Consider the following 144,179-nt stretch of genomic DNA (forward strand, 5'->3'; position numbering starts at 1 on the left):
CAAACAAACAAATAAATAAGTTGTATTAAACAAAGTTAAGGTTGAATTAAAACACGATGACTTCTCAATTGCAGTTATGCTTTCTTATAGACAAAAATGTTCTTTTCCTCTTATAGCTTGCCTATTATACATTCAGGCAAAAAAACTGAAAGAATGTTGGCTTCTTAATTTAATTTCAGGCACAAGCAAGACCCATCTGGTTCACAACGTGCTTCTTCTTCAGGTCAATTAAGGAAACATACAGCACCAGAGGGAGGTTCCTCCCTGTTCAGACCAGTTTGCCTGAACTGTAGCGACCCACTGGTGACATCATGATGATGTCACCAAACCGGATCGGTCGGTGCCAGTCTGTGGGTGCTGCCATTTTTTTTTAAAAAAAAACATTTTTAATTTTTTTTTATTTTGTCTTTTTTGGACATGTCCAGAAGCTGGGTTTCTGGCACTGCACATACATCACCATTTTGTTTCTGGCTTTGTTTCTAAAAAATGGGGGGGGGGGTATTCTGTGCATGCGCGCACACACAAAGTGTGCAGACATCCATGAGGTGCAGTTATGCGGCGCGGGAGGAAGCGAACTGGTAGCAAGATAAGTTGGAACCCATCCAGCAAAGGGCTACCAAAATTTTTACTGCTGCACTGTGGGCATGGCTTATGCATTTTCTTTCAACATCCTTCAGTGCAAATTGAGTATTCTGGGGTAGAGCTCCATTTTCACAATCCCACTGCGTTCCCCCCTATTTGGGTAGTAGCTCACCCCTGAACCCATCCCGGTGCTGCATGTCTTACAGGGAGCAGAAATCCCAGCGGCCGATGAGGTCCCACAGAGTTGGTCTCCTTAGGGTCCTGTCGACCAAACAATGTTGGCTGGCAGGACCTAGGGGAAGAGCCTTCTTTGTGGTGGCCCCGGCCCTCTGGAATCAGCTGCCCCCAGAGATTTGCACTGCCCCCACCCTCCTTGCCTTCCACAAGAGTTTAAAAACACATCTTTGCCGCCAGGCCTGGGGACATTAGACCTTCCCCTGTCCAGCAAATGTTGTTAGTGTGATTACTGAATGAATGAAAATGAATGTTTTTAAAGTTAGAATTTTAAGAACTTTTTAGTATATTAATTGGATAACTGTACTGTTGTGTTTCGCTATATGTTGTGAGCCGCCCCGAGTCCACGGAGAGGGGCGCCATACAAGTCCAAGAAAGAAAGAAAGTAAGTAAGAAAGAAAGAAAGAAAGAAAGAAAGAAAGAAAGAAAGAAAGAAAGAAAGAAAGAAAGAAAGAACCTCTTGGATGAACAGCATTTTCCATAGCTGGAAGCAAACTACAGCCAGTCCTTGACATACAGTCATTTGTTCAGTGACCTTTCAAAGTTGACAATGGAAAAAGTGGCAATCGATCCTCACACTTACAGATTCGTCATAGCATCCCTGTGGTCACAATCTTATTTTAAGGACCCCCTAATTCTGTTATGGCGAACCTATATGGCCCATCATATTGGAGGGCATGAGAGACTTTGCCCTGTGTCAGCTGTAGCATGCATTCACGTGCTGGCCAGCTGATTTTCAGCCTTTGGAAAGGCCGCCCTCCGGATGCTTCAGGGAAGCTTCCCTGAAGCCCCGGAGGCAAAAAAAAAAAAAAATCACCCAAAGGACAAACTGGAAGTTCAGGAAAATGCGCTTCCAGTTTGCCGTTGTGCTGGTTTTCGCACTCTGGAGGATTCAGGGAAGCTTCCTGAAGCCATAGAAAAACAGCACAATGGGCAAACCAGAAGTTTGGAAAATGCACTTCCGGTTGGCTGTTGTGCTGTTTTTTGTACTCCAGAGGGTTGTTGTTGTTATTGTTGTTGTTGTTGTTATTATTATTATTATTATTATTATTATTATTATTATTATTATTATTATCATTAATTAGATTTGTATGCCGCCCCTCTCCAAGGACTCGGAGCAGCTCACAACAACAATAAAATACAATAGAATACAAATCCAATATAAACTATATTTAAAAACCCATATTGTTAAAAACTAGCAATTCTAAAACAGTCACACCAATCTCAAGTGTTTAAGTCAGAAAAGATGGGGGGAAATTAATCCCCCCCATGCTTGGCGACATAGATGGGTCTACAACATCTTGCGGAAGGCAAGGAGGGTGGGGGGCAATTCAAATCTCAGGGGGAGATGCCTTTCCTGTTGCCAATGCAGAGTTATATTCATCAGATATATTCTCAGCATGCCCAGAGAGAGAAATATCTGCCTCTATTTAGGATCGAACTCCCAGCCTCCTGATTGTGAGGCGAGAGCTCCAGCTCTAGTCCACCACATCAGTCATAGCATCTCTATGGACATATAATTAAAATTTGGCTATTTGGAAACCAGCATGTATTTACTACACTTGTAGTGACCCAGGTTTATATGATCACTATTTGTCACCTTCCCACCTTGGCTCCCAACAAGCTAAATCAATGGGTTAAGCTAGATTTGCTTAATGACCCCAAGATTCACTTAACAAACACAGTGATTCTCTTAACAACCATAGCAGATTGTTTTTATCTTTACAAAGGGTCGTACAATCAGGCACAGCAAACAGAAATTCTAGCTCCAATTGTGGCCTTAAAGTGGACGACTTGTATTAAATGCTCAAGATTCCATGTTTTGTTTTGTTTTGTTTTGTTTTTATTTGTTTGTTTGTTTTGTCCAATACACAATAATACACAATGAGGGTTATAGAGGATATAATCAAGTAGAATTTATTAAAGGGGGAATAGAGGAGAAAATAAAGGAGTGAAATATAACTATGAGAGAATAGCAGAAAAATATATAAGCATAGATAAATGAGATGTAGGAGAGACAATAGGACAGGGGACGATAGGCACTCTGGGTGCATTTATGTACGCCCCTTACTGACCTCTTAGGAACTTGGTGAGGTCAACCGTGGATAGTCTAAGGGTAAAGTGTTGGGGGTTAGGGGATGATACTACAGAGTCCAGTAGTGAATTCCACGCTTCGACAACTCGATTACTAAAGTCGTATTTTTTACAGTCAAGTTTGAAGCGGTTAATATTAAGTTTAAATCTGTTGTGGGCTCTTGTGTTGTTGTGGTTGAAGCTGAAGTAGTCTTTCACAGGCAGGACATTGCAGCATATGATCTTGTGGGCAATACTTGGATCGTGTTTGAGACGTCTTAGTTCTAAGCTTTCTAGACCCAGTAGTGTAAATCTTGTTTCGTAGGATGTTCTATTACAGGTACCCTGTTTCCCCGAAAATAAGACGTACCCCAAAAGTAAGGCATGTCAGAGGTTTTGCAGAATTTGCTAATATAAGGCACCCCCTGAAAATAAGGCATAGTCAGGTTTACATACGGTACGGTGGAAAAACATACGGTACCATTCAAAGCTATTCATAGCGGTATCGTAATAATGTGGCGTCCCCTGCTGGCCCTTCCATCGCTTTGTACCATCCAGTACAGCAGACACAGTCTGCTGCTGTCTCACCGCCATTACAGTCTCCACTACAGTGCGTAGACTGTAGTTCCTCTGGTGGCCGGAAGCTGCAATAGCGGGAGTATACTGTTGTACCATATAAGTGCCGTCGTTTGTGTGTGTGGGTACCATACTGACAGGTACCATACCGTAATCAATGTACCGTATGGTACACTTTCTTTGGGGATGTCAGCTTTTCTGCCTGTGAATTTGTCTTATTTGAGAAATATAAGGAACCCCCCGAAAATAAGACGTAGCACAACTTTTGGAGCAAAAATTAATATAAGACAGTGTCTTATTTTCAGGGAAACATGGTATATGTTACCAAATTAACTTTTGGGGTGGAGTAGGGAATAAACTAAGGGGAATTCTCCCCCCATCCCATCACCACAGCAGGACTTTTTCTCCCATTATACACTGCTGCTTTCTTCGTCGCACTTTCCTACGGAGAGAGGAAGAACGAAGTGTCATTTTTAATCCCCAAAGTAAACAGGTTTGGTTGCCATGGGAGACAGCAGCAATGAATACCGCCTGTACTGAGAACCCAATTACCTTCCCTGTGGGTTTAACTCAAGGAGAAGAATTCATAAAACGCGCTATTAAAACAAGATTATTTTTCAGACTGCCCTGGACATTCAGCAAGGAGTAGCTGTTGGTCCCTTATTGCAAAGGCACGTAATTATAGGGTAATTGGGCTACGTTTAATATTTTGGGGTCAAGAGAGAAGGAAGCGCGTCCTGCTTCTTGGTAGGACTGCAATTTAGAACAGAATAGAATTCTGTATTGGCCAAGTGTGATTGCACACACAAGGAATTTGTCTTTGGTGCAGATGCTCTCAGCGTACATAAAAGAAAACAAACATTTGTCAAGAATCATGAGGTACAACGCTTGCATTGGCTGCCGATCCGCTTCCGATCACAATTCAAAGTGTTGGTCATGACCTTTAAAGCCCTACGTGGCATTGGACCAGATTACCTCTGGAACCGCCTGCTACCGCACGAATCCCAGCGACCGATAAGGTCCCACAGAGTTTGTCTTCTCTGGTTCCCGTCGACTAAACAATGTCATTTGGCGGGCCCCAGGGGAAGAGCCTTCTCTATGGTGGCCCCGGCCCTCTGGAACCAACTCCTCCTGGAGATTAGAATTGCCCCCACCCTCCCTGTCTTTCGTAAACTACTCAAGATTCATTTATACCGCCAGGCATGGGGGAGTTGAGATATTCCTTCCCCCTAGGCCATTACAAGTTACGCATGGTATGTTTGTGTATATGTTTGGTTTTATAATAAGGGTTTTTAGTTGTTTTATTATTGGATTGTCACATGTTGTTTTTATCATTGTTGTTAGCCGCCCCGAGTCTACGGAGAGGGGCGGCATACAAATCCAATAAATTATTATTATTAAATTATTATTAAATTAATGATTGTCATAGGGGTCAAATAAGCAATGAAGAAACAATCAATATTAATAAAAATCTTAAAGATATAAGCAACAAGTTACAGTCATACAGTCATAAGTGGGAGGAAATGGGTGATAGAAATGATGAGAAAAAAACTAGTAGAAATAGTAGTGCAGACTTACAGTGTTGAGGGAATTATTTGTTTAGCAGAGTGATGGCGTTCGGGGAAAAAACTGTTCTCATGTCTAGTTATCTTGGTGTGCAGTGCTCTGTAGCGATGTTTTGAGGGTAGGAGTTGAAAGAGTTTATGTCTAGGATGCAAGGGGTCAGTAAATATTTTCACAGTCCTCTTTTTAAACTCATGCAGTATACAGGTCCCCAATGGAAGGCAAGTTGGCCGTAACTGTTGCTTCTGCAGTTCTGATTATCTGCTGAAATCTGTGTCTGTCTTGTTGGGTTGCAGAACCAAATTGTTTCATTTATTTTTATTTATTTTATTTATTTATTTTATTTTTATTTTTTCTGGCACCTCTTTTAATCTGCTTTTAATAGCCATATTAAAAATTCTAAATTAGCAAGCAAAATTAGACTCTCAGATATTGTACTACAGAAATGGACTTAGTAGAATACAGAATAAAAGTTGGAAGGGACCTTGGAAGGCTTCTAGTCTGCTCAAAAGGGAAATCTTATATCCATGATGGCGAACCTATGGCACATGCGCCACAGGTGGCATTCAGAACCATTGCATTGGCCAGCCAGTGCCTGGCCAGATGATTTTTGGCTTTTGTGTGGACACTCTGGGAGGGACAGGAGAGGTCGTTTACCCCATCCCCATGTTCAGGGGTGGGCAGCAGGCAGGATGGGGTGGAACGCAGTTCCACTGGCAAAAATGAAGATGTGTGCGTAGCTCCATCTGATCGGCAGCAGTCGCTTCCTGGATTACTGGTCTCGTCTCGGCTCTCCTTTTTTTCCCTGCTGCTGCTACTGCTGCATCTGCGCTCCTTGCTTTTTTCCTCTTTCCTCATTCCTGGCCTCAGACGAGCTTCTCTGTCTCCTGCTCGGCTCCCCTCCAGCCTCACGTGGCCACCTCCCACCTGAGGTGCAAGCAGAAGGAGTGGGTGGAAGTGGTGCTGGCAGCATTTATACTTCTGGCAGCACCCGTTCGCCTAGCTACCCAGCCTGAGACAGAGGGGATGACCCAGGAAGGAGAGTGCGGGAAACGCAAAGCAAATTGTCACCCCAGCGAGCGATAGTGATTGTATGTTGTATGTCGAGGACTTAACAGTTCACTTGAACAATGATGATTGTTCAAGCCATTCCTACCTGATCACATGGCCGGCAAGCCACTCCTACCCAGTCACATGACCATTAAGCCACACCCACAAAATAAGCCACACCCACAGTGTGGCAGTAAAAGTTTTGGCTGCCCATTACTGGCCGTGCTCTAAGAAAACCTCTGGAATCTGGGTAGAGCAAAAAACAGGCCTACCGGGCCCTCCAGAAGTTGGGAAATGGGGGAGGGAGGGTCATTATGTTAATTAAAGCAGGGCTGGTTGCAAACTGGAAGAACGTTAAGGAAAAGAAATTGCTTGGTATCTAGTAGACTGTGTTGGATGCTCCATCAGAAAGAAAAAGATAAGAAATTTAAGAAGCATATCAATACATGGAGTGATATATAGAGTAAATGTACTGAGTGAAGTTGAAATCAAAGATGTTTTGCCAGGATAGAAATCAATAGGGAGATCCAATGAATAATGTTGATGTAAATTAGTTTTAGCCTTGTTTCCTTCTAATTTTTTTAATCCCAAATCTTTAATTTCTCTGGTTTCATACCACTTTGTCCTTTTGCACTCTAAATAAATCTGCTTACCCCAAAAATGGAATAGCATGATAATAGATAGGTAAGCAAGCAGGTATTTCTGGAATTATAAAGGAGTTGCACTGCAAGTTTTAATACATTAGTTACGGGAAGGGGGAGTCCAAAATAGTGCCCAAGATGTTCTGGACCATGTAGGTCTGCATTGGGCAGAACCAGGAAATGCAGAATAAAAGTTGGTTCCTTCCTTCCTTCCTTCCTTCCTTCCTTCCTTTTTCCCTCATTCCCTCCTTCCCTTCCCTTCCCTTTCTTTCTTTCTTTCTTTCTTTCTTTCTTTCTATTTTTTAAAGCTTTTCCTAAATGCAGGTCAAGGGATCACTGTCAAGTAAACTTGGGGAGCTGCAATAAACATTTATGTGAGGCCTTGTGGTCAGTTTTATCAATGAACTCCAAGAGAACGTTAAATCAGATATAGCCAATTCCTATATTCTAATTCAATTATTTCTGTTAATGAAAGTCATGATGAATTAATCTGATGAGCGCCAGGAGACACAGCTGAAGCTTTATTTAATTAAATGAGTACAAGGGGGAAAGTGACAGAAGTAAAGGCTTCATCGGCAAATGCAACAGATATAATATTTCTTAATTCTATATGGTGTTTGGGATATCAAAGGTTTGGTGACCATACCACAATAGAAAATGAATAGCCTTGTTCATATGTATATTTGTCTGATCTATGCCTAGATTGAGATATGAATAAAAGTCAGCTCCAGATTTTAATAATAAAAGTCAGCTCCAGATTTTAGAAGCCAATAGCTGGATTTATTATTGACATCAGTTCATAATGCATTTATTTAAACATAGCAAAATGTTTGAACATAGCAAAATAGCTAGCATTGTGACTTGAAAGCCATGATTTAAACTTCATGCAATGTGTTTGATACAACAAGCCTGACCATTATGGCTTCCTCAAGATACTATAGTTATCACAAACCATAGGTTAGTTTAATACTAGGTGTCAACCTAGCTGTTGATTTGGAAAACATTGGTCAATTATCTTGTTTTGCTTATGTGTGTCATTGTTTTATTACCCAGTGCTGATATTATGGTGGTTGGGTTTCTATGTTCTATGTTCTGTGTTGTTTGGTTCTGGTTTAGTGGATTGTATGAATCCAATTATTCATTATCCAATTATTCTGGCCTGTAAACAATGGTGTTCGGAGAGGGGCGGCATACAAATCTAAGTAATAAATAATAAATAAATGGTGGGTTTTTTTAGTACCAGGATAAAATATCAATATGGTAGCTGTGATCAGGTGACACACCTCTAACCTTTATGTGTCTCACAGTTGGTGCATTGATGACACTGTCACATTACCTTTTACACCTTCTTTTAACCATGCCCATGAACCCTTCTACTTAGCATAATGTCTGAACCCAGTTGTTCAAGATTTCTGAAATTAAACTATCACAGGCAAACCAAAGGTGCTTTTTCCAAAAGAAAACAGGACTTTCTTGGTTTTTAAAAAAATATTTGAATCCATTCCCCATCAGTCAGTTCGAACTGAAGAAGTTTCTTGGGTGAGAATTGAAACATTTTCAGAGAAAGTAACAACAACAACAACAACAACAACAACAACAACAACAATGTCCAGTTACCTTTTGAAAAAAGCACCTTTGAGACAACCATAGACCTGAATGAATGAGAATCTCCATACACATCACAGGCAATACTTCTTAAGAGCAATTCAGATAGTTTGAATTTCAGGAGATCCAAGAAGGGAGCTGAGATGACCAATAGAGGATTGGAAGTATACATTAATAGAATAGAATAGGATAGGATAGGATAGGATAGGATAGAAACATAGAAACATAGAAACATAGAAACATAGAAACATAGAAACACAGAAACACAGAAACACAGAAACACAGAAACACAGAAACACAGAAACACAGAAGTCTGATGGCAGAAAAAGACCTCATGGTCCATCTAGTCTGCCCTTATACTATTTTCTGTATTTTATCTTAGGATGGATATATGTTTATCCCAGGCATGTTTAAATTCCGTTACTGTGGATTTATCTACCACGTCTGCTGGAAGTTTGTTCCAAGGATCTACTACTCTTTCAGTAAAATAATATTTTCTCATTTTGCTTTTGATCTTTCCCCCAACTAACTTCAGATTGTGTCCCCTTGTTCTTGTGCTCACTTTCCTATTAAAAACACTTCCCTCCTGGACCTTATTTAACCCTTTGACATATTTAAATGTTTTGATCATGTCCCCCCTTTTCCTTCTGTCCTCCAGACTATACAGATGGAGTTCATTAAGTCTTTCCTGATACGTTTTATGCTTAAGGCCTTCCACCATTCTTGTAGCCCGTCTTTGGACCCGTTCAGTTTTGTCAATATCTTTTTGTAGGTGAGGTCTCCAGAACTGAATAGAATAGAATAGAATAGAATAGAATAGAATAGACAGTTGGGAGGGATCTTGGAGGTCTCTAGCCCATCACCCTATGCCGATTTCAGACAAATATTTATCTAATCTCTTCTTTAAAACCTCCAGTGTTGGAGCATTTACTAATTTTGGAGGCAAGCTGTTCCACTGATTAATTGTTCTAATTGTCAGGAAATTTCTCCTTAGTTCTAGGTTGCTTCTCTCCCTGATTAGTTTCCATCCATTGCTTCTTGTCTTGCCTTCTGTTGCTCTTCGATTGACTCCCTCTTCTTTGAGGCAACCCCTGAGATACTGGAACACTGCTATCATGTCACCCCTAGTCCTTCTTTTCATTAAACTAGACATACCCAATTCCAGCAACTGTTTTTTATATGTTTTAGTCTCCAGTCGTCTAAACATTTTTCCTCTTCTTTTCTACTATCTTTCCAGAGTCTCAACACTTTTTTTTTTTTGCTAAGAAGCGATAAGGAAGAAGGGCAAAAAAATAGGCTTTCTGCAAGAAATTCTGTGGTTGAGGGAAACTAGAATTGAAATGCGAAGGCTATGAACCTTTCATTTCCTATTCAATCATTTCTATCTTCGATCTCAAAAGTCTTCCCCATTTTACTGATATGCCAATATGCCTCACCCCTGAGAAATGGAGGGTGTACATATAATAGTAAATGATATTGCTCAAGCATTCTCCATTGTACAAATACAAAGCGAGAGAGATCTGTAGGACGATCTTTTTACTGACCATATTTTGCAAGGAAAAATTTAGTGCCAGTTTGAAAAAAAACATGTTAGTGAATTTGAGATGTTTTAAGCTATATACTTACGCACAAGCCAAACTTGTCCCCTGTTGATCTGTTCAAAAAAAATAAGTGAATCTCTTGAATCTCTCTTTAATTTCTTTGGGTTTCAGAAACAAATCTCTTTTCAAAGCTGGCTCTTGTAAAGTGGGAATGGATAAGAATGGAACCAAACACAAACATGGACTTAGTAGGTATATACTGTTCTGTCGGGCTCTCTGGTAGACTTCTCCCGAAAATTCATAGGTACAAATTTCAGACACACACACGTTTGAAAATTCAAAACAATGTTCTTTATAATGAAAAGTCACTTAAACTAAGTACTCTTTTGGTATAGCAAAGAGCACTCGTCTCCAACCAAACTGGTAATTTGTACAAGTCCCTTATCAGTTCTGTGATACTTAGCTTGCAGCTGTGAGGCAATTCACAGTCCTTCTTCTTTCACAAAGTGAAACACTCTTTGCTCTGGTTTAGTTTCAAAGCAGGGAAAAATCAGCACACAAAAGTTCAAAGTCAGTAAAGCAGTCACGAAACACAACGATCAGATAATCCTCCACAATGGCCAAACCCACAGGCTGCTATTTATAACAGCCTCACTAATTACCACAGCCCCATCCAACCACAGGTGGCCTCATTTTTTTTTGGATAATAATCTCTCAGTTGTTATTGCCTATGCATCGCTCTCCGCATGCGTGGCTGTATCATTAACTCTTGTTCTGAATCCAAGGAGGAGCTAGATAATTGATTTCCTTCTGAGCTGTCTGCCACACTCGCCTCCTCCCTGTCACTCATGTCTTCTTGGTCAGAGGAGCCTTCATCAGCAGATTCCACCGGGGGCAAAACAGGCCTGCAGCATGTGGATGTCTCCCCCACATCCACAGTCCTTGGGGCAGGAGCTGGGCCAGAGCTAACCACAACATATACCATGTTGTTTATTGCTATACACAAGCTTAGTGCAATGTATACCGTATTCTTCAGACTATAAGATGCACTGGTGTATAAGATGCACAAAGATTTAAAAGAGGTAAGTAAGTAAGGCCAACTCTGTGGGACCTGACTGGGCTCTGGGATTCATGTGGCAGAAGATGGTCTCGGAGGTAATCTGGCCCAATGCCATGTAGGGCTTTATAGGTCATAACCAACACTTTGAATTGTGTCCGGAAACAAATAGGCAACCAATGCATTCTGCGGGGTGATGGTGAAATATGGGTATACCTTGGAAGGCCCATAACCGCTCGCTCGGCTGCATTTTGGACGATTTGAACATTCTTCAAAGGTAGCCCCATGTAGAGAGCATTGCAGTAGTCAAACCTCGAGGTGATAAGGCATGAGTGACCGTGAGCAAAGACTTATGTTATGCTTCTGCAGATGTGCAGAAGCTGAGTTTTCAGCACACACACCCACTTGGAAAGGAAGCAAACGGGCAGCGAGATAAGTTAGGACCCACCCCTGGGCCACTTGGCAAGTAATTCTAAAGAATTTAAAACTTTTCTTTCCTCTACAACTGCCTACCTGCCCAGGTTATACCCCTGACAATCAGATTACTAAAAAGAAAAAAAATGATCTTGACAGTAATACATAACATTTTTCTGTTTCAGGGCAGTGTGGTTATTTTATTTATTTATTTATTTTAAAAAAATTATATGACTGCCCAATTCGGGGCAGCTCACAACAATAGTTAAACCAGTATCTATAAAACAAACAAAAATAATAAACAAAAACTCTGTACCTTAATGAGGCTTGGTGGTGCAGTGGTTAGAGTGCAGTACTGCAAGCTGCTTCTGCTGACTGCTGACTGTAATTCACCAGTTCAAAACTCACCAGGCTCAAGGTTGACTCAGCCTTCCATCCTTCCAGGGTGGGTAAAATGAGGACCCAGGTTGTTGGGGGCAATAGGCTGATTCTGTAAACTGCTTAGAGAGGGCTGCAAAGCACTGTGAAGTTATATAAAGGTCTAAGTGCTATTGCTATTAATCATCCCCTGCAATAAGCTCCAGTTATTCTCATTTCATTCTTTTCAATGCATTTTTCCATTCAGGCTGGCCAGAATGCTTCTTCCTAAAAGAAAGGAAAGATGAGCAATAAGGAAGGAATTTAATACAAGCAAGCAATTTAATATGCATAGCCTGCTTCACCTCGCTTTCTGGCTTTATGGAATGCATATTTTAGAGTAACACTAGAACTATACAAAATTCCAAATTCTGAAAAATTAAAAAAACGAAAGGTATGGCAATGATTGGTAGGGGTTTTTTTTTTAAGTCTATGATTTCTGTACTGTTTACCCAGCCTGTGACAGAGTCGGGCAAATGTGTCAAAGTTTTAGGGCACAGTGTAAATTGATAATAGAACCACATAACACAGGACTAATTAATGCTCCTTAATTAGCTTTCCCCCATGTTGCCATTTTCCAAATATGTTGCCCACGTGGTTCATAATTAATTGGAGTCTGAGTTAAACCTATTCAAGGACTGTCCACAAGAAAACTGAATTATATACTGCAATGCTGAGACTCCACAGGATAGGTTGTCAACACAAAAACAGCCTTAAAATGAACTTAAGTGCTAGAGATATTCAGTAATTGTAGAAAGTTTAAAAATGACCTTGACAGAGACATGAAAGCTCCAGAATCAAAGCAACAAGAAGTGGTGTTTCTGAAGTCCACAAAACAGACCAATAATATTCTGAAGATGCTCAGGCAAAAACTTCCCTAATTCACAGGAGTATAGGAAGGAGAGGACAATCAGACTTAAAAAGATTCTTTATAGCCAATCACAATTTTTAAAAATAGCCTTTGTGTAGAGCAATTATCTGGTCTACCTAGTGTTGCTGACAATAACTAACTTAACTAAATAAGTGTCAGCATTCCAGTAAACACCCCCAACGCAATTAAACTCAGAGGCTAGAAGTTTATTTATTTTATTTATTTATTTATTTATTTTGTCCAATACACAATGAGGGTTTTAGTGAGTATATATCTATATACACATAGTAAAATACATGATGAAGGTTATAGAGGAGATACTCACAGTAAAATTTATCTAAGAAATAATAGAAAAGAAGATATAGTAATAGAACATATCAATGAAAGAATAGAAGAAGGGATATAGGAATAGAAGAAAGGTATAGGAGATATAAGAGAGCAATAGGACAGGGGACGTAAGGCACTCTAGTGCACTTGTACTCGCCCCTCAAAGTTCCTCAAAGTTCCAGTTTATTAGGGATGTCATGTTGGGGAAACCTGAATCTGAAAGCTTCCAGGGTTTCCCCACCCAGTTGAAAGTTCACAACCCTGCCCCACATCCACAAGATGTTCACGCTCACCTGGATACAAATCTTCATGCTCAACTGGATACAATCTCCACAAAGGTGGAAGCACATTCGTTCTTGAGTAGAGAATTTTGTTATGACTAAGTTCCTACCACTACAACAAAAAGAGGCAGTTTTCCAAGCTAAAATGTGTGGCCTCTCTAGGAATCTCCTGGGAGGAAATAGGGCCGGAAAAGGCAGGGAGAATCCTCTATGGGGCCTCTCTAGGATTTCCTGGGAGGAAACAAGGCCTCCACCCTCCCTGTGGTTTCCCCAATTGCACACATCATTTGCTTTTACATTGATTCCTGTGGGAAAAAATTGCTTCTTCTTACAAACTTTTTTACTTAAGAACCTGGTCATGGAACAAATTAAGTTCGTAAGTAGATGTACCACTGTAATGGCTTCCAAAACTGATAATAAGTAGATAAGTTGATTCCTTGTAAGGAGTTGGAAAGCCAATCCATCCTTATGAAGGTCTCCATCAACTGGAATTTTTGCTGACTTAAATTCAGGGCGTCTTCCTTTCATTTTGAAGACACATTCACTGGGTTTTTGTTTATGTCCAAATCTTGACAGTTTCACCAATTTGCCCCTTGTTTATAAAACAACTTCAGCCCTTATATATGAAGGTAAACATTCCTCTATTATGTCAGAAAGTCTGGCAATTAAATTTAATCTCATAGTTTTAAATTTGGATTTCAGTGTTACTGTTTCATATCACTTTGTTGAAATCTTCTTAAGCTGGTCAAAGACTGCAATAAATACTCATTCACTTACTTACTTTTACAATTACTGGAATTTTTACTACATGAAGTCTTCCTGCTGTTTTTAATACCCAACATTTCTTCCCTAGAACATTCTTTCATGTCTGCAATTTCTCCTCCAAGGATCGTATTTCTTTTTTTATCAACCTAGCAAATACTGTGTTCTGTTCCTTAAAGTACTTGTTTGATTCTTATGAAAAATTGGGAAGAGTTTTAACTAGCCAAGACTGTGCTTATTTGGCTGTCAGATTCATTCTTTTTGAGGCCTTATATATTGCAAAGGTTACTGGCATTTTTTAAAAAATAATGAAAAATAGACACGATAAATGACATGACATTTCAATAATCAGGTTTCAGAATTTCACCTTTATGGCATTATGTTTCAGTGAGACATTTTAAGAATTTGCTTTTAAATATTTCTTGGGTTACTCAATTTCAATTGGAGTTGAAGTATGACCTTATAATCTTCAGGCCGCAAGATGAAACATGTTGCCTGAAGAACTAGTGTATAGACATACAGCCATGTATATATGTTATATAGTAATGTTTAAGTTTACGAGAACTTTTTTCACAATGCCCCATGATCTCTTAGAACAGGGGTCTCAAACTCGTGGCCCGTGGGACAACTGTGGCCTGCAGGACAATAGTTTGCAGCCCCCACCTCAACATCAAAGTGTAATGTTAGTGCGGCCCAAATATAAAGCCACCCGTGACCGCCAGCACCCTGACGTGCCTCGTTGTGGCCAGCACTTCTGCAGCAGGTGAGACCTATGGCTCGGGCTCTCCTCCCTGCCTGCCCGCCCACTTCTTTGGCTTTTCTGGTTGAAGGTGGTGGGTCCGACCGGTGAACGGAAAGGTGGGGTGTGGGGTTTAGATCAGGGAGGGTGGGGTGTCTCTCAACCTTGGCCGCTTTAAGACTTATAGACTTCAACTCCCAGAATTCTCCATTCAGCTATGCTATGGCTATTCCTCAGCTATGCTGGCTGAGGAATTCTGGGAGTTGAAGTCCACAAGTCTTAAAGTGGCAAAGATTGGAGACCTCTGGTTTGTGGAAAACCTGATGAGGCCCAGCCTCACACAGACTCTATCTCCAGTGGCCCCCGGATAAATTGAGTTTGAGACCCCTGTCTTAGAAGATTCCAAGAGATAAGAGTCACGCCAACAGGAGTGTCAAAATGGATTTCTTTGAAGGTTAGATCAGCACTGTAGTTCTCCGCGGGCTGGTGGGAGTGGGATAAGGCGGGATATGGGATGGACAACTCCTGCAGCACCCTGCCAGCCAAAACGGGACAACTACACCATGCGCAGCCCCCACTGCCCTGTTTTTGGCCTGAACGGCATCCTGGTGCACTGCTCCAGTAGTGGCCTGTCAATGATACAATTTTGGTGTGACGGCTCCAGTGCTGTCTTTGCCAGACTGTGCATGCCGCCATCTTTTTTTCTAATTTTGGGGCAATTTTCAGCTCTCTGCACATGCACAGAAGGAAAATCATCCCTCTGTGCATGCACAGAAGCCAAATCACATGAGCAAACACATGTGCGAGAGTGTAGGAAGCACCCATGCATGAAATGTCATGATGTGCACCAGTAGGAGCAGGTAAGAAAAACCTGCCCCTTCCCCAAATGGCCCTTTTTTGGCCAGCAGAGTGCTGCTAGAACTGGAAAGGCCAAAAATGGGCCATACAGTGAGAGGCCTCCTTGCAGCCTGTTTTAGGCTGGCTGAGTGCTGCATGCCATGGAGGTGGGAAAAAGCCACAGGGGGCCACACACACACACTCCATGGCCTGTTTGGTCAGCAGAGGCACCGCCAGCCAGTTGTTTGATATTTCCATGCCTGCCTCCAGGCCAGATTTACGCATTATACAGGCCAGCCCATGGGCCTTGAGTTCAACACCTCTGCCTTAGAACGTCTTGAGTACCTTCTTGGCTGGAGTTGTTCTTTAATTATTTAATAAATACAGGTAGTCCATGCCTTATGACCACAATTGAGCCCAAGGTTTCTGCTGTTAGGTGAGACATTAAAGAGAGTTTTATCCCATTTTGTGGTTCTTCTTGCCAGTTGTTAAGTGAATCACCGTAGTTGATTAGTAACCTGGTTGTTAATTGAACGTGGCTTCCCCATTGGTTCTGCTAATCAGAAAGTTGCAAAAGGTGATCACATGGACCCAGGGACACAGCAAAGGTCATAAATAAGAACTATTGTCCAGCATCTGAATTTTGATCACATGATCATGGGGATGCTGCAAAGTTTGTAACTATAGAAAAATGGTCATAAGTCATATTTTCCAGTGCTGTTGCAACTTTGGTCATTCAAACTGTTATAAGTCAAGGACTACATGCAATTACTTTTAACAGGGGAAGTCCAACTTCTCTCTCAAGATCTGGAAAATAAAGGAAGATCATGCCGGTATTTTTAAAAAATGTATTCTCATATTTGACAGGTGCCAAACTCAGACTTTGTGAACTTGTGGGACGCTATAGGCAAAAATTGGGTGTTAAAAGTCAAAGTTCATGATTGATTTATGAATATCTATTAGTAGCAGGTATGGCACTTATTATGTATATAAATAGGGAGGTGAGTAATATGTAATGTCTATTGGGCCTATTAATGAGTGTTGATAGGAATTTGATTCAGGCAACACATTATCTATTCCAGTCTATATGAATCAAAGGTGGGCTCCTCTTGGTTTGGATCGGTTCAGCCGAATTGATAGCAACCCGCTGGTGATGTCATGGAACCAGTTTGGTCAGTGCCAGTCTGTGTGCACTGCCATCTTTTTTAAAAAAATTGAATTTGGGGGGTGTTCTGTCGGGCTCTCTGGTACACTCCTCCCAAAAATTCATAGGAACAAATTTCAGACACACACACGTTTGAAAATTCAAAACAATGTTCTTTATACCAAAAATTCAAATAAACTAAGCCCTCTTTTTGTATAGCAAAGAGCACTCATCTCCAAACAAACTGGTAATTTGTACAAGTCCCTTATCAGTTCTGTGATACTTAGCTTGCAGCTGTGAGGCAATTCACAGTCCTTCTTCTTTCACAAAGTGAAACACACTTTGCTCTGGTTTAGTTTCAAATCGGGGGAAAATCAGCACACAAAAGTTCAAAGTCAGTAAAGCAGTCACGAAACACAATGATCAGATAATCCTCCACAATGGCCAAACCCACAGGCTGCTATTTATAGCCGCCTCACTAATTACCACAGCCCCACCCAACCCCAGGTGGCCTCATTTTCTTTGATAATAATCTCTCAGTTGTTGTTGCCTATGCATCGCTCTCCGCATGCGTCGCTGTATCATTAACTCTTGTTCTGAATCCAAGGAGGAGCTAGATAATTGATCTCCTTCTGAGCTGTCTGCCACACTCTCCTCCTCCCTGTCACTCATGTCTTCTTGGTCAGAGGAGCCTTCATCATCAGATTCCACCGGGGGCAAAACAGGCCTGCAGCATGTGGATGTCTCCCCCACATCCACAGTCCTTGGGGCAGGAGCTGGGCCAGCGCTAACCACAACAGGGGGGGGGGATGTTTCTTCTGAGCATACCCAGAACTGAGTTTGTGGCACTATGCATGCATCACCATCTTGTTTTAGGCTTTGTGGGGAGGTAAATGTTTTGGATTTTTTACCACTGGGTTCACCCGACATGGCCACACGGCATGAGAGGAAGTGAACTGGCCGCAAGGCAGACTAGAACCCACCCCTGATCTGAATCGGAATCAATTATAGAAATAAAACAAGCAAAACTGCACTAGAGAACTATGGTATAAGTGACTCTCTTATAGTATAGTTCTCTAGCACAGCTTTGCTTATTCTGCTACAGAGTCAGCCTTCTAACATTGTGCCTGCATTACATTGATGGCCACGATCATTCATTAATTCATTTTCTCTACATTCAATCTTCTTCTAATTATTATTGACAGAAAGGAGTACAATGTGTTAATGGCCTATTTTTAACTCCAGTAAAATTAATGTGCATTACTTTAATGAATTCAACAGCACAGTTCAATATATTCAATACTTCCTGAGTGAAATAATAAATAGTTCTCCATCTCATAGACTGCAAAAATGGCACAGATAGTGGAAGTCTAGGAGCTGGTTCCCTGCTGTGAAACCTCATCTCAGGCGTTCTCTGTTTTACAACAGTTGCATTCAGGATATTTATTTATTCGGTTTTTATGCCGCCTTTCTCCTTAGACTCAGGGCGGCTTACAACATGTTAGCAATAGCACTTTTTTTTAACAGAGCCAGCATATTGCCCCCACAATCCGGGTCCTCATTTTACCCACCTCAGAAGGATGGAAAGCTGAGTCAACGTTGAGCCGGTGATGAGATTTGAACTGCTGGCCTACAATCTACAGTCAGCTTCAGTGGCCTGCAGTACAGCACTCTACCTATGAGTGTATGTGCATTAAAAACAGTTTTTAAACATTGCTGTAAAAAATTACATTGGTTCTGAATTTCTGGGTCGACTTTATATTCAATGTGTTACCAGCAGTCCTTTAGTGACCGTTGTAAATTATAATGGCACTGGAGATTTATGACCATTTTTCATACTTGTGACCATTGCGGCATCATAAGAACATAAGAAGAGACATGCTGAATCAGGCCAAAGCCCATCGAGTCCAGCATCCAACAGTGGCCCACCAATTGTCCTTGGGGATCTTTGAACAGAAAGAGATTTGGGTGAGGTTTTTTGCTTCCACACTTGCGCAGTAGCAAAAAAATTGGTAAAATCTTGTGTGCGCGCACGTCCTCTCACAAGAGTTTGCTTCCTGCACATGCGCAGAAGCAAAATCTTGCTCGGACACATCTGTGTGCACACCAGGGACGCGGAGTTGCATGTGCAGCTCTATTTTCATTACCAGAACTATGGTATGGCTCTTCTGGTAGCCACCCCGAGTCTTCAGAGAAGGGCAGCGTGCAAGTCTAATAAATAATAATAATAACCTGCTACTGGTTAGGACTAAGGTTAGGATTAGGATTAGGATTAGGATTAGGGCTAGGGCTAGGGCTAACAATGGGCTCAAATGTGATCATCAGTCAAGAACTTCCTGTACTTCTTTACCACATATCAGGAGTGCCCTTATTTACAATCCACAAAATTTAACGCAATGCATTGGAAATACCATTTCCAAAGTTCCTAGCCTTGCTGGACAGCACCAGTTTGAGAAAAGCTGCAGTATAGTAGATCATCCAACTTTAAAATACTCTATTTAACATGTCTTATATTACAATGCCCACAAGCTAGAAAACAAAACCATGTTATCTCAGAGGAGAATTCGGCCTGCAGGACAAGTTGGTTTAGTTATTAGCACAACAATAGCCTTGCACTGATTTAATTTTTGCCTTTTGAGAAAACCCGATGAGTGGTCACTGTGACCTAATTCTACTATGTGTAATTTCTCCTAGTTCGAAAAGTCTGAGACAAAGTACATTCTATTAAGAGCCTTTCATCTAATATTACTCTGACTTCCAGAAATACAGCTGCCATATAATTATGGGGAAAGAAAACTACGTGGTTAGGTTGATGTGTCTCACATCAAATCTAGAGACCCACAATCAATGTTAGGGTCAGTTTATTTCAAATCATGCATGGACTTGAGTCCCATCAAGAATAAAATTACCCTTAGTCAATTTTATCCCACTATCAACTGACCCTATAATAGTTAATTTTATTTTTATATCACTCTTCCTCCCACAGGAAGGAGGAAAAAGATAGGATTTAAATAGAAAATAACACTTTTAAAATGTTATTATCAAGACAAATAGTATGATCCATCTCTGTTTCCTCCATATAACAATACTTGTTATAAAAATACCCAGTTAACATACTGTACTTTGAATGTTGGGTTCATGCAGTAATGGAGACTTTGTGCCTGGGCAGTAGTTAGCATTGAAATCCTTCCAATCCAGGGAAGAGTCTTCAGATATGGGCACACTAGGGCCTATGTAAAGCCATAGCACCATTTTATTGTGTAAAAGTGTACTCCCAGTCCCAATTCTTAGGATGCACACAGTCAATTAGGCAAAATTAAATAAACCAAGATGGGCACATGTCAAGAGAACATGAGGTAGGATAGATAACTTCCAAAAATATGTCCAAGCTGTAGAGGAAAGAGGGAATGGCCTTGAAGTATAAAAGGAAGAAATTGGTCAGATAAAAAAGGTTTGAGTCTAAGGCAGGAATTTAACCTGAATAAACAGCTGTGGTGGTGCTATGGTTAGAATGCAGTATTGCAGGCTAATTCTGCCAACTGCCAGCAGTTTGATCCTGACTTGATGGAAGGCTGATGTTGACTCAGTCTTCCATCCTCCCAAAGTTCGGTAAAATGAAGATTCAGATCATTGGTACTGTTCTGCCGGGTTCTCTGATAGGAGCCTCCTGAAAATTCAAGGGTACAAATTTATACACACGTTTGAAAATTCAAAACAATGTTCTTTATCACAAAATTCAAAATAAACAAAGCCCTCTTTTTGTATTGCAAAGAGCACTCATCCCAAAACAACCGGGTAGTCTGTACAATTTCCCTTAAGCAGTCATTAAGTACTTAGCTAGCAGTTGTGAAGAAACTTCACACCCCTTCTTCCTCCAACGAAGTGATACACACACACACACACGTCGCTCTGCTTTGGTTTCAAAGGTGTGAAAAAGTAACAAAGTCCTGCAACACAAGATTCCTGATGAACTCCGATCAGATATTCTTCCACAATGGCCAAACCCACCTGCTGCTATTTATAGCAGCAGCCCTAATTACTGGAGCCCCACCCAAACACAGGTGGCCTCCCTTATTTCCTGTAATATGTTCTTACTTGGTCTCTTCTACGCATAATTCTGCGATAGTATGAGTCCAAAATGTCATCATCTGAATCAACGGAAGATAAGGGAGATTGACTGCCTGGGCTGTGTGCCAAGCCCTCCTCTGCCGAGTCACTCCCACCTTCTTCTTCGTCCGAGGAAACTAAACTCTGAACTGATTCTGTCGGCAATAACACAGGCCTGTGACATGTTGAATTTTCCCCTGCATCCACCTCCCCATTCCCTGGGGCAGGAGCTGGGCCAGAGCCAACCACAACAGGTACCAATATGCTGACTCCGTAAACCACTTAGCAAGTTCTGTAAAGCACTTACATAAGTCTAAGTGCTATTGCTAGTAGTGCTAAACATCACACATAAGACCTTCCATAGTTCTCTGAAAGATAAAGGGAGGGAGTGGGAAAGCACATTCACCCTTGCAAGATTTTGTTACTACAAACTTACAGTACAGTAAAAATAGTACTGCACACAATAAAGGTGGAATATAAATCTATAAATAAATACTCTCACATACATCAACATGCAAACCAACTAGAAAAAGACAGGGGTCAGAAGCCTCTCAACATATCACAGCAGTTTGTGGAGGACAAGGTCTGAGGAGAAATAAAATTTCATGCGACTATCATTATTCAGAAATAGCTTCAGTTTATTAGTCAATAAAAGGAAACAGAAGATCCCAAAGATAATAATGCTTCTTGACAAGAAATGATTGTTCAATTTCAGGGTCATGAGAAGAGAACCTTTGATTCTTGCAGTTTGAAAAGGTGGTTATGGATCTCTCTAAGTGCAAAGCTAATTCTCTTCCAGTCCCCAAGAATAAACTACCACTCCTTTAAACACAAGTATGTTTTTCAGAAGGATGGAACATGGATTTCTGATATACATGCCTAATTAAGCCTCACTGAATTCTTTTAGGGTAAATTCTTCAAGACCTCCCCGGGAGCAGCAATAGAATTTTGGCATCTATTCCATTGTATGCATCTTGATGATTTAGCTTTTCTTGGAGCTATCCATGGTCCTGATATCTTGGGGGACTCCTATTCTCTTTTTTCTTGCCTGAGAAAGAATTAACAAGCACCATTGCAAACTTACTTTTAACACAAAGCAAAAAGTGTGCCACATATGTAGAATTCAGACTAAATATTTTGCCAGCCATTTTGTCTGAAGATACTGACATATTCATCCTGCCCTTGGCATGTTTACACGTCTTATTCCTAGTTATATTTATTTTTATTTGGTATTTATTTGTGGCCCATATTTTCTTTAGGAGACCAAGTGAGATATACAGTGTTCCCTCGATTTTCATGGGTTCAAACTTCGCGGATAGCCTATACCACGGTTTTTCAAAAAATATTAATTAAAAAATACTTCATGTGTTTTTTTCTATACCACGGTTTTTCCCTCCCGATGACGCCATACGTCATCACCAAACTAATAATTTTTGCAAATAAATAAAAATAATAATTATTGTTAATAAATAATTATGTTTATAAATATCAGGATCACTAAGTGTCTTATTCAATGGTGAGTACCAGTAATAATGGTGAGTAAATGGTTGTTAAGGGAATGGGAAATGGTAATTTAGGGATTTAATGTGTTAAGGGAAGGCTTGTGATACTGTCCATAGCCAAAAATGGTGTATTTACTTCCGCATCTCTACTTCACGGAAATTCAACTTTTGCGGGCGGTCTCAGAACGTATCCCCCGTGAAAATCGAAGGAACACTGTATAGTACTCCCTCCCTCAATTTTCCTCACAGCTGCAATCCTTTGAGAAAAGGATGACTGACCCAAAGTAATAAGCACCGCCCTATATCATCGACTAATGGAATAAAATCTGTAGGCATTCCTTTGCCTTTACTTTTACCTTCAAGATACACTGGATGAGACAATAGAGAAAAATAGAACTATATATTGAGATAGACTATAATAACAATATGGCAAGCTTTCCAATCTCCAAAGATATTTGATTGGCTCTGTACCAAGAAAACATGTCTATGCTGCTGATTTTACAAAAAAAAAAAGTATCACAAAAGTAAATCTCATATTTGAAACACACTTTTCTTAATCAAATAATTACTGAACAGTTACCATTCTTATTTATTTACGGATCGCCAAATGTCTCGATTATTTTTTTCCCTCATCTGACATAATAAATGTTATGTTTGGCACATTTATCAGGATATTGCACAATTTCCTCCTCAAGTTAATCTCTGGTTGTTTCATTCACTGGAGCATTAAATGCGACATGTAGATTCCTACTTTCATATTGGTTTTCATTAGCCTAGAAAAGAGCCGTTAATACTTGCCAGTGAAATTTTAGCTGTTCCATTCACAATCCCTCTTCCATATCTTCATCAACTTCACTCCAAAACAGATCACCTACACTCACATCTATTATGTAATTCTCCACTTATTTAGTTTAACCATCACGTGCAATAACTATTTTTATTTCTTAAATTTTAATTCACAATCTTTACCATTTATTCCTCATGCGTTCCAAGTTGCAATTTTTTACATGCCATCACTAGAGGGGTCCATAGCAGCGATGGGTTCCTGCCTATTGGTGCACTGTGTGTGCATCATGATGTTTCACGCATATGTGCGCTACACTTGCATGCTTTTGCTTCCACGCAAGTGTAGCGCACATATGCACAGAGGGACGATTTTCCTTCTGCGCATCTCATAGGGCTGAAAAATCACCTAAAATTAGGGGGGGGAGATGGTGGCATGCATGGACCGGCAACTGACACCATCATGCCAAAATTATGCAATTGGAAGGCCATTACCAGAACAGAGCACCAGAACACATTGGTAGGAACCCATCTCTAGTCCATAGATATTGATTTCCACCATCCATCATGGCTCTGATCAATCAAAACGTTTACATAATACATTTAAACCACAGAACATAATAGAGTTATTTATTTTATTTATTTATTTATTAGATTTGTATGCCGCCCCTCTCCGAAGACTCGGGGCGGCTAACAACAATAAAAAAGACAATGTAACAAATCTAATATTAAAAAATAATCTAAAACCCCCAATTTAAGAGACCAATCATACAAACAAGCATACCAGGGACATTGGAGATTCTCCAGTTCAATTATGGTGAACCTTTCTTTCCTCGGGTGAAAGAGCGTGCGCACGCACTATTGCATATGTGGGGAAAATATTTACTGACCCCTCACATCCTGGACACAAACTGTTTCAACTCCTACCCTCAAAACGTCGCTACAGAGCACTGCACACCCAGACAACTAGACACAAGAACAGTTTTTTTCCAAACGCCATCACTCTACTAAACAAATAATTCCCTCAACACTGTCAGACTTTCTACTAAATCTGCACTTTTATTCTACTAGTTTTTCTCATCATTCCTATCACCCATTTCCTCCCATGTTGAGTGTATGACTGTAACTTGTTGCTTATATCCTAAGATTTTATTAATATTGCTTCTTCATTGCTGATTTGACCCCTATGACAATCATTAAGTGTTGTACCAAATGATTCTTGACAAATGTATATTTTATTTTATGTACTCTGAGAGCATATGCACCAAGACAAATTCCTTGTGTGCCCAATCACACTTGGCCAATAAAATTCTATTCTATTCTATTCTAATTCAATGCCTGGGGAGAATGAAAACAGCTTCCCCCACCCCTTGGAGGCTGGAAACAGACTGTTTCCCAACTTCTGGTAAGCCCAGTAGGCTTGTATTTCACCCTCCTCAGGCTCCAAAGGCTTCCCTAGTGCCAGGGGAGGGTAAAAAAGACCTCCCCATCCTCCCAGAGGCTCTCTGGAAGCCAAAAATCAGCTGGCTGGCACACACATGCATATTGGAGCTCAGCTAGGGCAATGGCTCATGAGCCAGCAAATATGGCTCCACGTGCCACCTGTGGCATCCGTGCCATAGGTTCGCCATCACTGCTCTAGTCCAACATCTTGCTCAATAATTTCAAACAAATGGTTGTCCAGTCTTTTTGAAAGCCTCCACTGTTGGGGCACCCGCAATTTCTGAAGGCAGGTTATTTCATTGGTTGGTTGCTGTCACCTTTAAGAAATTTCTCCTGAGTTCTAGGTTGCTCTCTCCTCTGTTAGTTTCCATCCATTGTTTAGAATCATAAAAAGGTACAGACTTACTTAACAGCCCTTATTGTTGCTATGTCACATGCACCATGCACTACTAACAGTAATAATAGTGCTTTGGGCACAAATGCAACCACAGCAGATACCTTTTTTTATGCATATCTTTGAAGTATAGACAAGTTTGTAGGCCAACATACTCATCAACCTCTAGGGGGAAGGAAGCAAACTGACCCAAATACTCAGTGTATTTACTCTAGAAATTTAAAAATAGAAGACTAAAGCAAGGCTATCTAGCACAATAAAAGATATAGAAATTCATTTTTTTTAAACTGGAAAATTAATAAAAATATTTTAAAGAAAGATATAGAAATTGGAAACAAGTGATTATTTAATGTTTCCACTGGATAAAACCATGGTTTATTTATTTATTTATTGGATTTGTATGCCGCCCCTCTCCATAGACTCGGGTTACATTTTATAAGATTCATATGCATAAGTATCCATTCTGTGATGAATGCAAATTCTCAAGATTGGACTTTAATTGGAGCCAGTCCTATTTCTGATGGGAATTTATTGTCTACCGTTCAGATAACATTAAACATCCAGTCTGTGACATTGGGCTAATGAGACAATCTGGTCTAATTGTCTTCGCCGCTATAATTTATCATTTTTACAGTGCCATCCAAAATGATGTGACAATTTTATGGAAGAAATATTAAGCCTCCCTTTTATGCATCTTGAGAAACAGCTGCACGAAGGGCCCTTCTGAATCAAACAGAAACACTACTTCCAGTGAAGGTTCATGGTGAATTAGATGTTTCTGAAGGAGTAAGGATAGCATAGTGATGGAGACTGGCATCATATGGTGAATTCTGGATGTCAAAATCTCTGCAGATAGAAACATAGAAGATTGGCGGCAGAAAAAGACCTCCTGGTCCATCTAGTCTGCCCTTATACTATTTCCTGCATTTAATCTCAGGGTGGATATATGTTTATCCCAGACATATTTAAATTCAGTTACTGTTGATTTACCAACCACATCTGCTGGAAGTTTGTTCCAAGCATCTACTACTCTTTCAGTCAAATATTTTCTCACGTTGCTTCTGATATTTCCTCCAACTAACCTCAGATTGTGCCCCCTTGTTCTTGGGTTCACTTTCCTATTAAAAACACTTCCCTCCTGAACCTTATTTAACCCTTTAACATATTTAAATGTTTCGATCATGTCCCCCCCTTTCCCTTCTGTCCTCCAGACTATACAGATTGAGATAATGAAGTCTTTCCTGATCAGTTTTATGCTTAAGACCTTCCACCATTCTTGTAGCCCATCTTTGGACCCATTCAATTTTATCAATATCTTTTCGTAGGTGAGGTCTCCAGAACTGAAAACAGTATTCCAAATGTGGTCTCACCAGCGCTCTATACAGCGGGATCACAATTTCCCTCTCCCTGCTTGTTATACCTCTAGCTATGCAGCCAAGCATTCTACTTGCTTTCCCTAACAAGATAGATAAACGAGAGGTCATGAGGTTGCTCACTTAACTATAGATCAGTGGTGAAATGCAACCAGTATGCTCCGGTTTGAGCATACTGGTAGCGGTGGTTCAGGGAACTGGTAGCGGGAGTAGCATAAGGCTCCACCTACTCTCCCGGACATCACTATTTCTTTGTTTTTTACACCCTGTGCATGCTGAAAGCCTTCTGCACATGCTCAGAGGGTGAAAAAGCAAGCTTGAAGGGGCACTTCCAAATTGGTAGGGAAGGTAAATAGACATTTGAGTGCTCCATTTGAGTAAACTGCAGGAAGTTTTATGCAGTTGGCTCATGGGTTGAGTGACTGGGAGCTGACTTCAACTCAGTTTGTAACTGCAACCTAGCCCATAAGAACACAAAGTATTCTTACTCACCTTCGGAAATTGCTTCTTAATTGATTTTCAACTATTAGGGAGTTATGGACCAGCAGGTTTTCATACTGTTGGCTGAGTTTCCTTTTAATATTTAGTGAAAGAAGTTTAAGTGATAAATTTAAGGTATTTTGGATGATTTAGGGAATTTAAGGGTGATTAGGACATTGGCTTCAGAAAGTTATAAACAGACTAAGGGTCTAGACGAATTTGAAATAAAATTTTGAAATTAATTATAAGAATTTTCCTGTGGGGAAAATAATATTAATAATAGTAATAATAATAATAATAATAATAATAATAATTATTATTATTATTATTATTATTATTATTATTATTATTATTATTTATTAGATTTGTATGCCGCCCCTCTCCGAAGGTACTCAGGTATTGCACATCTGGACAGGAATTTGAATGTTGGATGCTAGAGGGAACTAGATAGAGAAGAGCATTCATTTTAAAATAATTTGACTTACTAATTCAGAATGGCGCAAGAAACCTTAACTTTGGATAGAAATGTATTTTAAACAATAGACTGAAATGTTTGTTTTATGAGTTTCTATTATAGATTTTTTTTCTTTGTAGTTTGTATTAAGTTTTATCTGTTTAAATGTACTATATTTTTGGAGTATAAGACACACCAGAGTATAAGACGCACCTTAGTTTGGGGGGAAGAAAACGGGGAATGGACTTTGGTTGGCGTACAAAGATAAAAATGATATACAACAATTAAAATCCCAATACCAAAACAATCATCATTTCTGGGCCGGAGCAGAGTGTTATAGCTCAATGGCCCCAGGCCTGCCAGTAAAGCTATGTTTTTTAGCCTTTCTGGAAGGCCAAAAGAATGGGGTGGTGCAGACCTCCGGGGGAGAGTTGATTCCAAAGAGCTGGGGTTTCCACAGAAAAGGCTCTGCCCTGTGGCCCCCTCAGTCAGACCCAGAGAAGGCCAACCATGTGGGCTCTAATTGGCCTCTGGGAAGTGTATGGCCCATAAATAATCTGGCCCTAAGCCATGTAGGGCTTTATAGGTGATAACCAACACCTTAAATTTGCATCTGGAGACCAACAGTGCAGCTAGTGAAGAGTTGGGAGTTATGTGGGTGTTTGGTGATATCGGCCTTCTTCTGAAAGACTTCTGTCGGATTCAATAACATTGTTTGGGACTTATTACAGCTGGGAATGAACATAATTCACAGCTGTTAAAATAAAAAGAGGTTTTTGGGACTCTGTGCTTTATTATTTATCAGGAAGCCTGGATCAAACACCACCCTCTGAGATGGTCCGCTTCCTTTCCCCCACAGCTATCTCCATGGTTAGTTTCCATCCATTGTTCAGAATCATAGAAAAGTACAGACTTACTTAACAGCTATAGTTGTTGCTATGTCACATGCACCATGCCCTACTAACAGTAATAACAGTGCTTTGGGCACATTTGTTGAGTATATCACAAATGCAACCATAGCAGATACCTTTTTTATGCATATCTTTGAAGTATAGACAAGTTTGCAGGCCAAACCAAAGGAGCCATCAGCAAAACAGCATTCCCCCCCTCCCCGCCTTCTGCTTTTCTACATGGCCCCTTTAACCCCAAACAGGATAATGAGCCACAGTTTGGACTTTGCAATTTTTATATTTCCTTATGAAAAAAAGTTTTAAAAGAAAGGGGGAGAAACAGGAGCCTGGTACACTGAGACAGAGAAGAGCCAATGAAGGGTTAAGTGTTTGAAAGGCAAAGCTGCTCTTCCCCCTTCCTCTGCATTGTCCTTTGTTATCTTTAAATGTATTACATTAGAAATTTTATTGAGCAAACAAACATAACAAGCATCAGGCAAAATTTCACTTGTCAAGGCTGCTGTTCCTCATGTTGGCCACAAGGTGCCAATAGAGCTTCTTTTCTGGTTTTTAAGTTCCCCCGGCACACTACAGTATTAGTAAAAACACGTAATCAATATTGACTGTAGAGTTTAGTCTGGACCTATGTCAAAGCATTTTTATTCGCCCCTGCTTGTATTTTCACAGTGTGAAATCCTAAAAGTGAAGACATGTCTTCTTGTCAATGAAGTCTGAAAAATTTGCATATGGACTGAGTTTTGAATTTAATGGGCGGGGTAATTTATTTATTCATTCATTTATTCATTCATTCAATTTCTATGCAACCCTTTTCCTGGGACTCAGGGCGGCTTACAGTATATTAGAAATCTACATAATCTACAAAACCCACAGTTAAAACTAAGTAAGCAGATTCACACATCACACATCCGACATTCATTCATAGGACAGGACAAGATGTCAACGTTTCAACGGCCGCAAGCCCTGCCAGCAGAGGTGGGTCTTCAAAGCTTTATGGAAGGCAGGGAGAATGGGGGCAGTACAAATCTCTGGGGGGAGCTCATTCCAAAAGGCTGGGGCAGCCACAGAGAAGGCTCTTCCCCTAGGTCCCGCCAGACAACATTGTCTGGCTGGTGGGACCTGGAGCATCCTGACCAGCCACTGGGATGTATGAGGCAGAAAGTAGTCCTGTAAGTAATCTGGTCCCATGCCATGTAGGGCTTTAATTTAATTATATTTCCAATAATTTTCCAAAACATTTTCCAATCTATTATTTCTTGTATAATGGATATATAAGTTCTCAATATATATAATTTATATTTATATAAATGGATATTCCAAACGTAGATTTAATTCACTAATCTTGTAATATTCATCTATTAGCAGATTGCAGGTTTGTTCAAAAACAATGCATGCATCCACATAAATCTATAAGTAGATATTCTTTTGTTCTTTTCTCCTTGTCCATTATTTCTTGCAGAACAAGAAGTACAACTGTCTTGGAAGTTAAAATTGTTGCTGCTGTTTCACGAATGCAGACCGAGAAAACACTAAAATCTACATATTTTCTTCATTCAGAATAAGAACATCCTTGCTTGTAAAACTTTTAAGACTATGGGGGTGGAGAGAGACTCCATGTAGAGTGTTCTATTTTTATTTTATTTGAATTTTTTTTTAATCCTGTGTTCCCTTTCAGTTTTTTTATATAATCTAAGAAGTACAAACAAAAAAAAATTTATATAGTAATAACTGAATAAATTTTAAAATTCTAAGCACTTTAAGGGGAGGGCACTAGTTTATAATTAGAATCTGTATAGCAGCTCCAGAAATTAAGTTAGTTTTATTTTCCAACATACCGGTAGATCAAGGGACAACAGCTGCATAAATCCTACTTAAAGGTTTTCAGAGAACTGGAGGGTGAGGTGAGATTCAAAACAGGTTTTTCATGCTTTGCAATTCAGTCTCTTGGATATTCCACCTGGGGAAGGAAACTCTACATTTCCAGATGTTGCTGGTCTACAATTTCCAACCGCCCCTCCAGCGTGAATGAGGGCAAAACTGCTTGGAGTGCAGCAACCTTTACAGTAATGTTAGCCGCCCCGAGTCTTCGGAGAGGGGCGGCATACAAATCCAAATAATAATAATAATAATAATAATAATAATAATAATAATAATAATAATAATAATAATAATAATGTTTCCTATCTCTTCACTACATTCTACATCTGATTAAACAACGCAACAAAAAATAGCAAAACATTAACTACTGTATTACCATACTGTGAAATAAAATTAGCTGAAAGGAAGCTATATAAAAAAGTTTAGGCAGTATCTACAACCAATCCAGATATCTTTCAAAATAAGAATTTGTTCACTAGTTCCTAGGAACTGAGAAAGTGCAGCGACCTTTATAGTAATGTTTCCTATCTGTTCACTACATTCTACATCAGATTAAACAACGCAACAAAAAATAGCAAAACATTAACTATTACCATATTGTGAAATAAAATTAGCTGAAAGGAAGCTATACAAAAAAAGTTTAGGCAGTATCTACAACCAATCCAGATATCTTTCAAAATATGAATTTGTTCACTAGTTCCTAGGAACTGAGAAAGTGCAGCGACCTTTATAGTAATGTTTCCTATCTGTTCACTACATTCTACATCAGATTAAACAACGCAACAAAAAATAGCAAAACATTAACTATTACCATATTGTGAAATAAAATTAGCTGAAAGGAAGCTATACAAAAAAAGTTTAGGCAGTATCTACAACCAATCCAGATATCTTTCAAAATATGAATTTGTTCACTAGTTCCTGGGAACTGAGAAAGTGCAGCGACCTTTATAGTAATGTTTCCTATCTCTCCACTACATTCTACATCAGATTAAACAACACAACAAAAAATAGCAAAACATTAACTATCGTTATTTATTTATTTATTTATTTATTTATTTATTTATTTATTTATTTATTTATTTATCAGATTTGTATGCCACCCCTCTCCGCAAACTCGGGGCGGCTCACAGCAATAATAGTACAATGTAAACAAATCTAATATTTAAGTTTAAGTTAATTTAAAACCCCAATTTAAAAACCAATCATACATACTAGCATACCATGCATAAATTTTATAAGCCTAGGGGGATGGAAAGTATCAATTCCCCCATGCCTGACGACAGAGGTGGGTTTTAAGGACTTTACGAAAGGCTAGGAGGGTGGAGGCAACTCTGATATCCGGGGGGAGTTGGTTCCAAAGGGTCGGGGCCGCCACAGAGAAGGCTCTTCCCCTGGGTCCCGCCAAACGACATTGTTTAGTTGACAGGACCCGGAGAAGGCCAACTCTGTGGGACCTAACTGGTCGCTGGGATTCGTGCGGCAGAAGGCGGTCCCAGAGATATTCTGGTCCGGTGCCATGAAGGGCTTTATAGGTCATAACCAACACTTTGAATTGTGACCGGAAACTGATCGGCAACCAATGCAGACTGCGGAGTGTTGGTGTACCATATTGTGAAATAAAATTAGCTGAAAGGAAGCTATATAAAAAAAGTTTACGCAGTATCTACAACCAATCCAGATATCTTTCAAAATAGGAATTTGTTCACTAGTTCCTGGGAACTGAGAAAGTTTTCCAGCTAAGAGAGTTTAAAAACTTAGATGCTGCAGGTCCACGTTCCTATTTTTCCCAGCTGAATGCAGAGACAGGACTAAATATTCTCCCAGTATACATAGAATAGTGCCTGCAGGGAGAAAAATACTGTCCTTTTTTTTTTTGGTGGCTTATTCAAGGAGTTACCAAATTATTTTTTTAAATCTCTCCTTGGCAAATTTTATCTTGACATTTTTATTAAAGTTGCTATTCTTTTAAAGGGGTGTGTGTTATTATTATTGTTGTTGTTGCTGCTGCTGTTGTTATATCCATCCTAAGACAAAATATAGGAAATAGTATAAGGGTAGACTAGATGGACAAGGTCTTTTTCTGCCGTCAATCTTCTATGTTTCTCTATGTTTCTAAATTGTGAAATCTTTGGTGTTGTCTGAGCTTGGTTGTTTGCTTGCATTCATTTCACCACCCAACTAAATAACATCATCAGTGCAATTGAGTATGGAGTTTGCTCCATTTATATACAGTAGCTTGTCCTTCCAGTTTTGAATTGGGATGTGCTTGGTGGTTCCTTGATTAAGTTATTGTTTTCTGCTTCTTTGTCTGGTGTTCATCCCTGCTTATGTAGATGTTGACTACTGGAGAGGATGTGTTCTTTTTGTTTTGCCTCTTTTGGATTGTATCTAAATGTTGTTTATCTCTATGTCTCTACATCTGAAAAGTGTTCAGGAACTTCAGATCGTGCAGAACGCAGCCGCGAGAGCCATCGTGGGGATTGCAAGATTCGCCCACGTTTCTTCAACACTCCGTGGCTTGCATTGGCTGCCGATTAGTTTCCAGTCACAATTCAAAGTGTTGGTCATGACTTTAAAAGCCCTACATGGCATTGGACCAGATTACCTCCAGAACCGCCTGCTACTGACCGATAAGGTCCCACAGAATCCCAGCGACCGATAAGGTCCCACAGAGTTGGCCTTCTCCGGGTCCCGTCGACTAAACAATGTCGTTTGGCAGGCCCCAGGGGAAGAGCTTTCTCTGTAGCGGCCCCGGCCCTCTGGAACCAACTCCCCCAGGAGATTAGAACTGCCCCCACCCTTCCTGTCTTTCGTAAACTACTCAAGACTCATTTATACTGCCAGGCATGGGGGAGTTGAGATAGCTCTTCCCCCTAGGCCATTACAAGTCATGCATGGTATGTTTGTGTGTATGTTTGATTTTATAATAGGGGTTTTTAGTTGTTTTTTATTATTGGATTGTACATGTTGTGTTTATTATTGTTGTTAGCCGCCCCGAGTCTGCGGAGAGGGGCGGCATACAAATCCAATAAATTATTATTAATTATTATTATTATTATATACAGTATTCTCTTCTACTGAAAGAAAAAAAAGGGGAATTGTGTACATTCATAAAATCATAGAGACGTAGGAGGTATTTTCCACCACAGTGCAGCAGTTAGAATGCAATACTGCAGGCTACTTCTGCTGACTGAAAGTTGCCTGCAATTTGGCAGTTCGAATCTCACCAAGCTCCAGGTTGACTCAGCCTTCCAATCTTCAGAGGTGGGTAAAATGAGGACCCAGATTGCTGGGGACAATAGGCTGACTCTGTAAACCACTTAGAGAGCGCTGTAAAGCACTGTGAAGCGGTATATAAGTCTAAGTGTTATTGCTATTCTACTCCAGCACAAGCATGAAATATCAAGAAAACAGTAAATACTTTGGCCAACCACAACTATTGAGTTAGTAACTTATACATTATTAGAATTCTAATAGCCATCAGTAATTACTCAGATACTCTAGTCTCAAGAATTGTTCATAAGCATTCTGGCATAGTTGCCCTTCGGAGTTAAACCTTTGCCTTTAGGCGATTTTCAAATTCAGCAGTGTTAGCTTTTCCTTTGTTTGCATGGTGTCAGTGAAAGATTTATTACCCAAACTGGTTCTGATAATGTGGCGTGCAAACAGACTGGAATATGGCTCAGTGCAATGCAAAGCAGCCTTCTCCTTTCTAGTTATGGAATAGTATTTACCAACCCCAATCCCATGTGACTAAAGTCAAGTTCTGAAATGCGTATCTAATTTACTACTGTTCCTTCTTCTTTACACCAAGCAGCAAGAAATTCCAGGAAAAAAACTTTGCTTTACTTAAGTGAGTTGCCACTGAATGCCTGACGGATCTTCATAGTACATTGATATATGAAACATAGTGAAGAACATTGGAAGAGAATAAATCTCTCTCTATAGAGAGAGAGAGAGAGGTGGCGCAGCAGGTAGAGTGCTGGACTGCAGGCCACTGAAGCTCACTGTAGATCTGTAGGTCAGCGGTTCAAATCTCATCACCGGCTCAAGGTTGACTCAGCCTTCCATCCTTCCAAGGTGGGTAAAATGAGGACCCGGATAGTGGGGGCAACACGCTGGCTCTGTTAAAAAGTGCTGTTGCTAACATGTTGTAAGCCACCCTGAGTCTAAGAGATGAGCAGCATAAAAAATGAATGAATGAATGAATGAATGAATGAATGAATGAATGAATGAATGAATGAATGAATGGCTGGCTGGCTGGCTGGCTGGCTGGCTGGCTGGCTGGCTGGCTGGCTGGCTGGCTGGCCGGCCGGCGGAAGGAAGGAAGGAAGGAAGGAAGGAAGGAAGGAAGGAAGGAAGGAAGGAATAAAATAAATAAATAAATAAATAAATAAATAAATAAATAAATAAATAAATAAATAAATAAATAAATAAAGTGATCATTTTTATTCTTATACAGGTAGTCCTCGACCTAGGTCCACAATTGAGCCCAATGTTTCTATTACTAAGTGAAATAGTTTTTAAGTGAGTTTTACCACATTTTGCAACCCTTCTTGTCATAGCTGCTAAGTGAATCACTGCCATTGTTCAATTAGTAACCGCTTCCCCACTGAATTTATTTGTTAGACGGTCACAAACAGTGATCACATGATCCCACAACTGTCCTAAGTATGAACCGGTTGCAAAATCACATGACCTTGGAGATACTTCAATGGTTATAAGCGTGTTACATTTTTCAGTGACGTAATGTTGACTAGTCACCAAACGAATGGTTATTAAGTCGAGGACCACCTGCATTTCCATCTCCCCTTTCCTTCAGAAATTGAATTCTTATTCACTCTACACATTTTCTCCACCTCTAGAACTGTATCATTCTTTGCCAACCTGATAAACACCTGTCCAAAGAATGGTGATTGATTACGTGCTATCAAGTCATTCTGAACTCTTAACAATCTCATAGATATGAGTAGTTTCCAGATCTTTCAAATTTGTACTTATTTGCAAAGTTCAAGAACCAAGATTCCCTGGCAGGTTTGCAGGAAAAAAGGTGGGAACTATCAATAAAATACAGTTACTATATATCTAAAAGAGCAATAAAACCAGCTATTGTGTAAATTCATAAAAGGAAGTAACGTAAAGATAAAACCTGCAAAAAAAAAAGAATTGATTTCCTTAAAGGCCATCATATCCTTGCTTTATTCAAATCTTCCTTCACTCAGTCATATTGTTACTTTCTGCAACTCTCAAGAAAAAATAGTGTTTACCAACAATAGGAATGCAAGAGTATCCATAGAACGCTACCAAAAAAAGGAATCATTCAACGCTCATTCCTTTTTGGGTAGGGAAGAGATTGACATTAACTTGGAAGATTTCCAAACATGGATTAGCATTCACCTGAAACTTCCTGAGTCACAGACAAAAAGCAGTGTGTAAACATTGCATAACAGGACAGATAAGAGCTTGCTGAAAATGTTAATTTGTAATCCAGAAAAATTACGTACAGATCCAAGGATGAAAAGGACATTAGGAAAAGGGGGGACATGATCGAAACATTTAAATATATTAAAGGGTTAAATAAGGTCCAGGAGGGAAGTGTTTTTAATAGGAAAGTGAACACAAGGACAAGGGGACACAATCTGAAGTTAGTTGGGGGAAAGATCAAAAGCAACATGAGAAAATATTATTTTACTGAAAGAGTAGTAGATCCTTGGAACAAACTTCCAGCAAACGTGGTTGGTAAATCCACAGTAACTGAATTTAAACATGCCTGGGATAAACATATATCCATCCTAAGATAAAATACAGAAAATAGTATAAGGGCAGACTAGATGGACCAGGAGGTCTTTTTCTGCCGTCAGTCTTCTATGTTTCTATGTTTCAGGACTGACAGTTTATATAGTAAGTAATGGGATCCCATTACACTAGAAGTGATGAGATCAATTGATTTATAGAAGGGTTTGGAAAAGAGTTCCATTATAGGAGACCTGTTTGCCTAACTCCTGGGTGCTTTGCATTTTGTAATGCTCACAGAGGAAGGTGAGAGCACCACATTGGAGAAGGTCTAACTTTTGGAAAAGAGGCTGTTATAAGAAGAGAGCCCTGCTATTCTATGGCAGCATTAAAAAACATGATGGTAACTTTCCCAAGTTACATAATTTATTAGAACCTTTGGATAGCAGTGGTGTGCGCTCCGAGCTTGAAGGTTTTCCTACAGACATTACATCACCAGACTGAGTAACATCATCAGTGCACTGTTACCTAGTTTGGTAATGAAATATCTGCTAGAAAATCATGTAGCTAAGAGAACACCAATGATTTTCCAATTCAACCCTTAGCTACGGATTTGGTCAGCTGCTGCCCACTTCATCAGGTGCCTGGAGGGGTTCGACTAGCAACAAGCCTGTCTTCGCATCCCTTCCCACGACCCTAGATTTAAACTGGAGGGATGGAACGGAATCAACCTGGTGAAGAAACGAAAGCGCTCCTGAGGAAGAGCAGAGTGTACAGGTAGTCTTCAACTTACAACAGTTCACTTAGTGACTGCTCAAAGTTATAACAGGACACAAAAAGGCGACTTACAGCCATTTTAAACACTTACAACCGTTGATCATTGCCACATGATCAAAATTCAGATGCTTGGCCACTATTCATGTTTATGACCGCCTTCTGCCACATGAATCCCAGCGACCAGTCAGGTCCCACAGAGTTGGCCTTCTCCAAGTTCCGTCAACTAGACAATGTCATTTGGCGGGATCTAGGGGAAGAGCCTTCTCTGGGGGGGGGGCGGCCCTCTGGAATCAGCTCCCCCCAGAGATTCGTACTGCCCCCACCCTCCTTGAAGACTCACTTATGCCACCAGGCCTGGGGCTATTAGATGATGCCCCCTGGCCAATTAATGTGGTGAGAGAATGTGCAGTGAATGGAATGATTGGGGGTTTTTTTAATGGTTTTTTTTTGGGGGGGGGAGTTAGATTTTTAATTAGTTAATTGGATTTAAGATACTGTGTATTGTATATTTTATATGTTGTGACATAACACTCCCAAGTCCTCGGAGTGGGGCGTCATTGAAATCCAATTAACAAATAATAAATAAAATGATGGTTGCTGGGAGGGGGGTGTTTCATGTGATTCCCCTTCTGATAAGCAAATTTCCTTAGGGAGTTGGGCAGCATATAGAGTAAAGTAGAGTGGAGTGGAGTGGAGTAGAGTAGAATTTTATTGGCCAGGTGTGATTGGACACACAAGGAATTTGTCTTGGTGCATATGCTCTCAGCGTACATAAAAGAAACAGATACATTTCTCAAGAATCATGTGGTACAACACTTAATGATTGTCATAGGGGTCAAATAAGCAATGAAGAAACAATCAATATTAATAAAAATCTTAGGATACAAGCAACAAGTTACAGTCATACAGTCCTAAGTGGCAGGAAAAGGAATGATGAGAAAAACTAGTAGAAATAGAAGTGCAGATTTAGTAAAAAGTCTGACAGTGTTGAGGGAATTATTTGTTTAGTAGAGTGATGGCGTTCGGGGGAAAAACTGTTCATGTGTTTAATTGTCTTGGTGTGCAGTGCTCTGTAGCGACGTTTTGAGGATAGGACTTGAAACAGTTTATGTTTAGATTAATAAATAAATTAGATTAATTAATAAACAATACTAAATTCACAACCCCGGTGATTCATTAACAACGGTGGCAAAGAAAAGATGGCAAAATGGGGCAAAAGTCACTTAAACCATGTTTCCCTCAGCAACAACTCTGGGCTCCATTGTGGTCATAAGTCGAGGACTACCTGTGTTTACAACAGTGTTTCCCAACCAAACAAGGTTGGATTTCAACTCCCAGAATTCCCCAGTCAGCATTTGGCAAAATGGGGCAAAAGTCACTTAACCCATGTTTCCCTCAGCAACAACAACCACCGGCCTTCTGCAACGTGCTTCCCCACCTGCCCCGCCACTAGATTGCAATGAGACTTCCACCGCGCTTCCCGGAGCGCCTGAGGCGACTCGGCGAGCCGCCTGGATGAAAGGTGACGCGCGCCCCAAACAGGAGGCGCGAGAGGCGGGGCTGCCCCGCGGGTGCGGCCGGTAGATTCCCGCGGGGTGGGCGGGAGGGAAGGGCCGGCTGTTGCTGTCGCCGCCGCGCTCCTCCGCCAGGAGGTGGAGACTCGGCCCAGCCCCTCAGCAGGTCCCTCAGCCCAGCCCAGTTCAGTCCGTCCCGGCCGAGCGCGGCCGACAACTGCCCGTCAAGGTCCGCTGTCTCTCTGTCTCTCTCTCTCGCCCAGCCACCATGGCAGTCCCCGTCTCCAGTTCCGAGTCCGGCTACATCCGCACCGTCTTGGGCCAGCAAGGTCTGGACGAGCGGGACAGTTCCACGCTCGCCTTGCCGTCGAAGCTGTCGTGCGAGAGAGCCGAAGCGCAGAAGTCGCTCCGCATCCAGCGGCAGATTGAGCAGACCTTGGCCCGGAAGAGCAGGGGCTCCCTAGTCAACGGTGAGTGCCTCCGGTCGGCAGGGAAGCGGCTTCCCTCGGTCTCCCCCCACCCTCCCCGCCTCCAGCTTTTTCAGCGGAGCGAAGGGTTTCCTTTCGAGCAAGGGTCCTCAAACTTGGCAACTTTAAGACTTGTGGACTTCAACTCCCAGAATTCCCCAGCCAGCATAGTCCACAAGCATAACTGGCTGGAGAATTCTGGGAGTTGAAGTCCACAAGTCTTAACGTTGCCAAGTTTGAAGACCTCTGCTAGAGTCTCCTTTCCCTTCGCCCTTAAGGTGCGAGAAACAATTTTTACAACGCCTCCGTTTCTTCCTTTATTGTGGGAATTTTTTAAAAAAATCTCCTTGTGGTTTTTTTTTTAATTGGGCCCTTGTAAAACTGCCGGCAAAGAGCCAGGGGGGAAAAACGGATGAAAAACTTAAGGGAAAGTTTTGTAGGAACAAAAGTGTTTTGCAGAGTGTTCTTGGTGTAGGCAGGCAGCGGAGTACCTGAATTGACCCCCTGCAGCAAACAAACTTTTAACTTTCTGAAACTTTTAACTTTGGACTGGATTAGAGAGAGACCTTTAAAATCAGCAAAGGCACCTTTAATGCAATCTCTTGTTTACAGGGAATTTTAAAAGTTGCACAATCGGCAACATTTGTAAATCTGTACAATTTAGCCGGTCACTTTTACAGCTCATCAGCAAGTCTTGGCCATTGCTTTCAAACAGGCTTAGAGAAAGGTATTTGAGTACCGGCTTGGTGTAGCTGTTAAGGTATAATTTAGGAGAGTGTGAGTTCTAATCCTGCTTTTAGTTATAAAGCTGGCTGGGTGGCCCCCTCTCTCTCTATCCCAGGAAGGCAGCAATGGCAGGCTACTTAGAAACATAGAAGAGTGACGGCAGAAAAAGACCTCATGGTCCATCTAGTCTGCCCTGATATTATTTCCTGTATTTTATCTTAGGATGGATATATGTTTACCTCAGGCATGTTTAAATTCAGTTCCTGTGGATTTACCAACCACGTCTGCTGGAAGTTTGTTCCAAGCATCTACTACTCTTTCAGTAAAATAATATTTTCTCAAGTTGCTACTTCTAAAACAAAAATGTGGCCAAAAAAATTGCAGGAAAAATGACAGATAGGGAAGTGTATGGAGGACAAGGCTATTAAATGTGTTACTAATAGTTAACAAAGCTATAGGATATAGTGTGTGTCAATTGCCAGGGAACGCAAGCTGTTTTCTTGAGATATAAAGTATGTCTCATAATGTTGTGGGGACATTATGCTGGTCTGGTTTGTGGTTAAAGCAGCCAATTCTCTAAGTAGATGAATCCATAATTTCTATCCCACCGTCTCTTCAAAAGTTTAAAATAGATAAGGGATCTCCAACCTTGGCAACTTTACGATTTATGGATTTCAATCCCAGAATTCTGAGAGTTGAAGCCCACAAGTCTTAAAGTTGCCAAGGTTGGAGACGCCTGGCATAGATGACTATCTTATTCCCATCCCCCTTCTCAATAAGCCTGTGGAAGAGAGGGTCTGATCCAAGTTAGCCAATAAGGTTCTTGGTTGAGTGGAGAAATTTGAACCTGGGTCTCACTAGAGTAGGTCAATATTCTCAGTTTGTTAACTCTATTAACAGTACAACCTGTGAGGGGGTCCTTCCCCCTGTTCCTCCTTCGTTTTCAACTCTGACTTTTTCAATTTCATATACAGTATATTACTAAGTCACCTTGCCAAAAAGTGAGTCACTGGGAGTTGGGATGCATATAAATTTAATAAACCATTATTATTAACATTGAGGAAGGAGCCAGTGTCCATATAAACCACCCCAATTTAGAGATGGATTATTTAGTTCATTGAAAATAACCTTTTTAGATATAGTAGTATGGACCATTTTCAGATTTATAGTACAGCTGCGTCACCTTTCACCCATGACTAAATCTTTGAAATATGGATCAATGTAACAACAGTTAAAATTATTAAGGGTATTCCTCAACTAACAACAGTTCATTTAGTTACCGTTCAAAGTCACAACAGGATTCCCAGATACCAGTTGCCAAGTACAGTATCTGGATTTCGGTCACAGGATCACAAGGATGCTGCAATGGTCATAAGAATGAAAAAGGTCATAAGTTCTTTGATAGTAATTTGAAAAAGACTGGAACAGTATAATCCTATTAATACCATTCAATAAAGTGGTGTTTATCACCACCCAAGTTTGTGGTGACTTGTGTTCTGTCTCCCATCCTCAGCTGGGCCTTCAGTTGTGCAAGTTGTGAACACCATCTTGATTTTTGTTGGTCCATGGCTGTATATGATGTGCAAAAGGTGCTTTAATTTCCCCCCACATCACCCACCCAACTACTCAAAAAGAGACCATACTAATCAACTATGTCATCAGATTCCTCCAAACTGCCTTGATGTTTCAGTATTAAGTGTGTAGTACAGGGGTAGCCAAAGTTGCCTCTTCTTTGACTTGTGGACTTCAACTCCCAGGATTCCTGAGCCAATCATACTAGCTCAGGAATTCTGGGAGTTGAAGTCCACAAGTCTTAAAGTCACCAAGTTTGGAGACCCTTGGTGTAGTATTTAGTATTAGTCAAGTGATAGGTGTTTGAAATATATAAAAGTGAATTTGAATTGAATTGAATGTATTAGATTTGTATGCCGCCCCTCTCCGAAGACACGGAGGCCTTTGAGGGTACATTCATTTGGAGCTGTTGTTTCAGCCTCCATATTATCCCTTGGCAAATATTATTTTGTTACTTGGTATGTATTTAGTGAAGAAATCGGAGCTTGCTATTTTCATAACCCGCTAAAAACAATGTACGGTATAGAATTGCATAAAGCATGATTTGTCAACAATCGAGTAAGGAATATACTTATCACTCCTGACTGAAATGTTTGGAGACTTTCCCCCCCAAAAAACTATTTGAAGCTCTGGCTTTTCATTCAAGAATGGAAGCTTGTCTCTATTAGCTGTTTCTCTAAATGTAAAGACTGAATGTTCCCCTAGGGTGACAAGTTTATGACTAATGCCTGTCACTAGTCAATCTTGGATACTGTCTCCAGTCAATCTTAGATACACTCCTTGCCCTGAAGGTACCAACTATAAAATAATCTACCTCTCTTTGTTTTATCTCTTTACAACATAGGTAATTGTAAGAGTTCTGCATAGTATATAGAAGAGGTAGACTGCTATGACCTCTTTATGACCTATGGACTTCAACTCCTAGAATTCCTGGGATGCTGGCTCAGGAATTCTGGGAATTGAAGTCCACAGGTTATATAGGGATAATAGTTTCCCACCTCTAGTAAATAAGCTATCAGCCTCCAAGTTTGCTATGAAACATCACAATTGTTTCTTTTCTTGTTTCAGGTCAGAAAGTGCTAAAAGGGTAGCCAAAATGTGTGTAGAGGCTTATATAGATTTAGATGACACAAGACAGGTTCCCGAATTCTTTTAATTGTGAAGTTGAGATAAATTTGTTTTGAGACTTTAGGGGTTATTTTATGCAAATATATGCCATTTTGCACGTGTATATGATATAGTCACTGGCCAAAATAAAGCAATGTTGATTGATTGATATAGATTAATTGTAGGAAGAGTGCCCTTCTCTTTGCAATATTGCAAAGCAAGTGAACCTCTGCTTTTACTATTTTTCAAACTGGACTTGGATTATTATGGTTTTTTACTGAAGTTTCTTTCTTAGCATAGTTTCTTCATAGAAGTTTCTTTCCTACATGGTATAGGACCAGACTATCTCCAAGACCACCTTCTGCCGCATGAATCCCAGCGTCCGGTGAGGTCACACAGAGTTGATCTCCTTAGGGTCCCGTCGACCAAACAATGCCGGCTTGCGGGACCTAGGGGAAGAGCCTTCTCTGTGGGGGGCCCGGCCCTCTGGAATCAACTCCCCCCCCCGGAGATCAGGACTGCCCCCACCCTCCTTGCCTTCCAAAAAAGTTTAAAAACTCATCTTTGCCGTCAGGCCTGGGTTTTTTAGATCTCCTGCCCTGACTAATGAATGTTTCTAGTATGATTGTCGAATGCATGGTTCTGATAGCTTTTTTTAATATTAGAATTTTTTATAGAATTGTTTTAAATGTACTATTAATTGGATTGTTTATTATTGTTTTCTGGTTTTTGTATATGCTGTGAGCCCCCCAAATCCCCGGAGAAGGGTGGCATACAAATCCAATTAAATCTTAAATCTTGGTTCTTGCTGTTAGCTTGTAAGTCATTTGAATGTCAGATTAGTCTTATTCTAGTTTAAATACCCAATCATGGGACACTTTTTATTTAGCTTCAGTGCATATTAAATCATTGGGATTCAAGATGTTGTTTGAATTGTTCTAATGGGTGATTTATTTAATGAAGTAGGGTTAAAGACAACCTGACCTAGGACAATGCGTGATCCAAGTTATCTCTTAGGTTAACTTACATTATAGTGTTTGTTCCAAAGATAGAACAAAGTAGAATTTATGATTATGATCAGAAATTCTCAGAGGAAAGTTGAGCTATTAAAACTTTTTTATTTATTTAAAGCTGACATTTTTGTAACTAATTTTTAAGACAGTAGTTGATCCAATATTAGGATGTGAACGATACATTATAGTTAATCCAAAACTATGTACATCAGTGAATGGGTCTAATGTTTGATACTTAATCTCCTGTAAAAATACATACAGTACTATGATTTCTTAAAGGCTCTTACTTTGTCCTAACCACCAGTCAAATACTGTATGGGAAAGTCTTCTTTTACAGTTGAATTAGTAGTAGCTTACATTATTTCTTAAATGACAGTAGTCTATTGCCTTAAAAATTTCAGCCAGCTTTTGGTTCACAAAAGCATTTTTAAAAAAAAGAAAATAAATCACAAGGCTGAGCTTTTATCAACTTTCTCCTGAGCTTTTATAGTAGTCTGTCCTTTATTTACCTCTTATTTAATATTATGCTTTTGAATTGCATAGCTGTCTTATTCTTATTGCAACAGTAAGTGGAAGTGCTTTAAGCAAAAGGATTATCTATTGGCTCATTTCCCAATGTATTTGAAAGTGTGAGTGTTTAAGAAACACAGGACCTATCCACCAGTGGATTTCTTAAAAGAACATGTAGCTGCCTGAAGGCAAGAACTATAAATAATAATAATAAATTCAATGGATCCTGGAAGTAAGTACAAAAGTGTCAGGCTTAATATAAAAGTGACTCAAGAATATACTGTATTAACTGGGAATAGAATATAATTTTATTGGCCAAGTGTGATTGGACATACAAGGAATTTGTCTTGGTGCATATGCTCTTAGTGTACATAAAGGAAAAAATATGTTCGTCAAGAATCATAAGGTACAACACTTAATGGTAGTCTGGTACAAATAAACAATCAACTCATATTTGGGATCAGTTGAATGGATACCAGCAACAAAGTTACAGTTCTACAGTCATTAGTGGGATGAGATGGGTGATGGAAATGATGAGAAGATTAATAGTAGTGCAGACTTAGTAAATAGTTTGACAATGTTGAGGGAGTTATTTGTTTAGCAGAGTGATGGCATTCGGGGAAAAACTGTTCTTGTGTCTAGTTGTTTTGGTGTGCAATGCTTTATACCTTCTTGGATGCAAGGAGTCAGTAAATATTTTCACAGGCCTCTTTTTGACAGGTCCTCAATGAAAGGCAGGTTGGTAGCAACTTTAAAAAAAATATTTTTATTAACTGTGGTTACACACATGATCTCATTAACTTTTTCTGCATCTGCAACGATTTCCACTGTTATATATTGTTTTTAAATTTAACCAAAGAGGCAGGAAAGTAAATACATGGTTACTTTAATTAATTAAGTGATGATAAGTTTGGGTGAATCTGCAAGGAGAGGGAGAGACTCAATTCTGTAAGATTAAGGGTGCAGCTTTATCATCTACGGAGTCTACGGAGAGGGGCGGCATACAAATCCAATAAATAATAATAATAATAATCCAAGCTCTGTACTGTCTAGAACAGGGGTGTCAAATTCAAGGCCCAGGCCCCATGGGGTACTTAAATATGGCTTGCGGGGGCTACCCTGGAAACAGCGAAGGACCAATCTCTGCCAGGGAAAATGGAGCTCAGCAACTGAACTCTGTTTTTGCTGAAAGAGGGTTGCAGCTGAAAAGGCTCGGGAGCCATTTTTCGCTAGCAAAGTGCTCAGGCCACCACAGGTGTCCCTTACACGAGTGATGACAAACCCCATCCCGCCCCCAAAGTCAAACACAACCTTGATGCGGCCCTCAATGATCAAGTTTGACACCTCTGCTCTAGAAAGCATTGAGACATTTCAATACTGGCATTTTTTGTGATTCTTTTTGCCTATTAATACAGATTAAAACATGTCTTTATCTGAGGCTGGCCAATGAGCTTGATTCAAAATTGGCCTTGGGCCCATAGGCAGAAATAAATCTGGTAGAAATATTTAATTTAATTTAATTTACTTCTAAGCCTCCCAACTCCTAAAGGACTCTGGGCAGCCTACAATCATAGACAATATAATACAGAGCAAAATATAGTAATGAATAACACAATACTGTAAATAATAAATATAAACCGGTAAAAAAACCCAAATACAACATTCATTCATTCATTCATTCAGAAAGTAATGCACCACATTTTTTTCTTCAACAGTTATTTATTGAACATAATGAAATTTACACACAAGAAAGAATGATGTCTATTCTACACACCCTATTTTTCCATGTAATCTCCATCTTGTTCTATGGCCTTCCTCCTGCGAGACACAAGGGCGTGTATGCCCTGTCAGTACCACTCCTTGTTCTGGTCATAAAGCCATTTCTGCACAATGCGAATCACCTCTTTGTCATCCTCAATGGCCTCACCCTCTGTAACTGTACTTCTGTCGACTGCAGATTCTCCATAAACTGTGCACAAATGTTTGTGAATGTTCCCAACAGTTTCTTTCTCTGCAGTGAGAAATTAAATGACAACACGTTGCTTGTAACGTACATCACTTATAGATGCCACTTTGAAACACTGCTGCAGCTACGCTATCTGTCTGAAGAAACACAAAATTTACACACGCACTCCTGACAAATCAAATAATGTATATCTAAAGTTTCTCATTACTGTAGGCTGAGAAAAAAAAAGTGGTGCATTACTTTCTGGGCGACCCTCGTAGTATAACTCTCTCATTAGAATACAGTGATCCCTCTATTATCGCGAGGGTTCCGTTCCAAGACCCCTCGCGATAATCGATTTTTCGCGATGTAGGGTTGCGGAAGTAAAAACACCATCTGCGCATGCACGCCCTTTTTTCTATGGCCGCGCATACATAGATGGTGGAGTTTGCGTTCCCCGCCGCCCACGCAAAGGGGAAACCCCAATTCGGCTCCTCATTGCTGCTGCGCTACCGAGCAGATCAGCTGCTGGGCGACCGAAGGAACCTTTCCTGGGTCTTCCCCCTCTTGCTGGCGGGCGGGCGAGCGGCGGGCATCAGCGAGGAGCCGGGGTTTCCCCTTTGTGTGGGCGGCCGGGAAGACCCAGGTTGGGGATTCGGGGGGGTGCTGGGAAGCCCCTCAGGCCGGCTGCGACCCTTTAAAACAGCCGCGCCGCTTCCCAGCTGACTCCCGAAGCCAAACCCGGAAGTGGTTTTTTAAAAAATTAATATATTTTTAAAAATCGCGATATAGCGTTTCGCGAAGATCGAGATCGCGAAACTCGAGGGATCACTGTATACCTGTAACTGAGAAAGCCTAAGAACACTGTGAAACATTTGCAATTTATGTTTAGTGGCAACAGCTTTTTGTTTCCTTGTCGCTTTTTCTACCTTATAATTTCAGATCACTTTGCATTGTTGAGAGGCTGCTTTCTGGAGACTATAATATCCATACAGTAATTCCTGTAAATGCTAGAGTAAATGTTTAAAGAACTGTAATGCGATTGAAGTTCCTCAGTACAGGAACTGCATAATTATACATTAAAGTAGGCTTTATTGCACATGCACCGGTTTGAAGTTAAAAGAAGTTAGACCACAACATAAGACCTGCAATCCTCAAAAGTGATGATCTGTAGATAGGAGTCTGTTTCAGGGATTTCTTTATATAGCAATGGATTTTCATACACAGGAAAAAAATAATTCTGCATCATTCTTCAGTTCTTTTCATGCAGAAGTTCTTCAGTGCTAAAAGTGTGACACTAGGCTACATATCGGATATTGTTCCTTTTCTATATACAGAACAAAAGCTTTCTGTTTTGTATGAACAATTAATTTCAAATTTACTTGCGCAGATAGGGCATATAATTCCATGGGGATTATGCAACTAAGAAATTAATTACATCAATTATTTTGGATGTTGCCCTGTTTTCCTTGGCACATAATTTTTTTCTCTTCCAATAACTCTCTGTTGGAAATTACATTTTTAAGGGAAGTGTTTTAAATATATTTTAGTAGGTTAAGTAAACTGTAGATATATAAAATGTTGCCTTATTTTTCTTGGAACACTGGAATCTTTATGGATCAACCAGGCTTCAATTATCAATAAACAATATCTTTTGACAACAAATCTGTCAAACTGAATAAACAAGTGTGGTAAAATGGCCCTGCATAGTTTAAAAATGTGTTTTGTTGTTTATAGAATTATGGGTCAAAGAACTTAATTTCTTGATCTCAAATACGTGGTCTAAGAAGAATGAATGAAATGAAAGCAAGGAGAGAATGTTATTGAAGACCTTCAACAGCTGGAAAATAATGGATCTGGGGGGGGGGGGTTGTGAGCTTAATGAGCAGAATTTGAAACCTGGATAGAGTTGGGCTCCTGAAATTGGAACGTAATGCCAAATCGCAACATCAAATCCTTATATAGAGTACTTGATTTCACCATGTGCTGCTTCTTGTTGGCGGGATATTTATTGTAAACTAACCATTTTGTGAGGATCCCAATGATAGACTGCTGGTTTTCTAACTCTGAAGACAAGGCGTCTGGCTTTAAACTGATAAGATCCCTTCCTTTTTACTTTGAAATCTCATCTCTGTACTTTGCCTTTGTTCTAAATAATTGCTTTTCCTCTGAGGGAGAGGAAAATAAATAAAATAAGGGTTTATGGCACCTTAAAGGCTAACCGATTTATGGTGACATAAGCTCTCACGGAGTGGAAGCTGCTTCATTTGATGAGGCATATATTAGTCTCCCCCCTCCCCCCCCAAAAAATGATTTCTAATATGCTATACTAATATCTGTATGTGTGAGAGAGAGTTTGCTATAACAAATTACAGCGCTTCAGTATGCCAAAAGTATTCAGGAGATACTATTGATATGTAAAAATTGTCCAAGTTTTATGCAAAGGAAGTTATCCAAAATCCCACTTACCAGATGCTAAATGCTGAGTTCGGGGTAACCCAATGATTAAATCAGATGTAAACCCTTGAGAAGCTATCTACTAATTTGTAAATGAATTGCTAAACTGTATCCAGACAGGCAAAGCCTTGGTGTATTTGTAGGCAAACACATCCGCTTATGTTTAAATTAGATCAGGGTAGTTTTTATGCAGAGATGGAAGTATATGGAATGAAGGATGAATGAGACCTCTGTGGCAAGAGTCTGCCTCTGTTTCCCTTGACAGCTGAACCTTGAAACAATGCAGATAAAGCATCTTTATTGTTTTGTTTTTAGTATTTCCTATGAAGACTTATTTGAGTAATTAATATGCAGCTCCCTTTAGCTCTTTTTTTTTTCCCCATAAGGGAGTTTCCATCTAGATTCACTCTGTTCTCTTTCACCCAAATGATATGGTTTGTGCTCTTGCAAAGAGATTCAAATTCTTTTAAGAATAATTAATGGGTCCTTGCAACAGGGAAATTAATATTTTCCCTGTTGTTGCAGGCTTACTCAGTCTTTATCACTGACCACCTTTATTAATTGGGGTAACCGGATCGGGAGGTTGTATAACATTTGTGAAAAGGAATTTGGGCGGTTTTGCCAACAGTGGATGTCCACTGTTTATCAGCATAATGCTCACTGCAATGGGATGTAAGGAAAGGAAGGGAACAGTTGTATCTCAAACAGTCCTTGAAACTTTAAATACTGTTTATGTGCAAAAGTTCTTACAAACCTTTGTATGACATTAAGACACAGAAAGGCATCACTGGAGACTTACCAGAGGCAAATGTTGTTATGCCCAGAACTAAATGATAAGACAGCATGGATTTAGGTGGTAGATCAGGACATAATGCTGGTGGGCACCATGCCACCCAAATTAAAACTTTTTAAAACATGAAAATGAAAATAACGCTCTGAATACAGTACAGCCATTTTTGACCTCCCAAAGCCCTGCCCCCATATCCCATTTTGGGGTGAAAAATGGCCCTCTTTTTTTTTTTTTTTTTGCAAAAATGGTGGCATTTGGGGGGCAAAAACCCCTCTGCACATGCTACTTTTTTAAAAAAACAGGCCCATTTTTCCAAAAAAAACCCACCCAGGGTGCTCAGACGGTTTGTGAGGCCTGCAGAGTGCTTCTGGGGGTTGTTGTGGTTGGCTCTGGCCCAGCTCCTGCCCCAGGGAATGTGGAGGTGGATGCAGGGGAAAATTCAACATGTCACAGGCCTATGTTATTGCCAACAGAGTCAGTTCAGAGTTTAGTTTCCTCGGACGAAGAAGAAGGTGGGAGCGACTTGGAAGAGGGGGGCTTGGCACACAGCCCAGGCAGTCAATCTCCATTATCTTCCATTGATTCAGATGAAGACGTCTTGGACCCACGCAAGCACAGAATTATGCGTGGAAGAGACCAAGTAAGGACATATTACCAGAGATAAGAGAGGCCACCTGTGTTTGGGTGGGGCTCCAATAATTAGGGCTGCTGCTATAAATAGCAGCGTGTGGGTTTGGCCGTTGTGGAAGAGTATCTGATTGCAGTTCTTCAGGAATTGTGCCTTGACTTTGTTTGTTGATTTTTCACATCTTTGAAACCAACGCAGAGCAAAGTGTGTGGGTGTTTCACTTTGGAAGAAGAAGGGGTGTGAAGTTTCTTCACAGCTGCTAGCTAAGTACTTAAAGACTGATTAAGGGAAATTGTACAGACCACCCGGTTGTTTTGGGACGAGTGCTCTTTGCAATACAAAAAGAGTGCTCAGTTTATTTTGAATTTTGTGATAAAGATCATTGTTTTGAATTTTCAAATGTGTGTGTGTCTGAAATTTGTATCCTTGAATTTTCGGGAGACTCCTACCAGAGAGCCCAGCAGAACAGGGGTTGGGAAAGACAAAAAACCTTTTCTTACTTACCTCTTCAAATCATGGTGACTCTTACACATGTGTCTTATAGTCTAAAAATACAGTATATATGTAAAAAAATGCTCTTATTCTATGACCTTCAACTTTCCCTATGTTCTTGTTTAAATTAAAACTAAAACATCTAGTGAGGGAAATCATATCACCATAGTACTTAATTTTGTATTTCAGTTCTGCTGTACATTTTGGGCATCTTGCTACTCGCACTCAAGAATATTACAACGGACATAAATATCAGTATTCCAGTTTAATGAACTGAATTTGGTATGCTGTAAACCTTAGGGTGAGACACCTAGCCTGAGAGAATTTATTAAAAAATAAATTAGAACAGAAATCCGATTGTAATCAAAGAAATAGGACAGCTCAAATAACTCGCTCTTTCAGGAATGCAAGACAAAACTTGGTCCCTGCCTCTCACATTTTCTGCAGAAATGCTTCACTTTCCAGGTACGGGTAAAGAGTTTCATTAATCTACAATTCTGTCCCACAGTGTATCTGCCATATGTTCCTTCTAATCTACACAGTTTGCTGGTGGTCTCAGGATGACTGGGGAGAAAGATTAAGGAATGCTTGCTCTGCTTCCAATTGAAAGATTCCAGAGCATGGGAAAGTAATGAAGGATCAATAGCTGGAGTCAATGTAGAATAAGCAAAAGTTTATTGATACAAGAGACAGCCAGACTACACCAAGAGTGTAAGAGTGGACAGATACATTCTTATAGGAACGTTGTTGTTTTTTCAGTTTAAAGATAATGATGCATCTTATTTGGAGATGGCTTATGTCCTGTTTAACCATGTTGCAGAATTCTGTCTGATGGTGTTATTTATCTTAGAAGTGGGAAACCTATGAACTTTTTACTGGTCTGAATCAAATGCTATTGTTTCATGTCCACTCAGACTCCCTGAGATCAAGCTCAAATATTTAGCTTAACCCATAATGGATTTAACCTGATTAATGCTGATGAAATCAGTGTTCCAGGGATGATCGTGCATGATAGTGATAATTGGGTTGCTGTGTTTGTTTAGTTTTGCCATGATAAGCAAGAATTTTCTCTGCAGTAAGAGGCAAACATCCCAAGGTATATCCTCAAACCAGCTTGGAAAGTAGAATCGCTGTGGCATCTGCAAACATAGAATTTAATTGTGTCGGTTTGTCTGTCTATGTATCATCAGTCTACTCATCCATCCATCCATCCAACTATCCAGTTTATATGCCACCGGTATTCATATCATAGAAACATAGAAACATAGAAGTCTGACGGCAGAAAAAGTCCTCATGGTCCATCTAGTCTGCCCTTATGCTATTTTCTGTATTTTATCTTAGGATGGATATATGTTTATCCCAGGCATGTTCAAATTCAGTTACTGTGGATTTATCTACCACGTCTGCTGGAAGTTTGTTCCAAGGATCTACTACTCTTTCCGTAAAATAATATTTTCTCATGTTGCTTCTGATCTTTCCCCCAACTAACTTCAGATTGTGCCCCCTTGTTCTTGTGTTCACTTTCCTATTAAAAACACTTCCCTCCTGGACCTTATTTAACCCTTTGACATATTTAAATGTTTCGATCATGTCCCCCCTTTTCCTTCTGTCCTCCAGACTATACAGATTGAGTTCATTAAGTCTTTCCTGATACGTTTTATGCTTAAGACCTTCCACCATTCTTGTAGCCCATCTTTGGACCCGTTCAATTTTGTCAATATCTTTTTGTAGGTGAGGTCTCCAGAACTGAACACAGTATTCCAAATGTGGTTTCACCAGCATTCTATATATATATCTCCATATATATATACATGTGTTATATTTTTTCTAGGAATATTCTTTACTATTTTAATGCTGCCTCCTTAATTGCCTAATTTTGTCACATGGGTCTACCACCTTTACCTTTCCATTTTCCATTAATTTAGTCGGTGTTGCATTTCTCCTATATATATTCATTTTCTATCCAATCGTAAAATCTCCCCCAAGCTTTAAAATATTCTGAATCTTCCTTATCTTCAATTGTCATTGTCAATCTATACATTTCTGGACAATCCAATATTTTCTTAATTACCTCTCCTTTCCTGCTTTCTACAAATGTTGAAGTTCTTTTAAACATGTTAATACAAATTGTCTGCAAGTTTTGACGATAGTTGGCACAAAAATTTCCACTGCTAAGCAAAGCTTTTATTAAATGAGTCACACCTGTTTTATGAATTTCCTTGCCATGGTTGTTAAGCGAATCACCCTAAATGTTAAGTGAATCATACAGTCCTAAAGTGAATCTGGCTTTCCCATTGACTTTACTTGTCGGAAGCTGCCTGGGAAGGTTACAAATAGCAATTTAATTTAATTTAATATATTAGTTTTGTATGTAGATTTGTATGTTATTTGTAATAACAATGTACAAATACAATATTTAAAAACACAATTTAAAAACCCTTATTAATAAAATAATCACACTACACAATCAAACCATACATAAAGCAGTAGTTACAATTTTCCCGTGCCTGGTGGCAAAGGTGAGTTTTCAACAACTTACGAAAGGCAAGGAGGGTGGGGGCAGTTCTGATCTCCGGGGGGAGTTGGTTCCAGAGGACCGGGGTCGCCACAGAGAATGCTCTTCCCCTGGGGCCCCCGACATTGCTTAGTCGACAGGACCCGGAGAAGGCCCACTCTGTGGGACCTAATCGGCCGCTGGGATTTGTGCGGCAATCACACAATCTAAGAACACCACAACTCACAAATACATGCTGGTTGCCAAGTGCCAAAATTTTGATCGTGTGAGTTTGGAGTTTTGATCATGTGAGTGTGGAAATGCTGTGACTCTTTTAAACATCAGGGGCAGTCATAAGTCACCCTTTTTTTAAAAGTTGTTGAAACTTTGAATAGTCACTAAACAAATGGTTGTAAGTTGAGGATTACTCTTCTTTTTATTTCTCATTAATCCTGGTTTGGCTTTCCAGTTGATATAATCCAGCAGCTTCAAGTCCACTGTTACAGGTAGTCCTTAATATACGACCACAATTGAGCCCAAAAATTTGTTAAGTGAATTTTGTCTCATGTTACAACTTTGTTAACTGAACCACCGCTGTTGTTAAATTAGTAAATACCAATGCTTACTAAGCAAAGACAATGGAGAACCCAGATTCACTTACCAATGTTTAAGTGAATCTGGGTTCTCCATTGTCTTTGCTTGTCGGAAGGTCACGAAATGACTCCTGAACTCTGCAACCGTCATAAATACAGGTCAGTTGTTAAGCATCTGAATGGGAATCATGAGGATGCTGCAATGGTCATAAAGTGGGGGAAATGGTCATAAGCAGCATCAGGTTGCTACCTAGTACGTACCACACTGCGCACCAGTAGTGAAAATGGAGATGCATGCACAGTTCTAGGCGATATTTTGCTTCTGCGCATGTGCATGAAGCAAAAACTTACAGGGAACTGCACATGTGTGCAAGATTTCAGCAATTTTTGGGTTCTGCGCATGTGCAGAAGCAAAAAAAAAATATCACCGAAATCTTGTGGAATGCACACACATGCATGCTGGCAACCCGAAGTTGCACGCACATCGCACCGGAAGTGGCAGTAACTTGCAACCCCTGTCTGGTCATAAGTCACTACAGTGGTACCTCTACTTAAGAACTTAATTCGTTCCGTGATCAGGTTCTTAAGTAGAAAAGTTTGTAAGTAGAAGCAATTTTTCCCATAGGGATCAATGTAAAAGCAAATAATGCGTCCAAACCCATTAGGGAAGAAATAAAAGCTCGGAATTTGGGTGGGAGGAGGAGGAGGAAGAAGAGGAGGAGGACAGTCGCTGCCCAGAGCGGAGGGAGCGTTTCTTTTCTCTGGGCGTTGGCAGAGGTTTATTCCCTCTCCAAGCGCCCAGAGAAAGAAAAATGCTTTGGTCGCTCTGGACTGCCAAAGCCACCTTAAGCGCCACCAAAAGGCTCCTCTGGCAGCCCAGAAAAGCCCGAGATGGCTGGGATTAAAGGGAGAATGGCAGGAAACTGGCCAGATCTTTGTACCTCCCTCAAATTTCCTGGGAAATTTTTCCGGGCTCGGGTTCTTAAGTAATAATAATAATAATAATAATAATAATAATAATAATAATAATAATTTATTAGATTTGTTTGCCGCCCCTCTCTGTAGACTCGGAGTGGCTACAGAGTAAAAAATGGTTCTTAAGAAGAGGCAAAAAAATCTTGAACACCCGGTTCTCATCTAGAAAAGTTATTTTTTAAAAAATAATAATAATTTTTATTGATTTTTCATAGAAGACAGACAAGACAAACATACATTGAACATACTTAGGGGCTACAGTTGCCCCACTCAAAATTGAAGTCTTTCTAATACAGAAAAGAAAAACACTAAAATTTGTAAGATCAATATGGAGAGTAGAAAAGAATTTTTTTTCATATATTTAAACTTTTCTTAGAAAAATCAAGTCATATACTTATTACTTTATATTCCAATCATTTTGTATTCTTTTTATTAAGCCATACATAAATCCTTTCCCATATTCTATAATAATCAGATTCTTCTTGATTATTTAAAGTTCTTAAGTAGAGGTACCACTGTATTTTCAGCGAGGTTGTAGTTTCGAACCATCACTAAATGAGCTGTTGTAAGTCAAGGACCACCCATATTATGCGATTTACTGAAAGCTTATTTTCCCTGCATTTTTCTACAGGAGGTTTGCATCGGGCTAGCAGTGTTCCAGAGTATGTATATAAATTAGATGGAATGGAAACAGACTTTGCTTCAAGATCATCTTATGGAACTTCATATTATCAGTCTCATCAGGTAAGAAGTAACACATGGAGGTTTATATGAATGCAGATTAAGTCTTATTTGGCAGCTTGAATGACAGCTTGTTATTAGCGAGAATACCTACTGGGATTTTCTATGGTTTTGCATTTAAAGTGCAAAGATATTTTCTCCATTATTATAAGTTTAGCAACTAGACTTGATAAACTTATATATTAACATCTCTCTGTTTTAAACTTAGCATTTGTGAGAGGTGTTGACTTCAACTCCCAAAATTCTTCAGCTAGTAAAATAAAAATATGTGGGGGGTTTTCCTAAACCTCATCCAATCTTCTTTCCATTCCTTCTCTCTTAGCCCCTTTCTCCCTCTAGGCTTGGCAACACAAAAGAACTCTTATCTTTGCTCAAAAAAATAATAAATTAGCCTCCCTTTGATATCAGAGGAAACTATTTTGAAGTTTTATTGCAACATGGGGAAAGTCATAGGTTTTAAAAGAGGAGATCTCCATGGTTGGGAGAAATATCTCCAGTTCAATGGTTTCTAAATTGGAATAGGAAGACATGAATTCATAGTAATTCCCAACATTCAATTGGTTGCTTAGCAGACATTTAAAGTTACAACAGACCCCAAAAGAGCTATTTATTCTTGGATTTGAAGTTTTGATGTCCACCCCTCCTCCCATGTGACCATATTTAGACCTGTTTGTAGCACCCCATGATTTATAATGGTTTTTCCTGAAACCAGCATTTACTTCCAAATTCCAGCAACAATGCCTTATAGCAAACAATGGGTTTGCCAAACAACCACTACAAAAACATTGTAAAATTAGGTCTAATCATACGGTGATCCACCGTATGACCGTCACAACTCTTGACTGAAATTGTGGACTCACTTATGGGTGTAAGTCGAGGATTTATTTGTACATTGAAGAAATTTGGTTGCAATATTATATGCACTTATTTAATGTTAAGGCATACTTGACTTCTGAATAAACACATTTAGGACTGCATTGTTAATTGCCCACTTTGCTTGCAAAAATTGATTGCATTTTTTCATTACCGAAAATTGTACGTGCTTTGATTAAAGGACAGAAAGAAATCTTATTTTATAAGCATAATCATTTCAAATTTTACAAATGAATTACTATCTTAGCTATATAGTCAAACCAAGGTAGAATCAAAACAAAGACATTTTAAAGAGGAAAAACTGCTTCCCCTTACAGTCTTCTGACTAGGAAGGAATTTAATCCTCATATCAGACTCTGGGGCTTCTGATTGCACATAAGCCAAAAAGAATTTAATCTTTGTTATTATATTTTCCGGGCATAACATGGATCCTGTAGACTCAAGGATTGCAAGGATTAAATTGTATGCCCCAGCTTTAATTACAATGTCTGCATTTGTGTAATTGCTTGCTTTGCCTTGTCATTTCTCCCCTATCCATAATCTACTTTGCACCTGCCTAATTCCTCATGTAGAATTAAACACTATTTCATCTATGTTTCATGCAAGGTTACAACAATTAGGTTACACTGGGAAGGAAAGAATAGGAATGCAATATAAACCTATGAGGAAACAGCAAACTGAAATAACCTTGAAAATTGGGTGACTGCTTGTAGAAATTAGTAATGTAACCTTGTAGGCATGATTCTCACATGTAATCACATTCCAGAAAGAAACACTGCATAAAATGATGAGAGCTGAATGCAAGAAAGGGGGGAATCACAGATAGGATGGTCAATGAACATTGCAGTCCTGTACTTGTATATTCAGAGGAATGGTGGATTTTGGTTTCCCTTTCAACCACCGGATGTAAATCTTTGAGATAGACATTATCTCTCAAACAATAAATTTCAAACAATGTAGAGCGCCTTAAAAGGGGTTTTTCAAGTGAGTACTTGAGATCAGTGAAATATCAACACTAGAATTAAGCTGGAAATATTAGCCAAGAATCATGTGAATAAAAGAATCCCTAAGAATTCCCAATTTTAAGCCTGGACTTTGTGTTGTTGTGACAATGTAGGAATCAATTTTTCCAGCAAGAAAGAGAGAGAGAGAAATAAAGAGAGAACTGAGGCTACTGATCTTTCTGTTCCATGTGACTAGAACATGGAGATAACAAATTGGAGACTCTTTTATTATTTTAGGCGGCAGAGGTGAGTCTTCAACATTTTGTGAAAAGCAAGTAGGATAGGGGCAGTTTGAATCTCCGTGGGAAGTTGATTCCAGAGGGCCGGGACCACTACAGAGAAGGCTCTTCCCCTGGGTCCCGCCAGACGGCATTGTTTTCTAGATGGGACCCAGAGAAGGCCAACTCTGTGGGACCTAATCAGCCACTGGGATTCGTGCGGCAGAAGGCGGTCTCGTAGGTACTCTGGTTTGATGCCATGTAGGGCTTTATAGGTCATTACCAACACTTTGAATTGTGACCGGAAACTGATCGGCAGCCAGTGCAAGCCGCAGAGTGTTGATGAGACATGGACATATCTGGGAAATCCCATGACTGCTCTCGCGGCCGCATTCTGCACGATCTGAAGTTTCTGAACACTTTTCAGAGGTAGCCCCATGAAGAGAGCATTGCAGTAGTCGAACCTCGAGGTGATGAGGGCATGAATATTTTCCACAGATTGAGACAAAAAAGACAAGCTTCCCAAAATATTCCACCTCCTGTTTGTTACTCCTTCATGAGACACTTCTTATTGATTGTGCTTTTCCTGTTTTTGTTTAGTTTTACTTTGTTTGCTTTAACAGATCGGCTCCCAAAGTAGCTATGAAAACGGCTGGGGTCCTCGCAGCCTCCCTTATAGCTACAGGGCAATGGAAGAGAGGTTCCACAGACAGCCTTTGAAGAGATTGGAGGTTTCTCCTGAGAGCAGCCCCGAGAAGCCATTCCTCTTCCACCCTGACGTGCGCTATAACAGGGCTTTAACAGTTCGGCAGAATGAGAGCAAGCGAACCTGTGCCTTGCCGCCAAGATATGCTCGTTCTGAAATCCTCGGCTACACAAGCCGCAGTGCGTCAAGCAGAGGGCCCAGGCTGGTCTACGTTGGGCCGACCAATGAGACGGTGGTGGACAGCATGCCTTTCAACCCGGGAGTGCCACCGTACCAGCGTGTGAGGAATAGCCGGAGTATGAGCAATCTTTTGGAGAAGGAGAATTATCTCACTTCTGGGGCTGCGATGGGCCAAGCCAGGTCTTCTTTGCACTCCCAATTTGCAACCCAGAACAGGCATTCGAGCTGGCAGCAGAATACCGTCAGAAACCACAACACAATGGAAAACTCCCTGCCAACTTCATTCACGGAGACAGGCGGGAAGAGGGTGACAATGACTGCGGCTATGGCCGCTGCTGGAGCAAATGGCATCGTTGAGCAAGAGAGGTTGTATGCCAGCAGATCTCAAATAGGGTATGTTTTGTTTTATTTTATTTTATTTTATTTTAGTTAGTTAGTTAGTTAGTTAGTTAGTTAGTTAGTTAGTTAGTTAGTTAGTTAGTTAGTCCAATACAAATTGAAAGTTAAGGAGAATAAAAATGTGCAGTTGTAAATATCAGGGAAGGGATAGAAGAAGAGATATGAGAATAGAATATATCAATGAAGAGTAGAGGAAGGATATATGGATGGGAGAAAAGATATATAAAATATAGGAGAGACAATTGGACAGGGGACGGAAGGCACACTAGTGCACTTATGCTCGCCCCTTACTGATCTCTAAGGAATCTGGAGAAGTCAACCGTGGAAAGTCTAAGGGAAAAATGTTGGGGGTTGACACCATGGAGTCTGGTAATGAGTTCCACGCTTCAACAACTCGATTGCTAAAGTCATATTTTTTACAGTCAAGTTTGGAGCGGTTGATATTAAGTTTGAACCTGTTGCGTGCTCTTGTGTTATTGCGGTTGAAGCTGAAGAAGTTGTTGACAGGCAGGATGTTGCAGCATATGATCTTGTGGGCAATACTTAGATCATGTTTAAGGCATCGTAGTTCTAAGCTTTCTAGACCCAGGGTTATAAGTCTAGTTTCGTAGGGTATTCTGTTTGGAGTGGTGGAGTGAAGGGCTCTTCTGGTGAAGTATCATTGGACCTTTTCTAGGGTGTTGATGTCTGAAATTCGGTGTGGGTTCCAGACAGGTGAGCTGTATTTGAGGATGGGTCTGGCGAAAGTTTTGTAAGCTCTGGTGAGTAGTGTGATATTGCCAAAGCAGAAGCTACATAGTATCAGGTCTTTGAAGATGCACCACTATTGGCAATGGCCAAGACCAGGGGTGCCAAACTCTATTTCATTGAGGGCTGCATTAGGGTTGCGTTTGATTTGGGGGGAGGGGCTGGAGGGCGTATCCAGGTTGGGCATGGCCAATTCAGTATTACGTGTGCCCTCCGGGGTGCCAAAGCTCTGTTTTCACTGGCAGAGGATTGCAGGAAGTAATCACAGCCAAAAACTGAGTCAGGAGGGTCGCATGCAGCCGTTCAGAGCTCTGTTTTTGCTAGCAGAGGCACCACAGACCAATCCTTCACTGTTTTCGGGGTGGGCCAGATCTAAGCACTCTGAGCCAGATCTGGGACATGAGCTTTGAGCTTGACTCCCCTGCCCAAGACTATTCACCTGGTAGTAGTGCACTTTCAGTTCACATCAAGGCAGTATATAAAACATAAAGATCCTTTAGTCTTCCAAATGTTGAACAGTACATTAGTTAGAATTATGAACTGCAATTCCAAGAAGCTCAGTTCCCATGACCAGTAGTGACGGATTCTAGGAAATGTAGTTTAGGAACATCTGGAGGACCACAGATGTTCTTCACCTATCTGGCATATGATACATTTTATACCCTGCTGGACAACAATATTATGCTCACAGTCCTTGCTTCTGCTTTCATTCATCTTCACTCTTGAAGTGCATAGTATAGGAGTCTACTTTTCTACAATAACAATAGCAGTTAGGCTTATATACCACTTTGCAGTGGTTTTCAAGCCTCTCTAGGTGGTTTACAGAGTCAGCATATTTCCCCAAATAATCTGGGTCTTCATTTTACAACCTTGGAAGGATGGAAGGCTGAATCAATCTTCAGACGGTCAGAATCCAACTCCGACAGCCAGCAGAATTAGCCTTCAATACTGCATTCTAACCACTCTGCCACCACTTTCTTTTCTGATTTTTGGTAATTGAATAATGCAAAGAGATTGATTTTGGACATTTTTTATTAATGAGTTTGTAGCTTATTCAACAAAGAATGGCTGGCAGAAATTTTAGTTTAGTATACTATAAGAAATCAGCTAATATTCTTTGTAATGAGTCCCATTGAACTAAATCGGACAGAATTCTGATAAATATGTGTTGTTAGAGTTGGTTCATTTTCCAAAGGCAGAATGTTAAACTTTATTTTAATTCATGATTAATCACTAATTATCAGTTCACTTGCTTTTGGAATTCCTGCTGCATTCTGCTGGTTCTTAGTGATTGTCTTTCTATTTCCTGGAATTAAGTTTGGATCTGTTAAGGTACAGTATACAGTGTCAAGCAGATAGAAGGGGGTTATTCATGTAATATCAGGTCAGAACAAGTTTATGGAGAGAGCTAGTTCCAGCTATGGCAACAAATGAATTGACGGTAACAGCTGAATCTTCTAGGTGATATCAGTGTTTGCTGACCCAGGCTAGAAGCCAGGTATCTCAATCCAGATAGAAACAGCAGACAAATTTGAGACACATAGAAAAAAGATGGGTACACCTTAAAAATGTTTCTTGAAATAACTTTTACTTTTCTTTAAAAGTTATTCTTGGCAGTTCTAAATAGGGAGTGATAAAGCAACCGAGGCATAATTATCAGGGCTGCAATGCCTAAATACTACCAATCAAATAGATAAAAAATATATTTTTTATCAAATAATACTTTTGCCAATATACTTTATTTATTATTATAAAGTTACTTTTAACAGAAAAAGAGTCATTTTCTTTTAAGAAAGAGGAAATCCCTCTTCTCAGTATGTTCCTGGTAGTGCTACCTCCATGTGTTATGTCATATATTTAAGTTGGCATATCATGTATGAACCCAGCCATTAAATAAAGAGAATTGTGTTCAACCAAACTCAGGTAAACAACAGAAGTGGCTTTAGAGTACATTGCATGAGAAAACTTAGTTTAACAACATCTAGAGCAGTGTTTCCCAACCGTGGCAACTTGAAGAGATCTGAACTTCAACTCCCAGAATTCCCCAGCCAGCAAATGCTGACTGGGAAATTCTGGGAGTTGAAGTCCAAATCTCTTCAAGTTGCCAAGGTTGGGAAACACTGATCTAGAGAACTAAGGATTCCTAAGTTCTACATATATTTGAAACTAAGCAGGAGGAGCCATGGAATATTTGAAACACTACCTTTTTACTAATCTCATATAATAATTATGAGACTAAAAAATATATATCATTGTGCACTTTCAACCCCTTAAAAGAAAGATTCAATATAATGTACCAATAACACATTTATTTGGATTAATAATAGCCTAGTCAAGATGCTAGACAAATGGCTTGGAGATTTGTTAAAATAATTCATGGTCTGAATCTAGAATTTGTCTATCATGGAAGTCAACTTACATCTTGCTAACTCTCAGAAGAATTCTGCTTCTTGATAGGCTTGTTAGGACTTGTTCTATGCACCAAAGAATTGTTAAATGTTTGGTTTCTATAGCTTGGTTATATCCATCCACAGAAGCAAACTGTGGGCAAGGCTGATGACTTTAAAGACAAATATTGCCATTGTGTCCAATTATGTCCTAAGATTGCTATTCACTGATAGGAAGCAAATTGAAAGACTGAGCTGATACACAATAAATGATCAAAAATATCTCAGTAAAATAAATACTGTACAGTATATGTGTGTGATACTGGCAATTACAGACATTAGACTAAACTTGGGAATTATCAGCTTAATTGAGAATGGCTGGAAAAATAGACTCATGCTTGACTTATATAACAATGTAGTGCATGGATTATCATCATAGTTTTCCATAGGCATAAGCAGAACAGGTTGCCTTATGTAGTGGATCTGCAATGGAACATAGTTTGGCCCTATAGCTGGCCCTATGGCAGAGTGGGCCTTCTCCGGGTCCCGTCAACTAAACAATGTCGGTTGGCGGGCCCCAGGGGAAGAGCCTTCTCTGTGGCGGCACCGGCCCTCTGGAACCAACTCCCCCCAGAGATTAGAACTGCCCCTACTCTTCCTGCCTTCCGTAAACTCCTTAAAACCCACCTTTGCCGTCAGGCATGGGGGAACTGAAACATCTCCCCCTGGGCATGTTTAATTTATATATGGTATGCTTGTGTGTATGTCTGTTAGTATATGGGGTCTTTTTAAAATCTTTAATATTTTAAATTGTCAGATTATTTATGATTTGTTTCCACGTGTTGTGAGCCGCCCCGAGTCTTCGGAGAGGGGCGGCATACAAATCTAAGTAATAAATAAATAAATAAATAAATAAATTGAAGATCTACTTTTCAAAACAGCTGTGAAGGTTCAAGAGAAACCTTGGGAGAAAGAATACTACTGATCTATACTTGTACCTGCTCTTTGAGATAGCTAATACCCTTTGCTTAGTAGTAAGGCCAGTTATTATAAAATGCTCCATCAAGATAATTAATGTGTGGGGATTTTTTCTTCTTTAAATCACCCATAAGTTTTTTCTTTTTTCTTGCTAGCTAGAGGCATCAGTAACTTCCAAGGGGTCGGAAGCTTATGGGAGTTAAATTCTATACTTTCTGTTTTGTCGGGCTCTCTGGTAGACTCCTCCCAAAAATTCACAGGTACAAATTTCAGACACACACGTTTGAAAATTCAAAACAATGTTCTTTATAATGAAAATTCACTTAACCTAAGCTCTCTTTTGGTATAGCAAAGAGCACTCGTCTCCAAACAAACTGGTAATTTGTACAAGTCCCTTATCAGTTCTGTGATACTTAGCTTGCAGCTGTGAGGCAATTCACAGTCCTTCTTCTTTCACAAAGTGAAACACACTTTGCTCTGGTTTAGTTTCAAAGCGGGGGAAAAGCAGCACACAAAAGGTCAAAGTCAGTAAAGCAGTCACGAAACACAACGATCAGATAATCCTCCACAATGGCCAAACCCACAGGCTGCTATTTATAGCAGCCTCACTAGTCACCACAGCCCCACCCAACCACAGGTGGCCTCATTTTCTTTGATAATAATCTCTCAGTTGTTGTTGCCTATGCATCGCTCTCCGCATGCGTGGCTGTATCATTAACTCTTGTTCTGAATCCAAGGAGGAGCTAGATAATTGATCTCCTTCTGAGCTGTCTGCCACACTCTCCTCCTCCCTGTCACTCATGTCTTCTTGGTCAGAGGAGCCTTCATCAGCAGATACCACCGGGGGCAAAACAGGCCTGCAGCATGTGGATGTCTCCCCCACATCCATAGTCCTTGGGGCAGGAGCTGGGCCAGAGCTAACCACAACACTTTCTATACTTTCTATACTGTAAGTTAGAAAGGCTATAGTAATATGAAATTGGACAACAGTTTATAGAAAAGTTATATATGTTGCATATAATGACTTCATACAAGAGTGTTCTATGAAGGGATAGATCAAATGCAACCTGAAATTCAAAATGGTTCTGCTTTATTATATATTGTCTATCATTTTGATTAGCTTTGGTTCAGTGTGATGTTGTGTGATGATTCAAACATTCATTGAACCCATAAAAACCCAAATCATACCCAGATCGTATACACTTTGCGTCCTAGCTTTGCTTTTGGGAGATTGTGTTTCTTGATATATTTTACAAGTCCAATCTGGTCTTGAATTGACTGAATAAGGGAAAGTTATAAAGGAAAGAACAGTTATGTAAGGGTAATGAATCTTTACCTCTGTTGATTTGAACTTTAAGATCATAAATCCATCATCCTTTGTCCCCTGAAGATGACATTTAATGACAAAGCTCTTATTTTACTAAAGTTTCTCATAGAAAATCTGGTGGCTGTTTTTAACCACTGTAGGTTTTGTTTGGGTCAGAAGTTAAAGAGGTTGAGGTCTGCATGGTCGGGGGACCCCAAAGCAGTAGGAATAAGAAAATATCCCAGGAAATTCAGTGGCAAAAATTTGTACCAAGAAAGCTACATGGTGGACACGATTATGTCAGACCCCTCTTCAAAAAGAGTTTATCTTTGCCTTCTCCTGTTGATTTGGTGTCTGTTTGTGTTTAAATCATCCAGGAATCCAGAAGGAGAAATGAACCTAGAGCGGGCAGTACATATATTGCAAACTGAAAATCCTTTGTCCTCTCGAGTTCTGGCCGCAATTGTTTTTATACAGCACGAGAGCTTTCAGAGAGCAGAAGCCCGAAGGAAAGTAAGTGATATTTTCCCCCCCTCTTTCTTCAGATTTTCAATTACTTCTTGCATATAAAGTCTTTGTATACGGAATTGGCGGAGGAAAATAATGGGCAGAAGGGAATGGGAAAACAACCTGGAAGAAGTCCTCGGTGGATATTAACTCATTTAGCTCCAGATGAGCCCTGATTTCTCAAAGGAATGCATGTTGAAGAGAAGAGAGTAGCAGACGTGAAACAAACAAGAAAATTAATTTTCAGGAGCAGTCAACCGAAATAAGTCCATATTGATGCCTAGCCAAACTTGGCTATTTTCAGAAAACTGAGCAGTGTTGGATATGGTTGATAATTGAGATGGAACACTTAGCCACAAAATAACTAAATAATAGGGTACATTGGAGATAGAGGTAGTCCTTAACTTACAACCACATTTAGTACTGAAATTTCCATTGTAGTTTGTTGCAGGGTAGGTCAAGTCAGACCCGTGCAATTAGGGAAACCACAATCCCAGGAGATTCCTAGAGAGGCCCCATGGGAACTACTCCCCACCTTTTCCAGCCCTGTTTCCTCCCGGGAGATTCCTAGAGAGGCCCCACAGAGGCTTCTTCCCATCTTTCCCGGCCCTGTTTTCTCCCAGGAGATTCCTAGAGAGGCCCCACGGAGGCTTCTTCCTGCCTTTTCCGGTTACAGTTTCGGAGGTTCTGGTTTGTAAGTAGAAAATGGTTCTTGAGAAGAGCCAAAAAAATCTTGAACACCCAGTTCTTATCTAGAAAAGTTCGTAAGTAGAGGTAGAGGTACCACTTTATACAAAAATACATACTTTTAAGAAAGTGCCTGTGGATTTGGATTTGGATGGGGAGTTTCAGATCCAAGTATTCATTCAATCACACAGCTCACAAGATGATTTAAGGCCAAACAGCCTCTCTTATTTTAATCTAGTATCCATTGTTGTGGTAGGAATAGAATAGCATGAGGCAGAGGTGGGCTACTGCCGGAACGCCTAATTTCACGCAGCCCCGTGGCTCTGGAACACAAGCTCAGGATCGAGCGCAATTACGCTTCCTGCACCTGTGCAGGTAGCAAAAATGCACAAAAACGCATGCGAGGAAGCAAAAAACCTTGCCGAAACGTGTCCTATGTGCTATTTTGCTACCTGCACAAGTGCAGGAAAAGTAATTGCGCTCGATCCCGCACTCATGTTCCAGAGATGTGGGGCTATGTGCAATTAGATGTTCTGGCAGCAGCCCACCTCTGGTGTGAGGGGAAGCTGCCCTGAGTCTACAGAGAGGGGCGGCATACAAATCTAATAAATTGAAATTGAATTGAATTGAAAGTCTCCTGTAAAGTATCTCAACAGACTCAAACTCAACCCTGATAAGACGGAGTGGCTGTGGGTTTTGCCTCCCAAGGACAATTCCATCTGTCCGTCCATCACCCTGGGGGGGGGGAATTATTGACCCCCTCGGAGAGGGTCCGCAACTTGGGCGTCCTCCTCGATCCACAGCTCACGTTAGAGAAACATCTTTCAGCTGGGCGAGGGGGGCGTTTGCCCAGGTTCACCTGGTGCACCAGTTGCGGCCCTATTTGGACCGGGAGTCACTGCTCACAGTCACTCATGCCCTCATCACCTCGAGGCTCGACTACTGTAATGCTCTCTACATGGGGCTACCTTTGAAAAGTGTTCAGAAACTTCAGATCGTGCAGAATGCAGCTGCAACAGCAATCATGGACTTTCCCAAAAATGCCCATGTAATACCAACACTCCACAGTCTGCATTGGTTGCCGATCAATTTCCGGTCACAATTCAAAGTGTTGGTCATCACCTATAAAGCCCTTCATGGCACCGGACCAGGGTATCTACGAGACCGCCTTCTGCCGCACGAATCCCAGCGACCGGTTAGGTCCCACAGAGTGGGCCTTCTCCGGGTCCCGTCAACAAAACAATGTCCTTTGGCGGGGCCCAGGGGAAGAGCCTTCTCTGTGGTGACCCTGGCCCTCTGGAACTAGCTCCCCCCCGGAGATTAGAATTGCCCCCACCCTCGTCGCCTTTCGTAAGCTCCTTAAAACCCACCTCTGCCGTCAGGCATGGGGGAACTGAGATATTCTTTCCCCCTAGGCCTTTACAATTTATGCATGGTATGTTTGTTTGTTTGTATGTATGTTTGGTTTTACAAATAAGGGTTTTTAGCTGTTTTAGTATTGGATTTACATGCTGTTTTGTACTACTGTTGTTAGCCGTCCCGAGTCTATTGAGAGGGGTGGCATACAAATCCAATCAAGAAAGAAAGAAAGAAAGAAAGAAAGAAAGAAAGAAAGAAAGAAAGAAAGAAAGAAAGAAAGAAAGAAAGGGAATGAGGTATATAAATTAAAATAAGTTTGGTCTTAGCCCACAAACGTTTTACTCTAGTGACTATGAACAATAACAAGCAGAGCTCATGGCCATCCTTTTTGCCACATGATTTCCCAGAGAACTATCTATATGTTTATCCTACATGGTAGATATCTCTTGAAACAAGGTCACTTTTCTAGTCTGGTGTCCTCTAATTTTGAGAAAGTATAACTCCCAGCCTCCGGCTGTTTCACAAACTTGACTGAGTTTTCTAGTGTTGTGATTCTAACAGATCTGAAGGACATCAGATTGAGCTCTGTGAGCTCTTGACTGAACTATGTTTTCGTTTACCAGTTTCCTGCCATAATAGGAGACAAGGTCTAGCTCTCTCTATTGCTCCTTTATAAATAAAAAATTGTCCTCACCTTCCCAGAGGACTTTGGACTGGAAATCTTTGCGGCACTTTCGGCCCACACAATTCTGTACCTCTTGTTTCAGTTCTATATTTGACACATCAACCGCTTTAAAACAGTGTTATGAAACTGTTTGTACAAGGGCTTAACATTATTTAGCAGCAATATCCTGCCCTAATAAAGCCTGAACCGCCTTCATATCTTCAACAACTGATAAACAAGGAGTAAATACTCATCTTAGTGAAGTGTTGAGCATTCCCCAAACTATCAAAACAAATTCTATTTCCTTCCTTTTTATCTCCTTTGCGCTACACACTTCATCACAATCAGAAAACTATTTGTGCAGAGCATTTACTCTAATATAATTTAGCAAAGATCTGGCTCAGAAAGTGGGTTTTTTTTTAATTCAAGGATTCCATTCTTTATGCACTCGAGATAAATTAGACTTTCATAACACCTCACTCAAAACTGAAAAGCTTTAGATGTTCTTCTGCAGTCTTCAGAATTCAGCAATTTTGGTCCTGGCCAGATATTTGTTAACTTCCTATGTGTTAATTATTCCTAGGTCTATGTTCCATGAGGCTCAATTGCTTTTATTTTGTGGCTTTTATTTTAAAGTGTGTAGATGGATGGATGGATGGATGGATGGATGGATGGATGATAGGTAGGTAGGTAGGTAGGTAGATGATAGATAGATAGATAGATAGATAGATAGATAGATAGATAGATAGATAGATAGATAGATAGATAGATAGATAGAAGCATAGGAAGCCATACAAACAGGCTAAAGAACAGTTTTTATCCATGGGCTGCCAGACTCCTGAATGAAAAAAATAACTTTACAACAACATAGTGCAATTGATTTGTAAGGCTGGTGCAACATGTAATACATTCACATGGTGCAATACAACTGGGTATTTGTTTGTTAGTACGATTCACTGGGTTAGGGATTTTCTGTTTTTCACTGTGAGTTGTATTGTGGTTGGGGTGGTGCACAAAGGGAGGCTCAGCCAATCTCATTGTACACATGTTGTACTCTGACAATAAAGGCTTGAATCTGAATCTGAAGAATGAATCTTGCAAGTTTACCGGACAGATGGCATAGGGAACAAAGCTACATTACAGATCCTGGTATCCTGCTAGGATATTCCCAGAGGGAAGCAACAGAAACAGACCATGCAGTGGGTGTGTGGGGTCTCTAACAATGCTTCCAGCACATAGCGCTTATAAGAAGTATCCTGAAAAACGGGAAGCAACTTTCCTATAATCTTCTCAGTTGTCTTTACCACTCTCTGTATGGACTTTCTATCTGAGGCACTGTCACCAAAACAAACATTGATGCAGCTTGTTAAAACACTCTCAATCCTGCCACTGTAAAAAGTGGCTAGGACAGAAGGAGAAAGATGCATTCCTCATCCAATGCAGGAAATTGATGTGAATAAGCAAGCTCAGCGATAGGCAAAGTGATACCCAATACAGGTAGTCCTTGCTTATCAATTATTATGAAGTAATGAAAGTGCCAATGAAAGTGCTTCCAGCACATAGCGCTTATAAGCAGTATCCTGAAAAATGGGAAGCGACTTTCCTATAATCTTCTCAGTTGTCTTTACCACTCTCTCTATGGACTTTCTATCTGAGGCACTGTCACCAAAACAAACATATTGATGCAGTTTGTTAAAATGCTCTCAATCCTGCCACTGTAAAAAGTGGCTAGGACAGAAAAAATTGATGTGAATAAGCTATCTCAGTGATAGGCAATACAGGTAGTCCTTGCTTATCAATCAAGTAATGAAAGTGCCAAAAAAATTAGCCACCATTACAGTCAGTATATGTTGTCCTGTACCTGACCCCTCCCCTCCCATCCCAACCCACCATTGAGTAGACAGACTGGAGAGGAGGAGATTTCAAAGGAGTATATAAACTGTTTGCACAGCAGGCCTGCAGCTACCAGTCCCAGGTGTGACTGCACTGCTTTTGTTATGTACAAAGAGAAGTAAGCAGAATTCCACCATTGCAAAGGGTGGAAGAATGGTTAAGAGGCAAACAAAAGCCAAAGGTGTGAAAGTGCGAACACGGTTCAGTTCATGCAATTTCCCATTTAAATGTAGAATTCTTTGTTGGCCAAGTGTCATTAGACACAGAAGGAATTTGTCTTTGGTGCACTTAGCAACCACTCTGGTGGAGTTGCCAGTCTTAGTTAAGGCCATTAAGCAAGCACTACCTTTAAATATTTCGATTATTGTGCCCGGACTCTTTTCGAAGCATGGTTAATGATTTGGGGAAATGTACTAAGTCACATTTTGTTAGAATATCTCAGATGGGGTTTTTTCTTGAATGAGTTTCATCACTCAGGTGCAAGTTTATTTATTTATTTATTTATTTATTTATTTATTTACTTATTTACTTATTTACTTATTTACTTACTTACTTACTTACTTACTTACTTACTTACTTACTTACTTACTTACTTACTTACTTACTTACTTACTTATTTATTGGATTTGTATGCTGCCCCTCTCTGTAGACTCGGAGCGGCTAACAATAGTAATAAAAAACAGAATGTAAATCCAATACTAAAACAACTAAAAACCCTTATTGTAAAACCAAACATCCATATACACAAACATACCATGCATGAATTGTAAAGGCCTAGGGGGAAAGAATAACTCAGTTCCCTCATGCCTGACGGCAGAGGTGGGTTTTAAGGAGCTTACGAAAGGCAAGGAGGGTGGGGGCAATTCTAATCTCCGGGGGGAGTTGGTTCCAGAGGGCCGGGGCCGACAGAGAGAAGGCTCTTCCCCTGGGCCGTGCCAAACAACATTGTTTTGTTGACGGGACCCGGAGAAGGCCCACTCTGTGGGACCTAGCTGGTCACTGGGATTCGTGCGGCAGAAGGCGGTCTCGTAGATACCCTGCTCCGGTGCCATGAAGGGCTTTATAGGTGATGACCAACACTTTGAATTGTGACCGGAAACTGATCGGCAACCAATGCAGACTGCGGAGTGTTGGTGTGACATGGGCATTTTTGGGAAAGCCCATGATTGCTCTCGCAGCTGCATTCTGCACGATCTGAAGTTTCCGAACACTTTTCAAAGGTAGCCCCATGTAGAGAGCATTACAGTAGTCGAGCCTCGAGGTGATGAGGGATTTGTATGCCGCTCACAACATATATAAAAAACATAGTAATGCATCTAATCCAATTAATATAATTTTTAAAAACATTAAACATCCTAAAAAACTTTAAAACATTCATTATCATTCACTTGATTAAGCACACTAAAAGCACTCGTTGGTCAGGGAGAAAGATCTAATGACCCCAGGCCTGGTGATAAAGATGAATCTTTAAATTTTTCTGGAAGGCAAGGAGGAATCTCTGGAGGGAGCTTATTCCTGAGGGCTGGGGCCCCCACAGAGAAGGCTCTTCCCCTAGGTCCCACCAAGCAACATTGTCTGGCTGATGGGACCTTGAGGAGACCAACTCTGTGGGACCTGACCGGACGCTGGGATTTTGTTTTAGAAGAAAACTTCTGGGCAATATAGTATCTTTACTGATTTCATCCAACAATCAAATAACCCTTTGAGACAAAAAGGTATCCATATAAAAATAAATGACCTTCTGTTCACAGGTGTATTCCCTAGTTGGTATTCCCAAACTTCTGGAGATGCTGAATGTGCAGAATGAGGAAGTACAGAGGGCAGCATGTGGAGCTTTAAGGAACCTGGTATATGAAGACAACGACAACAAATTGGAAGTGTCTGAGCAGAAAGGCGTTACAATCCTGCTGAGATTATTGCGACAAACCAAAGACGTGGAGACTAAAAAGCAAATTACAGGTAAATAATGAGAAACAGTTTCATAATGGATACAGATTCTAAAACTGATATCCTGGTTTATTGCGCATACATGTTGTGCTAGGTTTAGTATGGGTTGTTCTCCAGTATCTTATAACGTTGAGAGAACATTTTTTTTATATCATGATTTATTCATCATGTTTGTATTTTAAATAGTTTATTATTTTTAAAAAGACCTGTGTAACTACATAACCATTGGATGGATTTTTAGCTTTTCAAAAACTCATCTGAAAATCATCTAATAGAAACATAGAAGACTGACGGCAGAAAAAGACCTCATGGTCCATCTAGTCTGCCCTTATACTATTTCCTGTATTTTATCTTAGGATGGATATATGTTTAACCCAGGCATGTTTAAATTCAGTTACTATGGATTTATCAACCATGTCTGCTGGAAGTTTGTTCCAAGGATCTACTACTCTTTCAGTAAAATAATGTTTTCTCACGTTGCTTCTGATCTTTCCCCCAGCTAACCTTAGATTGTGCCCCCTTGTTGTACATATATGTTGTGGTTTTTTTATTCTGCAGTAGTTAGGCTTTGGAAGTAAGACGCTTTATTAAATCAGTGGGGTAGAATACCAAAATACATGTTAGGGTCAGTCCATTAAATGAACAGAATTTATATTTCCAGGGCAAATGTCCCTCTTAAATATTCACTTTTCTAGATCAAGAAAACATGGAATCCCATGTAGGTTTGTTTGTTTGTTTGTTTGTTTGTTTATTTATTTATTAGATTAGATTAGATTAGATTAGATTAGATTAGATTAGATTAGATTAGATTAGATTAGATTAGATTAGATTAGATTAGATTAGATTAGATTAGATTAGATTAGATTTGTATGCCACCCCTCTCCGAAGACTCGGGGAGGCTCACAACAGCAATAAAAACAAAATAACAGTGGAACAAATCTAATATTAAAAACATATAAAACCCTATCATTACTTAAAAACCAAACAGCAAATCTTGGAAGCCCCACGATGGCTCTCGCGGCTGCATTCTGCACGATCTGAAGTTTCCAAACACTTTTCAAAGGTAGCCCCATGTAGAGAGCGTTGCAGTAATCGAACATCGAGGTATGATAATGGAAGCTGTGTCAATTCCTATTCCAGCTTTCCTTCTAGCCCTTTCCAGATGTGCATGGGCTTAAGCCATGGTCTTAAGATCATGGTCTCATGGTCTTATCTAGTAATCCCAGGACTTCATATGTCTGGAAATAATAATATGCTTCCTTCAGGCAGTCTACTGACCTGGGCGAAATTGATTGGGAGAGAGAAGAAGATGTCAGAGAAAAATTTAGACTATCGCTTTTGGTTCTGGCTTCACACCCTGCTGATTTCAGGCCCATCCACCCTTGGTATGCACTTTTCTTAGGGAAAGCAAAATAGCCCAAGAGAAGAACTACAGTGAAAACAGAAAGGTCTCGTTATTGGCAGGCTAACAGCGGTCTTCCCGGAAACTGCATTTCTTCTTTTGAAGCTAAACCTAGCAAAGCCTTAAAGAACAATGCCCTTACATGCCTTAGCCATCCACCATAGACAATGAAAAAGGGTCCCATGACTCTGTAACGTAATAGCTTTGCAATGCGGCGATAACAAGCAGAGGAAAACACTGGGCTCAGAGTTCAAGCCAAACTTCATCCCACTCTCTGGAATGATGACAACCTCTCTTCAGCTTAATCAGAACTGCAAATTAATCAGCCTGTGATGGTGATGGGGTGGGCGGAAAGTTGTAGAAAGGTTGATAGCATTACCTTTAGATTAGCACATCTATAGATTGTGTAGCCCTTATGTCATTGTTCAGGAATGTTTGGAGACTGTCCGAACGTGATATAAATCATGTTAAGGGATTGCTCTTTTTGCATTCTCACCATTGGAGATGCTTTTGAGCCATGTTAAAATCTTATCGTTAGGTGGTGGGAAGAAATCTCTTGTTATCTGAGGCTCTGTGTTTTAGAGGTTTAGTTAAAATCTTGTGCAATAAAAGTGCTCGGAATACAATGGTTGTTTATTCCCAGTTATCTAAATAGCCGGAAATCTAAATTTTACCAGTTTTTCTGAAATTTCTTTCTCAAAACTGTTGGTTTGTTTTCTCTTATCAATGTTTCTTAACTGTTTATAGTGGGGTATTGTATCTCAACATTGTTATGTAAGAACACGAGGAAGAACTTGTACAATTATTATAGAGTCCTGTAAACCACCATAATATTTCTCATTATGGTCATTTAGACATCTAAGAAAGCTTCTGTTTTATGGTCCCTGGAATCTAGTCTCCAACTTAAATGGAAATCTGGACACATTTCTTTGCCTTTCCACTTTAATGCATTTTGTGGTGTGTATTTCTTTCTAACTTGCATTGTTGTGCACAGTATATGTTTATGAACTGGCACTGTAATCTTTAAAAAGTGTAGATTTTAGCATTTGATGACCACAGATTCGGAAAGTGTCGTTCTTATCTATCCCACCATATTTTAATCTGGGATAAATAGAAGTAGTGCTCAATTTACACAATTGAGCTCAAACTTTCTGTTGCTGAGTGAAACTTTTGTTAAGTGAATTTTGCCCTATTGTACAATTTTTTTTGCCAGTAAAGCACTGAAGCTGTTAAGTTAGTAACACAGTTGTTGAGTGAATTTGGCTTCCCCATTGAGTTTGCTTGTCAGAAGGTTGCAAAGGGGTTTACATGACCCTGGGACACTGCAAAACTGTCATAAATATGAACCAGTAGCCAAGAATTTGAATTTTGATCACATGATTAAATCACAATTAATTGTTGAAGTCAAGTACTACTTGTATTTTCAACTCCAAAATAAAGAAAACTGGCTTTTCTATGAATCTTTAAAGCCAAACATCTGCAGAAATGTCTTCAGACAGCACTGTCTCAGTGGCCTTGAAACGGAGGTGAACATCTCCCCCATAGTTGGCAATGAGTAGCGGAGTAAAATCCGTAGGGACTCCTTTAATTTTTTAATTTATGGGATTATTTAAGCATCTTTCCTAAGATCATATATAGCTTTGTAAGAACTGGCTGCATTTGCTGTTCCGTCAACTACTCATGTTTTATGACAGAGGTTGAAAGTCTCCCGAAAGAGAACTCTGGAAGAATAACTGCCAGATTAATAGAAACCCACATTCTCTTTATATATTATAGCGCAAAGGTGGTAGTGAGAGAGAGCCGCAAAGCTCAGGCGGCGCAAACTAGCTTTTGAAGGTGAGCCAAAAAGCCTTTGGGGAGCATCTAACCTGCACTTGATCTTGTCTCAGAACATACATTTAAAAAATGAAAGAACATTCCTTCCACAGGAAGGATTATAGGACAAGGCAGACAGGAAGGCCTTTCATGAGGAGAATGTAAATACGAAAAGCAGCCCCACCTCTCTCGCACTAAGATTCTTTATAGGTAATGATCTATAAGGCCCTACATGGCACCAGACCAGAATACCTTCAGGACCGTCTTCTGCCGCACAAATCTCAGCGACCGATAAGGTCCCATAGAGCTGGCCTTCTCCGGGTCCCGTCGACTAAATAATTTCGTCTGCCGGGCCCCAAGGGAAGAGCCTTCTCTGTGGTGGCCCCGGCCCTCTGGAATCAACTCCCCCCCGGAGTTTAGAACCGCCCCCACCCTCCTTGCCTTTCATAAGTTACAAAAGACCCACTTTTGTCGCCAGGTATGGGGGAACTGAGATATCCCCCAGGCTTATACAGTTGACGTATGGTATGATTGTGTTGTATGGTTCCAATGTTGAGTTTTAGAATGTTTTTAATATTAGATTTGTTACACTGTCACTATTTTGTTGTGAGCCGCCCTGAGTCTACGGAGAGGGGCAGCATACAAATCTAATAAATTATTATTATTAATAATAATTATTATTCTACCAAGCTGACACTTTTGATTATGGACATATGTACATGTCCATTGAAACTATTACTAAGATCAGTGCATATTAAGATTTGCTAATTTCATTTTTTTTCCTAACAGACTGCCAATTTGACTCTTTTTATCTCAAGAAATCTTTTTTTTTAAAAAAATTATCCTCTATAGGAGAATAAATATAGCAATAATGCCCAAATCCTACATATTGCTTATAGCAATAGCACTTAGACGTATATACCACTTCATAGTGCTTTTACAGCCCTCTCTAAGCCAGGAGTCTGCAACCTTGGCAACTTTAAGACCTGTGGACTTCAACTCCCAGAATTCCTCAGCCACCTGACTGAGGAATTCTGGGAATTGAAGTCCACAGGTCTTAAAGTTGCCAAGGTTTGCAGACCCCTGCCTCTAAGTGGTTTCCCTTGCCTTCCTAACATGACAATACAGCTACTATATTAGCAGTTTTCAAAAGGATGATTATTCAGGAGCCAAGAATGAAAAGTATTGTGTGGAGATTTAAATGCCATGTGCACTGAACAAAGATTTAAAAGATGTGCTCTGGAATTCAGAGCAGTGAGCTGAACAATTATTCTCTTTGTAGAACAGATCCAATGTGCATGTGATATACTGTCAGATGATACTTACAAAGCCTCTTCTTTTTTTTTAAAAAATGGGGGGGAATGATACTTTTAAACGCTTACCGTCAACTTTTACAGATTCATCAAATTCCAAATTAGATCCAGACTTCCCTTCCCTGGGCACACTTTTAATCTGAATTATTAAATCACCAGAGTAGGCAGGTTTTATTACCTTTTAAACACGAGGAACAAAGATGACCCCATTGTTAATAAATTCTTCATAGCCCCAAAAGTAAATTTACTTTTATCATAGCTCTAGCAAAAGTTCAGGGTTATAACTGGTAGATTAATTATTGCAAACACTGCCAAAGAATTATTATTTCAGGAAGAACTCCAGAAGGGAGTGCCTCATTTCTACAAGCCCATAAAGTTCTACCGGGGTCGCCCAGAAAGTAATGCACCACATTTTTTTTCTTCAACGATTATTTATTGAACACAATGAAACTTACACACAAGAAAGAATGTTTCTTCTACACTCCCTATTTTTCCATGTAATCTCAATCCTGCTCTATGACCTTCCTCCAGCGAGACACAAGGGTGTGTATGCCCTGTCGGTATCACTCCTTGTTCTGGTCACGAAGCCATTTCTGCACTGCCGAACCGTCTTCTAATGGCCTCATCCTCTGTGCCCAGCGACTAACCGTACTTCTGTCGACTGCAGATTCTCCATAAACTGTACACAAATGTTTGTAAATGTCCCAACAGTTTCTTTCTTTGCAGTGAGAAATTCAATGACGACACGCTGCTTATATAACATACATCACTTACAGGCGCCATTTCACAAAATTTACACATGCACTCCTGACAATTCAAATAATATATATCTAAAGTTTTGCATTCATACCATTACTGTACCCTGAGAAAAAAAATTGTGCATTACTTTCTGGGCAGGCCTCGTACAACTTTTAAAGGGTCCCTGTTGAGAAAACACTGCTCCTATTGAAAGAATTCCTGTTGATAACCCCATCCATTGAGTCTGTCATCTGCACCTCTATAACTGTCTGGTTTGGTGCTGCAACCCAACAGGACCGACACAGACTTCAGAGGAGAATCAGAACTGCAGAAAAAACAATCACTGCCAACCTGCCTTCCATTCAGAGCCTGTATACTGCACGAGTCAAAAAGAGGGCGGGGAAAATATTTACTGACCCCTCACATCCTGGACACAAATTGTTTCAACTCCTACCCTCAAAATGTCGCTACAGAGCTCTGCACACCAAGACAACTAGACACAAGAACAGTTTTTTTTCCGAACGCCATCACTCTACTAAACAAATAATTCCCTCAACACTGTCAGACTTTCTACTAAATCTGCACTTCTATTCTACTAGTTTTTCTCATCATTCCTTTCACCCATTTCCTCCCATGTTGAATGTATGACTGTAACTTGTTGCGTATATCCTAAGATTTGTATTAATATTGCTTCATCATTGCTTATTTGACCCCTATGACAATCATTAAGTGTCGTACCACATGATTCTTGACAAATGTATATTTTATTTTATGTACGCTGAGAGCATATGCACCAAGACAAATTCCTTGTGTGTCCAATCACACTTGGCCAATAAAATTGTATTCTATTCTATTCTATCGTGTCTTCTGATTCAAATTTAGGCTACATTTTGGCAAAATTTTAGGAATTGGCTAATCTGGCTGGACTCCTATGCAACTAAAACCAGCCCAGAAGTTTTACTAAGAAAAAAAACCTCTCTCTTATTTGAACTTCTCCAGAAATATAAACCAAATTATGACAATGCCTTTATTAATAACACTGATTCTGTTTAGATCTCAGTAAAATAAATAAAATAGGAATTCTCTGTTCCAAGGAAAGAAACTTTGGCACTCCAGAGGTTAGTGAATGACAACTCTTAGTGTAGCCCCAAACAGCGGCCAAAGGTGAAAGAAGATAGATATTTTTACTTCAGGAACAGCGGGAAGATTGTTTATCTCTGCTCTAGCAATGAGCCAGAGAGCTCACAAGACTTAGGTGTACTGTGAAGTTTGTGTAGGCAAAGAAGGCTTCCAGCATGAAAATATGAAAAATAGAAGTTCAAGTGGTAAAGTTTTGATGGCGAAAACTACATATATTCACTTTAGATTTGCCATCAAAATATTGGCAAGATATGTGTCAGGGGAATTCTTTATGTACCCAATATATACTGCTCAAAAAAATAAATAAAGGGAACATTTAAACAACACAATATAACTCCAAGTAAACCAAACTTCTGTGAAATCAAACTGTTCCACTTAGGAAGCAACACTGATTGACAATCAATTGCACATGTTGTCAGCACATTCAACTTTGTACAGAACAAAGTATTCAATGAGAATATTTCATTCATTCAGATCTAGGATGTGTTATTTGAGTGCTCCCTTTATTTTTTGAGCACTTTATGATTAAGGAAACTTAAGCACTGGAATGAAATAAGTGTGATCCAGAATTCAGTGAATTCCATTAATTTATCCATTATCTTTCTGACAAAACCCCCTGAAGAGCCACTTTATCATCCTGTCCCTTTAATGTCCTTTGCAGGTTTGTTGTGGAATCTCTCTTCCAATGACCAGCTGAAAAATTTATTGATCCGGGAAGCCCTGCAGCCATTGACAGAAACTGTCCTCATTCCTTATACTGGATGGCCAGATAGAGATTATCCAAAATCGAGCATCATCCCTGACCCTGATATCTTCTACAATGCTACAGGATGCCTGAGGTGAGTTGTAATCCAGTTGCAAGGCTGTGATGGAATATTTATTATTATTTATTTATTATTTATTAATCAGATTTGTATGCCATCCCTCTCCGCAGACTCGGGGCGGCTCACAGCAACAACAATACAATGTAAACAAATCTAATATTTAAGTTAATTTTAAAAAACCCAATTTAGAAACCAATCATACATACCAGCATACCATACATAAATTTTATAAGCCTAGGGGGAGGGAAAATGTCAATTCCCCCCATGCCTGACGACAGAGGTGGGTTTTAAGGAGCTTACGAAAGGCTAGGAGGGTGGGGGCAACTCTGATATCTGGGGGGAGTTGGTTCCAAAGGGTCGGGGCCGCCACAGAGAAGGCTCTTCCCCTGGGTCCCGCCCAACAACATTGTTTAGTTGACGGGACCCGGAGAAGGCCAACTCTGTGGGACCTAACTGGTCGCTGGGATTCGTGCGGCAGAAGGCGGTCCCGGATTTGGGGCTCTTTCCAAGAGGATAGAAAGAGCTTGGAATGTCTGGCGGGCAAAAAGAGAGCAAAGTCAGACACTTCCTAGAAATGACGTTTTTATTAAAGCTGCTATTCTTTTAAAGGGGCGTGTGTTGTTGTTGTTGTTGTTGTTATTATTATTATTATTATTATTATTATTATTTATTAGATTTGTATGCCGCCCCTCGCCATAAACTCAGGGCGGCTCACAACAGTGATAAAAACAATACATAATGACAAATCTAATAATTAGAATCTAAAATAACAGTAGTACATTTAAAAAGTCTAAAAAGCAAGGAACCCCAATATAAAAAACATACATACAGTCATATAATGCACAAAAACTAAAAAGGCAGGGGAAATGTCTCAGTTCCCCCACACTTGATGACAGAGGTGGGTTTTAAGAAGTTTACGAAAGGCAAGGAGGGTGGGGGCAGTTCTAATCTCTGGAGGGAGCTGATTCCAGAGGGTCAGAGCCGCCACAGAGAAAGCTCTTCCCCTGGGTCCCGCCAAACAACATTGTTTAATCAACGGGACCCAGAGAAGACCAACTCTGTGGGACCTAACCAGCCGCTGGGATTCATGTGCAGAAGGCGGTCTCGCACATATTCTGGTCCGGTGCCATGAAGGGCTTTATAGGTAATGACCAACACTTTGAATTGCGACCGGAAACTGATCGACAACCAATGCAGACTGCGGAGTGTTGGAGTAACATGGGCATATTTGGGAAAGCCCATGATTGCTCTCGCAGCTGCATTCTGCACGATCTGAAGTTTCCGAACACTCTTCAAAGGTAGCTCCATGTAGAGAGCGTTACAGTAGTCGAACCTCGAGGTGATGAGGGCATGAGTGACTGTGAGCAGTGACTCCTGGTCCAAATAGTAGAGGAACTGCTCAGAAGTGATATCTCATGTGGTGCTTGGTTTTTTTCAATATTTGAAGACTCCCTAGTGTCTTCTGGGCACTGAACAACAAAACATTAACAAATTAAATCATAGTCATTCGCGTGAAAGACGCTGAGTCAACTAGGACCAAAATCATGTTAGAATATTTCACCTGTTTGCAAAATATAAGAAAGGCTTAATGTATTCTGAATGAAGAGACCTCCCCTCCCCCTCCCAGAGTATAGCAGCTGTCACTAAGAAGGGTTTGTCATACATTCCATGGACTACGCAGCTCTTCAAAAGACGGGTATCTCAAAAGGCCCTTTAGACCAGTGACACCAGGGCTTTCATGGAAGACAATTTTTCCACAGGCTTGGGGTGGGAGAGGAGGCGCAACCTAGATCCAATTATTCTAATATCCATGAAGTGGTTAAATTGAACATTTCCAAATGTGATTAGAAAGTGAGCTAGGCTGGTTTGATATTGTTGTTGTTGCTAGTCATGAAGTCATGTCCAACCCATCACAGCTTGATGGACAACATTCCTCCAGGCCTTCCTGTGTTCTACCATACCCGGAGTCTATTTAATCTCACACCGATTGCTTTAGTGACTCCATCCAGCCACTTCATTCTGTGTCATCCCCTTCTTCTTTTGCACTCAATTGTTCCCAGCATTAGGCTCTTCTACAGTGAGTCACTCCTTCTCATTAGGTGGCCAAAGTATTTGAGTTTCGTCTTCAGAATCCGTCCTTCTAAAGTTCTAAATGGGAGCCAGGTGGCACAGCAGGTAGAGTGTTGTACTGCAGGCCACTGAAGCTGATTAAATCTGAAAGTCAGCGGTTCAAATCTCATCACCGGCTCAAGGTTGACTCAGCCTTCCATCCTTCCGAGGTGGGTAAAATGAGGACCCGGATTGTGGGGGCAATAGACTGGCTCTGTTAAAAAGTGCTATTGTTAACATGTTGTAAGCCGCCCTGAGTCTAAGGAGAAGGGCGGCATAAAAATCGAATAAAATAAATAAAATAAAATAAAATAATAAATAAAATAAAATAAAATAAAATAAAATAAAATAAAATAAAAATAATAAAATAAAATAAATATATAATATAATATAATATAATTAAAATAAAATAAAATAAAATAAAATAAAATAAAATAAATAAAGTTGATCTCCTCTAGGACTCACCAGTTTGATCGCCTTGCAATCTATGGGACTCGCAGGCTAGCTGAGCGTTCTTACTAAAGTTTATGAGTCTACTGAAAACAAAAATATATCCCTCAGTTCCTGATACTCAGACTCATGGGAGACTGCTGTTTTACAGCCTCCTTGAAAGAAGCTGACAGTCAGAGCACTTGTGGGCAATCTCCCATTCTCTCCTTCTCCAGAGAGCTTTGAAGGACAGAGTTATTCCCTGATCTTTTGTTCTGTCTAGCAGGAGTATCCACTCAATCGTGGAAGATGTCTTCAATCAGCCGTGACTCACAGCAGAAGCCCCAGAAAAATTAGTTTTGAGGAACTTAGATAAAATAAGAGCTTTCTTTATGATGGGAAAATAGTTGCAACCACCTATCTTAATTACTGGGAATATGTGGTGGGAATGTAGTCTGGATTCTCAGCAAGGAGGGGCTGCATTCCAGAGGGCAAAGAGAATGCAAGAGTTTGGAAATGCTTGGCCAAGCTGAATAGGGTTAAAGCAGATCCTCCCTAACGTATGTCTGTAGTTATGCAAACAGTTATTTTAGTTTGGCAAAATTCTGTCTATAAAACAATAATACAAAACAACAACAACAACCAATAATTAGTACTCAGACCAAATTCCACCTGTTCTTTGTCCTTGGGGCCTGACAGAATTAAATAGTAGCCTTGACACAAGTAAACTTTGCAAGAACAAAGAAATACGTCACATATTGCTGGGTGTTAGCCATGTCAGATTCCAAAAATCATTCAAGGATTTTATTTCCTTCAGTCTGAAAGGTACTGTTACAAATTTTTCATTTGTTGCTGGTACATTTTTTTTCCTTCCTATTGTACCAATAGAAAACTCACAGCAGATGAAAAAACTTGGCACAAAGCATAAAAGAACTAAGGATCTTAACATCAAGCATTGGGATCATGGCATCTGCAATACGCATAAGATAGCATCAACAGTTTCCAAAATTAAATTTGGATTCAACTAGGCAAATATCTGGGATGTCAGATTTTTGGATCATTTTAAAATCTGAGAGGATACCCACCCACTTGTGTGAAAGTCTGCTGTGAAATTTGGTTCCTAAAAAGTTTTTGATCTGTGTTTTAGATCTACAAGAAGTCTTGATTTACTGAATTGCTTTGTGGTCTGTGGTCACACCTGCAACTCTAACCCATAAAGCAAACGATGAATAACGTAAAAGAGATGACATTTGTTTTAAATGGTTAATATTTTAGTTTTGTATTGTAAAATATTTATGATACATATATTTACACCCTCTGGCAAGTACATTTCCACTTTCCATAAGCGGACAGAATTATTAGGAATAATATATAATATGATCACAAGAGTTCCAAACGATTCATCTCAGAAATAAAATCAATTTAAATGATGCTCTAATGAGTTTTTTCTGTATGAACTCTCTCTCCTTCCTTCCTTCCTTCCTTCCTTCCTTCCTTCCTTCCTTTCTTCGATTGATATGCCGATCCTCTCCGAGGACTTGGGGTATATTGCATAAATCATTTTAGAATAGAATAGAATAGAATAGAATTTTTTTTGGCCAAGTGTGATTGGACACACAAAGAATTTGTCTTGGTGCATATGCTCTCAGCATCCATAAAATAAGATATACATTTGTCGAGAATCATGTGGTACGACACTTAATGATTGTCATAGGGGTCAAATAAGCAATGAAGAAGCAATATTAATAAAAATCTTAGGATATAAGCAACAAGTTACAGTCATACAGTCAACATGGGATGAAATGGGTGAAAGGAATGATGAGAAAAACTAGTAGAATAGAAGTGCAGATTTAGTAGAAAGTCTGACAGTGTTGAGGGAATTATTTGTTTAGTAGAGTGATGGCGTTCATGAAAAAACTGTTCTTGTGTCTAGTTGTCTTGGTGTGCAGTGCTCTGTAGCGACGTTTTGAGGGTAGGAGTTGAAACAATTTGTGTCCAGGATGTGAGGGGTCAGTAAATATTTTCCCTGCCCTCTTTTTGACTCGTGCAGTATACAGGTCCTCAATGGAAGGCAGGTTGGCAGCAATTGTTTTTTCTGCAGTTCTGATTATCCTCTGAAGTCTGTGTCGGTCCTGTTGGGTTGCAGCACCAAACCAGACAGTTATAGAGGTGCAGATGACAGACTCAATGATTCCTCTGTAGAATTGTATCAGCAGCTCCTTAGGCAGTTTGAGCTTCCTGAGCTGGCGCAGAAAGAACATTCTTTGTTGTGCTTTTTTGATGATGTTTTAGAATCCAAACTATGAACCAGCTTTCTGCAAAGCCTTCTGAGCTGTAAGTTGGGGGTTCTGGAAACTAAACTTATCTTGAAAACACTAAGCCACTTTTCTCAACCCTGGCAACCTGAAAAAGTATGGACTTCAGTTCCCAGAATTATTCAGTCAGCATCCACACTGCAGTATGCTGAGAGAAGCTATTATAAACCCTGAAATATAACAGAATTACAATGAAGTTTATAAGGAGAGCAGTGGCTCATGTGATTAGGATGCTGGGTTGGAGGTTAGCAAGCCCACATTTGAAACCCGAGTGCTGCTGTGGGCTGAGTTAGCTCCCATCATTCACTCTAAGTCCTTTACAGAGATATGAAAGGAGCCCCTATGGGTGTTCCCGGAGCAATGGTGATGTCACTGACTTAAATGATGGGACAGGAAAGAAGTACAGTGATCCCTCGATTTGCGCGTTCTCGATTAGCGCGAAACGCTGCAACGCGGTTTTTCAAAAAATATTAATTAAAAAATAAGTCCGCGTTTTTTTTCCTACACCACGGTTTTTCCCGCCCGATGACGGGAAGGAAGGAAGGAGGGAGGGAGAGAAGGGAAGGAGGGAGGGAAGGAGAGAAGGGAAGGAGGGAGGGTTGCCATTGCCATTGCCGCCAGCGCTGCCCTGTGGGTAGCGGCGAGGAGCCCGGAAAAATCACCATTGCATTGCCAGCCTCCGAACTTGCGTCGCTCCACCTTCTGCGCATGTGCGGCCATGGAACAAAGGGCGCGCATGCGCAGATGGTGTTTTTACTTCCGCATCCAGTATAACGCAGAAATCGGTTAGCGCGGGAGGTCTTGGAACGTAACCCCCGCGCTAACCGAGGGATCACTGTATATGATGGGGCTGTGCTTCCCATTCGGAAAGATTTAGAAATATCTGAAATGTGTATTTTTAGCTCAGGATTGAAATGTGGTGTCCTTGGTGCTCTCCGAATTTGGTTGCTAGCAGTGATAATATTTCCTAGTTTGGATAATGAAACAAATCTGCAAAAAAAGCACCCACGTTCGGAGAACACCAAAGACACACACACACCCATACACACCCACAATGTGTCCTTTCAAAAGGCAATTAGACTTTGTTTTTCCTTGGAGACATTTTGTCTCTGACTTTAGTCAGAACAGAGGAAGCTTCTTGAATGAGAGGCTAGATGTCTTCAAGAAAAAACAAAGTCCAGTTGCCCTTTTGAAATAAAAACATCCATCACTGGAAGTTTTTAAGAAGAGGCTGGATAGCCGTTTGTCCAGAATGGTATAGAGCAGTGATGGTGAATCTCTTTTTTTGCCTGGGCACCAAGAGGGCTTTCCAGAGGCTTTCCTAAAGCCTGGGGAGGGCAGAAAGTATCCCAATGGGCCTACCGGAAGTTTCAATTTCAATTTATTAGATTTGTATGCCGCCCCTCTCCGTAGACTCGGGAAGTTAGTTTCCAAACTTCCAGTAGGCCTGTTGAGTCTGTTTTTCACCATCCACAGGCTCCAAAGGGTTTACTGAAGCCCAAGTAGGACAAAAATGCCCTCCCTCCATCCACCAGAAGGCTAAATATCAGCTGGCTAGCGAACATATGTGTGTTGGAGCTTACATAGGGCAACGCCTCTTGTGCCTTCAGATATGGCTCCGCGTGCTACCTGTGACACACGTGCCATAGGTTCACCATCACAGGTATGGAGTCTCCTTCTTGAACAAGGGGTTGGACTAGAAGACCTCTGAGGTCTCTTCCAACTCTGTAATTCTGTAATTTGTTTTTTTTCTTCCTGCTTCTTTTTGTCTGTTTAAGCGAGACCAGGGGAAGGTGGGTCTAAAAAACCTGTGATTGGAGATCAACAGCTGTTAGCCTTGATGGCAGAGTGACTTCGTCTGAAAGCCATCTGCTGGGAAATTAGTGGGCTTCCTCCTGCAATCAGTTGGCCATTATGGGAACAAACTGCTTGACTAGATGAGTCAGGGGTCCATCCCAATGGAGCATTGCTTACATTCTTGTTATTAACCACCAAAAGTTTCTTACGGCATTACAAGTCTCTTGTTTGTAAAACTTCAAATTCAAAAACGGTGCTTGTTGGTTGGATTATTCCATATGCCAATTTGTGTGAGGTTGTTGTCATCACAGGTAGAAACATAGAAACATAGAAGTCTGACAGCAGAAAAAGACCTCATGGTCCATCTAGTCTGCCCTTATACTATTTTCTGTATTTTATCTTAGGATGGATATATGTTTATCCCAGGCATGTTTAAATTCAGTTACTGTGGATTTATCTACCATGTCTGCTGGAAGTTTGTTCCATGGATCTACTACTCTTTCAGTAAAATAATATTTTCTCATGTTACTTTTGATCTTTCCCCCCAACTAACTTCAAATTGTAGCTTCTTTCCCTGCACAATTTGTTTTTCTTCTGGGTAGAGAAAAAGAATAACTTATTGTAAAGTGAAGCCACTAACAGGGCAGTTGGGAAAATAATTTGCCTAAATGCTTGTATATCTGCCAGGTTACCCAGCCTAATTTGTTTCCTGCTTTTGTAATGCTTACCATCCTGATGGCTTAGGCACTTCAAAGAATTCAGATTGCAGCCTGTAATGTAGAAAGAAAGTTTTGGTGTGTCGTTATTTATCCATAATACACATCTGATACGTTTAGTAGAGTCATAGCACTTGCAGGAGGAGTGTTGGAACTGAGATAAATTATTGACTCTTGTGATGCATTCGGGAAAGCAAACAACAGTAAACCAAAGATTTGTTTCACTGCAAAGCATAACAATAAAATCTTAAGAATTTTTAATAGAATATGGTAAGAGAGAAGATTTTTATACACTCTTTCCTCTGTTTAGGAAGAGAATAGAAACAGAAACATAGAAACATAGAAGACTGACGGCAGAAAAAGACCTCATGGTCCATCTAGTCTGCCCTTATACTATTTCCTGTATTTTATCTTACAATGGATCCATGTTTATCCCAGGCATGTTTAAATTCAGTTATTGTGGATTTACCAACCACGTCTGCTGGAAGTTTGTTCCAAGGATCTACTACTCTTTCAGTAAAATAATATTTTCTCATGTTGCCTTCGATCTTTCCCCCAACTAACTTCAGATTATGTCCCCTTGTTCTTGTGTTCACTTTCCTATTAAAAACACTTCCCTCCTGAACCCTATTTAACCTTTAACATATTTACTGCATATACTGATTTATTGTTTATTGAATGAACTACAGCTGAATTTGACACATAGGATACTTCATAAATTTGGTCTGGTGATTGAGGCACCAGGTTAGAAATCAGGAGGCTATGAGTTTTAGTCCTACCTTAGGAGTGAAAGCCAGCTGGGTGACTTTGGGCTGGTCACTCCCTCTCAGACCCACCCACCTCATCCTTTTGTTGTGGTGGAGGAAATAGAAGGAGGAAGGAGTATTCATTTATTTATTTATTTATTTTGTCCAATACGCAATACATAGAAGAGAATAGACATAAGGTAATATATATAAAGAAAAATATAAAATACAGGAGAAGATATATGAAAGGAAGAAAATATATATGATATATGAGATAAAGGAAAGACAATTGGACAAGGGACAAAAGGCACACTGGTGCACTTATGTACGCCCCTTATTGACCTCTTAGGAACCTGGAGAGGTCAATTGTGGATAGTCTAAGGGAGAAATGTTGGGGGTTAGGAGTTGACACTATTGAGTCTGGTAATGAGTTCCACGCTTCGACAACTCGATTGTTAAAGTCATATTTTTTACAGTCAAGTTTGTAGCGGTTAATATTAAGTTTGAATCTGTTGCGTGCTCTTGTGTTGTTGCGGTTGAAGCTGAAGTAGTCATTGACAGGTAGGACGTTGCAGCATATGATCTTGTGGGCAATACTTAAATCGTGTTTTAGGTGTCGTAGTTCTAAGCTTTCTAGACCCAGGATTGTTAGTCTATTTTCGTAGGGTATTCTGTTTCTAGTGGAGAAGTGAAGAGATCTTCTGGTGAAATATTTTTGGACGTTTTCAAGGGTGTTGATGTCCGAGATATGGTATGGATTCCAGACAGATGTATTTGCCACCTTGAGTTACTTATAAAGGAATACAAGCGGGATACACATCCAATAAATAAATACTTCACAAATGATTCTGATTGATTTTATACATGTGTGAGCAAAATCGCTTTCACTCGTTCAATTAAGTTTTGACATTGCTCCAAACCTCAGGTCAGCCACAATACGTAATGTGTCGCTATTCTTCTATGAAATAGGTCAGTGGAAAGAAGAAACTAGTATTACTTCAAAGGACATGGTAACAGATGAAGCATTGGTTGAAGCTGTGCTTCTCAGTCTTGTCAGATTTAAGATGCATGGATTTCATGCTGGCTGGAGAATTCTGGGAGCTGAAGTTCACGCATCTTAAAGTTGACGTGGTGGTGGGGGGGGGGCTGGAATGTATTTGCCCCCAAACACAGCAAAATCTTAAAAGTGGGGTATGATATATTCAGGGAGTGATTAATGAACTTCACCTTTGATGGATGAATGGTGTGGTGGCAAAAGCTAATCTAATTGAAATCAGATTTAAATTTAATTAATGTAGTTCCTGTGACTTCCATCTGTCACTTTAATACCGGTATATCCTCTTTGCCACAATGACCTGTGGTTGACTTTTTAAAAAGAAGGGGGGAGTTGATATCACTGTGTTACATATGGTGGGCGAATCCTCCCAACATGGGCATGGTTGTGTATAGGGTGGGATGTAGGGAAGGGGGAAGAGAGAGAGATGGGGGGCACAGAGGGAGGGAGGGAGGGAGGGAGGAAGGAAGGAAGTGCAGTCAGGCGGTAGGGAAAGCAAGTAGGATGCTTGGCTGCATAGCTAGAGGTATAACAAGCAGGAAGAGGGAGATTATAATCCCGCTATATAGAATGCTGGTGAGACCACATTTGGAATACTGTGTTCAGTTCTGGAGACCTCAGCTACAAAAAGATATTGACAAAATTGAACAGGTCCAAAGACGGGCTACAAGAATGGTGGAAGGTCTTAAGCATAAAATGTATCAGAAAAGACTTAATGAACTCAATCTGTATAGTCTGGAGGACAGAAGGAAAAGGGGGGACATGATCGAAACATTTAAATATATCAAAGGGTTAAATAAGGTCCAGGAGGGAAGTGTTTTTAATAGGAAAGTGAACACAAGAACAAGGGGACACAATCTGAAGTTAGTTTGGGGAAAGATCAAAAGCAACATGAGAAAATATTATTTTACTGAAAGAGTAGTAGATCCTTGGAACAAACTTCCAGCAGACATGGTAGATAAATCCACAGTAACTGAATTTAAACATGCCTGGGATAAACATATATCCATCCTAAGATAAAATACAGGAAATAGTATAAGGGCAGACTAGATGGACCATGAGGTCTTTTTCTGCCGTCAGACTTCTATGTTTCTATGTTTCGAAGGAAGGAAGGAAGGAAGGAAGGAAGGAAGGAAGGAAGGAAGGAAGGAAGGAAGGAAGGAAGGAAGGAGATTTCACACAGAAAAGCTCAGTAGACCTTCAACTGAAACTTTTGGGCGTTGATACAGGCAGAACTTTCTTCACAGCATTTGAGGACAACTAGAAAGCTAAAGAGATACAGGGCAAGACCTTTCAATTGACCTAACCTCTATACTGAGGCAGGTTTATCTGCTTAAGACAAGACCAAATCTTTACACTTCCTCACACCCCTTTTTCACTGCCTAAAGGGATAATAAACACACCAAGAAATCAAGAAAACTTTCTTTGGAATTTCCTGATGGAAGTACTTTCTTCGTGTTGCTTCATCCTAAATTTAGCCTTGTTTGTAGTACTTTGTTTGCAGGTCAGAGGTCGCAGGTTTAGCACCTGTAATTAAAAGGTTATCGCTATTAAAGGTGACCTTTTCTTTGAAATTGTAGATGAGCTCCATGGAAGCTAGCATAGATAGATATAAGCCTATGCCATTCATTGTGCCTAACCTTTACCTAAGCTTTAGACGATCTCCTTAAATAATAAAGCTATTTTCACTTGGTTGTTCAGCAACAAGCCTGTCCTTTTTATCTTGAGAGGTTTCCTGAGAGCCTATTGTCACCATACATTCTTAACAGTTGAATTTCTGACATGCAAAGCTGGAGCAGGTTTCTGTAGACCAAGGGTGTCAATTTTATTGAGGGACGCATGACCTTTGTGGCCCAGGGTGAGTGTGGCCAGGATGGGTGTGGCCAGCTTGATGTCATTCATGTCGGGAGTGCTTGTGGTGGCTGAAGCACTCTGCCAGCCTCCTGAGCTCCATTTTGGCTGGCAGAGCATTGCAGCGGGCTGTAGCAGCCAGAAACGGAGCTCGGGAGCCTGTTTTGCTGGCAGAGGTGCTGCAGGCCAATCCTCCACTGTTTCCAGGACAGCCAGACCTAATGCTCCGTGGGATTAATCTGGCCCCCGGGCTTTGAGTTTGACAACCCTGCAGTAGACTGTTATCATTTCTATAGATCAGTGGTTCTCGACCTGTGGTCCATGAACCCCAAGAGGCCGCTATGTCATCAAAGGCTCAAACAAATGTTATGATTTAAATAATGAGTTAAGTCTCGGGAGCTCGTGGCCATGATTCATGACCACAAAAGATATTTAAAGGGGGTCCATGGTGAAGAAAAGGTTGGGAACAATTTTTATGGACTGTTTTCATATTAACATTGTTCTGTCTGCAGCAGAAAATAAAGTTACAGAATAATATACTTTTTTATTCCTATTATAGTTAATATAAATTAAATGTAAAGTTTTTCCTGTCAGTTGTGTATGATTTTAAATATAAATTTATATATAAAATATAAATGTTAATATAAATTTATATATAAAATATAAATGTTAATATAAATTTATATATAAAGTATAAATATAAATATCTCTATTTATCTAAATTACCAGTTCTTAATCCTGAATTCAAGCTATATAAGCATACATTATCCAAGCAATTCTTTACAGCGGTTTTCAAATCCTTACAATAAGTTTCCTCAATTTTCCGGATTTAATCTCCATAATTCCTAGGCACATGTCTCGGTTTCTGAGTAAAGATCAGAATGAGGAGTTTGAATGTATTCTTAACTATTACATATACTGAATTAAGAGATAGTGACTATTCAGCGATTAAGGAGTCAAATATTTCATTCTTTGCTTTCCGTGGACCCATCATCCATTTAGGTAGGCCTTATTTACTCTTTTGTCTATAAAGAAACTGATATCTATATGCCATCTCTTAGTTTATTGAGTTTGTTCCTTGCAGCTAGTTTTTAATTGCCATTTAGGACTTGTCTTATTCATCTAAATGTCCATTCCATAGCAGTAAAAGACTCTCAGCATTGCTTCAGGTGGGTTTCAGGCCTTTTTATCAGCTGTGGGAAAATAATCTGAAGTGCGATATTGTAATAGTAATTGGCGGGACAGACCGTAAAATGAAATTATTTCTTTCACGGAGAAGATCATCATCCTTTGCATTCCTCCACCTCCACTTTCTGTTCTTTCTAGACCAGTGATGGGCAACCTTTTGAGCTTGGTGTGTCAAAATTCGCCAAAAAACCCAGCATAACTCGGGTGGTGTGTCACCTTGAGAAAAAAAACATAATTTTGTGCTAAAAGTGTCTGGTAACCGATTCCAGGCACTCCAAATTTCCTGTTCATAGTGGCACTCCCTCTTGATTCTCCAAGCGGCACCTTTCTAGATTCTCAAGCTTTGACCTCAAGTCAACAAACAAGCTTCGCCGAGTCTTACTTTCACTTTGCAGAATAGTCCCCGGACTCTTTTTTAAAAAAAAAACTCCTGCAGGAGAGGGCGGGGCGCCCTTGCCCCAAAGACTCACTGAAACAGCAAATTCTCACGTGAATTGCAGGTTATTTCCAGAAGCCTGGGACAGATATGCTTGCAAAGGTTTGACAGAAAAAGCAAGCAAAGAGCAAACTTCAAAAGAAGGGAAAAGACGGGAGGGAAGGAGGAGGCAAAAGGAGGAAGGGAGGGAGGGAGGGAGGAAGGAAGGAGAGAGAGAAAGGGGCTCTTTGGAAGGAACAGGTTTCGTTCTAATGGAAAGAATCGGCTCACCCAATGAAAGGGAACGCGAAGCGACGATATTTCTTCATCTGGAAAAATGGACACCTGACTTCCTTAACGGCCGCGTGTCACTGAAAATGGCTACGCGTGTCAGAGCTGACACGCATGTCATAGGTTCACCATCACTGTTCTAGACAGTCATGGGGATTTTCTGTCCCCTCAAGTGGGCAACTGAGATAGAAAGTCTAAAATAACCAGACTTCTCTTCAATTCAGGAGAGGTCATTCTCATTGCTGTGGCTCTCTAGAACCAATGTTCTACCTCTGCTTTTAGAAACTTTTATGGGGAGATTACAGGTTTTATCTTGGGAAGCCCTCTGTACCAGCGGTGAAATTCAAACCTTTTCCCTACTGATTCTGTGGGCATGGCTCAATGGGCATGACAGGGGAAGAATACTGCAAAATCTCCATTCTTGCCCCACTCTGGGGCCAGCCAGAGGTGGTATTTGCTGGTTCTCTGAACTAATCAAAATGTCCACCACTGGTTCTCCAGAATCTGTCCGAACCTGCTGAATATCACCCCTGCTCTGTATCAAAAAACATGGACTCTGTTTCTGTCCCTCTTTTGTTTACATGTAATATTTTTTGGAGTAGAAGATGCACCTTTTTACTCCCAAAACGTTCTGCCGGGCTCTCTGATGGGAGCCTCCCAAAAATTCAAAAGTACAAATTTCAGACACACACATGTTTGAAAATTCAAAACAATGTTCTTTATCACAAAAGTCTAAATAAACTAAGCACTCTTTTTGTATTGCAAAAAGCACTCTTCCCAAAACAACCAGGTAGTCTGTACAATTACCCTTAAGCCAGAGGTCTCCAAACTTGACAACTTTAAGACTTGTGGACTTCAACTCCCAGAATTCTCCAGTCAGCATAGCTGGCTGGAGAATTCTGGGAGTTGAAGTCCACAAGTCTTAAAGTTGCCTAGTTTGGGAACCTCTGCCTTAAGCAGTCATTAAGTACTTAGCCAGCAGCTGTGGAGAAACTTCACACCCCTTCTTCTTCTAAGGAAGGGAGACACACACACACACACACACACACACACACACACACACGCTGCTCTGCTTTGGTTTCAAAGGCGTGAAAAAGCAACAAAGTCCAGCAACACAAGATTCCTGATGAAACTGCAACAGATATTCTTCCACAATGGCCAAACCCACATGCTTCTATTTATAGCAGCAGCCCTAATTACTGGAGCCCCACCCAAACACAGGTGGCCTCCCTTATTTCCTGTAATATGTTCTTACTTGGTCTCTTCTACGCATAATTCTGCGCTTGTGTGGGTCCAAAATCTCATCATCTGAAGCTATAGAAGATAAGGAAGATTGACTGCCTTGGCTGTGTGCCAAGCCCTCCTCTGCCGAGTCACTCCCACCTTCCTCCTCGTCCGAGGAAACTAAACTCTGAACTGATTCTGTCGGCAATAACACAGGCCTGTGACATGTTGAATTTTCCCCTGCATCCACCTCCCCATTCCCTGGGGCAGGAGCTGGGCCAGAGCCAACCACAACACAAAAAGAGGATGAAAACTTGGGAATGTCTTATATACTGAACATAGCCCCAGCCACCCCCACCCTTTGGCCTCTGCCCCCCAGCAATTTACCTCCTTGCAGCAAACAGTGCAAAGCCTGTTAAGTTAAGCAACTTATTATTAGCTCCCTGACCCTCAGCTGAGTGAGGCAAGCGGGCTGGTCACTTGCTAAAATGAAAGTGAAACTAAAGCTTCAAGGAGGCAAATTGGGAGGGAGAGGCAGAGGTAGAATTTTATTTTCTTGTGCGATTTAGTTGCTGAGTGTGGATGCAAGGAGGTAAGTCAGTAACTCTAAAAGTCTAAAGAATGTTCAAATTATTACTTAATTTTTAAACACTGCTTTATTATTGTTCTAGACAACTTAACAAAATGAAGAAGCTTTTAAAAATAAATGCTTGATCCGAAGGGGCCCAATGCTATTGTATCTTCTTTTAAATAGCTACTTCCAGAAACTCAAATTTTAACAGTTCTGGACAAGTATAGTCTGAAATGTAACAGTATCCTGGTTAGAATTAAGATAAAGCAGCTGAGTTAAATTCTGACTTATATTTGGAGTAGATCTATTTAAATAATTGGGAGGAGTTAGTGGGATTACATTTAAGAAAACCTTTCTGGCATTAATATACTGCCATAATGTACATTTCTACAGTTCTTTGCTATTTCTATGGGTCAGGCAGACGTGCACATAAATACACAGCAAACAGTGTATATAATCTGTGCTATTTATTGTTTGGCGAATTGCTGGGAGGCAGAGGCCTTTTTTACTTGTTTTCCTCCCCGAAAACTAAGGTGCGTCTTATACTATGGTATGTCTTATAATCCGAAAAATACGGCAAATTAAATGGTGATTACTCCAGATCTCACTTACCTTATTTCCCTGATGCACAATCTAAGTTGTCAAGGCTGCATGTAGTAGGATTTTCATATTTGGGCAGCAAAAATCCATAGGACCACAACAGTAGCTAAAGCCAGTGAGATTCAGGAAACCCAGATGCTTTGCTTCCATTTAAGATTTTTGCAACCCAGGTATGATGTCCTAGGTCATAGCATCCCCAAACCTTGAAACACTGTAACAAACTATAGGATTTTTTAAAAAAAACATTGCTACCCAATAATAATAGAATGCAAGCTTAAAATAATTAAATATATAAATGTGAAAAGTAATGTAATTGCCTACTACCTGATAAATGTAGCATCTGACATACCATTCAAATTTAAGTGCAACCCTTGGTCTCCAGACATTAACTTCCTTCGTCTCTTAATTCAGCCCATTATTCAACATGCAATATACAATCTTCTACATTGTTTCAAACAATAATAACATGAACAAGCTATCATTAGAATGCTAAATGTAGCCTAATATAGGTTACTGAGACTACAGAATATTAATCTTCTATTGGTTTCACTTCTTCAGAGTAATAATAAAACACATCTCCCTGAAATATTTCAGCACCAACTACATCCTTGATGATGAATCTTTGTGTGACATTTCTGTTTATTACAGTCCAGTGGACAGGACCTCCTATTGTGTTGTGAACAATAAAAGCTCTGATTTTGCATGTAACATGAATTAACCCATTTACGAGACTTGGTTTCTTTTTCTTTCTTTTTTCTTTGTTGGCTGTTGTGTTCTCGGCTACAGCTATCAAACAAGCAGCTGGATACAAATCCTGCTCTTTGTCCAATGTGCAGAATTCGCCACTTGCTTCTGCAACCCAACAATTCTCTTAGTACCAGGACATATTGGAAATCACATGCCATCTTCCAGCTGCTCAATTGAGTCACAATTGTAAGATTTTGCAAACATTCATGGCTGATTCTTCAGCTTAGAAATAAGTTTAACCTTATGGTAAATATCAGCAGTGGGTTCCTCTTATCTTCATACTGGTGCGCTGTGCACTCATAGCAATGTGATTTTGCTTCCGTGCATGCGGAGAAGCAAAAAACCTCAAAATTGGAGAAAAAAATGACGGCATAGCAAAGACAGCACCGGACCTGTCACGTCCAAATTGCACAATCGGCAAGCCACTACCGCATCGGGGCGCACTGATAGGAACCCACCTCTGGTAGATATACATATTAGTAAATTAAGCATTCTAGTGTAATTCTCAGACATCCTTCCCTCTTTAAAAAAACAACAACAACAACAGCTACTATGGAAGTAATGAAAGAGGTATCAATGACATCATAGATGGTAACCAATAGGATATTATTCATAAATGATGCATTCTCATTAAAGTTGACCATCTATCTTTGGATGACTAACACTGTAGAGCAGGGGTATCAAACTCAAGGCCCAGGGGGCAGATTCGGCCTATGGGGTGTTTAGATCTGGCCTACAGGGCCACCCTAGAAACAGTGAGGTACCTCTGCCAGTAAAAACAGGGCTTGAGAGAACAGCAGACAGCCCTCCCCAGCTCCGTTTTCACTGACAGAGAGTTGCAGGAGGCCATTACGGCTGAAAATTGAGCTTCAGAGCTCATTTTCTCTGGCAGAGCTTTCAGGCCTCCCCAGACATGAGTGACATCAAGTTGGCCACACCCACCCCAGTCCGCTGAGGTCAAACAATGAATGAGGTCCTCAATGAAATCGAGTTTGACACTCCTGGTGTAGAGCAATTGATTAGCAATAGACTGAGGTATCTTTTTTAGCCAGGGTTTTGTATCTTTCTTCGTACTGTACTTGGGTATTTCCACATTCATAATTTGTCTCTTCTTACTGTGAGTGAAGAAAACAGACCCAAACTTTTCAGGTACAACAGTAACTCTGATTCAGTCAATTTCAGTATGGTCTGGGCTTTGAAGAAAATGGATAAGCTCTAGTTCTGTATTTTACTCCTGGAGATAAAGACCTACTACTACAGGTTATTAAATCAGGGCAAATTACAAGTCTGCAAAGTAAATTGATTGTACTGTGTTACTTTACTTGAGCAGTTATTTTTTTTATTCTAGCATTCCATGGTAAATAAATCAGTTTAATGTCTATGGCGATTCTCTGTCATCCAGGTCATGGTGATCCCAAAGGTGCTTTTTCAACTGGACTTTCTGGTTTTTCTTTGAAGATGTTCCGCTTCTCATTTGAGAAGCTTTTTCAGTTCTGAGAAAAAGCACCTTTGGGAAAATCAGTGTAATTTTTTCTACACGTACTACTACTTACTATTGATGTGTTTTGATTGTTATTTTTTTTATTTATTAAGTGACCCAGTGCTATTAGGATTGCTTTTCTCTTACTTTATTAAGAGAAAGAAAAATCGGAGCAGAAGCCAAAGGCTTAATTAAAGAAGCTTAATAGAAAGGGATTTAATAGTGTGGTACAAAGGAAGAGGGAGAAAACAGATGTCGGGGGTAGGGTGTCACATCTCAGGACAGAAGCAAAGGCCCTTTTGAGAGAATTCTTGGATCAATTTTCAAAATTCAATCTCTGCCGACTGGCTCCAAACAGTATTCTTGTATTTGATAAATCAAGAAAAATCAAGAAAAAAAAGTCAAGTCAAGAAAGAAAGAAATTAAACTGGGAGGAATGAGAGACTATTAGCATTTGAAATTTTACTTCATGACTCTCAGAAATCCTGGGTTACGAGTTCTGTCAGTCCTGGTCATTGTATCTCTTGACAGTTGAAATGCTCTTCTTAAAATTTGCCATATTCTTCATTCCAAAATACATTAGGACAGGAACGGTAGGCCCAAAGGTGCACTTATGCATGCCCCCTTACAGACCTCTTAGAAAAGGGGAGAGGTCTATTGTAGATAATGTAAGGTTGAAGATTTTGGGATTGGGAGGAGGAAACAACAGAGTCCGGTAGTGAATTCCAGGCGTTGACCACTCTATTGCTGAAATCGTATTTTCTGCAGTCTAGTTTGGAGCGATTTACATTTAGTTTGTATCTATTGCGTGCTCTTGTGTTGTTGTTGTTAAAGGTGAAGTAGTCACTAACAGGGAGTACATTGTGATGTAGGATTTTATGAACAACTGTTAAATCAGTTCAGAGGCGGCGTAGCTGTTAATTTTCTAAACGTAGTAATTGAAGTCTGTTGCTATGAGGTTAGTTTTGAGACGCCCTCAGTGGCCTCCAATTCAAGCAATGAATTTCAGAATTCCACCCTTATCTCTTTTGTTTTATTTAGCTCTTGCCGCACAAGAAAAGCTGTTGCAAACAAGCCACTGTCAACAGTGTTGGCAAACTGGCAAAAGGGTGAACGTGCATTTTCAAGTGTAGTCATTTTTTCCACATTCCTAATGAGCTGGGAGCTATTTGAGCAAGAGGAAGCCGCTTTGGAGCAGGCAGGAGAAACCCAAAACCAGAAGCTGTTTTTATTGAGGTTCTGGTACACATTCTCCCCTGCCTCCAATAATCCCAACTAAAGCGTGATCCTTTGTACTGCAAAAAGTATTAATTTAAAAGGACTTTGGGGGATTATCACGCCTGTTTTTCAATATCCTAATGAGAAGGTGGTTTATTTTGTAGGGTTTTGAGTTTATCTTTCTTGTAAGCAGGGGTGGGGCCCGGATGTGGGGGAACGGGGTAGCGAAAATGTAGCTCCACCCCAAAGAACTCAATTTGCGCTAAAAGATGTTGAAAGAAAATGCAGGGCGCCCTGCATAAGCCACGCCCACAGTGTGGTAGTAAAAATTTTGGTAGCCCTTCACTGCTTCTAAGATGTTATCCTACTTGTTGCTTGATTTGTTTTGCTTTTTTCATATTTAAATTGTGAGTGTGTGTTTTCCCACAGAAGCAGAGGTGGGTTCCTACCGGTTCTAACTGGTTCTTTAGAAGCATTAGTAAACCAGCAATGACATAGAAACATAGAAACATAGAAGTCTGACGGCAGAAAAAGACCTCCTGGTCCATCTAGTCTGCCCTTATACTATTTTCTGTATTTTATCTTAGGATGGATATATGTTTATCCCAGGCATGTTTAAATTCAGTTACTGTGGATTTATCTACCACGTCTGCTGGAAGTTTGTTCCAAGGATCTACTACTCTTTCAGTAAAATAATATTTTCTCATGTTGCTTTTGATCTTTCCCCCAACTAACTTCAGATTGTGTCCCCTTGCTCTTGTGTTCACTTTCCTTTTAAAAACACTTCCCTCCTGGACCTTATTTAATCCTTTAATATATTTAAATGTTTCGATCATGTCCCCCCTTTTCCTTCTGTCCTCCAGACTATACAGATTGAGTTCATTAAGTCTTTCCTGATACGTTTTATGCTTAAGACCTTCCACCATTCTTGTAGCCCGTCTTTGGACCCGTTCAATTTTGTCAATATCTTTTTGTAGGTGACATCACGGAACCGGCTCTGTCGGTGCCTGTTTGTCAGTGCCGCCATCTTGGATTTTGCTATTTTTGATTGCTGAGGGGGGTCATAAGCCTGGAGCAAACCATCAGCAAAAAAAAAATAAAAATCAAGAATCCACTCCTGCACAAATGGATAGAATTTTGATAATATCTCCCTCCTTCCCTCTCTCTCTCTCTTTCTCCCTCCACTTAATCCTGCTTTGATTGTAAAATAGTTCAGTCCCAGTTGTAGAGGACAAAAATCCTTGAAAACTGGGGAATTCGCTCCGTTTAAAGAATCAAAAATATTCCCAGTCCCCTCCCCTGAAAATAGTAAAACTCTTCTGACTGGCAAGTGAATGAGAAATAGAGTGGGGAGGGATACAGATAGTCCTCAGTTTATGACCATAACTGAGCCTGCCCATTTATGGTCGAAGGCATGAGGGTTATAAATTAGATCATCGTATGACTGGATCTGATAGTACAAAATTTTTTTCAATGGAGGTTATAAAGCAACTACTGTGGTTATTGAGCAAACACAATAGTTTATAAGGAAATTTATTGTCACTATAGAGCTTTTTTCCCCAATAACTGAAAGTAAACAACCAGTTTCTTGGGTAGAATGTCATAAATGATAGCACATTTCCTGAGTACTCAAAATGCGGTCACAACACCAGAACTTCAAAACCAAGTTGTAAGTAGCTCTTGAGGGATGCGTCATAACTTTGAGCGATAACAGCATGAGGAACTACCTGTTCAATATCGGCAAAGAGGACTGAAGTGGTTGGAATCCAGAATAGCAAGCACTTCATGCAAGAAACATTTTGAAGCTTCTTGTAAAATGAAAAAAAAAGAACTTTATTTCAGCAAATGTTCTTCTCATTTGCGGAGTTAATGAGAATACTTGAAAGGGGAAGATTGAGTAGCAGTAAATGATGCTTAACTTCTCCAAAGCACCTGAGGGCAGGACAAGAAACAATGGATGGAAAGTAATCAAGGAGAAAACCAACCTAGAACTAAGGAGAAATTTCCTTATAGTGAAAATAACCCAGAGGAACAACTTGTCCCCAGGAATTGTGAATTCTCCAACATTGGAAGTTTTTAAGAAGAGATTAGCAATAGCATTTAGACTTATATACTGCTTCGTAGTGCTTTTACAGCCCTCTAAGTGGTTTACACAGTCAGCATATTACCTTCCAACAATCTGGGTTCTCATTTTACCCACCTTGGAAGGATGGAAGGCTGAGTCAACCTTGAGCCTGGTGGGATTTGAACTGCCAAATTGCAGAAAACCGGCAGGCAGCAGATGTAGCCTGCAGCACTGCACTCTAGCAATAGCATTTAACATTTAGACTTATATGCCACTTCGTAGTGATTTTACAGCCCTCTCTAAGTGGTTTACAGAGTCAGACACATATTACCTTCCAACAATCTGGGTTCTCATTTTACCCACGTCGGAAGGATGGAAGGCTGAGTCAACCTTGAGCCTGGTAAGATTTGAACTGCTGAACTAAAGCTAGCAGTTAGCTGAAGTAGCCTGCTGTGCTGTAGTCTAACCACTGCGCCACCCTGGCTCAACCATTGATTGGGCAACCATTTGTCTGAAATGGTATAGGGCAGTGATGGCTAACCTTTTTTTCCTTAGGTGCCCACATCCATAACACAATGCCCCCCACCCGAACCTCGGGGTAGTGTGGGTATGCACACGAGTCTCCTGCATGCGCGACAGAGACCTGAAAATCAGCTGGCCAGTAGGAGGCGCACATGCATGCACAATGGAGCTGATTCAGGGTGACTGCTCGCATGGCTGCAGAGATGGCCACCTGTGACACACATACCATAGATTCACCATCACACGTATAGGGTTTCCTGCCCCAGCAGTAGGTTGAACTAGAAGACCTCCAAGGTCCCTTCCAACTCTGTTATTCTATTTCTATTCTATTCTCCTGTCCCTGCACGCATGTTCTCTCTCTTGCTCTGGATAGCCAAAGAGTGGGGAGTGGAGGGGATGAAAAACTAATCATAGAGGCAGTAGTGGGTTGCAGCCAATACACCTGGGATCAGAGTCCCGGTGGTAAAAATGATGCGTGCACTCACGTGTACGTGCAAGATTTTCCTTCTGCGCATGCGCAGCAAGTGAACTTTCATGCAAAGATGCTCTTGCACATGAGATTTTGCCTATCTTTGGCGTTTTTCTGCTTCTGTGCATGCGTGGAAGCAAAGAAATTGCCAAAAATTAGCAAAAATCTCATGCATGAGAGCATCCTTGTGCCAGATTTAATTGCTGCGCATGCGCAGAGGCAAAATCTTGTGCCAATGGGCACGTGTGCGCCCATGACAATCCCGGAGGGCGTACCGGTAGCGGTCGGTAAGTGGATCCCTCACCTGCATAGAGGACATTTATAAGAGAATGTGGACAGCCAGAGGGAAAACCTCCACCTGCCCTCAGATCCCTGTCAAATCAATCCAGAAGAGAAAGGGGATTCAGAAGGAAGGGAACATCAAAGCGATTCAACAGTAATACAATTTTATTGCAATTTTAAAAAAGAAATACAGAGAAAACTCTATACAAAAGCAACTTTAATGAAAATCAAGCAAAGTGCACACATTTAACAAATAGTATGATCTCCAACCTGCTCACTGTTATTTATAAGTGGGTCAAATTTCTGGAAATACTTCTATTGACTTTCAGTTGTGTAGTGTAGAAACAGCTGCTCTTATTGACTTGTTAACGGAAATCTGATTTAGAATAATCATAGTCCCTATGCAGAACACAGCAACACTTTCAAACATTACTGTCTGTCCTGTAATATATTTAACAGATGGGTTTTAAACGCGTCTAAGTCAATTAACTTGGGTATATATAATTCTATATAGATTTGGGCTGCCTAGTAAGGGTTCATACATCTGTCATTTTGCATGACATCTGTCATTTCTTTAATGCAAGAAAAGCATTGAATTTATTTTCCCTTGTGGCTATCAAAGTGGTTTCCTTGTTGCATAAATTGGAGCTAACGAGCAAGTGTTATTTATTCTCTGCTTAATTGCCAGAATGTACAATGAATGATTTTCTGTTGAGAAGCAAATGTCTGGCAGTGCAATCTTATACTTGTCTATGGAGAAGGTAAATCCCCAATGATTCACTGCCTGTTCAACAGATATAGAATTACAGTTTAATTACAAGAGATGAAAAATAAATAAAAGGGGATTTTTATCATAGAATCTGCTTTCCGTAAATTAAGTAAAACTGTCCTGCAGAAAACTGTCTCCTTACCGATTATAAATCTCTACTGAAGATACTTCTGAATTAAATGCACCTTGCAGTCATAAATATGGACAGGTTGCCAAGCACCCAAATTTGATCACCTGACCATAGGAAAGTCGCAATAGTTGTAAGTTTAAGTTTAAGTTTAATCAGATTTGTATGCCACCCCTCTCCGCAGACTCGGGGCGGCTCACAGCAATAACAATACAATGTAAAACAAATCTAATATTTAAGTTAATTTAAAAAACACCACAAATTAAAACCAATCATACACACTAGCGTACCATGCATAAATTTTATAAGCCTAGGGGGAGGGAACATGTCAATTCCCCCATGCCTGATGACAGAGGTGTGTTTTAAGGAGCTTACGAAAGGCTAGGAGGGTGGGGGCAACTCTGATATCTGGGGGGAGTTGGTTCCAAAGGAACCAACTATGGTGACACAGTGGTTAGAATGCAGTATTGCAGACTAACTCTGCCACAGTCAGGAGTTCGATCCTGACTGGTTCAAGGTTGTCTCAGCCTTTCACCCTATCTATAAAATAAGGACCCAGATAGTTTGGGGAGGGGGAGTATCCGACATTTGTAAATTGCTCAGAGACTCCTGTAAAGCACCATGGAGCAGTATATAACTAAGCGCTATCTATATTTGAGGGCTTTCCATAACTAGCATTTGTTTACACCATCATAAGTTTGAATATTTGCTGAGCACATGTTCATTATGTGAGGACTGTCTGTAATCTATCCCGACATTAAACATGGTTGAACAATAAAGCCAAACATGGATGCAATTTTTGTAAGTGGAGCGCTAGACACAAAAGTGAAATATTCTTTTTTAAAAAATATATATATTTATTAATTTTTTCCTTTTTTTAAAAAAAGTACATAGTCATATTTACAGACGAATCTACATCGCATATACATTCCTATCAACATTGACTTCTAATTACTTTTAGATTTCTTGATGTTTTATTCCAATGCTTCTTTTAAGTTTCTTTTTTTTTGTCCATTGGTACCATTTTGTCCAGGTTTCATAATACAGTAGTCCGATTCTTTTCGATTATTAAGTTCCATTGTCAATCTGTCCATCTCTGCACAGTCGTATATTTTCTTGATGATCTCATTGTCTTCAGGTATTTGCGGATTTTTCCAGTTCTGTGCAAATACAATCCTTGCAGCTGTTGTAATATGCAAGCTTAAATATTTTACATTTTTAGAATAGTTACCTCTCATAATACCCAATAGAAAAAATTCTGGCGTATATTCTATTTTTGTATTTGTTATTTGACACAACCAATTATTTATTTTTTTCCAGTATTTTCTTGTCTCTGAACATAACCACCATAGGTGAAAGAAGGTGCCTTGAGTGTTTGTAAGTGGAGCACACAACACAAAAGTGAAATATTCTAATATAAAATGCTTCGCAAAAAGACAGAGCTGAGAAACCGATGTGTAATATTCTTCTGATCAATTTTATGACTTATTATTGTTTACAGAAACATGAGTTCTGCTGGTCCTGAAGGGAGAAAGAAAATGAGGGAATGTGATGGATTGATTGACTCGCTGGTATATTATATACAAGGAACAACTGCAGATCGTAAACCAGATGATAAGGTAACTTTTTCAAACCAGTGAAAAATCTAGGATGAAGATAGAAAGCATTTCATGCTGGCACTGTCTCCAAAGTGGGTTAATACCCCCCCCCCTTATAAATAATCTCATGGCTTTATGATGTGAATTTTGGGAACATTCTGATGTTTTAAAAAGTCCTTGAAAATCTAGCTATTTTCTCAGGCTTTGAGGTAGGGTCATTGCTGAATCATTATACTTATTCTCATTTTTTTTCTCTGGACATCCATGAACAGTTTCTTAATTATTATTGTTTCTTGCTTTTAAAGGGTAAACTGTCCAGATTTGTTTGAAATCAGGCAACTGCTGAAATATATCAATAATAAATACATCTCCAGTTATAAAAGTCTCAGTCCCGTATTAATATATTCTTCTGAAAACAGCTTGCTTGAGATTACAAAAGCATAAACACGACATATGCTAAAATACTACCAGAGATCTACAACTTTGCATCCTCCAGATTCTACTCACGTGTTTTCAGCCATAGTGGCTGGTAATGGTGGGAGTTGTTATGCAACCTTTCTGAATGGCGCAAAATTGAAGAAGTATGGAGAGCCTTATCAAACCTAGACTTGAGGGGAACGATGTCTTCAAATGGACTTAGAGCAACCCCAGCCATGGGGGGTCACTCACAAACGCGAATCCTAGAAAGAAAACTTGGACACATTTCTCTCTGGGTGAAATGACACATTATTGAGCTGTGCACCTCCTTTTATTGGGGGGCATATGCAAATGGGAATGATTACACGTACATGTCAAGTGATATACAAACATCTAATAACATAACTCTGAAACATGACACAACTTTCGAGTCCCTCCTATCTCCATATGGCACGTAACTAGTTTCTACTGAACAAATGTCTCTCATGGCCAATTTCCTGGGACCTTTTGTTGTTTAACACAGCTATCTCCTGTTTACCAAAAAGCAAGGTCTTTTATCACAGCCTTCGTCCTGTTTACCCCAAGCAATGTAAATTGCATCCTTTTATCACACAGTTCTTTTCCTGTTGACACATTCTTGTTATCCGAGGAGAGTTCTGAATCGTTTTTATGGCCAGTTTCCTTAAGCAGATTTCACCAGAAGTTCAGACTTATCTTATGTGATTTTTACATACAGTCCTGTCCTGGCTAATGGAATAAAAGTGTATAAAGCATTTATGTCAGAAGTACAGATATCAAATCCTATCCTAACATTATGCTATAGCAGCTACATAGACTTTTGACTGGGTTTGTGCATGCAAGTGTTGTCTTCACTTTCTCTCTCTGAATTAAAGGTTTAGAAGAGTTGATTAAGTACAAAGCATCCATTCTCCAGTTCTAAAACAATAGAAAGTGAAATAGGTTAAGCCTTGACTTAGTAGATTTAACAACTAAATTTAAGGTTTAAACAAGCAAAATTTAATATTTAAAATTCAATCCTAAGTTGTGTGATCTAAACACACAACTCCATTCATTCATTCAATTTGTTCGTTTGTTCATTCATTCATTCCTTCATTCATTCATTCCAAAACTCTGTTGTTTACCTGATAAAGAATTAGAGCTGATTTGAAATTTTCTGGTGCTGCTAACATCCACAATCTACTAAGGACTATAAAATAAGCCCAATGATTATCTGAATGCTTGAATCTACAGTACATTTCAGATTTTCACCCATTATCTACACAGTCAGAGTAACGCATTGGTTCATTTTTTCCAGGCCACAGAGAATTGTGTGTGCATTCTTCATAATCTTTCTTACCAGTTGGAGGCTGAACTCCCTCATAGTTATACTGAGAAACTTTATGTGCCAAAGAGGGATGATCCATCCAGGAACAACATTGGATGTTTTGGAACAAAGAGCAGGAAAGCAAAGCAGGTAACAGAGAGGGAGGGAACAATTGTGTTGCAATAGACTGCCCAACATTTCTGAGAAACCTTTGTCTGAAACTCACATTTATCCATAATGAGATTTCCCTGGAAGGATCTTACTGGGAATGCTAGGAATTTCATCCTAATAGAGATGATGGGCAATATTTTGAAGGCTGACTAATGTAAATATACAGTAATACCTCGTCTTACGAACCTAATTGGTTCCGGAAGTAGGTTCGTAAGGCGAAATGTTCATAAAACAAAACATTGTTTCCCATAGGAAACAATGTAAAAGCGATTAATCCGTGCAAACAGAAAAAAAAATTGCAAAATGGCGCTCTGCTGGGCGCCACCACCCGGCTGTCACCTTTTAAAACAGCCAAACCCGAACCTGAACCAGGTTCGGGTTCGGGAAGCCGCCGAGAAGCGCCGCCGCCTGGCTGTCACCTTCTGAAACAGCCGGGGGCTTATCGGCGTTCTCCTGAATGCCGAACCTGGAGGTTCGGGTTCAGGTTCGGGTTCGGGAGACCGGTCGGATGTCTTTGTGACATCAAAGCTCCACCCATGAAATTCCCTATTGGGATTCCCCACCTCCTTTCTAGCCTCCAGATCGGCCGAAAACGCCGCCGCCGATCGCAAAAACGCTGCTCCGCCGAGCGGCGCCGCCCAGCTGTAACTTTCTGAAACAGTTGGGCACTTCTCGGCGGCGTTCGGGAGAACGCCGAGAAGCCCCCCGGCTGTTTCAGAAGGTGACAGCCAGGCGGCGGCACTTCTCGGCGGCCTCCCGAACCCAAAAAGTTTGGGTTCAGGTTCGGGTTCGGGAGAACGCCGAGAATTCCCCCGGCTATTTTAAAAGGTGACAGCCGGACGGAGGCACCCAGCGGAGTGCCATTTTGCAATCTGCGGTGGGTTCGTAAGCCGAAAAAAGTTCGTAAAAAGAGGCAAAAAATTTCCGAACCCCAGGTTCGTATCACGAGGGGTTCGTATCATGAGGTACCACTGTATATGTAATATGGAAATATTCTGAGTGAAAAAGATCCCTTAAACCTGAAGCAATATTAATAAAATAAAGATACGTAGTCTTTGGCAGTAAGGGGAAACATCTGAAAAGTACAGATGGGGATTATTACGGACAGATGGATGCATTCATGCATGCATTATGTACCATTGACTCTTAGCAGCTACATAGACAGACCTTCTCCCAGATTAAATATATTTACTAGGACTAAAGCAGAATGCTGTCGAAAACTTGCTAATATTAAAGAACAATTAATCATGTCCGATGGTATAAAATTAAGGTATGAAATTGCAACCAAGTTTGTAAAATTTCAAGACAAATTTGTTAATCTAGTCTTTCAGATGTCTCCTCACCCCAGAAGTTCTGTGGATCTAACAACTATTTAAGATTGATTGATTTAATTGATTGATTTATTGGACTTATATGCCGCCCCCGTCCGCAAACTCGGGGCGGCTCACAACAATGGTAAAAACAATACATAATAACAAATCCAATACCCACCAATCCAATTACAATTTTAAGCTAAAAAATTCATAAAAAGCAACCCCAGAATATTAAAAAAGAAGCACACAATCAATCTAACACCAAAACAACATGGGCAAGGGGGAGATGTTTCAGTTCCCCCATGCCTGACGGCAGATGTGGGTTTTAAGGAGTTTGCGAAAGGCAAGGAGGGTGGGGGCAATCCTAATCTCAGGGGGGAGCTGGTTCCAGAGGGTCGGAGCCCCCACAGAGAAGGCTCTTTCCCTGGGTCCCGCCAGACGACATTGTTTAGTCAACGGGACCCGGAGAAGGCCAACTCTGTGGGACCGAACCGGTCGCTGGGATTCGTGCGGCAGAAGATTATAAAGATGGAGCTAGATTAACTAACAGAGAGGTGTTAAATCATATAAAATCAGATACATCACTGGAAGCTGAAATCATAAGACTAAATCTAATTTACTTTATCCATGTTATGTGTCTGAATTCATTGGAGAAGGCAACGTTACTAGGGATGGTTGGTGGACAGAGAAGGAGAAGCAAGCAAAGAACATGCTGGCTTGATAACGTCATTTCTGATGCAAAGTTGGACATTCAATCATGAGTTGGCTTCAAATATTTTAACAAAAGGATTCTCTGCAGGGTGCTTTTGCCCTCCCCGGGCTCTGGAGGCTTCCTTCGAGCCTCCGGAGGGCAAAAATAACCTCCCCGGGCTCCAGAGGCCCTTTCTGTACTTCCGGTAGGGCTGTTTTTCACCCTCCCCAAACTTCTGTGCCCTCCTTGCACTTAACCTGCAACCATAACAGGTCATGTGGAGACCTCTGGGAGGGGTGGGGCATGGTGGGCAGGACCAGCCAGGAGTGGGATTTGTGGGTTCTCCAAATTGCACAGAATCTTAGCTAGAGGTTCTCCCTAACCCCCAGCAGTCCACTCCTGCAAAGACGCTGTGACGTATATAATTACCGCAACTACATGCCCAAAATTGGAAAAATCAAAACATCCCTTCAGAAGGCCAAATTATCGAAAAAGTATACAGCTGTGCAGAAATGGATGAGATGACAAGGGGTATTAAGGGAATAAAAGGCAATGAAAGTAATAAAATATGGGGGAAATTGTACAAATGGATCCAAAAAAGAAATAAGATAGAATGACATCCAATACCAGTTTATAGGAGTAACACATGACAAAGAGAGTGCAGATAGGAAACTTTAAAAATATTGATATTTATTTTTATATAAATTTTTTTTTTTAAATATATAAATGTATATAATCATAATTTTACCTATCCTTGTATTGCTTCTATTTCTTTTAGATGGAAGTAAGTTTTCTTTCTTTTTATTCTTTTTTCTTTCAATGAAGTAATGACAAATTACAAATGTATAAAATGGGAAATGATCTGTATGAGATTATTTGAGTTCTTTTTAACTGTATCTGAAAACAATAAATAAAAGTTTAAAAAAGAAAAAGAAAGATGCTGTGTATTACAGGGTAGCATGGAGAGGGAGCATTTAGTCAGATACAACTAAATGGTTAAAAACACAACCTAAAGATAATGCTCAAGGTTATAGAAAAATACAGCCATTAGATGTGAATGTCTTTCCTTTTTAAAGTATACTATGTTTTGAATGAAAGCAAAACAGGTCATCCCCAATAATAAACGAGTCATCAGCAGATGCACCAATATTATTTTTTCCTGGTTGTTCTTAATTATCAATCTTTACATGTCTGCTCAAATGGGGGTTAGAGAGGGTTTATGCACTATTAAACCCAAACAATGCTTTATATGTGGGCATTTATCAAAATTGATTGATTGACTGATTGATTGATTGGATTTGTATGCTGCCCCTCTCCGTAGACTGGGGGTGGCTAACAACAATGATAAAAACAGCATGTAACAATCCAATCCAATACTAAAATAACTAAAAAAAACCTTATTATACAACCAAACATACATACAAACATACCGTGCGTAAATTGTAAAGGCCTACGGGGAAAGAATATCTCCGTTCCCCCATGCCTGATGGCAGAGGTGGGTTTTAAGAAGCTTACGAAAGGCAAGCGGGGCAATTCTAATCTCTGGGGGGAGTTGGTTCCAAAGGGCCAGGGCCGCCACAGAGAAGGCTCTTCCCCTGGGTCCCGCCAAACGACATTATTTAGTTGACGGGACCCGGAGAAGGCCCACTCTGTGGGATCTAACTGGTCGCTGGGATTCGTGCAGCAGAAAGCGGTCCCTGAGATAATCTGGTCCGGTGCCATGAAAGGCTTTATAGGTCATAACCAACACTTTGAAACGGAAACTGATCGGCAACCAATGCAGACTGCGGAATGTTGGTGTAACGTGGGCATATTTGGGAAAGCCCATGATTGCTCTCGCAGCTGCATTCTGCATGATCTGAAGTTTCCGAACACTTTTCAAAGGTAGCCCCATGTAGAGAGCATTACAGTAGTCGAGCCTCCAGGTGATGAGGGCATGAGTGACTGTGAGCAGTGACCCCCGATCCAAATAGGGCCGCAACTGGTGCACCAGGCGAACCTGGGCAAACGCCCCCATCGCCACAGCTGAAAGATGTTTCTCTAATGTGAGCTGTGGATCGAGGAGGATTTAAGACTGTTAGTGTCTGTAGTTTACTGGCTACCATTAAGGAGCTAGACTAGCTATACTCCAAGAAGACTTTGATTCTTTCTCACTTCATTTCTGAAATATTAATATGTTTGCCTTTTTAGAAGCAACAAGATATGCCCCTGCCGGAAGAAAAGAGCAACCCCAGAGGTGTTGAAAAGCTCTGGCATTCCACATTGATCAGAATATATCTGTCCCTAATAGCAGAAAGCAGTAGAAACTTCACTCAAGAAGCATCTCTGGGTGCTCTGCAGAACCTCACTGCTGGCAGTGGACCAGTAAGTACCCGAAAAGAAAATGAATGTGATTGGTATTAATACTGTTCTTTTACTGTTGTTTCCCTTGGATAAACTCAGAGCAGCACATAGAAGGGGGGGACGACTTATAATAGAGCCATAGAGAATAGAACAGAAAGATTAAACTAGTATAACATTAATTTGGTCAACAATAAAGGCTTGGATAAGACTAAGTGGACATTTACGATTGACCTCTCCAGGTTCCTAAGAGGCCAGTAAGGGGCGTACGTAAGTACACTGGTGTGCCTTTCGCCCCTGTCCAATTGTCTTTCCTTTCTTTCACCTATCATATATATTCTCTTCCTTTCATATATCCTCTCCTCTAAGTTCACTTTTACCCTTATATATATTACCACATGTCTATTTTTCTTCCTATGTATTGGACAAATGAATGAATGAATGAATGAATGAATGAATGAATGAATGAATGAATGAATGAATGAATGAAAGAAAGAAAGAAAGAAATTGCCCTGCTGGTACCTAGTCTCATTTTATTTTAATATTTGGGAGGGGGTCAACTATCTAGAGGAGACTACAAAGGAAGAGCTAGTCTCTAGTTGCAGTCTGTCTTTTAATTGTTAAGAATGTCTAGAGAACATTGATGCCTACCTTTGTAACAACGATAGTGTACCTGGTTTATTTTATTTTGAGATGCTCTTAGAGGAGGGGGAGGAAGGAAATGGAAAGGATAGAACCCATTTCATTTGGGAAACGTGAAATTAACCCTGGCCCAGTGACTAACATACTGTGTTTCTCCGAAAATAAGACCCTATCTTATATTTTTTTGAACCTTGAAATAAACATTTGGCTTTATTACCACTCAAAAGCCCAATTGAGGATGTCTTAATTTTGGGGGGAAACAGGGCAGTAAGGAGGAAGCAATGTGACGTGGCTAGCCTTGTGAAAGGGAGACCAAGAGAATAAGCGAGAAGTTTGCAACTAAGTGAAGTTAACAGGACATCTTAAGAAGGTCCACCAGCACCAAAATTTGCTGTACCAAGTTGGGTCTCACCTATTCTTCTTTCACCCTACTTCTGTAATTTGAGTATGGCCCTCTGTATCTTTCAGCAGTGGCAGAAACTTGTGGTGCTTCTTCAGTCAGACATTTCTATCGATAATAACAACACCATTTTTGAAAAAGCATAAATTGACAAAACAACATCCTCTTGGAAAAGCACTTTGTATAATTGGGGTGTTGCTTGGCGGGTGCTTGTATTCTTTATTTTCCTTTTAAAAACAAAACATGTTAAGGGGATTTTTGTACAGCTCCAGGTCTGGGTTAAAGTCTCCAAGGACATTTCTAGATCTGTTCTCCTAGCATCCCTTCCTTTCTATCATCTGCCACAAAATTATGATCGTCTTTTGAGGTTGGGACATTTTCTCTAATATAGTGATACCTCGTCTTACAAACGCCTCGTCATACAAACTTTTCGAGATACAAACCCGGGGTTTAAGATTTTTTGCCTCTTCTTACAAACTATTTTCACCTTACAAACAAACCGCCACCACTGGGATGCCCCACCTCCAGACTTCCGTTGCCGGCGAAGCACCCATTTTTGCACTGCTGGGATTCCCCTTAGGCTCCCCTCCATGGGAAACCCCACCTCCGGACTTCCGTGTTTTTGTGATGCTGCAGGGGAATCCCAGCAGGGGAATCCCAGTAGCGCAAAAACAGGCGCTTGACTGGCAACGGAAGTCCAGAGGTGGGGTTTCCCAGCGAGGGGAGCCTCAGTGAAATCGCAGCATCGCAAAAACACAGAGGTCCGGAGGTGGGGTTTCGATAACTTCGGTGTTTTTGCGATGCTGCGATTTCACTGATGCTCCCTTCACTGGGAAACCCCACCTCCGGACTTCCGTTGCTAGCAAAGTGCTCATTTTTGCGATTCCCCTGCAGCATCGCAAAAACACAGAAGTCCGGAGGTGGGGTTTCCCATGGAGAGGAGCCTCAGGGGAATCCCAGCAGTGCAAAAACAGGCGCTTCGCCTGGCAAAAGGGGTGAATTTTGGGCTTGCACGCATTAATCACTTTTCCATTGATTCCTATGGAAAACATTGTTTCACCTAACAAACTTTTCACCTTAAGAACCTCGTCCCAGAACCAATTAAGTTTGTAAGACAAGGTATCACTGTACTTGAAATTGTTCAGGGAGTGGCAATAATAACAATCCTCTTTCTGGAAGAAAATTATGCCCTGTACACAAGATTCTACAATATGGAGTGGTGAATTCCCTAAGTCCAAAAACTGCATATGTTTCCTGACAGATGCCATTTGGGGTGGCTCATGTCATTGTCAAGAAGGTCAGAGGCCTCCCAAATATTCAAAGCATGCTACATGTGAGCAATGGAAGCGTTAGGAAAACAGCAATCTCCCTACTCAGGAACTTGTCTCGTAACACCTTGCTGCAAAATGAAATAGGTAAGTACGCACTCCTAATGAAGATTCTTTGCATGGGTTTTAATTGCACAATAGGATGTTAATGATGTTGAAGCATAAACATCTGAGAGTTATTGTTAATGGTGAGTATTCTGAGCAGAGACAGGTTACAAGCGGTGTGCCACAAGGGTCTGTTTTGGGTCCTATTCTTTTTAATATGTTTGTGAGTGACATAGGGGAAGGTTTGGTAGGGAAGGTTTGCCTATTTGCCGATGACTCTAAAGTGTGCAATAGGGTTGATATTCCTGGAGGGGTCTGTAATATGGTAAATGGCTTAGCTTTACTAGATAAATGGTCAAAGCAATGGAAACTGCAGTTTAATGTTTCCAAATGTAAAATAATGCACTTGGGGAAAAGGAATCCTCAATCTGAGTATTGCATTGGCAGTTCTGTGTTAGCAAAAACTTCAGAAGAGAAGGATTTAGGGGTAGTGATTTCTGACAGTCTCAAAATGGGTGAGCGGTATGGTCGGGCAGTAGGAAAAGCAAGTAGGATGCTTGGCTGCATAGCTAGAGGTATAACAAGCAGGAAGAGGGAGATTGTGATCCCCTTATATAGAGTGCTGGTGAGACCACATTTGGAATACTGTGTTCAGTTCTGGAGACCTCACCTACAAAAAGATATTGACAAAATTGAATGGGTCCAAAGACGGGCTACAAGAATGGTGGAAGGTCTTAAGCATAAAACGTATCAGGAAAGACTTAATGAACTCAATCTGTATAGTCTGGAGGACAGAAGGAAAAGGGGGGACATGATCGAAACATTTAAATATGTCAAAGGGTTAAATAAGATTCAGGAGGGAAGTGTTTTTAATAGGAAAATGAACACAAGAACAAGGGGACACAATCTGAAGTTAGTTGGAGGAAAGATCAAAAGCAACGTGAGAAAATATTATTTCACTGAAAGAGTAGTAGATCCTTGGAACAAACTTCCAGCAGACGTGGTTGGTAAATCCACAGTAACTGAATTTAAACATGCCTGGGATAAACATATATCCATTGTAAGATAAAATACAGGAAATAGTATAAGGGCAGACTAGATGGACCATGAGGTCTTTTTCTGCCGTCAGTCTTCTATGTTTCTATGTTTCTAACTAGACGTTTAGCAGAAGAGTCCCACTATTTCTTCAATAAGGCTGAGAGTGAATTGCATCCAATTTAATCTTTTTGAGGTGATAAGGCTGACATGTAATGGCTAGCCACCAGACACTATTTTAGTTGTTTGGGACTAGGACAAGTATGTTGGCATCTAGCAGTTTTTGACAAATTGTGAATCTCCAAATGTGTTGAGGGCGCAAATTGCAGAAGATCTGCAGCCATTTGAAATGTTGGGATTTTGCAAGCCAAGTGAAATTTGGAGGGCTTCAGATTATGGAAGATTGGCCAATGCTGTTATCCAACAACATTTCCAAACATTTTAATGGAATAAATTTGTAAAGGGGTGGTGGTGTAGAAATTGGAATTTTTTTTCATTAGAACTAAATACTGTATTGTACTATTTAGCTAGAGGCAAGCATATTTTAAAGAACATGTGATGGGTATATTTAAACTTTAGTAATAGGGCACATCTTGGTTATTTTTCAGCCAGAGTACTATTGCCAGAATTGATTGCCATGCTGCCAGATTATAGCCCAACATCCGATGTGGACAATGAGATTGCGGCTTCTACTTGCTATGCTTTGTACAACCTGACTCAAAACAATTCCTCGAACGCTCGGCTTCTCTTAAACAATGGTGGGGTTTCAAAGGTTATGAATATCAGCACAAGTGACAAGTAGGTATCCATTCCTAAAATGAATATCCATAATACTTAGGCTTGCAGCAAAAAGTTTCATGAAGGAGAGTTTTTTTTCTGTTCTTGTTTTTTTAAAAAACATGTCTGAAAATACAGGGGTACCTCTACCTACAAATGCCTCTACTTATGAACTTTTCTAGATAAGTACCAGGTGTTTGAGATTTTTTTGCCTCTTCTCAAGAAACATTTTCCACTTACAAACCCGAGCCTCCGAAACTGTAATCGGAAAAGGCAGGGAGAAGCCTCCGTGGGGCCTCTCTAGGAATCTCCTGGGAGGAAATAGGGCTGGAAAAGGCAGGGAGAAGCCTCTGTGGGGCCTCTCTAGGAATCTCCTGGGAGGAAATGGCTGGAAAAGGCAGGGAGAAGCCTCTGTGGGGCCTCTCTAGGAATCTTCTGGGAGGAAACAGGGCGGGAAAAGGTGGGGAGAAGCCTCTGTGGGGCCTTTTTAGGAATCTCCTGGGATGAAATAGGGCCAGAAAAGGTGGGGAGAAGCCTCTGTGGGGCCTTTCTAGGAACCTTCTGGGAGGAAACAGGGCTGGAAAAGGCAGGGAGAAGCCTCTGTGGGGCCTCTCTGGGAATCTCCTGGGAGGAAATGGCTGGAAAAGGTGGGGAGAAGCCTCTGTGGGGCCTCTCTAGGAATCTCCTAGGAGGAAACAGGACCGGAAAAGGCAGGGAGAAGCCTCTGTGGGGCCTCTCTAGGAATCTCCTGGGAGGAAACAGGGCTGGAAAAGGCAGGGAGAAGCCTCTGTGGGGCCTCGGAAACAGAGCCTCCACTCTCCCTGTCGTTTCCACAATCGCACGCATAATTTACTTTTAAATTGATTTCTATGGGAAAAATTGCTTCTTCTTACAAACCTTTCTACTAAAGAACCTGGTTATGGAATGAATTAAGTTCGTAAGTAGAAATACCACTATACATATTTTTATGGCCTCTGATGTCTTCTGCCTGCCCTTTTCCTGTGTCCTTCATTTGGACCTTTTATTGATTTGATTTGATTTGATTTGATTATTTGATTTGATTTGATTTGATTTGATTTGTATGCCGCCCCTTTCCGTAGACTGGGGGCGGCTCACAACACAACAGTTTCCCTATTAGGTTTCTTTTAAAATTCTTTTGAAATTCTGTGAAACATTTTGTTCTTTTCAATTTCTGCCTGGTACAACGCTGAATTGCTTTAAAAGTGTTTTTTGTATTACTATTATTCTCAGCAAAAGTGGTAGAGCCGCCTCAATCCTCTTGCATTCCTTGTGGTCTCATGCTGATCTCCATAGTGCTTACAAAAAGGTAAGCTAACAGACGAGATGGGAATCTTTTGAAAAGGCTTTACAAACCTTTGGGTTATTTTTCTGGGACCCTGTTTAAAAAATCCACATTCTGACCAACTTAACCAAAGCATCTTCAAGATAAAGAGATGACCCATGCAACGTTTTGCTTTTCCTCTTTGGTATCAGTTTTCTTCTTTTTTAAATGAATGTCAAACTTTATTTTTGTTATTCAAAATACCGTATTTTTTAGAGTACAAGATGCATCAGAGTAAAAGACTCACTTTAGTTTTTGGGGGAAGAAAATAATCTGCTTACCAGGTATTCGCCTGGTGCACCAGTTGCGGCCCTATTTAGACAGGGAGTCTCTGCTCACAGTCACTCACGCCCTCATCACCTCGAGGTTCGATTACTGCAACGCTCTCTACATGGGGCTACCTTTGAAGAGTGTTCGGAAACTTCAGATCATGCAGAATGCAGCCGCGAGAGCCATCGTGGGGCTTCCAAGATTCGCCCACGTTTCTTCAACACTCCGTGGCTTGCACTGGCTGCCGATCAGTTTCCGGTCACAATTCAAAGTGTTGGTCATGACCTTTAAAGCCCTACATGGCATTGGACCAGATTACCTCCGGAACCGCCTGCTACCGCATGAATCCCAGCGACCGATAAGGTCCCACAGAGTCGGCCTTCTCTGGGTCCCGTCGACTAAACAATGTCGTTTGGCGGGCCCCAGGGGAAGAGCCTTCTCTGTGACGGCCCCGGCCCTCTTGAACCAACTCCCCCCAGAGATTAGAACTGCCCCCACCCTCCCTGTCTTTTGTAAACTACTCAAGACTCACTTATACCGCCAGGCATGGGGGAGTTGAGATATTCCTTCCCCCTAGGCCATTACAAGTTATGAATGGTATGTTTGTGCATATGTTTGGTTTTATAATAAGGGTTTTTAGTTGTTTTATTATTGGATTGTTACATGTTGTTTTTATCGTTGTTAGCTGCCCCGAGTCTACGGAGAGGGGCAGCATACAAATCCAATAAATTATCATTATTAATAATAATTATTATTATTCATCTGGCTAGTCCTTAGTCTGTTTAGCTTCAGCATATTAGTTTGCTGATTTTGAGCACACGTGCTTGCTTTTTATCCCCTGGTTGGGGGATAAAATCATTTCACTTCTCTCTCTCTTCAGAGAGGGAAAATCAGGCGAAGGAAAGATTTCTTTGCTAGCAAAGCATGGAAGATCACTTCACTGGTTAGCACTTCATTAGGGCTGAAAAAAACTTTAGTAAAAGCTACATTTGGAGTATAAGATGCACTCAAATTTTCAGCCTCTTTTAGGGAAGGAAAAGGGTGCGTCTTATACTCTGAAAAATATGGTAACTGTTGGAGATTTGGAATTGTTAATTAAGATGGAAATGCATGTACTTTTGTTAGGTTTGCTACGGTGCTATACTCAACATAAAAATGCTTTTGGGAATAGAGTAGGCAAAACATTTTTGCAACTAGAAGGTAGTATTTACTGACACTTTTTGCTTCTGCATTCTTTCAGACAGGTAACACCTGTTTTGCCTCTTAACTCTTTTTTGTTTGGTTTTTTTCAAACAATGGGAAAGTTTCCTACAACACAACCAACACAGGCCCCAAAGGCTTCCAAGTTGTTGAAAGATTTCCACATTAGGTTTCTCAAGTATCCCGCCTTTAAATCGGAGGACCACAAGCTGAATCCCCAGGGCTGCACTTAGCTGTAAAAGTCTTAGGGTCAGTCTCAAAAATGGAATGATCAAATTGTCATTTGTAACGTGAACAAAACCATTAAATACACAACAGGGAAGCAATTCCATCAGATATGTTTAATTTCAATTAAGTGTCAATGAAACTGAAAAGGAAATTTTGATTTGCCATGGACCAATTTTAGAACGTAGCCTCCAACATACCAGTCGAAAAATAATTGTGGCAACTAATTGGCCCATGGAAGGGTGCAAGTTCTTGCTTTATTTGCAACATTCAGTTTGTTTCTGTCAAGCCCATTTAAATTAATAGAAATGTTCCACATATATTAATATTAATAATAATAATAATAATAATAATAATAATAATAATAATAATAATAATAATATCCCAGGAGACAGCAGAATTGAGGAGAAGCAGCTAGAGAAATTAGTGAAATACGAAGATCTAAAAATCGAGCTGCAACGACTCTGGCATAAGCCAGTGAAAGTGATCCCAGTGGTACTTGGCACGCTGGGCGCAGTGCCAAAGTATCTCAGCAGACATTTGAAAACCATCGGAATTGACAAAATCTCCATCTGACAATTGCAAAAGGCTGTTTTGCTGGGATCGGCAAACATAATTCGCCGCTACATCACGCAGTCCTAGGTGCTTGAGAAGCGCCCGACTGGTGATGAAATACGAAATCCAGCATAGTGATCTCGTTTGCTGTGTTGTACTGACATAATAATAATAATAATAATAATAATAATAATAATAATAATAATAATAATAATAATAATAATAATTTATTAGATTTGTATGCCGCCCCTCTCTGAAGACTCGGGGCGGCTCACAACAATAATAATAACAATATTACAATGGAAACCAATCTAATATTAAAAAACAGTTTAAAAACCCATCATTTAGAAACCATACAACACACGCATATCATACATAAAATGTAAAAGCCTGGGGGAGGTGTCTCAGTTCAATATCAATCGGTGTCAAATTAAATTTAATTTTAATTGCATGATTAACTTCTATGTTTGCTTTTTTATGTAATACTACAGAAGCTTGTTTTCATTGAGATCACAATGCGTTCTTCCTTACCTCATCACAATCCTGACAAATACATATTTTTATATATTTGTTTATCATCATGATAACAATCTAGGCTCCTTGCCTCACATCGGATACTCCCAAAAGTGCAGCAGGTCTCCAAATTACTGGGCAGCAGAACCAACAAATAGAGGCCAATAGATATGAGTAGGAGGCCTACACCTTCCTGAGTCCCAATCTAATTTAAGATCCACACTAATTTAAATCTATTAAACCTACCTCAATCCAATTTTAGAAGCAAAATTTTATTTATTTGATTATTTTGTCCAATGCACCATAATACACAATGAAGGTTACAGAGGATATAGTAGAGAAGAAATATGAGATATAGGAGAGACTATAGGACAGGGGACGGAAGGCACTCTAGTGCACTTATGTACGCCCCTTACTGACCTCTTAGGAATCTGGAGAGGTCAACCGTGGATAGTCTAAGGGTAAAATGTTGGGGGTTAGGGGATGATACTACAGAGTCCGGTAAATGAGTTCCACGCTTCGACAACCCGATTACTAAAGTCATATTTTTTACAGTCAAGTTTGGAATGGTTAATATTAACCTTGAATCTGTTGTGTGCTCTTGTGCTGTTGTGGTTGAAGCTGAAGTAGTCTTTGACAGGCAGGACATTGCAGCATATGATATCCTTTCTAGGCTGCCAAAGTAGCTTCAATAGGATGTGCATCTTATTCCTAATAACATGTTTAATAATTTACCTTTGTGTTTTCAGTGAGAATCTACCTCTGTGTTCCTCGGATTGTAGTTAACTATTTCCTTTTATTTATTTTATTTTAAAGGCTGGATATAAGAAAACGGATTTCATCAACAATAGGACATTAAGAGCCTATAATTTACTGAGAGACTGAAACTTGGACCGGTCTTAAAGATCTTTGTGGGAAAACAATGCAGACGTGTTAGCATCGTTCATTCATTACCAAGAACTCAAGAAACAGTGAAAGAGTGTTTTATATTTACAGCAGGTGTCTGGAATAAAGTGCTGATCCCCATATTATCTGCCATTATAGCCACGCTTATTGTTGTTCTTAAAATCAAGACTCATCTATAAACATAATGAATTCCAAGCTGAAGCCTAACAAATAATTTTAATGTCAAGCCTGAAACTGACAGCCATTGCAGACATTATATTCAGTCAGATTGGGGGCAATTGTCCACATCAATGTCTTCATTTTGTATTATGGGAAAATAATAACTAAAGAAGATGGGATGTGGGAATTCTTCTTTTTGCTAAACTTATTATAGTGAGCGAGTGCTTCATGCAAAACTGCCTCTTATCTGCAGACATTTTGAGAGTGTGCAGACTTTTATATAAACTGCTTTTGAAATAATATTTTCCCAGGTTATAATTTTTCAGTATAATCCTGCATGTGTGATTACTGGTTTTTTAAACTGAAGTATTGTCGAAGATATTTTTTAAATTCCTTATACTTGCACCCTAAATTTATCAGTGCTTTTCGAAATGGGAATACAACTTTTCAAAACTTGTTGTGTAAAATTCGTTCAAACAATGCCAAGTTGCTACCTTAGAGTGTGGTCTCTTTTATGATTGTTTTGACAAGAGGAACCAAATGTTTCTAATGCTTTTAACCAGGGGTCCCCAAACTTTTTACACAGGGGGCCAGTTTACTGTCCCTCAGACTGTTGGAGGGCCGGACTATAAAAAGACCCTATGAACAAATCCCTATGCACACTGCACATACCTTATTTAAAGTAAAAAACAAAATGGGAACAAATACAATATTTAAAATAAAGCAGAAGTAATAAGTAATTAAGTAATTAATAATTAAGTACTAAAGTAATTTATACTTCTTTATTATCAAGTAAATTTAAACTTAAATCAACAAACTCCATTTCTCCTTCCTTCCCTCCTTCCTTCCTCTCCACTTCTCTCTTCCCTCTTCCTTTTCTCTCATTTGTTTCATTTTCCTCTCCCTCATTCTTTCCCTCCATCATTTTCTCATTTTTCTCTTTCTCTCTCTCTCTCTCTTTCCATCTCTCCCTCTTCCTTTCTCTCTCCCTCTCAATATCTCACTCACTCTCTTTCTTTCTCTCTCTTCTCTTTCTCTCACTCACTCTCTTTCTAACTCTCCCTCTTTGTATCTCTCACACTTTCTCTCTCTCCCCCTCTCTCTATTTCTCCCTTTCTCTCTCTCCCTTTCTATCTCTCCTCTTCATTTCTCTCTCCCTCTCTATTTCTCCCTCTTATTATATCGATCAGTAAAATCTCATGTGCTGCCGCGGGCTGGTTAAAAGACCTCAGCGGCCCGTATCCGGCCCACGGGCCGCAGTTTGGGGACCGCTGCTTTTAACTATAACATTCATCAGGAATGGGCATCTACTCACACGCGAATAAGAGAATTTGTGATGCTGTCATCATACAAAAGACGCAATTAATGCATATTGCATAATTAGCACCATTTGCACCATTATGGCACTTAGATAAGATAGGTGGTGTAGAAATTTAATAAATAATGTAAATAAAACACAAAAATAAATAAACTTTGTCACAGCACACGTAACACCTACCCGACAACTATCAACTATGGAAATAGCATTCATTTAGGAAATTTATTTATTTAGGAAAATTTATACTGCCACATATTCACATACGGTGATTCAAGGTGGCTTACAAGAATATAAAAATATAAAAATCAATAAAACTAATAAAAGAGAATCATATAATAAAATAACCCCTCCGCCCCCTGCCCCAGCAACAACATGAGCCATTAAATGGGCTCCACCCTGCTCTGCATTCCCCAAGCCCACTGGCAGAACCAGGTACTAAGAATGGAGACCATTCTAATTTCTGGGGGAATGATATTCCAGAAAGAGGGAGTCACCACGGAGAAGGCCCTTCTGGGTCTCACCAGGTGCATCTCCCTAGGGCAGTGATGGCGAACCTTTTTTTCCTTGAGTGCCAAAAGAGCGTGCACGCATGCTATCACGCATGTACGAGTGCCCACACCCAACATTCAATGCCTGGGAAAGGCGAAAATAACTTCCCCTGCCCCCCAGAGGCCCTCTGGAGGCCCTCTGGAGGCTGGAAATGGCCTGTTCCTCAACTTCTGGTGGGCCTAGTAGGCTTGTGTTTTGCCTTCCCCAGGCTCCAAAGGCTTCCCCGGAGCTGGGGGAGGGTAAAAACACCATCACCCATCCCCAGGAGGCTCTCTGGAAGCCAAAAATCAGCTGGCTTGCAAACACATTGGAGCTGAGCTAGGGCAACAGCTCGTGTGCCAGCAGATAGGACTGCATGTGCCACTTGTGGCACCCGTACCATACGTTCGCCATCACTGCCCTAGGGGATGCATTGCACATAACTCAGTTGAGGACTGGTGATATACTCCCTTATTCATTTTAAATAATAATAATAACAACAACAACAACAACAACAATAATATATTATTATTATTATTATTATTATTATTATTATTATTATTATTATATATAAATTGAATTATTATAATAATATAAATTGAACGGGTCCAAAGACGGGCTACAAGAATGGTGGAAGGTCTTAAGCATAAAACGTATCAGGAAAGACTTAATGAACTCAATCTGTATAGTCTGGAGGACAGAAGGAAAAGGGGGGACATGATCGAAACATTTAAATATGTTAAAGGGTTAAATAAGGTTCAGGAGGGAAGTGTTTTTATTAGGAAAGTGAACACAAGAACAAGGGGACACAATCTGAAGTTAGTTGGGGGAAAGATCAAAAGCAACGTGAGAAAATATTATTTTACTGAAAGAGTAGTAGATCCTTGGAACAAACTTCCAGCAGACGTGGTTGGTAAATCCACAGTAACTGAATTTAAACATGCCTGGGATAAACATACAGTATATCCATTGTAAGATGAAATACAGGAAATAGTATAAGGGCAGACTAGATGGACCATGAGGTCTTTTTCTGCCGTCAGTCTTCTATGTTTCTATGTTTCTATATTAGATTTGTATGCCGCCCCTCTCCGAAGACTCGTAAATACTTGTGAGATGGACTTTTGGGCCAATTTCTCTTTCGCTAAAGCAACAGGCGAGATTTTGCTCCATTTACAAGTTCAGACACATGAAAAGATGATAAGGGCATGAGAAGATACTGTCGGTCCTGCACTGCATGTGAAAGATTCCAAAATAACTGAGAGAGCACTGAATAGTAGCACGTCAAGAGTGGCTTAATTAATTATATTACTCACACAGTCATAAAATGCCCTTATTTATTGTTCAAATTGAACTTAGACCCTGTGCATTCTGCTCATTCTCTTAGCTCAGGGCAACTTGTTTCATGTGGGTGGTGAGAAATGGCGTCCGTCCCTCTCCACTGAAATGTATTTGCAATCGGTTTTTTACGAATACGAATACGTGCACGGAGGATATTTATTTAGCCTTCCCACACCCATCTCAACAATGCATTCTTTCTAGGAGAAGCTAAGAGACTCACCAGAGGGTGTGACTTCAGTGTTAGTGCGAAATTCTATTTATTGTTGCAGGGCTGAACACTTTGGGCTTGTGAAAGGCAGAGAGGATGTGTCAAATCCCTTTCAGACTTTCCAACTGCCGACTTTACAGCTGCCAATGCTTTTCCCCTCGATCTTCAGGTATGACTAGAAGCTTTGTTCCTCTTTAAGCTTAGCTGCCTTCATTATACCTTTGCAGTCGGGTTTATGACCCTGTAATCATTAAGTAAATAACTCTAGCTGAGAAGGGCAGGGCAGGCTCAGGCCTTGTTAGAAACCCAGATTAAGTTAGCAGATAATGATAATAATTTATTAGATTTGTATGCCGCCCCTCTCCGAGGACTCGGAGCGGCTCACAACAAGTAAAATATGTACAAATCCAATATTAAAACAGTTCTAAAAATCTTTATTAAAAACAATCATACAACCCAAACATACCTTACATAACATCAAGACAGCTAAGGATATATCAATTCTTCCATGCCTGGCGACATAGATGGGTTTTCAAAAGTTTACGAAAGGCAAGGAGGGTGGGGGCAGTCCTAATCTCCGGGGGGAGTTGATTCCAGAGGGCCGGGGCCGCCACAAAGAAGGCTCTTCCCCTGGGTCCTGCCAAACGGCATTGTTTTGTCGATAGTAGCTTTCTTTGCAGGACACTTGCTTTCTCCTTCATTCTCTCTATTAAAAGCATCATTTAAAGCAGTGGTGAGATTCAAATAATTAAACAACCTGTTCATTCAGGGTCAGGGTGGTTGTCGTGGGAGGCTTGACCCAACCTAACCCAGAAAATCAGTTGTTAAATTACACCACCACCACTATTAAAATGGATCTTGGGCACTGCAACGAAGTGACCAGCACGAGAGAAACAGTAATGGGCCGCTCCCAGAACAGTCGAGAATGACGTTCCGAGTTTTTTCTGCTTTTCTGTTGATAAAGACTTTTGGTTTTCCTTCTATCGTGTGGTGTGTGTCTTTCTGGACTAATTACCTTGTAATTATGGGCGGTTGGGACACGCCGGCAGAACACCTGCTAGGGCAGGAAACTCTACACTACTTCAGACAGATGGTTATCCAACATCTTCTTAAAAACTTCCAATGTTGGAGCATTCACAACCTCTGGAGGCAAGCTGTTCCACTGATTAATTCCATTGATTAATTCCTTGATTGGGTGAAACAGAAACATCTTGTTTTATTATGTTTTGACAGTTTCCTAATTAGTATGTATTACAAAGGAAGCATTAAAGAGAATTTATTTATTTATTTAATTGGGTTTATCTGCCGCCCAACTCCAATCAGACTCTGGGCAACTTAAAGTCATGAGAATAAATACTGCACAGAATCTTAGCTACAGGTTCTCCAGAACCCGGTGGTGGGCAGCAGCCATTGCGATCAAGTGCTCTGTCCCAGTAGGAAATTCCCAGATGCGTGCGCAGCTGCGCACTCGCAACACGCCCCTGCATGAGATTTGGCACCGATATTTTGCTTTTGTGCATGCATGGAATGCAACGACCTTGGAGGGGGCACCGGTAGGAGGTAAGAGGAGCAGCCCTTCGCTGTCTGAACTGCTACAAACCCCAGCAGTCCATCCCTGGCCCTGAAACTCTTGCTGAGCCTGGATCCTGAGGGTTAAGTCTAGTATTAAGAGATACAAATAAAACAGTGCCTGGTTTGACTCTTAGGGAAAAGTCATGATCTCAATACAGGTGGTCCTGGACTTACAACAGTTCACTTAGTGACTGTTCAAAGTTACGACAACACCGAAAAAAATAGACTTAGAACCATTTATTACAACCTTGGCAGCATCATCATGGGCATGTGATCAAAATACAGACACTTGGCAACTGATTGATATTTATGAGGGTTTCAGTGTCCCAGGTTCTTGTGATCAACTTTTGCAACCTTCTGAAGAGCGATGTCAATGGGGAATCCAGATTCACTTAACACCCATGTTCCTAAGTTAACAATTGCAGTGATTCACTTAAGAACTGTGGCAAGCAAAGTCATAAAATGGAGCAAAACTCACTTAACAAATATCTCACCTAGCAACAGAAATTTTGGACTCAATTATATTTGTACGTTGAGGACAACCTGTACTCAGAATGTTATTTTGTTTTTGTATACTCTAAGGAAACAAACCAACTGGTTTTACCAGTCCTGGAAATAATAACAATGGTTTTAATCTACCCACATTCGTGGATAATTTATTTTCCATGGCCCAGCTTTCACTTTTGAACTTAAGCCAGACAAAGCTTTTAACCTGATATAATTATATTCACAGGTGCAGGGGAAGATTTTTTTAAAAAAACATTATCATAATTTAAATGTATTAATACGTGAGGTTCTTTTCCTCTGCTGAAGCTAGGAAGAATATCTCAGTTGAGGCATATTCATACAGCCAACAACTTCAGCCAAGTCCTCCCCATCATTTGAGCAGCCAACTTGTATCTCTATCTTAAATTTTGGCTTAGCTTGTTGTATTCAACAGGGTTATACCAATTTGGAGTTAACACAGCATGTGAACCCAGGATAAGGCACATAAACCATATTTCAAATTGTCAAGTAGCAGACAATTAAAATTGCAGAAATCAAAGAGCAGATCCTAACATCACTCAACCATGTCATTCAACTCAAGCTGAATATCCAAAGTAAATCAAAGGATTATAACAAAGCCTACTGTATCTGTTAGATTGCACGGGAACGAAGAGGCAAGACATAGGAACCGTTCAGCATCTTTTATTTCTCTCTAGCAGAAAGCATTACGGAACGCCGGCAGGTTGCAGGGAAGCCGCTTTTAAGGGCTTCCCTGTAGCTGGTTGGCCACTGACCGCAGTTTAATTCTCCTGCCACTGGATGGACCAATCAGCAGCGGTTATGCAAATCCAGGCCACGTACAGCCATATGTAACAGTATCATCTAACTGGTAATATAATTAACATGCAACCGCTGCAAGCTGTAAAGAACTACAACTAAAGATTACATGTTGTCAAGGGGGGAAAACAAAGTCCAGTTGCTTTTGGGAAAAGTCCCTTTGGGACAACCATGACGTAGATGATTGAGAATCTCCATAGACATGCCCATCATTGTTATCATCATTGGGCTCTAAAGGATTTAAATAGATGCAAACATACCATAAGCAGCAGAGTTTCAGGAAGAAGCCCCATCTTTAAATCCCCATCTTAAAATTGTAAAAAGTGTAAGATACATAGCTGAGGTTAGAGCAACATCTCTCAGCTGTGGTTAGGGGGGCTTTTGCATAAGTCTGTCTTGCCCACCAGTTGCCGCACTACCTTAACCAGGAGGTGCTCCACACAGTCACTCACGCCCTCATCACCTCTCGCCTTGGCTATTGCAATGTGCTCTACATGGGGCTACCCTTGAGGAACATTCGGAGACTTCAGCTGGTGCAAAATGCAGCGGCGCATGCAATAACAGGTATACCGAGGTATGCCCGTATTACTCCAACCTTACGCGAGCTGCATTGGTTGCCAGTCGGTCTCCGAGCATAATTCAAGGTGTTGGTTATTACCTTTAAAGCCCTAAATGGCTCAGGGCCAGACTATTTACGGGACTGCCTCCTCCCTCATACCTTATTGTGGCCAGTAAGGGCGCACAGAATTGGCCTTCTCCAGATCCTGTCCACCAAACAATATTGGTTGGTGGGACCTTGGGGAAGAGCCATTGAGACCTGGCTTTCCAGCAGGCCTGGAATTAGGATTAATTGCAAGTATGTGTGGTTTTTTATGATATTATTAAATAGATAGATAGATAGATAGATAGATAGATAGATAGATAGATAGATAGATAGATAGATAGATAGATAGATAGATAGATAGATAGATAGAAGAAAGGGGAACGTTTGAGTCTAGGAAGATTTATTAGATGACAATAAATATTGGTAAACTATTACTTAGCATAGTTAAACTTTTAGTTCAGCCTGGATACCTTTCTTCACCTTTCCATTCTCCACAATCTTTTTATGGTTTGTTTATAGCTGATTTTATCTTGGGAGAGGAGCAAAATGTATTGATTTGGGTTACTGAAATGCCATCCATGTATGGATGTATCTGGACATTTCTTCATGGCAATTTAAAATCAAATGTTCACTGGCATGATCTTATGCCATCTGTGTTGGCAGCTGGCCCAAACTGATCCTGGTTCAGTGGTGGTGTATTTGACGTGACAGCAAAAGTAGCCTTTTAAAAAAACCCATTGAACTTCTATAGCATTTGTAGGCAGTCGAGTTCCACATTTCCAGAAACTGGAAATTTCACATGCCCCTAGGACTCCAGATATGAAAGCAGTTCTTTCAAGGGAAAAGGAAAGCTTAATGACTCAGCAGCTCATTATCTGGATGGATGTTTGGTTGACAAATGCACACAAAATGAATCAGCCTAAGAAAGGGAAATTATTTATCAGTTCCACTTTTATGGAGACCAAATCTGATCTCAAACAATTATTTCCTTTTACATGGGATGAGGTGGCTAATATCTTGTGACAAGCAGGCCTTTTTTATTCCTTGTTCTGAGGCATGCATATTTTGAAGATCATTGTGAATTGCCATCAATCTGTGTAATATTCCTTGTGTAGGTCAAAGGTCATATGGTTGGGCAAGCCCAGATATGACAAAAAGCCACATATGGATGCTCAGTTCACACCCTACTGTTAGCATAAAAGCAGTGGGGTTTTGCCCAGGCCTTGCAATTGTTGTGGTTAGCTCTGCCCCAGCTCCTGCCCCAAGGAATGTGGAGGTGGATGTGGGGGAAACATCCACATGCCGCAGGCCTGTTTTGCTCCTGATGGAATCTGACGACAAAGCCTCCTCTGACCAAGGAAGCGTGAGTGACAGGGAAGAGGGGAGTTTGGCAGACAGCCCAGGAGGAAATCAATCATCTGTATCACCCCTGGATTCTGAACAAGAATTAATGACACATCCACGCATGCGTAGAGTGATGCATAGGAGACAACAACTGAAGGATTATTACAAGAGAAAATGAGGCCACCTGTGGTTGGGTGGGGCTGCTGTAATTAGTGCTACAGATAAAGGTGCAGCCTGCTGTTTGAGCCACATGGCAGTTTATCTGATTCATTGTTTCGTCAAGATCGTGGTTTTTGTGCTGCTCAAGATTGTGTGAGGACTCTCTGGACTTTAGAGTTGGACTCAATTTCCCAGTTATTGGGTGAGCAATTGGATTGCATTCAACCTGTGCCTTGTGTGTACCAGAAAATCCCTTTGACATTTAAAAAGGGAGCCGTTTCTGTTTTTCTGTTTATAAAAACTTTTGGGTTTTCCTTTTATCGTATGGTGTGTGTCTTCCTGGACTAATTACCCTGTATTTACAGGCGGTTGAAACATGCCAGCAGAACAGCAATCATGGAGTTTCTGGATAGGCCTGGAAAGTTCAGGCCTGGGGCAAGATGTTCAACGAGGGACATGCCAGCTGGCATGACCAAAATATATTGCTTGCCTGCTGCCAAGACTCCCTAATGTTACTCCCTAAAGTTTTGTCCTTGCACCTACAACATTATCAATGATATACAAGTTACCACATCATGTAAAACAGCTGAAGTAGCTTAGAGATAACAGTGGATTATAAGAGAGCTGGCTGGAAAAGAATAAAGTGCATTAATTTATTTGCTCCTACATGGTCTTTGCCTTTTTTTTTGAACCCTCCGCAACTTTTTAAATCTGCTCCTGAAAAATCGAGGAATAGAAATTGGGATAGCATGACAATGCTCATTTGACTTGCATTCTTCGACAGTCACAAGTTTCAACACTGTACTGGCTATAATTTATGTAGATTAAATCAGTGCTCAAGGTTTTTCAACTTGGATATCTGTAGGAGTCAGACAGATATAAACTAGCAGGCAGCTTATTGACCAATCACAATTGTTGGTGGGAAAATATTAAATAGTTGAGCTGTGCTTAATTATTAAAATGCTTTAAATTTTGGACCTTTGGAAAAAGAATGACTGGTGGAAAATAAGGCTTGGTTTTGGTGATTTAAATGATTGGTTTAGGTTTATGCAACTATGGCATTCAGTGCAGACCTGTAGCAAAGTTTTAAATAAAAAAAACTAGCTACCGTATTTTTCACTCCATAAGACAGTTTTTTTCCTCCCAAAGTAGGATGAAAAATCAGCCCCGTCTTATGGAGCGAAGATGCAGGCAGGGAGGGGGGGAGGCGCTGGAGCAGAGGGGGGGCGGCGATATCCCAGCAGCTAGCTTCCAAGCCGCATTCGCCTTCCTCCGCCGCCGCCAGCCGGAGCGAGCTGCTGGGCTGCGCGTGGTGGGAGAAGCCCGGACAACGCCGGAGCGCTGGGCAGCACTACCGCCACCGCCGCGGGGAGAGGCGGGCATGTGGGCTGGCGGCATTGGGCTTGGTGGAAAGTCCGGGGGCAGCTCCAGCGACTCCCCTCCCGTGGCTGCTGTTGAGGCGGCAGTGAGAAGCCCGGACAACGCCGGAGCGCTAGGCAGCACTACCGCCGCCGCGGCCAGCGCCGCAGGGAGAAGCAGGCATGTGGGCTGGCGGCATTGGGCTTGTGGAAAGTCCGGGGGCAGCTCCAGCGACTCCCCTCCCATGGCTGCTGTTGAGGCGGCAGCGGCGTCCGCCTCCGGCGCGCGGCTCTCTCTCCATTCTTCTCTTTCCCCCTCTCGGGCTCCGAATGCGGCGGCGGGAAGAGGAAATGAGGCGCAAGGCAGCGCGTCTGCAGGAACGGGTAGTGGGGCGCCGTTGTTGTCCTCACGGCGCAAAGCCACACAGTCCCGGATCGCTTGCTTCCCCGGCCAGCAAGCCGGCTGCCTGGGAAAGCGTTTTTCAAATGCGCTGTTATTGTAATAAATATTTTAGCCCACTTTTTGGCTCAAAATATTTTTTTTTCTATTTTCTTCCTCTAAAATCTAGGTGCGTCTTATCAGTAGGTGCGTCTTATAGAGCGAAAAATACGGTATATTTTAAAGGGTGACTCATTGATGCCACCGATATCCAAATTTGTATTAATGTTACCCTTTGTGCCAACCAGGTTATTTTAATTAAAAATAAGATAAAACTTGAAAGTTCCACCTTCCAGCCTTATATTTATTTCCAAGAATGCCACTGAACCAAAGATTGTGCTGACAATGCCTTTTCTTTGTAGCCTTTTGGTTTTTCTTTTTGTTTTTAGCTGTCATTTTCACTGTATTTCCAAAGAATTCCTTTGGATTTATCCCACTTTGGTGCAAATTCATGAAAAGCTAAACAGTCTAGAATTCCTTTGAGTGTTAGAGGAGAGATAAACTTAATTAAGCTTGATTTAATTCTGATCTTGATTTATAGGTAGAAAAGTCTTCTACCTGTTTTAAATAAGTGGATGGGACATTTTAATATTATTATTATTATTATTATTAATCACAAACATAATAAAAATTGTCAAGGGCATAATTTCAGAAATTTAATTACCTGTAGGAAAAGGTGGGCTAACTTACTGCATTTTTCAGAGGTCAGAGTTGGGACATCTATCTTTAGTTACGTATAGAATTAAGGACCTTCAGACTTAACTCTTCGTTAATCTGACCTAGAGTTACTATTGGGCTCTATACATATGGCAGCCCAATAGTAGATATTGGGAGATACAGTGATCCCTCGATTTTCGCGATCTCGTTCTTTGCGAAACGCTATATCGTGATTTTTCCCACCCGATGACGTCACTCTCTTCCTTCCTTTCTCATCTTTCTTTCTCTCTCTCTTTCTCTATCTTGCTTCTTCCTCTCTCACACTCTCTTCCTCCCTCTCTCATCTCTTTCTTTCCTTCTCTCTCTTTCTCTATCTCTCCCCCTCTTGCTGGCAGGCGGCAGGCGGGCAGCGGGCGGCGGGCAGGCGGCGGGTGGGCGGGCGAGCGGGGGCATCAGCGAGGAAGACCCAGGGAAGGTTCCTTCGGCCGCCCAGCAGTTGATCTGCTCGGCAGCGCGGCAGCAGCGAGGAGCCGAATCGGGGTTTCCCCTTTGCGTGGGCGGCGGGGAAACCCCGATCTTCGTCTGCTCGCTGCTGCTGCGCTGCCGAGCAGATCAGCTGCTGGGTGGCCGAAGGAACCTTCCCTGGGTCTTCCCCGCCGCCCACGCAAACTCCACCATCTGCGCATGCGCGGCCATGAAAAAAGGGCGCGCATGCGCAGATGGTGTTTTTACTTCCGCAACCCTACATCGTGAAAAATCGATTATCGCGAGGGGTCTTGGAACGGAACCCTCGCGATAATCGAGGGATCACTGTATACTGTAGTTTCCTGTTCATGCAACTGTCAGTTTTTATCACTGCATTTAATGCTAGAAGTTATATAGGTTCTATCATATCTCAAGACTTAAAATGGTCACCTAACATCAAAAACATCATCAAAAAAGCACAACAAAGAATGTTCTTTCTCCACCAGCTCAGGAAACGCAAACTGCCCAAGGAGCTGCTGATACAGTTCTACAGAGGAATCATTGAGTCTGTCATCTGCACCTCTATAACTGTCTGGTTTGGTTCTGCAACCCAACAGGACCGACACAGACTTCAGAGGATAATCAGAACTGCAGAAAAAACAATTGCTGCCAACCTGCCTTCCATTGAGGACCTGTATACTGCACGAGTCAAAAAGAGGGCGGGGAAAATATTTACTGACCCCTCACATCCCGGACACAAATTGTTTCAACTCCTACCCTCAAAACGTCGCTACAGAGCACTGCACAGCAAGACAACTAGACACAAGAACAATTTTTTTCCGAATGCCATCACTCTACTAAACAAATAATTCCCTCAACACTGTCAGACTTTCTACTAAATCTGCACTTCTATTCTACTAGTTTTTCTCATCATTCCTTTCACCCATTTCCTCCCATGTTGACTCTATGACTGTAACTTGTTGCTTATATCCTATGATTTGTATTAATATTGCTTCTTCATTGCTTATTTGACCCCTATGACAATCATTAAGTGTTGTACCACATGATTCTTGACAAATGTATATTTTATTTTATGTACGCTGAGAGCATATGCACCAAGACAAATTCCTTGTGTGTCCAATCACACTTGGCCAATAAAAATTCTATTCTATTCTATTCTATAGGGGGGGGGGGAATCACTGGGTTGCAGATATAATTTTGACATTTCTACCCATGATAAGCTTACATTAGAGAATAGCCACAACTTATATACTAGTAAGTAAATTTCTTTCTGGAATGAATGAGATCTGGTTAATAATTAACTTGGATCACCTCATACCGCCCATTGTCCACACAGATTACAACTGCTCAGTTACTTCAGTTCACCAATGTAAAGAGGGATTTAAAGAAGAATGGAGTAATCTTTACTTTGAGTTTGGAAGAGGACCAATTTCAGATAACATCAAGCTCCCACTTGCTTAAACCATCAACCAAGATGGTTATCTGGCTGCTCAAAATCCAGTCCAACACCTGTACATGCACCACACAGTTCTAAAGAATTTTTAATACAAAAGCTTTGTTATAGGGTGTGTATCAAAACTGGACTTTTGTCTCTGGACTTATGTCCAGAGACAAGAAAATATTGGAAAAAAATAAATAATTGGTTGTGTCAAATAACAAATACAAAAATAGAATATACGCCAGAGTTTTTTCTACTGGGTGTTATGAGAGGTACCTATTCTAAAAATGTAAAATATCTAAGCTTGCATATTACAATAGCTGCAAGGATTGTATTTGCACAGAACTGGAAAAATCCGCAAATAGCTGAAAACAACAAGATCATCAAGAAAATATACGACTGTGCAGAGATGGACAGATTGACAATGGAACTTAATAATCGAAAAGAATCGGACTATTGTGAAACCTGGACAAAATGGTACCAATGGACAAAAAAAAGAAACTCAAAAGAAACATCAAAATAAAATATCAAGAAATCTAAAAGTAATTAGAAGACAATGTCGAGAGGAATGTATATATGATGTAGATTCATCTGTAAATATGATTATGTACTTTTTTTTAAAAAATGGAAAAATTTAATAAATATATATTGGAAAAAAAATACAATAATAAAATACAATATAAAAAAAAACAAAAACTGGACTTTTGAACAGCCCAAGGGAACAAGCCTTGTCTTTATTTTGTGGTTGACCCACTCTGAACGGCATTACATCAACCAGCAACCTGTCCAGATTTGCAAACTGTTTTATCCACTCATTTCTCTTTTTGAATAATGGACCACTTCTAAGTCTTGCTTATATTCTCCATCTTTTAGGCAAATTGTCTGCACAGACAGACCGATATATCAACGCCAAATTTCCCCAAATCTATTAGACTGGATGCTTGTAAAAACCATGTTTTATAGGTATACTTCAATGTAAAAATATGAGCTTTTTTTTTTCCCAAACAGGAAAGACAAATCAAACTGTCTCCCTCAGCAACAAGGGAAAGATAAATCTCGTATGAATTCAGTTAAATTCTGGTTTAGAATAATAAAAATCTCCCCAAGGGCCTGGGAATATAGCAACATCTGTGCTCATCCAAGCTGGGAATTTATTAGAAAAACACTTGAGTGTCTGTTTATCCTTGGAATGCAGCATCACACTTTTGTGTTATGAGCTCGTTTTTATGCATTGTGTATGCATGGTTTTTGTGTTCAGAAATATAACTGTAATGACCAATTCATCCATATTTCATGACCAAAAATGATTCCTCCTGTATATAAACCTATTTGTAAGATATTTCAGTGACATAGCTGGCTGAAATTCATAAAACTGCTGTTTTGCATTGTGTTTCAACAGAATACTTGAACAGACTTCACAATTGTCACTGTTTATTTTATTTTATTTTTAATTACAAAATAGAAAAGACAAGTCTTACTTTTTCTTGGAGGAAAAAAAACCTAAATACAAAAGTACCCTAGGTTCACACCTTCCACTAATTTATTATTTACTGGTATTTTAACTTTAATTCCACAAGCCACAACTCGATTGCTAAAGTCATATTTTTTACAGTCAAGTTTGGAGCAGTTAGTATTAAGTTTGAACCTGTTGCGTGCTCTTGTGTTGTTGCGGTTGAAGCTGAAGTAGTCATTGACAGGCAGGACGCTTCTTAGGAAATTTCATGAAGATTCCTACAATATTTTATCTTGCAGTTTAATATTTGGATAGGAATTATTTAACTACGGTAGACAGGAATATATGCAAATAGAATTGGGAGATTTTCGGTAGAAGACACGGCATAATTATTCACAGCTGATCCAGAACAAGAAACAATTCAATTGTTAGGAGAGTTATGGCACATCCAGAGAAGTAGTTAAATTTGGTCAGTTACAAAACCAGCAAGTTGATATTACACAGAAGAAAGGTTGAAAAAAACCACCTTGTTCTCCTTAATAAGGGTTGGCCTGGAGCTGCTAAACTCATTCAAACTTGCTTGACCTCTTCCATATTAAAAATAAAAACAAACAAGAGTATTCCTTTTTACAATATAATTGACTTCAACATGACAAGCGCCCATCTCTTTGCCTTACATTGTCATCCTCTGCTGTGTTTTTGTGGTATACTAGGTTACTGTTTACTGTAATTATAGCTGGACTATCCATTGGTAAACATACCATGCATGCACCACCCTTAGGTTCAAATCCATTTCTGATCATAAATTTGAGCTAAAGGGAGAAAACTGAACTAAAGGGAGATCAATTTCTCAGCTCAGAATTGAGCTACCATAGAAGGAGAAAAAACGCTTGAAGCAATTGAACACAATGGGATAATGCAAGCGTTCAGAACATAACAAAGATTTGTAAAGATGGAGCCAGCAAAGCTAATATTTAGACTGAGCTCAGAATGTCAAGGAAATGAGAAAATATACCAGCTGTCTAATGAAGATGCTAAAAAGATACTGAATAGTAAAAACACGAACGAGTTTGTTTCTATTTTGATTCTATCTCCTCTAAGAAGATGATAGGCAATCCCATTGTGTTATTATTAGGATTTGCATGTAAACACACTATTTCCACTTAGGTCTGCTTTGCAGACCGGAAGAATAAATAGCGCTGATTGGTCCTCCCAGGCGGCAACCCTCTATTTAAGGAGAGCCTGCCAAACTGGTCTTTTGCTGGATTCACTTTACTACTAATAAAGAGCTGTTATTATTAAGTCTGCCACTTCAATACGAGGGACTCAACACATTGTAAAAAGTTTGTTGAAAGAGCAGGATTCTAGGTTAGAGAGAGAGATGCACAATCAAGAAACATAACCTTGAAGGAAAATACTGTATACTAAGAGGGGAATTTAGATCTATTCACATTGCAAATAGTGCAAATGAGGTAATGGGTTTAAATTACAGGAGGTTAAAATCCAATTGAAACTTTTAAAAAAGTTTTTAAGTGTTAAGAACATTTAAACAATAGAAACAACCACTAAGGGAGATAATAATTTCCCCTTCGCTCAGTATTGCTTTCATGTGGATTCTTGTATTGATAAGGGATTGGATTTAATATCTTACATGGCCACATCCAAGTTTATGATTCTATACCCATTTTCAAGGGGGGGAAAGTTAGACAATTCCCATCTCACATTGAGTATTTTAAAGGGAAGATATGGAAAAACCAATATGGTGACCACAATAATATCTTTGTTGGCTTGAGAATGTGGTCTCCTGTTTAAGAATGTAGTATCTGCAGCCTCTTGCTGAATATCCAATCTCAGCATTTCCCACTATTGCTCAAACCGATTAAGACTCTGATTCAGTAACATCTGGAAAGGTAAACAGAAGGTTTCCCACCCCTGCAATAGTGGACTGACTCTGGTGAATTATTTTTCTCTTTAGATAATGGGAGCTATGTAGGAAATAATTACTCTTAGATGCACAGGATAACCCAAACAGTAAAGGGATTTCCTATTGACAGCCTGTACATTGAGATAATCCAGTTCTAGCAGCTTTTGAGGAAGCCAGCAGACTTGAACTAACCTTTCTAAACATTAATGCTGCATCCAAAACCACCGACGAATCCCAGCGACCGATAAGGTCCCACAGAGTTGGCCTTCTCCGGGTCCCGTCGACCAAACAATGTCATTTGGCAGGCCCCAGGGGAAGAGCCTTCTCTGTGGCAGCCCCGGCCCTCTGGAATCAACTCCCCCCAGAGATTAGAACAGCCCCCACCCTCCTTGTCTTTTGCAAATTACTCAAGACCTACCTTTATCGCCAAGCATGGGGGAGTTAAGATATTCTTTCCCCCTAGGCCATTACAAGTTATGCATGGTATGTTTGTGTGTATGTTTGGTTTTATTATAAGGGTTTTTAGTTGTTTTATTAATTGGATTGTTACATGTTGTTGTTTTTATCATTGTTGTTAGCCGCCCCGAGTCTGCAGAGAGGGGCGGCATACAAATCCAAATAATAATAATAATAATAATAATAATAATAATAATAATAATAATAATAATAATATAGAATCATAAGAGCTGTAGTGAGTTTAGCCTTTGTACTTGTGGTATCCACCCAAAAATATGGCTTTAAATTACTGAAATTGACACACTAAATGGGACATAAACTGGAACACTCCAAATATCAAGAGGAACTACTTTTTGCCTTGCACACACACAAACACAAACACGCATACACTAGCACCATCACTTTGTCATCACTGCATTTTATTCTACTGGGTTCAAGAAGTTCAAATTCCATGCATATTTTTGATTCTCCATTTGAGTCTCCTAACAATCATTTATATACCACAATTTTATGTGGTGGGCTTAATAAGATATTCCAATGGTATTATGTAAACCACAAAGTTTGCCTGAAATTACAGACCAGGTCAATAGAGAGAGCCACATTACATTGTTAAGACCATTAGAATTATCTTTGTAGACCACAGGAACCACAGGGACTATTCCCCTGAGATCACCAGACCTTGGTAAAATCTACCTATACTTCAACTTCAATTTGAGGATTCTTCCTCCCCAATTCCCCTTCCTCAAATACTTTGCATTTTTACCAGCCCAAATTCTCTGCATGCTACATGCTGCATTCATTATTTCCAAATGTAAAATAATGCACTTGGGGAAAAGGAATCTTCAATCTGAGTATTGCATTGGCAGTTCTGTGTTAGCAAAAACTTCAGAAGAGAAGGATTTAGGGGTAGTGATTTCTGACAGTCTCAAAATGGGTGAGCAGTGTGGTCAGGCAGTAGGGAAAGCAAGTAGGATACTTGGCTGCATAGCTAGAGGTATAACAAGCAGGAAGAGGGAGATTGTGATCCCCTTATATAGAGCGCTGGTGAGACCACATTTGGAATACTGTATTCAGTTCTGGAGACCTCACCTACAAAAAGATATTGACAAAATTGAACGGGTCCAAAGACGGGCTACAAGAATGGTGGAAGGTCTTAAGCATAAAACATATCAGGAAAGACTTAAGGAACTCAATCTGTATAGTCTGGAGGACAGAAGTAAAAGGGGGGACATGATCAAAACATTTAAATATATTAAAGGGTTAAATAAGGTCCAGGAGGGAAGTGTTTTTAATAGGAAAGTGAACACAAGAACAATGGGACACAATCTGAAGTTAGTTGGGGGAAAGAGCAAAAGCAACATGAGAAAATATTATTTTACTGAAAGAGTAGTAGATCCTTGGAACAAACTTCCAGAAGACGTGGTTGGTAAATCCACAGTAACTGAATTTAAACATGCCTGGGATAAACATATATCCAGTGTAAGATAAAATACAGGAAATAGTATAAGGGCAGACTAGATGGACCATGAGGTCTTTTTCTGCCGTCAGTCTTCTATGTTTCTATGTTTCTATTGGTGTTGTTAAAAAGGAAAGAAGTACAGTACTGCATTTTCTCTTGCTATTTGTGCTTCCTGATTAGCCACATGGTTTCAGTTCACACCTTTTTTTCAGAACAGGAAAAATAATGAGTAACAGAAAGGAGGGGCAAATGCCCTTTCCTCAAGGGACAATCTAATCACTGGCCTCAATCATTCCATTTGCCTTAGACTTCTTTAGAGCTGGTTGCAGGAAAAGAAATTACCTATCATTGTGTAGCTAGCAGATATCATTGTGCAAATAATTATCAATACTCTGCTTTGCAGTGTTATTCAGTTAATATTAATCCCCAAAGGGTGGTATCTGCAGTTTTGCTGTTTCTAATATACTTTCCCATTTTGATTCCTGAGTAAATAGACAGCTAGATGTTCCCTTGCTTCTGTTCTTTTTGGGCCTATGGATCAGAACAAAGAAACTCCTACGAGCAAAGGATTCAATTCAAACACTTTTATATAATTAAAGATGCTTTGTAAAGACAGAACACTTTTCAGTTCATGTTGGCAGAGGCCCCTCTCAAATAGGCCAAGAGATAACAAATAGGGGCAGAGCTAATTACCGTGTTTCCCCGAAAGTAAGACAGTGTCTTACTTTCTTTTTACCCCCAAAAGCCCCACTACGTCTTACTTTCGGGGTATGTCTTACATTGGAAAAAAATTGAAAGGGTCGCGTTCCCGAAGGCATCTCCCCAGAGTCCAGAAGGGCAGCCGCGGGACAGGAGCCTTGTGAGCCCTTTTCCAAGTTCAACCTCAGGGCTCCAAGCGGCGTGCACGCGTGGAGCCACAGACACATGTCGGGGAAGCGTGTGTCTGGAGGGGAGGAGCCGCTCTGCGCAGTTGGGCAGCCCCACCTGCCTGCCGGAAAGGAGGCGGGCGAAGGAGGGCGCAGCTCCGGCCGCTCACCTCGGAGCTGGTCGGCCTCGCTGGCCGCTTGCAGCCGAGCCTCGGCAGGACTCGGTTGCTGGGACAAGCGCCTTTGCTGCAAGCCGCCGCCCACTCGGCTCGCTTCGGACCAGCGCCGTCCTTCGCTTTGCCAAGCCGGGGAAGAGGCGGTGGCGCCGCTGTGAGGCGAAGGCGAGAGGCGCGCGGGGAGCTTGGAAGCGGCGTCATCGGGCTCCCCCCCCCGGCAATACCCCCGTGTTTCCCCGAAAGTAAGACATATGTCTTACTTTCGGGGTATGGCTTATATTAGCCGACCCCCCTGAAACCCCCGATACGTCTTACAATCGGGGGTGTCTTACTATCGGGGAAACAGGGTAGCACATTCTTCCTTGAGATAAGGTCCCTAAATCTTTACAGATCTCCAGGTTTCTTTTCTTTCTCATTCATCACCATCTCTGCATCTCTCCTCTTAAAGGAGACATAGCAGTTTCTCAGCATAGCAGTTCTGGAACTCCGAATCTCCACCATGATGAACATTGAAACTCCACACCTCTTTACCCAGAAACCCTCCCTTATATACAGACTGGGTGTGGTCAACTGTTTCTTCAAGCTATACTTTCATAGACTCACTTTCTGAATTTTCCCCCATAAAGATATATATTCCTGTCTGCTTCTTGACCTTCTGACATGGGCATCTAATAGGGGCTCCTGATCCTCAATGTCTCTCTCCTGCTTTGAGTCAGACATTACCAGATTGGAGTATCTACAACCTCTGGAGGTTTCTCAGGTTCCTCCAATTCCAAATCTCCCTCTCTGAATCTGCTGGCAAGAACACTGCCCTAGGGTACCAATACCGGCCCAGTTCATCCTCCTCAGAGCCATTCCTAACTGACCCGGTCGTGGACCACTCACAACAGCTCCTAGTCATTTTCCTGGGATCAAAATGCAGCCGGTGACTGCATCCAAACATTATTTTGGATTATAAAATAATAATAATAACATTACCAAAACACACCCCTACCAATAACTACAAATTGGCAAGCTCCCAAGATGGTTTATTTCCTCCCCAAATTGAAAAGGAGATTGAAAGCTTGTGAATCGCTTTCCATCTATTCAATTTCCTTATCATGTTGTAAATATTTGCTAATACACCCACTGATGTTAAAATTAATTTAGCGCTGAAAAGGAGTAGGATCTAGGACTTAATACTTTTGCAGCATTGAAGTTATACCAGACATAAACATTCTCTAATACGATTGGTGCTAATCTATTGCTGTAAACACCAGATATGGGAAGCAGGGCTCTGGGGGGGGCGGGGGGGTTTCACCATGGGACTTTAAATTCAGTTATTTCAACTGAACTGCTTTGGATTACTCAGCTTGTTTCCAATTTATCATAAGTATTTTATCTTTGCTTTTCCCCCAGTAGAGACACATTCTCCTTAAATTCCTTTAGGGCTTGAATCTGGGATTTAAAGCAGATTCAGAAGTGACCTTTTTTCCCTGGGGTTAAAGTTCAATAGTTTTATTTATGTACGGCTGTATTTATTGTCAGTTGAATACTTTCATGCTCCTGGGACCAGTCTAAAATAAGGGATGATCAATCACTGGAAATGCACTGCAGAATTTTAGCTTGTATGAGTTCAAAGATGCAGAATTTGGAGATGAAGCAGAAGAAAGAAAGTGCTTCTGGCAAGATTTTGTTTCAGGTGGAGGGGGAAATGTTTGTTTTTAAAGGTAACCTAAGAATATTAGATAAGAGAGGGAGGAAGAGGAGAGGAGAGGGAGAGAGAGAGATGATGTCTAGGAGATGGAATGGGATGGGTTGAGATGGAATGGAATGGAATAGAATAGAATAGAATTCTTTATTGACTCAGTAAAAGACCTTGGACTCAATAAAAGACCTTGGAATACTAATATCAAATGATTTAAGTGCCAAAACCCACTGCAACAATATCGCCAAAAAGGCTTCTAGAGTTGTTAACCTGATCCTACGCAGCTTCTGCTCTGGCAATCTCACACTACTCACCAGAGCCTACAAAGCTTTTGCCAGACCCATCCTTGAATACAGTTCATCTGTCTGGAACCCATACCACATCTCAGACATCAACACCCTTGAAAATGTCCAAAGATACTTCACCAGAAGAGCCCTTCACTCCTCCACTCGAAACAGAATACCCTACGAAAGCAGACTATCAATCCTAGGTCTAGAAAGCTTAGAACTACGGCGCCTAAAACACGATCTAAGTATTGCCCACAAGATCATATGCTGCAACGTTCTACCTGTCAATGACTACTTCAGCTTCAATTGCAACAACACAAGAGCACGCAACAGATTCAAACTTAACATTAACCGTTCCAAACTTGACTGTAAAAAATATGACTTCAGCAACCGAGTTGTCGAAGCGTGGAACTTATTATCTGACTCAGTAGTGTCAACCCGTAACCCCCAACACTTTTCCCTTAGACTATCCACGATTGACCTCTCCAGGTTCCTTCCAGCCCCTGTCCAATTGTCTCTCCTTATATCATTTATCTTTTCTTCCTTTCAAATATGTTCACCTATACTTTTATATCTTTTCTTCTATTCTTTTCTTTATTTATATTATTACATATCTATTCTCTTCAATGTGTATTATGTATTGGACAAAATAAATTTTAAAAAAATAAACAAGTGTGATTGGACACGCAAGGCATTTGTCTTTGGTGCATATGCTCTCAGTGTACATAAAGGACCAGACTTACTGGACCATCTTCTGTTGCATATTTCCCAGCGACCGATTAGGGCCCACAGGGATAGCCTTCTCCGGGTCTCGTCGACAAGACAGTGTCAGTTGGTGGGGCCATGTGGGATGGCCTTCTCGGTGGCAGCTCCAGCTGTTTGGAATCAACTGCCCCCAGAGATCTGTACCACCTCCACCCTCCTAGCCTTCCGGAAAGCCATGAAAACCTGGATTTGCCGGCAGGCCTGGGGCCATTGAGCAATACCATCTAACTCCGGCCAAGAAGAAATGAATGGTTTTATTTGTAAGGGCTTTAACTGTTCTTTGATTGTTTGAATGTTTTTAAATTGTTGTATGCCACCCAGAATCTGGAAGGAGTTGGGTGGCTTAGAAATTGAATGAATGAATGAATGAATGAATGAATGAATGAATGAATGATTGAATGAATGATTGAATGAATGATTGAATGAATGAATGATTGAATGAATGATTGAATGAATGATTGAATGAATGAATGAATGATTGAATGAATGAATGATTGAATGAATGATTGAATGAATGATTGAATGATTGAATGAATGAATGAATGATTGAATGAATGATTGAATGAATGAATGATTGAATGAATGAATGAATGAATGATTGAATGAATGATTGAATGAATGATTGAATGAATGAATGATTGAATGAATGAATGATTGAATGAATGATTGAATGAATGAATGAATGATTGAATGAATGATTGAATGAATGAATGATTGAATGATTGAATGAATGATTGAATGAATGAATGAATGAATGAAATGATACATTTATCAAGAATCATGAGGTATAGCACTTAATTTTTTTAAAATAAATATTTTTATTGATTTTTTAGAATTTTACAAAAAACAAACAGAAAGCATAAAGTGTACCATCACCATACAGGAAAAAAAAATCCCTTCACCAGGGAAGAATCCATTTTGTATCCTTCATTTGCTTTGTCTCTGGGTTACATTGTTCATTCTTTATAGTGATTGAATTTTATTTCTTACATTTGCATCGCTTACTGATGTTGTTAATATATAATTTTTAACCTTCTCCCACCGCCTCATTGTTGCTGCTAATTTTCCTTCATTATAATTATGTAGTCTAATTTCCATAATTTCATAGTGAATGTGATCCGCCATGTATTTGCACCAATTTTTTATCGTCCATTTATTGTCATCTTTCCACCCAAGCACTATAGTTGCCTGGGCACTTTCTATCGCTGCAATTTTGATTTCTTCATATTCTTTTACCTCACTATTTTTTATCAATAATGCTGCTTCCTTAGTTATTTTCCAATTACCATTCTTAATTTTATTCACTTCCAGAATGAAAGAATGAATGAATGAATGAATGAATGAAATGATACATTTATCAAGAATCATGAGGTACAGCACTTAATGATAGATAGATAGATAGGTAGGTAGGTAGGTAGGTAGGTAGATAGATAGATAGATAGATAGATAGATAGATAGATAGATAGATAGATAGTGTTGAATATTCATCAACTACATGTAAATATTTGGGTTATTGAAGCTTGAAGCTGATTGGTTGTTTTGTGGAGCGGGAAATTTAAGTTACTGGCAGTTACTTTAGGCGGGAAAAAAAGAAGGTATAAAAACTGTAACCAGACGCCGCCTTCCTATTCACACCTATGACTTTGTAGCAACAACAGAAACAATGTCATTCCTGTTTGCCCGAGAATAAAGAAAAGTAGCAACCGGATACCAAGCCTTGTTTATTTCAGATAGGCAGGCAGGCAGGCAGACGGACATTGATAGACAGAGAGAGCATAAATAGAACATGCTAGAGAGGGGGAAGGAAGGGAGAGAGAGAGAGGAAGAAAGGGAGGAAGGAGAGAGGGATGGAAGGAGAGAAAGATAAGGTGTGAATAAGTTGTTCTCAGCTCTATTGACACATAGATTTTCTCCATGACTATTTACCCTTAACCTGGGGGTTTAGGTTTTCCTATGGTGCACTCATTGCTACAGTTAACTGAATCCATCCATCTTGCTGGTGGTCATCATCCTGTTTTCTTCCATCTTTTCAAGCATTAAAGCCTTTTCCAGAGAGCTGTAGTCTTTTCATAACGAGTCCAAAGGAGGTTAATTCAAACTTGGCCATTTGTGCCTCCACCGAGAATTCTGAGTTTTATTTGATGACCTATCAGTTTTGTACTGTCAGCTGCTGATAACAGCACATGACTAACATCCTGGTAATAATTCCAGAGGGTATTATTCAGATGTTACAGCTAGTCTAGAACACATCCATGCAACTGAAATGGCATGTGGGAATGGCCTTGACAGACAAGAAACAGCACACAAGGAAATCAGCATGTAAAAGAAGTCTCAGTCCATAGAGGGGTTTCAGAAGACACTCTCTAGTTTTATGGGGGAATACAACCATTAGTTTTATAGTAGTGTATGGTTTCCTGCCCAAGCAGGGGTTTGGATTAAAAGATCTTCAAGGTCTCTTCCAACTCTGTTGTCGTTGTTGTTTTATTCACAAAAAAACCAGTAATACACAGCAAACAAGATTGATATGCTGGATTTTATATCACAATACAGTGTTCCCTCGATTTTCGCGGGAGATGCGTTCCGAGACAGCCCGCAAAAGTCGAATTTTTGCGAAGTAGAGATGCAGAAGTAAATACACCATTTTTGGCTATGGACAGTATCACAAGCCTTCCCTTAACACTTTAAACCCCTAAATTACCATTTCCCATTCCCTTAACAACCATTTACTCACCATTATTACTGATACTCACCATTGAATAAGACACTTAGTGATCCTGATATTTATAAACATAATTATTTATTGACAATAATTATTTTTTTCCTTATTTATTTGCAATAATTATTAGTTTGGCGATGTTGTATGACATCATCGGGCAGGAAAAACCATGGTATAGAAAAAAACCACGAAGTATTTTTAATTGTTAGCCGCCCTGAGTCTACGGAGAGGGGCGGCATACAAATCAAATAAATAAGTAAGTAAGTAAGTAAGTAAGTAAGTAAGTAAGTAAGTAAGTAAGTAAACAAACAAACAAACAAACAAACAAACAAACAATATTTTTTGAAACACCGTGGTATAGGCCAGTGATTTTCAACCTTTTTTGAGCTGCGGCACATTTTTTACATTTACAAAATCCTGGGGCACACCACCAACCAAAATGACACTCTAAGACAGTACATATTATACATATTGCCCCCCCCCTTGTGTGTGTGGGTATACACACTCTTGAACCATTTCCAAAAACAGGTGAGGGCTGGGGGGGGTTTCTCTCTTATTCTTTGGGTGCTTTTTATCATATGCTTTAAATCAAGAGTCACTTCTCTCTTTTGTTTCTCAATCTTTCCTCTCATTCTCTGCCTCAATCATTTTCTCATTTCTCTTTGTTCCTCCACTTTTTTCTCACATTTCTCTCTCTCCCTCCTTCTGTCTCTTGCTTTCTTTCTCATACACAAACTCTCTCTTGCTTTCTTTCTCTCTTTCTCTCTCCCCCTGCTCTCTCTTGCTTTCTCTCTCTCTCGCTTGATTTCTTTTTCTCTCTCTCTTGCTTTCTTTATCTCTCTCTCTCTTTCTCTTTTTTGTTTCTTTCTCTCTCTCTTTCACTCTTTCTCTCTCTCTTTCTTTCTTTCTCTCTCTCTCTTGCTTTCTTTCTCTTTCTCTCTCTCTTTCTCTCTCCCCTCTTGCGGCACACCTGACCATGTTCCATGGCACACTAGTGTGCCGCGGCACACTGGTTGAAAAACACTGGTATAGGCTATTCGCGAAGTTCGAACCCGCAAATATCGAGGGAACACTGTATCACAAGTCGAACACTTCCCAAGCGTCTAGGACTGTGTGATGCATTTTCGTATGATGCGTGCAGATCAAAGTACAGTGTCCTTTTGCAACTGACAGTTTGTGATTTTGTTGATGTTTATTGTTTTCAAATGTCCAAGCCTGGCGACGTAAATGAGTCTTAAGATTGTTACGGAAGGCAAGGAGGGTGGGGGCAGTGTGAATCTCTGGGGGGGGAGTTGATTCCAGAGGGCCGGGGCCCCCACAGAAAAGGCTCTTCCCCTAGGCCCCGCCAAGCGACATTGCCTGGTTGATGGGACCTGGAGAAGGCTTCCTCTGGGGGACCTAACCAGTCGCTGAGATTCATACGGCAGAATTACACTGTGCTCTCAGTTATTTCACATTCTTCATGGAACAAACAGTTTTCTATAGTTGTAACCGCCCATTTTAGATAAGTGGACTATGGGCAGTGAACGATAATGAAGTCCTTAACAACATGCGTCAACATTAGTAGAATATAAAAGGCATGTTTTTGGCTTTTTGGACGGTATTATTTTTTCGCACTGTGCATCCATTTTTATTACTCAATTACTCAAAATCCAGCTTATCTGATCTAGACAGAACAGACCATAAAAGAAGTGTTGTGGTATTGTCCCAAATCTGATTTTGTTA

At 40.3% G+C, this 144,179-nt stretch overlaps 1 protein-coding gene across 1 annotated transcript; it reads left to right on the forward strand.

Annotated features, from left to right (window-relative positions):
- The first annotated feature begins 38,087 nt into the window (after window positions 1–38,087).
- Window positions 38,088–118,391, forward strand: PKP2 (plakophilin 2). Its single transcript, XM_070756356.1, has 13 exons — window positions 38,088–38,530; window positions 54,461–54,573; window positions 57,289–57,944; window positions 63,746–63,881; window positions 70,230–70,437; window positions 77,495–77,672; window positions 102,144–102,261; window positions 103,973–104,131; window positions 108,347–108,520; window positions 110,800–110,953; window positions 112,555–112,744; window positions 113,975–114,050; window positions 117,645–118,391. The coding sequence occupies exons 1-13, from the start codon at window positions 38,329–38,331 to the stop codon at window positions 117,711–117,713; spliced, it is 2,433 nt and encodes an 810-aa protein (XP_070612457.1). The 5' UTR covers window positions 38,088–38,328; the 3' UTR covers window positions 117,714–118,391.
- Window positions 118,392–144,179: the final 25,788 nt, after the last annotated feature.

Source organism: Erythrolamprus reginae, chromosome 6 (genome assembly GCF_031021105.1).
Source record: "Erythrolamprus reginae isolate rEryReg1 chromosome 6, rEryReg1.hap1, whole genome shotgun sequence".
Lineage (NCBI taxonomy): Eukaryota > Metazoa > Chordata > Lepidosauria > Squamata > Dipsadidae > Erythrolamprus > Erythrolamprus reginae.

Bases quoted from the DNA above. Each gene is read 5' to 3' on its own strand.
- PKP2 (XM_070756356.1), top strand. From the start codon at position 38,329: ATGGCAGTCCCCGTCTCCAGTTCCGAGTCCGGCTACATCCGCACCGTC. The intron at 108,521-110,799 runs GTAAGTACCCGA...GTTTCCTGACAG, and splicing joins TCACTGCTGGCAGTGGACCA to ATGCCATTTGGGGTGGCTCA. The intron at 112,745-113,974 runs GTAGGTATCCAT...TATTATTCTCAG, and splicing joins AATATCAGCACAAGTGACAA to CAAAAGTGGTAGAGCCGCCT.